Below are 120,823 nucleotides of genomic sequence, written 5' to 3'. Positions count from 1 at the left end.
GGGCGCTCCAATGGTATCTTGTTTTCCGTTTCATGTGCAGCAGGTCTATGTATAGGTGGGATGTTGCTGGGAAACCAACCTGAGCTAGCGATGATGCTAACCATTGTAAACATGATGTGAGCTTTACACAGCTAAGACAGACCACTGGGTCATACAAGCTGTAGTGTATTCATAATGTGATTCGGATGGACAGAACGGTGTTACACAATGTTACAACTAACATAGCAGCTCTCCATGTATGTTAACATTTTAGGTAACACTAAGTAACAAAGTAATAGCACATTAAATTGATTTCCAGTCAGGATTAGCAGAAATTATACATTTAATTATGCACTCAAGGGTTATGTGCACATTCAGTTCATTGTAACATATAGCACTTCCTTACATGGCATCTGTTGTATGGTTACAATACAGGAATTTAACAGATGCAAATGTTCAGCAGTTGTGTTTGAAAGAAAAATGCAATTCGCCACTAAGTTACAATGTGTTTATTCATCTTTTTGATCGACAATGTAGTGTGCATTGGAAAGAAATATGGGGCGACGCAGCTATACAATCTCCTAGAACGTAATCAAAAGGCAAGTAAAAATGGTTTCATGGATGAAAAAGAGAGGGGCTCTGAAAAAAACAAAAAACAATTTAAGGGCACAATTCAAGCACAAGGACAGAGAAAAACAAATTCCTGGGAATGGAGGCTGCTGTAGGCTTGAGGAAGTTGACTGGAGTCTGGAAGTTGGAGAGGAGAATGAAGACCTGCTGCTCTTCCGGCTCCCATGGAACTCAGGACTGGACCATGATCAGGAATTCTGTGGCAGGAGAGAAAGATTCTGAGATGAGTTCCAATTATGGATTAGAATATGAACATTCAGAGATGAGCGACATCAAAACAGCCTTTTGGAAATGTTGCTCATTATCTAAATCACTTGAACAGACAGCATATAACTAAACCCTCTTTGGCCTACATATGTAACGGTATGGGTTCTTCAATGAGAATTCACCATTAGTGTTTTGGTTGCTGTGTTTTGTCTGGTTTGAAAGCATAATCTACGCAATTTACATGATTGAATTATAATATGCAATATGACCAAAAATGTTAATGCAAATCAGTTTGTAGCTTATTCACAATCCAACCTTGTAATCATCTTATGCATACCATCATGTGCATACATTAGTGTTTTTCACAGAATTAATTTGCTCCCTTGTCAGAAATATGTGGGATTAAGCAGAACAACATCGAATTCAAACCTTACATAACACAAACACTTGTAAAACTTTTTTTGGTTTGTTTTTCCTTCAACAGAGGTAAGTGCCAAAAAGCTGACAAAATGACCCTGAACCAAATAGTTGGTTTGGAACCAGAGATTGGAATAATGTTTAGACGCTGTCTGATTCCTTCATCCGGTTATGTAATCCCAGCCCAGCCAGTCTATGCAGCCCTAGATATTGCTCAAATCTGGCTGGTGGCCATTAATATAGCATCTGGAGGACCAGACCAGGGTTCAAATAGTATTTGAAATCTTTTGATTGCTTTAGCTGTGTTTGATTGAGCTTGTCAGGGGTATTGGGATCAATGGAATACACCCAAAAGTGCAAACTTCGCCCATCTGGCACTCCATGTAGGCTCAATCAAACGCTAAAAGTATATGAAAGGTTTCTAATACTATTTTAACCTAGGTCTACTGGAGGCTGTGACTTTTGGATCTCTGCTGGCCAATGAGGCCAAATAGCATTGCCATTAAGAGCATCTGTATAAGCTCCACAATTTGTTTTTGTCACCCTCAAAACCTAGCACAAAACATACGGGAATATAGACACACGAGCACACAAACACTACTCTATATACAGTATACTCTACAAGGGCTGTCCCAATGCCTTCCTCTTGACCTGAAACATCGAGTGTCTCTACAGCTCATCCTCTATCCATACTCTCTTCTGCCAACTCAGGGCCCTTACTAAAAGCCATACATCTGAGTTGACAGTGGTCAGGGCGGATTACAACTCTAAAGAGCATAACGTTAATCTCATATTACAAAATACACATAGCCATACATTGCCATAAATATGAAGAAAGACATAGTCATGGCCAACGCCAAGTTTGTGAATGTTGGCATAGATTCAATAGTAGTCTTCCACACAAGAACAGGATTTGCAATAATCAGGAAAGAACTTTAAACTATTTGATTCAAATTTTAGCCTTCTGTATCTTTTCTCTTGGAAAACCGTCAAAACCAAGAGACTCCCAAAATGTATAGTGGATCTCAGAGAGTCTTCGTCTCCTGCTCATCAAAATCCCTACAAGGAAATACTAACAGCCTTAACCAATTGGCTCATGATAATACCCCAGCCTGCAGGTGATTGCAGAAAGTCACTCACCTTCTACTCCGATCTTGCCATCGTTGTCATCATCAGCTGCAGACAGGAAGCCTTTGCACTCAGCGTCCGTCAGCGTCCGCGCCCCGGGGACAAACCGTTGCAGGAAGAACCTAGGGAAGTACACACACACAAACAGAGTACACACAATCATAATACACACACATATACAAGCATTTTTGTGAGCCACACACATACGGTACGAGGCGTCTGTCTCACACACACAACTTGTGTTCCAGCACAGCCCTTTTAGGCATAAAGGTTATTTGGTTCCAGTTTAACAAGGATTGAAAGTAATATAGCTAGGTTATATAGCCGAAACATCAAGTTATCTACTCTCTGGCACAATGCTCAGCCTGGTCTCTTGCCAGCTTTGTAACAATATAGTCTTTTTTTTTGCTGCACAGTCTCTATATGCATTCTCATAGGAGGTGAGGGAAAGTGAATTGAGTGAAAACTCTGCTATACTGCATCCATCCATGAACTCAGTTGCACTTGGGTCATACAGTTGGTGTCTTAACTTCAGCTGGCTGGCACATTTATATAATGTAGACAGCACATTATATAATGCAAATATATAATAATTATAGTTTTTTACCCGTGGATTATACTAAGGCTTAATGGTAGCTTTCCATTAAAATGACAGGGGAGTGGAATTGTAGAATTTGATCTCATTGACATTTGTTGTGCTTGCAACAAAAAAATAGGTCATTGTATTAAATATTATTAAGTCTCCTGTCACTCAGCATAGAAATGCTCTCTGTGGTTCTGATGGCTCACCAGGTTGCCGCCGGCACAGTTGGTGGTCCTGTGTGGATTTGCTGGTAAGAGTGTGCCGCTGACAAAGCCAAGGTCATGGGTTCAATTCCCGCAGGGATCAAGTAATCTTCATAAAAATGTATGGCATGTGCTCACTGTACTGTGAGTTGCTATGGGTAAAAGCATCTGCTCATTGGAACAGTTGTAGCTTTGAATCCCACCGGGGCCACATATACCCGAATGAATTGATGTGTTAACGGTAAGTCACTTTGAATAAAGGTGTCAGTAAAACACCCATGTATTATCATTACAGGAAGCACAGGAAAGTATCCCTCCTTCTAAAGTATTACTCCAAATGTCATACTTGAGCTCTGACTCCTCGAGGAAGCCACTGTTGTCATCGTCAAGGATCTGGAAGACATCTTTGACTTCTTTGGGAGACTTGGAGGTCAGGCCACACAGCTGGGAAAACTTCTTAAAGCTGAAGGAGTCTGGGGCTGAAGGGAGTGAGGGAGAACACATGCACCCATAAATGAACCAATGCATGCACACACAGCGCGCATACACACCCGGGTTAGAGTTCAGGCAAGGTTGACTCCCTGATGAGCTTAAAAGATAGCGTGGTGCAGTCCAGACTGGAGATGTATCCCTGTGTGTCTCTCTCTTTACAGGCTGGCACACTGGCACACTCACCCCAGCATATGGACTAAACCCATCCTCAGGATGCTAAATTCTAGTGCAATAGTCTGTGGGCGACTGCCAGCCTACTACTGAGTAGGAAGCACTCTCTTCTGACTAACAATAACTCTCTACAGCACATGATCATAGTCTGTTACAACCCTACCATCTCTCTCTCTCTGTTTGTCTCTCATTCTCTCTCTCTCTCTCATCTCTATAACTCTATCAGGCAGTCCTGAGGTAAGACCTACCTTGGAACTCCTTGACGGCATTCTCAATAGCCTCCGCGGAAAGGATAGAAGTGAGTGACATATTAATCCTATTGGACAGAGGAACAACGGAGTAAATTATTCACACACACACACACACACACACACACACACACACACACACACACACACACACACCCACTTCAAAGAGTCAGGTCCAGTCTACTCATTTAGAGAATATCAGTTAGTAATCCCAGACTGCATTCATTGAAAAAAAGCAGCTGGATTACATAAGGATGAACAGCAGGCTATGCCAATAATAATGCCTTGATACGAAATGTATCTTAACATAAAATATCAAATAAAATGTATGCAATGTTACACAATGCAAGGCAATGCTACACAGCCATTTCTTAAGAATATTCTTCAGAATATTTCTCAAATCAATTCATTTCAAGTAACCACAACAAACAACACTGCACTGAATTGAACAACACATAATGTTCAAACCTACCTGTATTCCCTCTCTCTCCCACGAGGCGTTGATTTCTAAAACCGACTGTTTTAGTTTGTTTTTCTCTGTCAACCTCTTCCCTCTCCTTGCTCTGATAATCTGTTGATATCACTTTGACTGATGTTGATGTCCCTGTTCTGTCTGCTTTGGTGTAATCTGGCTGCTCGATACGATTCGTCTGATGTAAACGATTTGAAATTACCTGGCAAAAAGGTTACTATCGATAAACACGCAACAACATTTATGGATGCAGATGCGTAATTGTGACTACTAAGTGGATTAAGAAAGGTATTGGCTACTTCAGGAAAACCTTAAAACAAAAATCCTGTTAAAAACACAAATTGCGAGAAAAATGACCTAAGAGAGTGTCAGCCAGGTAAACGGACCTGTAACTTCCTCTGCGGTGTATCATCTGAACCGCACTAGACTACCTGAGCATCACTCACTCGGTCGGCAAAGTAACCACACGCACACATCACACCAAAAACTCGATCAGTTCTTTATCCTACTCACCGCTTTGATGATCTTGCCTCGCCGGTGTCCAAACCAGAATATGTAAGGTGTGGTGACTGATGACTGCCGATGAGAATTTATATATGGACTGGAAACACCGAAAATCTGCAATGCTTGAGTTACCTGTCCGTGTATCAAATTCTCACAGCCAGGCCACTTTCGAATTGCTTACCTAACCAATTAACCGTTAGCCTACTATTTAAATATTTGCCTTGACTGGTTGATGCGTGTAAATACTGAAACCTGTACCGCCCTTTTGCTATAGCAGGCAGACAAGTGTTTTACGCATCTCTCTCTGTCTCTCTCTCACTCTCTCTCTCCCCCCACCACGTGTAAATATACATATTTGACCTATAGTCTTATTGGTAACAAATTATGTAGGTATTTAACATTGATAAATAATATTAACAAATCATCAATAGAAGATAAAAATATAAAAATTGGCATTGCCCAAGAAGTCCCAAAATATTAATTCCCCTACTATTCTATCAAAAACCAAGTGGGAGCATATGGGGCCAGATTATCTGATACACTATATACAAAAGTATGTGGACACGCCTTAAAAATGTGTGGATTCAGCTATTTCAGCCACACCCATGCCGACAGGTGTATAAAATCAAGCGCACAGTCATGCAATCTCCATAGACAAACTTTGGCATTAGAATGGCCTGGTCATAGGGTGCCACCTTTCCAGGAAGTCAATTTCTGCCCTGCTAGAGCTGCCCCGGTTTAGTACTGTTATTGTGTAGTGGAAATTTCTAGGAGTAGCGCATAAAAATCGTCTGTCCTCGGTTGCAACACTCACTACCGAGTTCCAAACTGCCTCTGGAGGGGACATCAGCACAATAACTATTCGTCGGGAGCTTAATGAAATTGGTTTCCATGGCCGAGCTGCCACACACAAGCCTAAAATCACCATACGCAATGCCATGCATTGGCTGGAGTGGTGTAAAGCTAGACGCCATTGGACTCTGGAGCAGTGGAAACACGTTCTCTGGAGCGTTGAATCCCGCTTCACCATCTGGCAGTCCGACGGACAAATCTGGGTTTGGCAGATGCCAGGAGAACGCTAGCTGCCCAAATGCACAGTGCTAACTGTAAAGTTTGCTGGAGGAAGATTAATGGTCTGGGGCGGTTCGGGCTAGGCCCCTTAGTTCCAGTGAAGGGAAATCTTAACGCTGATTCTGTGCTGCCAACTTTGTTGAAAAAGAGTTTGGGGAAGGCCATTTCCTGTTTCAGCATGACAATGCCCCCATGCACAAAGCGAGATCCATACAAAAATTGTTTGTTGAGATCAGTGTGGAAGAACTTGACTGGCTTGTACAGAGCCCTAGTGTATATGGCCATGTAGTGTATATCTTAAGCTCAGTACTTAGTGCAAGTGATTTAACGCTACTGTACACATTATTTTACTGTTTTAGGTGATTTTAGTTTATGAACATGCAGGAAATGGTTAGAATAAAACAGTATGAAATGTTTGCGCTATGTACTGCATCTCTTTACTGTATGGCCTTGTTAAACTCTCAGGGTACCAAACAGTGTTCAATTTCACTGTAAAGGTGAATAGCCCACACACAGTATTCTTCCTCGTGAAGATAAATTCACTCAACCTGCACTGTGCTGGTGATTCCACCTGGTCGCTATAACAACCAGCTTGGCTGCGGTGAGGGATGTGTAACATAGCAGGCTCTCAAAACATCAGACGCAGCAGCAGTATCTCTCATGACTTGATTTAGTCAGGATAAAATGAAGGTGGACGGAAGATACATATATAATGAGGACCAAGGGAATTATTATTCTCCATTATACTCAACCCCAAACCCAGTCCAACCTTTAACCAACCATTAATCTCTTGACTGACAGATGGGAATCCTGATGATAAGTGAAAACACGTATGTAAAGGCCAAAAACCAATTGCACAGCTATGTCATGGAAACTGGACTGCATAACAGGTTTGTGAAACTTACATCACAAAAAGACAGCTTTATTCAATGCCAGACAGTGCCTCTGGCTTCAGATCGTTTGACTTGGACACTACCTAGTGTTTTTTTTCTGCAAATGCAGAGCCCTCAACATGGCGCCTGAATCAAACTGGAATCAATGTGGGGTTTAGAAATTAAATAGAAGTCAGACTAATCCCTTATTGATATTTAATAAGCATATATAACAGTGAATAATTGGCCATGACTCATTTGAATATTTCGGGGCAATTTTGGCCTACTAATGTGGTTTTTGTGTTGTTTTGTCTATAGTTTGTCTGTCTTTAGCCTTGTAGGCCTACACTAGAGGCACGGGTTATTGTTCACTGGTCATGTGTACCCTATAGGCACACAGGTGACCAATAACTAGGGATGCACAGGCCGTAGAGATAGATAGAGGGCTCAAGTGCCCACAAGCCCATTTTAGCAGGGGCAACAACATTGAGGACTTTCACCATTTTGAAGTACTCAACTGGGTGGGACTTCTTATGGTTTAAAGAAGGATCATAAAATGCCATTCAGTTCACCAGGAGAGATCAGCCAATGAATTACACTCGTGAGCAAACATTCCATAACTGCAACCTTGGCTTTATAACTGTTCCAAAAGCACCCTCCAGGTTGCAGTATATACCCTTTCAGTTTGTTTACAAACATAGAAGTAGTAGAAAAAGATAATTGACTGTTTCGAAATGGGGATGGCCCTAATAGCGCTGCCCATGCTCTCACAGACGCCATAACGGCACAGATATAGAACATGTTCCACTGCCCAGAGGTTGCTGACGAATGCCAGATTTTGCAACGCCTGGATAGGTATTTTACATATCAGCTAACCACTTCATATGTTATAGCAATCCCGATGGCACAGCCGATGACGTTGCACACAACCATTGGTTGATGCATGCAATGTTTGAGCTGGGGAACACGACCACAATGCTGCATCCTCTAACTATCTCTATGGCACAGGCAAAGATGATAGAAAAAGTGTTACATTCCACAGGCCATTTTTCTGGTTGGTGCATGGTGGAAATAGACCAGAACTGTGACCATTTTTTTCAATGGTAAAAGGCCTTTTTGCATCATCTTTATAATCCACCATCTTTGGCACATGTATGGAGAGCCTAGTAATTACATCTGCCTGTATGAAATTGTTGCAGTCTGTTTTTTTAATCTTTGCTGATAATAAATGGGCAAAGATAGCGTCTGGAAAGTTATGTTTTGCATGCGTTTATGGACATTTAATTTGCAATCCCACCTGTAGAGTGGCTATCAGGAACTTTTGACTAGGTTAGAATTTACCTCTCGAGGAGATTGGCTTAGTTTATGAACATTGGACTGAATCTTTCTCCTACAACAGATTAGTCTGGCTGACACCTAACTCAAAGTCCTCCTGACTTCAGAGTCTGGAAAGACTATTTTTATGTTGTCAGTACGATACATTGATAATTAAGGGGGCTGTGCTTTTACAGGTTGGTTCTCCTCTGGACTTTCCCACTCAAACAGCCACAGGCACAGCCCCACACAACCCCAGAGTGGCGCCCCCTTCCGTTACTACTATTGGATTTTCAAATCCAAACAACAAGAGGTCTCACACACCAGAAGAAAAATACATTTGAGAGAACTAATCAATGCTTTTGCTCAATTTCTGAGTGAATATTGCATTAATAAACAGCCTCCTGTCCAGACGAGTAAGTCACAGCTCTTCCTGTGTGGTCACTTGGGTCGCGTCAGCCAGGCTGGCAACTGATTACAACTGCCATGGAATTATTACTGATGAACAAGAGGAGGGAAAAAATCTCTCTTGCCAAAACTCATGAATGGCAGCGGTGGATCGAAGGACGGTAGGGTATGTGCACAGGTGCCGCTGTAAAATTTGAATTTGCAATCCCACCTGTGCTAGAGTGATGCTCTCTATCGGCTATTAGGAACTTGTGACCAGGTTAACCACTAGGTTACAGGAAGATCTATTCTGTCTTAGTGACTCAGAAATATACATGACTGGAGGTGTAACCACTTAATGTTAGTTACTACATGACACATGACTGTTCCAGTTCTCAGAAGAAAATCAATGGACAACCATTGACCTCTCGTCTCCTCATCTTAGTTACTATGTGTTGATATGTTTGACGATAAATAGCTGCTATTTATCATGTAAGAGGATGCTTAACAATATACCCTCTTCGCACCATCCTACTGACCCGAACCGTGCTGGTTTATTCAAGTGGGTCAGGTGATGACAAAAGTTCCCCTCTAGTCTAAATAGATACTCTCATGTGGAGTGGTGCTGAACATTAAAGCAAACTGTAGAGAAAAGATGAGACACCATATTGAAAAAGAACGTTTATTCTTTTCTATATATCGTCTGACGTCCATTTCCCAAAAAGTGCATCATTGATTGGACACTAAAGCAAAACTCAAATGAATGAGGACAGGGGGGAGACACAGCCACGCTACATTTACATTCATAGTGGACAGAAAGATGCACTATGGGTAGACAGTCACAGGCTGTGTCTGATATGACCCCCTGTTCCCAATATAGTGCACTACTTTTGCCCATCAGCTCTGGGAAAAGGTATTGCATTATGCCTGGGAAAGGGTGTCATTTCAGACACAGTAACAGTCACGTGTATAAAAGTGTTAAGATGAAAAGGGGGATGTCTTGGGTCAAGTTGTTCCTTCAGATCAAGAGGTGTTGGTCAGGCCTTCATTTATCCCTTGATCATGGCAGCGAACTCTGCCAAAGTCAACACACCATTTTTTGTATTAATAATATGAATGGTTCAATAATTTCTTACTCAACATTTCATTTTCAATTTCAACTGAGATTGCGAAGACTTACAATAACTTTCCCAAATTCCAAAAAGGAATAATCCTCACCATCAACTCCAATCATGCCATCACCATCTTTGTCCCCGTCAGCCAGGAAAGCCTTGGTCTCAGCGTCAGTCAGGGCTCTGGCAGAGGCAGAGAAGTTCTGCAGGAACAGCCTGGATGGATACAGAACAAACAGGCAATAAGAAAAGACTGTAACCACAGACTATACTGATGCTTTCCTGCTTCTACTCATATTTTGGGGGAGGGGACTCTATTTTGCTGAGACAGAAATAGGCACCCCGTTCTCTACGGAGGGGTAGGTTTAAAGTGACGTCCTGTTTTTGCCCCCACGCTTAACAATCAGTCAAGCCCTATAAAGGGAACATTCACTCTAAGAAACATGATCAAAGGTGTTATATGATGAGTGTAATATCGGAGGGGTCCTTACTTGAGCTCATCCTCCTCAATGAAGCCACTCTTGTCCTGGTCAATGACGTAGAAGGCCTTCTTCACATCATCGCTGGACTTGCTGGCCAGGCCAACCTTGGCAAAGAAAGCCTTGTGGTTGAAGGAGTCAGCAGCTGTGGGGAGATCAGTTATCCATTAAAATGCTGTCGGAGGATTTCACAGTTACAAATATACTTAACAATACTGCTGTGGCAGGGCTGTGCCCGCTTGCCCATGGCTAGTCTAGTGGTAGAGATGCTGCCCCCAGACTGGACCACACTCCCCTGGAGGCAACGGTTCAATATTCCCGTCTAGCCACTCTTTTCTGTGCTATATCCCTCTCATCTCTCTCCTCATCAACCACAAAAATTAAAGAAGCCTGCTATATACAATCTTGCCCACAAACACAGAGATCCTACAATAGGGAGAGAGAGAGTAGAAAGTGAACTGAGGCATCTATAAGAGGTTTACCTGTGCAAGCAGCGAGGGCTGCAGCAACATCAGCATCGTTAAGACCGGCGAAGGACATGTTTAGCTGTGGAGACAGCAGAGAAGATCAGTTACAGCAAAGCAAATGTTTTTCTGTTCATCACCTGCTTCTGTACAACAACCGCAATGACTGATTTCAGTATGCTGAATCTCTGTCCTTTATCAGAGTTGGATATTTGGAAGATTGAAGCACCCTGTATTAAACCATTACATTTCCTAATAATTTAAATGGTAATAACATAGTTGTTGTAGTTAACATAGTTATCGTGCTGTTATTAACATCTGAAAATCAAGTTCTATTATTTTGCTTAGTTTGAGTTATTTGAGTTATTTGGGGTTATTTTGGGTAGTTTTGGATCTTTTAGTTAGAGTTGGTTATTTTGGTTAGTGTTGGTTATTTTGGTTAGTTTTAGTTCGTTTTGGTTCTTTTGGTTAGTTCTGGATATTTTGGTTAGTGTTGGTTCTTTTGGTTAGTTCTGGATATTTTGGTTAGTGTTGGTTATTTTGGTTAGTGTTGGTTCTTTTGGTTAGTTCTGGATATTTTGGTTAGTGTTGGTTCTTTTGGTTAGTTCTGGATATTTTGGTTAGTGTTGGTTCTTTTGGTTAGTTCTGGATATTTTGGTTAGTGTTGGTTCTTTGGTTAGTTCTGGATATTTTGGTTAGTGTTGGTTCTTTTGGTTAGTTCTGGATATTTTGGTTAGTGTTGGTTCTTTTGGTTAGTTCTGGATATTTTGGTTAGTGTTGGTTATTTTGGTTAGTTCTGGATATTTTGGTTAGTGTTGGTTATTTTGGTTTGTTTTGGATATTTTGGTTAATGTTAGTTATTTTGGTTAGTTTTGGATCTTTTGGTTAGGATAGGTTCACACAACAGAGAGCATCAGGATGGACAGTCCTCTATTCCAAAACCCGGATTTGCAGGCAGTGAATGATATATCATCCCAATGATGTAGCCTAGTCATTCCATTTGGTTCCAAGATTATTCCAAAGGCAAAAAAACGTGTCCTGCGTTTCTTTAATTGAGATGGCCTTTATAGTAGATGCTTCCATCATGTTCCGTTCCATAGTAAGGTGTAGTAAAGCCGAAGGGTTGAAGATACATGCAAGATGTTGTCGACCTGACAAGACGAAGATTCATCCCTCTGCAACAGACTCACCTCAGGTTTGGCTTTAAGGCTTGAGTGGATTCGCAAAGATGATTCTGCCAACTGGTGTAAGCCCCCCTGCCCAAGCCCTCGACCTTATATACCCTACTCACCCGAAATATGAGGCAAAATGTAATAGACACCGCATGCAAAGCAGTTGGTAGAAAATGTGTCCAGTAGTCAGTGTCCTTTCTATTTATATCTACATACATGAAGATGCTTAAATGGTACTTGTTTGCAAAAGTGCTTAATATTAAATCGGGCTAATAATATACGCTGGTATAGATTACGTAGATTTGCGCTGATGCAATGTATATTGTGTGAAAATCCATACCGATGACAATATTAGGTCAATTAGATTTGTAGTTATTGAAAACTTGACTTTATACGCAGATGTTTCTGCATCTTTTGTTGGCTTCGACTTTCATATAAAAATGTTTTGATTTCAAATCAAATTGTATTTGTCACATGCGTCGTAAAAAACAGTTGTAGACTAACAGTGAAATACTTATTTGGGCTTTTATTTATGTTTTACGGTCTGTTTTACAAAATCCATCAACAGCTATCAAGTTTAACAGTTCATAGGCCTAATTTACGACTGAGTTGCTCCGTCTCAATGCGTAATTGGCACGCGCAAAATGTCTGGAATGAGTTGTTGTGCATGTATCTGTCTAACAAAAGTAGAGCCCATGATTTATGGCCATAGGTGTAAGGTGCTGTATTACGCTGCGGAAGAAAACAGACACTTGAATTACTTGAAACGCTAATTATAATAGGGTTGATGTGTCTTCATGTTAAATCATTTAAAAACATTGAAAGCGTTTTTGTTTTGTTATTGAAAAAGCTAAACACCATTTAAAACCTCTTAAGGATAGCTCCTTTTTTTAAATTTTCGCCTAAAATGACATACCCAAATCTAACTGCCTGTAGCTCAGGCCCTGAAGCAAGGATATGCATTTTCTTGGTACCATTTGAAAGGAAACACTTTTAAGTTTGTGGAAATGTTAAAGGAATGTAGCAGAATATAAAACATTAGATCTGGTAAAAGATAATACAAAGAAAATAAACAACCTTTTTTGTATTTATTTTGTACCATCATCTTTGAAATGCAAGATATATGTATTATTCCAGCCCAGGTGCAATTTAGATTTTGTCCACTAGATGGCAGCAGTGTATGTGCAAAGTTTTAGACGGAATCAATAAACCATTACATTTCTGTTCAAAATTTTGTATCAAGACTGCCCAAATGTGCCTAATTTGTTTATTAATAACTTTTCATGTTCAAAACTGTGCACTCTCCTCAAACAATAGCATAGTATTCTTTCACTGTAATAGCTACTGTAAATTTGAAGGTGCAGTTAAATTAACAAGAATTTAAGCTTTCTTCCAGTATCAGATATGTCTATGTCCTGGGAAATGTTCTTGTTACTTACAACCTCATGCTAATCGCATTAGCCTACGTTAGCTCAACCGTCCCACAGGGGATCCACCGATCCTGAAGAAGTTTTTAAGGACCTGTGCTGTCAGAAACGTGATTTCTCTGCGTTTTAAATATTTTGCCACACCATAAGGTTGGAATAATACTATGAAATTGTGAAAATTATGATAATGCCCTTTTAGTGTAAGAGCTGTTTGAAAAGAACGCATGAAATTTCAGCCTGTTTTAGTCGGATGGTGTTTTGGCCTGCCTGGTGACATCACCAGGCGACAAATGAGCTAATAGACCAATAAGAAAGAGTTCCAAACCTCTCTACGAATAACAGCTAGTTTTCAGCTTTCCCCTCCCCACTCAGACCACTCCCAGACAGTCCAAGCAGTCCTGCTTGAGAAATTGCTCTTTGCTAGGAAGCAATTTTTGTTTATTTTTGTCCATTTTAATTGAAAACAATCACAGTAAGGTACTTAATTGCTACCCATAAATGATTTGATATTGAGATGGAAATGACAGCATTGAACCTTTAACAAGTGCATTCGATAACTTAACAGCTCTTTAGAGCTGAGTAAATCAGCAAATGCATGCTTGAAATTATATATGGTGAAAATAAAATAAAAACTCAAGAAACATAATAACAAAATAATTCAAAATCTAGCACAAAATGTCATATACAATTGTATAGGTTATTTTATCTGTCATGTGATTTGCTTGTAATTGTCATATAAGATTTGCACATTTGGCAAAAAAAATCATTCATAGAACTCTAATTAGGGTCTAATAATTCATGGAACCATGAATCTATATTTCACATCTTTCCCTACAATTGGATGTACTGGTGCCCTTTGGGAGGTTCAAAATGTTAACTGGGGACCTCTTTGCTGAGGAATGTGAATATTTTTCCTGAGCAAGTTTGTAATTTTGTATATTTTTATTATATTATATTTTGTACATTGTGTGTGTGCAGGGCTCCCTTGCCAAAGAGACATTGCTCTCAATGGGACTCCCTGTTAAAGTAAAGGTAAAATAATAATAAAATAAACATATTTTTTAAATCAGTGGTTCAGGGGAGAGAAGAGGGGACACCCGTAGGAATGTATTTGGCACAAAGGATAGATTGAGTCAGTCATCACCTCTGTCTAATTGAAGGGTGCCTGGTGTTATTTTGGTCCCTTTCAGCTCCCCTACTCCCCTCCAGGCTGTTTCTCAGTATGGCTATGCTACTATTTACGAGAACAGTGAAAGGTGATAGGTCTACTTCCATCATCATTCAAACATTCAGATCTGGGGAGAGCCATTACGCAATACCTAGGCTACGGTACCGTACATCACTGAAGTTTAACAATGCTCTCGATGGTGCCATTTGGGATGCAGGAGTCCACATACGAGTATACATACAGTACGTGTGTGACACGGATAATGTGTCTACATCCCAAATGGCACTACTTAGTAGTGCACCACTTTTGACTAGAGCTCTATGGGCCCTGATAAAAAGTAGTACACTATAGAAAAAATAGGGTGCCGTTTGGTATGTATGCTATGTGTTTCATACTGCAGCAGGTGGCACTGTTGAGGTGGCTCTTGTTACTTTTGTTTGAGAAGGCCAGCTGGATAAACTATAGAATGCAGTTTGTTGCCATTCTTTTTCTATGGTTGTGTAGAGACTATACAAACCTTTGTGTGTGTACTGGCCATAGTAGTAGTGGCCCATTAAATAGATTTAGCGCTGGCAACCTCATCAGTTTATATTTTATGGTACATAATTCAACAGGTCTAGAATGACATGGGAAAATGGTGATTACATAGAAATAGCATATTCAATAGTTTTTATCAGTCAGTCACTCCTCTCCCCATCCTTGATCCTCAGGTGCGTTCGGACTGACCCCTAACCCCTGACCTTTACCCACAGATAGGTAGAGGAATCCATCTTGACACAAATAAGATTAAAGCGTTTCCCCCCTTAAATGTTCTCCCTTAGATGATGTGCTTTTTATCTATTCCTGCCATCATTATTTAATATGAGTGTTGTTGTTAGATGGATGTGTCGGAACAATGGACAACCCGTTACCAGCTGAAATTAGGAAGGTATGCAAGCTGATGTGGGACATTCTAATATTCTGACATTCTGACATTCCAAACTCCACTTAGAGGTGGTCCTTGGACTAAATCCCACCTTGTCATCAACAGCATATACAAATAATGAAATACATTTACTGTACATTCTACATGTAAACAAATATCTGCAAGTAAAAGTTCAGACAGAGTGCAATTTGTTCACTTTTCCCTCCCTCGCGACATAAATAGAAATGGCCTTATTCTATGTCACCGAGTATGACATTTTCTGTCTGATAGCTGAGGGAGAGAAACTTGTTCATAAATGTGCCTCATTAACAAAAACGGTGTAACATGGGAGTTCTAAACCCTAGCCAAGAGCTGGCTGGGGGCCTTTGCAATGTGCTGGCTCTAACTGAACATATGCAAGAGATCCTCCAGCTGGCCAGCCCTCTAAAGAGCTGTCTCCAAGAGGCCCTGGCAGTATCTGTGTCTTTCTGAACCAGCTATAGGTGTGCCAGAGCTGAACATATAGATGTCTCCTAGATGCAGTGCCAGTAGGTGGATCCAGTTTTAACTTTATGTGAACCTATATGTTCGCATGATGTATAGCAGAGTTCACTATATACAGTTACTTCTCTGTGGAGTAATGCTGCTGGGAATCTTGGTGTAGCTAGTGGGTGCTGCATCAGTCCTGTATACCCCAATATTCTAAATAAACATATCATTTTATTCCTTCTTTAGTTCTTCAAAGGACTTGCTCAACTGTGACACTCAATGTCAGATGAAAAAGCATTTAAAACAAAAGTCGCTGTTAATCCAAATGAAAATTTATTAAAATTTTCTAAAAGTGCAAAGGTCTGGTGGTAAACTTTTGCACACCGGCTGACTTAGTTAGAAAACATAACAGTCAACACGCTTTGGGAGTGTGGGGTGACATTCATAAATAAAATGAATATAAAAAAGATGCAGTATTTGACAGGCAGCAAGCCAGGACAACCTCAACAGCAGACTTGAGCTTCTATGAAAACCGAGCCAATGACAGATGACTTATACCTTCACCAAGGTGGTGAACTCTGTGGAAACAAGGAAGAAACAACAACAGTTATTGCAAGACAGGTCATGAAGAGAACTTGAAAAAGAAAATGATCCTCATAAAATCCTCATTTCCTACATGTCATGGCATTTAGAAGTAGTTACGCGTTACTAAAAATTGTTTGTTGTTACATTTACTTGGCCAACTGGATAGGGTCAAGTACATAGTTGCTAGTTTGATAGAAATGTGTAAAAGTGATTTGATTACCATCCACTCCAATCATGCCATCACCATCAGCATCTCCTGCCGCAAGGAAGGCCTTGGTCTCTTTATCTGTCAGAGCTCTGGCACCAGCAGAGAAGGTCTGGAGGAACAGCCTGGAGAGAGAGAAGCACCTTAGAGACTAGACTGTTGCCCTATGTACACAGTCATTGAACACTGGTTACTTTATTCATGTTTACATACTGTTTTACCCACTTTATATGTATACACTGTATTGTTGTCATGGATCATCCTATATAACTACTGCTGAACACACCTTTTCTATTCATATATTGTCCATACTGTCTATACGCCATCATATACATATATATATATATATATATATATATATATATATATATATATATATATATATATATATATATATATATATATATATATATATATATATACATATATATATATATATATATGTATATATATATATATATATATATTCCAGTCTCTGACATTGCTCATTCTCATATTTCTTCATTTCTTTATTTTTATTGTTTTTTGTGTGTATTGTTTTGTATTGTTAGTTATATCGCACTGTTGGAGCTAAGAACATAAGCATCTCGCTGTAGCTGCGATAACATCTGCTAAATATGTGCACGCAACTAATGAAATGTGATTTGATGGGTGTGTTTAAGTGCCCATATGCGATCAAATGAAAATGAGACTTGGTGAGTGGAGATCAAGGAATAGTCAAGATATGCACTGGTATTCATTTCAGTTTCATGGGTGGTGTTGCGTTGTACTGTACAGTAAGTTAGCTTTTGGAAAATGAATCAACAGAATGAGTTGCCTCATACTGTATATATAGTAAGTTAGCTTTTGACAACTGAATCAACTGGGCTGCCTTAATCGACATCCACGTCTTCGGCGCCCGGGGAACAGTGGGTTAACTGCCTTACTCAGGAATAAGTTGCCTTGTACTGTTCAGTAAGTTAGCTTTTGACAACTGAATCAACTGGATCAATGTGAGACTTACTTGAGCTCATCCTCCTCAATGAAGCCACTCTTGTCCTGGTCAACCAAGTAGAAGGCTTTCTTCAAATCCTCAGTAGACTTGCCAGCCAGGCCAACCTTGGCGAAGAACTCCTTGTGGTTGAAGGAGTCAGCAGCTGTGAGGGATGAACACAGTGGTCATTTCAACATCACTGTCTGGCCTGCTCATGGATGATTAAACCTGGTCAATATGGGCCCTTTCACTTCCACTGACATTGATTGTCATAAACCAATTAAGTATAGCACACCTGCGCAATGCTGGAGGGCAGCAGCGATGTCCTCGTCCTTAAGCATTCCCTTGAAAGCCATTTTTTAGATTCTGAGAAGTGGGGAGAGAGAAAGCAAGAGAAGAGGAAGAGAGAGAGAGAGAGAGAGAGAGAGAGACATTTTCAAAGTCATGAACATGAATATTTAACAGAAAATACATAGGCCCACTAAACTTTTAACTCTGATATCCACATCTATTGTCAAGAAAACTGTCTCAGGCAAATATATATATATATAGACCTTTTCCCAAATGTTCTTTCATTAATTTACTAATTGTTTAATGAATTAATGGATTTAAATGGATAATAAATAGCATTAGTACTGTGTTATCTGTAGCCTACAAGTTTACATTCCAAACGTAGCTCCTCTGTGCTCAGAGGCAGAGTGCCTCAATGCAAGAAACTACAGTAGGCCAAAGCCCATACAGTAGTATGCTGTGACCATTGACCTTTAGGTCTGCTAGACCTGTTTATCAGATCATCTCTTTCATCTATTTCTACCAGCTCTGGAGCCTGTTTCTATTCTGACTCTCAACCATTCACACAGAAAGATTCACATAGGACTTTCACTGCCATGAAGGTCCATGGCAATTTAGATGGAGAAGAAGCATTGGTAAAGAAAAAGACATTGATTAAGACATGTCTGTCAGTGACAGTAAGTATCATTCAGAGTGGTCCTCGAACTGAGATTCCTCGTGCGCCAAAACCATGGCATAAGTCCTCCATCTCCATCTCTCAGGTAAGCGCTTTAAGTCCAATTTTTGCTTTTTTTAAACTCCAATTCCAAACGCATTCCAGATAGAAACGTTTCCCTCTTCATTTTTATTGAATGTATTCCATGGAGGCAGTAAAGAAAAACCTTTGCATGTTGCTGATGCTGAAAACCATTGGTGGTCTGTAGCCTAAATCAGAGCATCAGTCCGGGTTGAGGGAACTCACCTTTGGAGGATTAGTGGATTAGTGGCGAGGAGGCTGCTGTATCTCAGTGTAGGGCTGGATGAAGCAATCCTCCTCTAGCTCCCACATTATATACCCTCGCCCTTCAAGGTGTAACGTACACCGTAGGCTTAGGGTTCGTTTTGGAGAAATGTGTCTAGTAGTCAAATTGTACTATTTTTATCCTTTCAACTAGGGATATGCATGCAGTCCTTGGGTGAAATGCAAGAGGGGCATTTTGGGCTTCAAGCTGATCTTCTCATTCGGCTGTATGTTGGAGATAAAATGCCTGCAATGCGTTTTTTTTAATATGACCCATTATCTGCAATCAGGGCAACGTGGCACTTGGTGACCTCAGTGTGTTTCTGAAAATGTATAGAGCAAATGTGAGATGATAAACAGACATGAACAATTTAGTATCCATCAAATCAGATCCTTTTGTTTTGTATGATTTATATAAAAATCCAACTGTTTAACTATCTGTACAATATAGTAAAAAAATGTATAAGGTTAATGCAAATGTATATGCTCAAATTATGTAGGTCTAGATTTTCTACTTCATAATTATTTTACATAGATTCATCATTCTTATGCTGGACGATATTGTGCTTGTCATATTTGTAAACAATAAATATCACCTCCATACTAGCAGAGTCTCATTTAAACATGTTAAAAGTTGTTGTTGTTGATAGAAACATAGACATGGTCTTCTTAACAGTTAAAAGGTTCCCAAGTTATCAGTTTATAGCAAGAAACCTAATCCCTCGTCTGCCTTCCATATATACTGTGTATGAATAATCATGAGAAGAAAATGACTTGGTTCGGATGATCTACTGCAGTTGGATACACATGAGAGGAATATAGACTTGTGTTGACTTGACTCTTTACCCTGGGCCACATGCTCATATTCATGCAAGGAGTAGCCTGTCAAGGACATGACTAGGATACATCACATACTGTCATGTGAAACAGGTGCTACAATATTTATGGTCAAAGCCATATATACTGTATTTATAAACTTTACATCAGAGAAAGACAGCTGCAGGCGAAGCAAGTGTTAAGCCAAAGACTGTTTATTTGTATTGGTTTACAATATCATATTTTCCTTAGTCAAAACTAGCATACAGCATATTGCACTACTTGTACTGACAGACAGAGGCTGGACCAACCCAAGAAGGCACTGAGCAGATTCACACAGACCATGTACTGCTTGTCTTCAAACTACAAGATTGTCAAAAATAAACATCTTCTTTATCTTCCTCTCTTTATGAAGACATGACAAGGTTGGAGAACTCTGAAAGAGAGACACAAACTGTTTTCAGTGCGTTCATTCTTAATGTTCAATATGCAGGATGTACAGATTTAATTACTGTCTAACTACATTTCCAAACTGGGTTTGTCATCCAGTGATCCATTAGAATCATAAACGTTAACAGCCGACCCTGGCTACCGCTGGTTAGTGTTTTTCATCATGAATCTTGTTCTGGAGAGTGGTCATTAGCTGGCACAGTTATAAAATCTGATTTTTAACCTAACCCTAAACCTAACCATAACCTTAACCACACTGATAACCCTAATACAGTATAGCCAATTTGGAGTTTACTGGTGGCCTATCTAAGGCAAAATTGCTCAGTTCTGCCTCCAGGACAAGGCTCATGACAATAAATGTCAACCTGCCTGATGGCCTAGTAACCCTACCGTCCCAGCCTATCTTTCCGTCCCCGTCCTTGTCCCCAGCTAGGAGAAAGGCTCTGGTCTCGGCCGCTGTCAGGGGACGAGCCCCCTTGGAGAAGTTCTGGAGGAAAAGCCTAACACACACGCACACACACAAACGAAACACAAAACACAAAAAGTAGCATTACATACAGTACACTGTACAGTAGACGTTTTGTGTGTTTGGTTGTATCCATCTAACTCTAAAGGATCTTAAGTCCTTGTATTAGGCTACTTTTTTTCCAGAAACAAAATATTTTTATTTCATTTATATCTGCCTTGTATCTGCTGCTATTTTGATCATGGGATCAAGTTCCCTAGAAGACGTGTATGTTATATTGAAACTCAACTGTAGCTCGTCCTGTTCGATGTAGCCACTCTTGTCCTGGTCCAGGATCATGAAGATCTTCTCAATCTCAGGAGGAGACTTCTTGGACAAGCCCACCATCGCAAAAAACTTCTTTGGGCTGAAGGAGTCGTTTGCTAAAAGCAGAATGGACGGTGCATAACGGCAAAGGACCAAACAAACCGTTGATGATTGAAATTAATAGCTCATAACTTGCATTTCCAGTTTCTGTATGTAAACACATTTGTGAAGCCACAATCATATAAAGAAAAATAAACGGCATTTATGAGTCCCTATGGGCAACCCAACACACCTCCTGCAACATTACCCATACCATTAAGTTACAGTAGAGGTCAAAAGTGCAAAACACACATTCATACCTCTGCAAGCATTGATAGCTGAAGTAATATCTGACGCAGCAAGGAAGTCTGTGAGAGCCATACTGAAACGGTAGCGAGATCGTGATGAAACGTAGCAGCTTGTGGTTCTATCCTAACTGATGGTGAGGTAGAAAGCTACTGATAAGAGCGATCTTATGATGCCATGGTGTCAGAAACCACCAGCGTTTCCCTGCCAAACACAGCTGTCTTTTGGGCCCACTTGACGCTCAACTGACGTGGATGTCACTGCGTCACTATGACAAAGCTTTTGTTTGGCACTTAATTAAGAGACAAACTGAAAGTGGCCCTTCGGGTGAACAGAAAGCCATTCTTACTAGCTTTCCCCCCATATAGTGGAAAAAGTACAGATTGAACCCATTAAGCCTGAATATGAGATTTGTTTGAAACATCCAGTGACAGAGATACATGATCAGAAGTGTTGATCTGTCTTTGTATTCATGTGATTTAGTGTTTTTCCTTTCAGACATGCTGGGGAAAAGGCTTATAGGAACAGATAAGAGGCCAAGAAAACAGAAGTTATATTTGGTTGGCCAGATATCGCCTGACTTGCCTGCTCTTCTCTCTCCCTCTCTTCCTGTCTTCCTCCACTCCCATTGCTCATCTCCCTCCTCTCTGCCCTCTCCCTTCTCTACGTTTCTGGTTGCTTCCTCCCTGTGTTACAGAGCTGTCTCTCTGGCACAGGATCCCCCAGGCTTAGCTATAAACATCCTGTTATTCGGAGGCTCAGTCACGTTTGGGCTTCCCCTGCGATGGGGGTAGGCTCACTATCGTCACGGGTAGTGGTAAATCACTTGCCAGGGACTTTGTTTTATGAGAATATTAGGTTTTGATTCTTCAAATCTCCAGTGTCAGTACTACTGTACATGTTATGTCTTTGCAGTGGGGCAGACACAGCTGTTGGTGTCTGATAGAGGTTGGGGAAGTGTTAATGACTGATAAATGTTGAAGAGCCACCTCCCTGTGAGGCTGTTTTACTGAACAGCCACCTGCTGGAGAATTCACTCATTCCCAGGTGGCCATGCTCTACTGTAGCCTATTATGTACAGTAACTGGATAATGGCCGTTGGCTTGGAAACCTTACAGTGTAATGTTTCCTGCTGGTTCAACAGCGACTAGCTTTGGAGAGAAACATATCGATAAAGATCTTGAACTGACCTTGACACATTTACCCTTACATGAAACCTTGGGGAATGATGATTTACAGTATCCCCACTATCCCTAATAATGCATCTACTTCATTGCTCCCATGTGGGGGTCCTTGTTGATATCTGCCCGGGCCCTCTCTGCAGCGATCTGTGTCACTGTGGGCCTGCTACTGAGCACGTGCAAGCCTATGGCTGGAGTTGTAGAGCTCCTCTGAGCACCAATGACGTGAGCCGGTTTCCTCAGGATAGACGACAGCAGGCCTCTCAGCCAGGGGAGTTGAAGAACGACAAAAACATCCTCTCCCTCCATACCTGCCCCCGGCCGCGGCCTTGTCCCCTTCCATGCGCCGATGCTTGTTTGCAGGAAGGCCAGGTTTCCTGTGTGATGGAGGAGAGGGGGATGGGGGGGATGAGGGAGAGGGGAAGAGGGTTGGGTGGTAGGGTTGGACACGTAGAGACTGTACAGATTGACTTTATGTTTTAGCTGTGTGTGGATGTTGGCGTTCTATGTAGTTTCCTGTGCAGGTGAAGCTTGGCGATATCCATGAAGACAGTACACAATAGTAGTGGAGGTGGAGGAGGAAAGACAATGGGACTAAGGAGCAGAGCAGCCTTCTACATGGAGAACCATAGTGGTGAGTAGGAGGAAAATTATATATTTTTGTGATTGGGATTTTGTGTTTGTCATTGTAGTCCTGTTTTGCGTTGTGCTGGTTGATAGAGCTTACTGTATCCACTTTGCCAGATATGATGTCATGTTGAGACCTGGCAAGACTGTATTGTTTTGGTTTGTAAAATGTGTTGTTGATCTATCAAAAGGGGATTATAAACTGGGTAGTTCGAGCCCTGAATGCTGGTTGGCTGACAGCCGTATACCACGGGTACGACAAAACGTTTCTTTTAACTGTTCTAAGTATGTTGGTAACCAGTTCATAATAGCAATAAGCCACCTCGGGGGTTAGTGATATATTGTCAATATACCACGTCTAAGAGCTGTGTCCAGGCACTCTGCGTTGCGTCATACCAAAGAACATCCCTTAGCTGTGGTATATTGTCCATATACCACACCCCCTCGGACCTTATTGATGAATTATATTATGGGGTAAAAATGTCTGTACAATTATTGAGTGTAAAAACTTGTCCATGTATCCTCCTGGGGGATCTGCACTCCATCATTAGAGCTGAGTCTAACTGGTAACTATGGAAACACTAAAACACACACTGACACACTGGTTAGTTCAGTGGAAAGTAAAGCACACGTACAGGTGTACTATCTTCATTTGACCAGTTTCTCAAAGCAGAAAAAGAATCCAGCAGCAACAGGAAATGTTAGTTATTATTTGAAAATGTTTGTAGGGGTTGATACATTTTTTATTAGGATAAATCAAGTCTGACATTTTAAAGTGGAAATTCCGAACTTCAGAAGCCTTTTAAAACCTTTAAAAATTTGTTGTGACAACAGATTAATCAAACAGAGTGATTGAAAAACACATTAGCCTCCTGAGGGATCTCCCCCAGATCCCTGGACCATGATTACCATTCATTTTGTAGCCATTTTTCTCCCCACGACCCTGCCAAGCTGCGCTGCTTCTTGACACACTGCTCGCTTAACCCGGAAGCCAGCCGCACCAATGTGTCGGAGGAAACACCGCCCAACTGGCGACCGTGTCAGCGTGCATGAGCCCGGCTCGCCACAGGAGTCGCTATAGCGCGATGGGACAAGGACATCCGGCCGGCCAAACCCGGCGATGCTGGGCCAATTGTACACCGCCTCATGGTCTCCCGGTCACAGCCGGCTGCGACACAGCCTGGGATCGAACCTGGATCTGTAGGGCCTTAGACCGCCCCACCACATTGTTGCCTGGCTGGGATTGTTTGGTGCTATTTTGGTGTGGTGAGAGCTGAGTCATTTTGGCATAGCTGACAGACATGGGGACGGTCTCTCAGCTGCCAAGCCAACCAGGCGGTGGCAGCGTTCTCTTCTCACTCCCAGAGTAAGAGGAGAGAGAGAGAGCCTGCTGACCTGCTGGGTTTGGGCTTTTTGCTTGCTTTCTTTATCTGGTTTTTTATCCGTTGGTCCCACTGCATCGAGCAAGCTAAATGAAGTTCATCTTAATTATCTGAAAGACAACAAATCCTGTTTTGACTTGGGTTTGTGCACATTTCAGGGTGAGGTCTGCTCAGGTCTGATTCTGTATGCTGTTTATGGACAACGTTTCTACCCCTGATAAGGTCTTTGGGAAGTCACAGGGAGCATATCTGGGGCTCTGCTGCTGAGCTATTCAGCCTACTGTACTCCTCTTATACTTAGACAGAGATCTGCAGCCAGCCCGGGCTCGCTCGCTCAGCCCACTAACAGGCTGCTATGGGTATGGGCTTTGGATCTACCTGCCATTGTCATCAGGTAATTACTGTGGACTGCATGTAGAGGTTTTTAATGTTTTAAACATTTGCCCCCTCGAGAGTATAATGAGAGAGAGAGAGAGAGAGAGAGAGAGAGAGAGAGAGAGAGAGAGAGAGAGAGAGAGAGAGAGAGAGAGAGAGAGACTGCTTGAACATCCATCCTGGAGAAAGCGATTGCTCCTCTTCTTCCCTGGGCTCAGTTACATCTCTGTCTATTTCCATCGGACCAGCTGTGGTGGGGGACATACCGATACCGTTCTCAGATTCATCCCGGCCCCCCCAATCCCATCACCCCACTTCTCCTCGCAAGGCCTCTCCCTCCTCAAGCGGTTTTATTTCGCTCTCCTGACACTTTAGCATCAATCACTCAAGATTTAAGTGTGTGTGTGTGTGTGTGTGTGCGTGCGTGCATGCGTACATGCCTGTCTGCGTGTGCGTGCGTGCATGTGTGTGTGCGTGAGTGAGTGCGTGTTGATGGGAGCCCTGTAGTAACCCTGTGCCACTTCTCGCAGCTATAAATCCTCAGCAACCAAAGGAAAACAAGACAGAGTGTTCTATCTGATTGCTGCTCACGTTCTGATCACTGCTCACGTTACTCCTTACTCCAGCCTAACTTACTGCCAGGCTGGCTGAGTACCCTGCTGAGTACCCTCTCCACAACAACAACCTAAGAACCTTCCCTCACACTCATTCTGCAGTCTACACGTGAGCCAAGGGCAGGCTACTCATTGGGTTTGGGAGGATAAACACAACAGGAGTAATATTATGTGGAGGAAGTTATCAGGTGGGTTGAGTAAATAAGCAAATAAAATGAACGTGCACTCTGTTACGTGTTCCCAATTACCTTTATTAAATGGACAACGTTTCAACCAACTCTTCGTTCCAGTTAAAGACCCCCTTTGGCTGCGACCCAGGCTTAGTTGAATCAGGTGTGGTTGCGTTGGCACAAAAGCATGTACCATGTGTGGGCTCCCAAGTCCCGAGGACCGGGATTGAACAGCCCTGGGTTAGAGGGGACATTTGGCCAGTTGTATCTCAGGGGGCCGGAGAGAGACTTCCCCACACACATCACCCTCTGCTGGTGTGATTTCACCAGGCCATTAAATAGGCCTGTGTAGCTAACACAGTCTACTGTTACTCCCTGAGATGGTCGTTAAGCCATTGTATATCAGGTTTCCCTTCCACACCCACATCAGCAGGTGCAGCGCTCTTTTACTCTCAGTTTCTCTTCATTTCTCTTTCTCTCCTGACTCTCTCGCTTGCTCTCTCCCTCTTTCTTTCTCTCCTGACTCTCTCGCTTCCCCTCCACCCTTCTGTTCTAAGGAGTGTTAGAAAATGGTTGGTCTTTCTCTTGTGTTACTTCCTGGATAGGAAAGGGGCCGTGGGGTGGAATGTAATGTGCACTTCTCAAGCTTCAGGACCCCCTTAAAGAGTTAAGAGATTTGGGTTAGACAGGCCGGTGACGTTGACCTCCGGAACTGGTAAACAGAATGAGTAGCAGTACCGGGGGGATCCGTGACAATGCAGCTAGCCAGCGACTCTATTTAAAGAGTGGGGATAGAAGCAGCAAACCACAGGGGATTTTTTTTTTTAATATGAATTAAACTGCAATTATTTTAATCATAAGTAAGTTAGCCCGCAACAAGTGTCATGTAAGCTATTTATTAAATGTGAAAATCTATTTTGGCATGTGTAGCCTATACCCTTCACCGTCCGTCTCTCTATGTCCCTCTATCTTCTGTTTCCTGTCTGTTTAATTCGTAACCAGGGATAACCCTGACTCATTACATTTTGGACCGATATCTAGTTGCACCTTGCAACTGGAGTAGTACCCCCCACCCCCCCCCACCCCCCCGAGCTGTAATAGGGCCATTCTGATGCCAGTTGGCTTAGAGCATGAGTGACAGTCTCTTTCTCTCCGGTGGTGGGTGAGTGAAGGGTGGGGTTCCCCAGCACCCCTTGGAGGAGGTTGGGATGGGGCGAGGATGTGAGGGATAGGAGGAGCACAGAGCAGAGCTGAGGGTTTAAATTAGAACATCGCTGGCCAGTCCTCGGAAACCACGAAGACAATTTCATTTGATATAGCTCTCCAGTTAGGGAATGTGTTTTGACAATTTGTCAATCATTACATTCTCAGGCTACTGTATGTACGCTGTGTTCTCTCCCTCCAGACCAGCTGTCCCAGTGGGACTGTTTTAGTATCTGATAGTGGTAGTGGTTGAGTGTGGCTGGCTGAATGATCACTTTGCACCATCCAAGAGTTCTACAGCTGTCCGTCTTGGATTATGATTGCGTGTGTGTGTGTGTGCAGGTCAGAGGTGACAGTCTAGCTTTTCAACACTTTCCCAACAGTCCTTTGCCTCTCAGCGTCGCCAGCACATTTCTCAACGATTGTGTGTTCTGCGGCTCAGTGCTAGCTTCATGTTATTGCTGAAATATCAGTTTGCTCTAAGCTGGTCTCCTGCTTCTGTTACAGTACTGTATGAGTTGCATTCACGTGTTCGTATGTGTACCTTTATATGGGACCGTCACAGGCTTCAATGGGTTTCTTGTTAGGATAGTTTCAGTTTACTTTCTACAGTCACTATGCTCACTTGTATAGACTCAAACAATGTTTTGAGTATCACCGTAGTAATATATACTGTAACCATTTTAATGATTCCTTTTTTTTTTAAAGTATTAGTGAAATTCCTGAAATGAGGTTGTACAGATTGATGATGTAATGACAGGCCTAGGTGTGCCAGTGCTTGTCTTGACTAACCCTTCACCCCCCTACACCCCCCTACCCACGACCCACAACACCCTACGAACCCGAACCCTCCAATCCCCCTCTTTCTCCCCAGAGACCAAACTAACAGTTCACAGTCCAGCCTAGTGTTGTGTTAACAGCCAATTAACTACCTAATAAACCCCTAATAAACCCCTTCACAAACATTCTGCACAGTAGGACAAATCAAGTCTGACATTTTAAAGTGGAAATTACAAACATTAGAAGCCTTTTTAAACCTTGTATACAAGATTGCATTTTACTACTGTGCAGGAAAATTAAGATCCCCCACCTGTATGTACCAAAAGTCCAAATGAACCTTACAGTATAGATATAGACAGTTATAGATATAGACAGTTATAGATATAGACAGTTATAGACAGTATAGATATAGACAGTTATAGATATAGACAGTTATAGACAGTATAGATATAGACAGTATAGGTATAGACAGCTATATCTATCATTTGTGTTCCTGTTCAAGCTGGGTCATTTGATCTCCTAATCTCTTCTCCTCACCATGGTAACAACCCAGAACACAGGCAGAAAGAGGCAGGTGGGTGAGCTGCCAGACTGACATGGCACTTTTATTTTTAAATCGCCGTGACACAGCAGCAGAGCCACATCGTCTATTAGACATGCATGACCCTATAAGGTCTACTTCCATCCACTACACACACTGGCTGAGTGAAACGAGCTCTTCTGGAGGGAAGGGTTCTCTTCTCTGCCTCCTAGTGGTAGGATACTGTTATGACATGGGTTTATCTGCCTTCTAGTGGTAGGATACTGTCATGACATGGGTTTATCCACCTTCTAGTGGTAGGATACTGTCATGACATGGGATTATCCGCCTTCTAGTGGTAGGATACTGTCACAACATGGGTTTATCCACCTTCTAGTGGTAGGATACTGTCATGACATGGGTTTATCCGCCTTCTAGTGGTAGGATACTGTCACAACATGGGTTTATCCGCCTTCTAGTGGTAGGATACTGTCACAACATGCGTTTATCTGCCTTCTAGTGGTAGGATACTGTCACAACATGGGTTTTGGAGTTCACTGACCTACATTTACATTTTAGTCATCTTATCCAGAGCGACTCACAGGAGCAGTTAGGGTTAAGTGCCTTGCTCAAGAGCACGTCAATAGATTTTTGACCTAGTCGGCTCGGGGATTCGAACGAGCAACCTTTCGGTTACTGGCCCAACGCTCTTCACCGCTAGGCTACCTGCCGACCTGAGAGAACCTGACTTACTGTCAGTGGTTTGGGAAGGAGGTTCAACTTTCAAGTCTCAAGTTTTAATGTCTCATGCACAAGTACAGTGAAATGCCTTTCTTGCAAGCTCTAAACCCAACAATGTAGTAATCAATATCAATGTAGCACAAAAAATAACGAAAGGTAGAACAAAAACACAGAAGAAATAAAATAAGAAAAACACGAGAAAGTAAGTAAGCATACTATATACAGGGTCAATTCCAATACCATATTTACAATGTACAGGGATACTGAAGAGATAGAGGTAGATATGTGTAGAGGTATGGTGACTAGGCATCAGGATATATGATAAACAGAGTAGCAGCAGCGTATATGATGATTGTATGTCAGTTGGCTTAGGGGATTTTAGAAAAACTTAAAATAAGGGCTGTATTTTGTGTAGACTTACCCTAGTGTGACGTTTTGATAACCATATCAATCTCTCTCGGACAAGGTGACTTTTATCAATATATTCGTCTCTATTTACTCTCAGACTCTATTTAATCTCAAAATGCTAATTAGCATCAAAGACATCATGCAAAACTACAAATCCCTGCATGTAAGGTCCGACGCTGGAGATGAGAAGCAGGTACAGGGAGTTGAACATTTAATGCGGAACAGACAGGTAACAGGAAAGAAACAGCATCAGCACACGTGTATACAAAGACATGCGAACATTAATGCTGAAGCAGGGAACAGAGCGGGGAACCAGACATATATAAGGAAGGTAATGACAGAGGTGATTGAGTCCAGGTGAGTCCAATAATTGATGATGCGCGTGACGGGGGGAAGGCAGGTGTGCGTAATGATGGTAGCAGGAGTGCGTAATGCTGGGGAGCCTGGCGCCTTCGAGCTCCAGGGAGGGGGAGCTGGAGCAGGCGTGACAGCAAGCTCCTGCATGTCCTCTCTAGCTGACACCTTCGCTAACAGGTATCGTGTCAATTTAGAACTTGCACAAAGCAGTTCACAGAATTGTCCATTTAAAGAAATGTAACCAATTTATTCATTACTACATTTAGCTACCATTAGATAGTTAATCCAGTGATTGTTACCTTTGCCTCGATTCGTCAGTCTCCTCCAGATCGAAACGACATTTGTAGATCTTTATGATATCCACATTAGCAGCTAATTAGCATTTCATTTTGGGGGGGTAAATATAGGTGAATATATTGATAAAAGTCACCTTGTCCAAGAGACATTTCCATGGTTATAAAAACGTCACACCAGGGTAAGTCTACACAAAACACAGCCCCTATTTTAAGTGTTTATAAAATCCCCTATGAGAAAAATGAACGGTGGAAAACGATTGGAACCATTTCCCTGTTTGAAAGCTAGGTTTTATGGGTAGTATGACGCATAATGTGGTACTCTATTGTGTGTAGGTTAGTGAGACAAAATCTCCATTTAATCCCTTTTAAATTCAGGCCGTAACACAACAAAATGTGTGTGTGAATACTTTCTGAAGGCACTGTACTCACTGTATATGTGTTCAATTCTACTTAGTGTTTACTCCTATTTAGGGATGTGTTCAGGGTATCTACATTTAGACTTTATGTTGAGGGGTGGAGGTACCATTACAGGTTACTGTACTGTATACTGCAGTATAGAGTTCCTTACCCCAGTAAACCGTGTTCTGCCCGTACAGGGAAATGAACATGGATGAATAAATTAGGCTAAGTTGGCTCCACTCAATACTTGTTTAAGCACGCATGCAAGCGCACACAAGACACACACACACACACACACACACACACACACACACACACACACACACACACACACACACACACACACACACACACACACACACACACACACACACACACACACACACACACACACACACACACACACACACACACACACACACACACACTTGAGGCACATACACACTTGATGCGCGCATACTTACCCGAAATGGTAGTGCATTATTGGCATCAGTCTTGCTTGTTCAGCCATGTCCAGGTCTCAACTGGGGAAGAGCAGGAGTACTGGTGTCAACAGAGGCTCATAAATACATTATCAGCTCTCTGAAATGTATCTTAGATTTATGTCATCATATTATAGGAACTCTTGTCAGCAAACGCTCTAAAGACCCAATAATCTGCTACTAAGATACTAAGATACTACTGGCATGACACAATAAGCTGACATGTTTACCACTTTGACTGTTGTTGTTTCAGTGTCTAGTTTCACCCTAACCCCCAAAACGCCAGAATGAGAAGTGAGACGCTATCCTCCGGGCGTGTCCAAATAAAGGCTGTAGACAGGGCTGCTAGGGGCCTGGGTGGTGGAGAGCTCATTTCACAGGTTTACCCAGAGTGCAATGTTGCATGGTCTGGACGGTTAGAGAGCAGAGCGTCATGTGTCGCCTGCCTTGCTTGGGCGTCACTGCCACTGCTCAGAATAAGCCCAGTGAGCTCCAATTACCCTCCTCTCACGGATTGTTTGGTGTCACTTGTCGTCTGTTGGCTGGATATGATGATTCTGTGCCTCTGGTGTAAAAGGATAGTTATGCAGCCCCCCCCCCCCCCCCCCCCCCCCCCGGCCTGCGAATGTGCGTGTGATACAACTAAATTGGTGTGGCAAAGTCACAGCCAACCCAATCAGAAAAGAAAAGCGCCCCCCCTCCCTCCACTTTTTCGGGTGGTGCTAGGCCCGGGTAGATCTACTATTGGTACTCTCTGTCCCTGACTCCGCCCACTAGGGTCTGCACATGGACAAGTGTCCCAAGCCGTTGCATTGCATTGTGGGACTGGTGCATTGCATTTCTTTGGACTGTCATCAAGTGGCCGTTAAGACCTGGGAAGAGGAGAGGTAGATATAGACTTGTTATTACCCTGGCTAGGGGTATTAATAGCAGGTGGGGCAGTGGAGAAGGGATACTCTATGCTTTGCCCCAGTTAGAAAAACAACAATAAATTAGGGAATGGAACAGCTATCCACCCACCCTATCCCTACAGTTGAAATCTGAGCAAAGATGGATGCTGCTTTCAATGTGGCCCATCAGAGTCAAAGATACTGTAATTAATGAATGAAGTGGATGACGCTGTAGATCTATGTCAAGAGGTAGCAGAACTATCTGATGCTGAGTAAATAGATTGACCACAGCACAAATAGTTTAGACTACATTTCAAGTTGTTTTTCAACCCTGGCCTATGTCATATGCACAATGCTGCTAAGTTCAGTGGACCTAACAGAAGGACCAGGGTTTGCAGGCTAGGTGACATGATGCCTGGACTATACAGAAAGTGGGAGGGAGGAAGGGAGCAAGGGATGGAGGGATAAAAGGAAAGAGGGGGGTGCCCCTTAAACACACAGGGGACAGGGTGAAATGCAAGCACCTTCCTCCATTTGAGTTAACCACCATCTGTCTATCTCTCTCCATCTCCTTTCCTCCACTCCTCTCTTCACTCCATCATTTCTTTATTTTTCAGACTCGGGACAGGGAGGACCTGAAAGACGAGTGTGCCTGTGTCTCCCTGGGAACAATATCCTGATGCTGCATGAGTGTGTCAAGTGGAACTCCAGCATCAGTGATTTTGTTGCCAGTGGGAGGACAGTAGCAACCGGACCTTACAACTTGCCCTCCTTCAGAAACAGTGTGGGAAATATACTGTGAAAATTGATGAAGAATAATATTTTCAGTCAATTAATCCCATATTCCTTCTTTCAGGAGATAGTAGTAATTGAATGGAATCTGTACATAGACGTGTTGTTGGACATTTATTATGTCACATCAAATAAACTTGAAACTTGCAAGATATGTCAATGAGATATTTAAACAGTTATCACTAGCTGACCTACGCCCAGTACCTTTTAATAAACATTAGACAATGTCACTAGCCGGCTACCACCCAGTATTGTACCCTGCACCTTAGAGACCGCTGCCCTATGTACAGTGAGGGAAAAAAGTCTTTGATCCCCTGCTGATTTTGTACGTTTGCCCACTGACAAAGAAAGGATCAGTCTATCATTTTAATGGTAGGTTTATTTGAACAGTGAGAGACAGAACAAAAAAGTCCAGAAAAACGCATGTCAAAAATGTTATAAATTGATTTGCATTTTAATGAGGGAAATAAGTATTTGACCCCCTCTCAATCAGAAAGATTTCTGGCTCCCAGGTGTCTTTTATACAGGTAACGAGCTGAGATTAGGAGCACACTCTTAAAGGGAGTGCTCCTAATCTCAGTTTGTTACCTGTATAAAAGACACCTGTCCACAGAAGCAATCAATCAATCAGATTCCAAACTCTCCACCATGGCCAAGACCAAAGAGCTCTCCAAGGATGTCAGGGACAAGATTGTAGACCTACACAAGGCTGGAATGGGCTACAAGACCATCGCCAAGCAGCTTGGTGAGAAGGTGACAACAGTTGGTGCGATTATTCGCAAATGGAAGAAACACAAAAGAACTGTCAATCTCCCTCGGCCTGGGGCTCCATGCAAGATCTCACTTCGTGGAGTTGCAATGATCATGAGAACGGTGAGGAATCAGCCCAGAACTACAGGGGAGGATCTTGTCAATGATCTCAAGGCAGCTGGGACCATAGTCACCAAGAAAACAATTGGTAACACACTACGCCGTGAAGGACTGAAATCCTGCAGTGCCCGCAAGGTCCCCCTGCTCAAGAAAGCACATATACATGCCTGTCTGAAGTTTGCCAATGAACATCTGAATGATTCAGAGGACAACTGGTGAAAGTGTTGTGGTCAGATGAGACCAAAATGGAGCTCTTTGGCATCAACTCAACTCGCCGTGTTTGGAGGAGGAGGAATGCTGCTTATGACCCCAAGAACAACATCCCCACCGTCAAACATGGAGGTGGAAACATTATGCTTTGGGGGTGTTTTTCTGCTAAGGGGACAGGACAACTTCACCGCATCAAAGGGACGATGGATGGGGCCATGTACCGTCAAATCTTGGCTGAGAACCTCCTTCCCTCTGCCAGGGCATTGAAAATGGGTCGTGGATGGGTATTCTAGCATGGCAATGACCCAAAACACATGGCCAAGGGAACAAAGGAGTGGCTCAAGAAGAAGCACATTAAGGTCCTGAAGTGGCCTAGCCAGTCTCCAGACCTTAATCCCATAGAAAATCTGTGGAGGGAGCTGAAGGTTTGAGTTGCCAAACGTCAGCCTCGAAACCTTAATGACTTGGAGAAGATCTGCAAAGAGGAGTGGGACAAAATCCCTCCTGAGATGTGTGCAAACCTGGTGGCCAACTACAAGAAACGTCGGACCTCTGTGATTGCCAACAAGGGTTTTGCCACCAAGTACTAAGTCATGTTTTGCAGAGGGGATACTCTATGCTTTGACATGTGTTTTTCTGGATGTTTTTGTTGTTATTCTGTCTCTCACTGTTCAAATAAACCTGCCATTAAAATTATAGACTGATAATTTCTTTGTCAGTGGGCAAATGTACAAAATCAGCAGGGGATCAAATACTTTTTTCCCTCACTGTACATAGTCATTGAACACTGGTCATTTGAATAATGTTTACATACTGTTTTACCCACTTTATATGTATATACTTTATTGTAGTCATGGATCATACTACATAAATACTGCTGTACACACCTTTTCTATTCACATACTGCCCATAATGTCTATACAAACCATACACATACATACACTACCAGTCAAAAGCTTTAGAACACCTACTCATTCAAGGGTTTTTCTTCATTTTGACTATTTTCTACATTGCAGAATAATAGTGAAGACATCAGAACCATGAAATAACACATAAGAGAATGCCAAGAGTGTGCAAAGCTGTCATTAAGGTGGCTATTTGAAGAATCTCAAATATAAAATATATTGTGATTTGTTTAACACTTTTTTGGTTAGTACATGATTCCATATGTGTTATTTCATAGTTTTGATGTCTTCACTATTATTATACAATCTACAAAACAGTAAAAATAAAGAAAAACCCTTGAATGAGTCGGTGTTCTTAAACTTTTGACCAGTAGTGTATGTATTTATATTCAGGTCTCTGGTCAGGAAGCTAATTTCCTGCAATTCTATCCATTATGCCATGGGGTTTTGTACTGTGTACTTAAATACTGTGTTCTCAACATAGCTCATTCTAATATATCTACTGATATACATATCATTCTTAGTATATATTGTGTAAACGTATCTGGTGTAAATATGTACAGATTACACTTGGAATGCTCTTAATTAGATTCGATCTGACATTTCTTGATTTCGTGTAGTATTTTTTTATTTATTATTATTTGGTGTTTGACATTTTACTGCAGTGTTAGTAGCTAGTAACATAAGCACTTCGCTCTGCTCAACTGTATATGCGACCAATAACCTTTGATTTGTGTGTGACATGTCTTTGACATCGACTGTCTGCTATTATCAACAGAACCACTAGAGGGCATTCATGCCGCATAGGCTTGTGATTATATGCCTGTGGTGAAAATCCTAAAGATCGTAAGGGTCCTGACGTAGCACAGCCTGTACATCCTTCTTTCTTCCAAAACCTCTTGCAAACTTTCAGTTTCTGATTTTGAGCCAAAATTGTCAAAGCATTTTGTCTGTAAAGCTTCTGGGAGTAGTAGGTGTGTGTGAGTATTGTCCTCTTACTGTCTCTCACTGAGGAGGATCTGTTACATTATTCATTTTATTTTATTTAACCTTTATTTAAGTAGGCAACATTAGCCAGGCTTTCAATCGATTTGCCTGTTCTGCTCTGCTCCTGGTCAAGCCCATGGGACTGACTACTGTACACGTGAGCTCTTTGTCCACTCCTCACTGTTCACCTCTATCTGACTTTGGTCTTTTCATTTCTCTCTCTCTCTCTCTTTCTCTCTCTGTCGCTTTTCCTTTTTCTTATCTCTCTCGTCCTCATTTCTCTTTCACTGTCTATCTTGCTTTCCTTCTTATTTCCTATTTTATTTATTTTCTCCAGGGACTCGGTTCTGGATTACTTCTCTTGTCATACTGATCCGCTGATCTGACCATTTGCTGTAGAATGGGACCTTCAAACCACAAGGTACAGTAGTATTCTGACCTTCTCTCTCTTAAGTCAATTTTCTCTTGAAATTTGCATTGATAGTGTAAGATAGGACTGTGTGTCAGGAAGTTGCATCAGAACTTTGTACTGTTCTGTAGTTGAGGGCATCGTGATGTAGCAACATGTAAAATGACATTTGTTTATCTTCACTTGGCAGACTTCACTTAAGAGGCTGAGTTAGCTGTGCTGTCTTTGGATGGACCCTCATCTTATTGGCTACCCCTTATTGGCTACCCGAATGGGTGTGGTCGTAGTGGAGCAAACTGATGAGAGCGACCAATGGTATGTTCCTGTAACTTTTACTACAGTGTCAATGGTTTTTGACCATTGCTTTGCAGTTTGCATTGTCTTGTTATATCTTCAGCTCATAATGCTCTTTATTTTATAGTACTCTCTCTCTTTGTGTGTTTGTGCGCAGTGGTGTAAAGTACTTAAGTAAAAAATACTTTAAAGTACTACTTAAATCGTTTTTTGGGGTTATCTGTAGTTTACTTTACTATTAAAAAAATACTACTTTCACTTTTACTTCACTACATTCCTAAAGAAAATAATGTACTTTTACTTCATACATTTTCCTAGAACCCAAAAGTACTCGTTACATTTTGAATTATGATTTCTGAGTGTTTGAGTGAGCCCCTGTCTATTCGTAAAGAAAAAAACGTCTGGTTTGCTTAACATAAGCAATTTTAAATTATTTATACTTTTAGTTTTGATACTTAAGTATATTTCTCAAGTAGTATTTTACTGGCTGACTTTCACTTTTACTTGAATAACTTTCTATTAAGGTATACTTTTACTCTATACTTTTACTCAAGTATGACAATTGGGTACTTTTTCCACCACTGTTCGTGCAAGTGCGTGCTTGTGTATTTGTGTCTGTGTGCGCATGTGTGTGTGTTTAAACTGTGTGTTTTTGTATGTAGGACATTGGTAGCGGTTACACAGTGAGGTGCTAATCCAGGTGATAAAGGAGACACAGATTAGAGCCTTGTGTGTGTGTGTGTGTGTGTGTGTGTGTGTGTGTGTGTGTGTGTGTGTGTGTGTGTGTGTGTGTGTGTGTGTGTGTGTGTGTGTGTGTGTGTGTGTGTGTGAGAGAGAGAGAGAGAGAGAGAGAGAGAGAGAGAGAGAGAGAGAGGGGAGGGGGCAAGAACGTGTGTGTGCATCTCCTGGGCTGTGTGTCTGCCTCTTGCGTTCGTTCGTCATAGCGCTCAGTGAGTCAGCATCTCTTTTTCCTTGCCTGAGTCACTCATTTAACGGTTGCCCGGTGACCGCAGAACGGAAAAAGGTTCCTATTGCGTGCTCGCCTGCGAAGACAGCCACCAATATTTATTCAGACCCTGCAGTGAGTGGCCAGGAGAAAATAATAGACATACATTCTCCAATGATTGCCTGGGTGCCATGTCATTGTACGGAGACGAGCCGCTTAGTAATGAGGTTTTGCACTTCCTGTTTTGGAAGGAGATATACTGTCGCTAGCGCTCTGGGGCACACAGTGTGAAGGAGACGATGGATGTCTCAGTAGATGTTTATTTATTTGTATAAAATACCAAGTTGTATGTTGAAGAATAACATAAAATTAACTGCATTTTATGTGAAAGAATCATATTTTTCTCCATGCAGGTATGAAGACTTCCAGTGCTGGCTCTCCTCAGGTGAGAAGGGCCCCCAGGCCAGCCCCGTCGCCCCCCAGCCCAGCCCTGTGACCCCCCAGCCCAGCCCTGTGACCCCCCACCACAACCCTGTGACCCCCCACCACAACCCTGTGACCCCCCACCACAGCCCTGTGACCCCCCACCACAACCCTGTGACCCCCCAGCCCAACCCTGTGACCCCCCACCACAGCCCTGTGACCCCCCAGCCCAACCCTGTGACCCCCCAACCCAGCCCTGTGACCCCCCAGCCCAGCCCTGTGACCCCCCAGCCCAGCCCTGTGACCCCCCAGCCCAACCCTGTGACCCCCCACCACAGCCCTGTGACCCCCCAGCCCAACCCTGTGACCCCCCAGCCCAGCCCTGTGACCCCCCAGCCCAGCCCTGTGACCCCCCAGCCCAACCCTGTGACCCCCCAGCCCAACCCTGTGACCCCCCAGCCCAACCCTGTATCATCAGAAGGGGATGAACCTGGACATGGGAGGAAGGTGTCTTTCTTTGATGATGTCACTGTCTATATGTTTGATCAGGTAACTGCATCTATCATACAGATAATTTGTATTTTACATCAGAGTCATGTTTTTATGCCTACAGTATCTACATCATTTCATTTTGAACACGCTCCATAGGAGAGTCCCACCAGGGAGCTACAAAGTCACTGGCCAGAGACCAACAGCAAAGAGACCAAGGGTCAATCTCCAATACCAATTTACAGACACACACCTGAGACCAACGATCAATCCCCAATCCCGCCCTGCAGCTATGTCAACCATCTACCTCACATGGCAACCTCAGGGGTCTCCTTAGAGGACAATGGTATGTCTTTATCTCTCTATGCTGATGGTGATCTCTCTATCTGTCTGATGACATCTCTATGTGATGGTGGTTGTGTTTATGCTGTCCTACAGGTCCTGGTTTAGAATGGGAGGATGACTTCTCCTTCTTGGACAGCTCCCTCAAAACCAAGATGGCCGATCACCATCTTATAATATCAGAATCCAGTATATCTTCCGCTCCCCCCCACCAGACCTCCACATCCTCACACCAGAGGTGGAGTTGTCCATCCACCCATGCCTGCTCACAGTTGAGACCTTCTAGTCTGGTCCTCACCCACGTCACTGATGCTGACCTGGAGCAGTGAGGCAAGTGATTGGCTGCACAATTGTTTTTCTGTCACCCAGAGAGCCTTGGGCTCATGGAAAAAATTACTTATCCTCTCTCCCTCTCTCTCTCCCTCCCTCATTTCTCTCCACTCCACTCCACTCCTCTCCCCTTCCCTTATATGATTCATTATTTAATGGATTTCTAGCTGGAGAGTTTTTTCTTCTTCTCTCCAACAGTTCCAAACCACCTGTATGTTGGTTACACTGATATCACACAGCTCTGTGACAGTACATTGTCTGACTCAATAAGCCTGGGCTGTGTAGTAGCTAAGAGCACAGCTGGCCACAGTGAAAGCAATAGATATCAGATCTGTGGCTCTGGCTGGAGTTGAAAGCATGTTATCTTCTTCTCAGTCAGCATAAAGACCTATTGTTCAGCCCAGTCAACAGACGTCTAGTTTTACTACTGTCTTATCAATGCCGCCGGTCATGCTCTCGTGCCACATTCAGCCTAGGGCTAAACGAAAGTGAAAAGGCTATTACATAGGTTTCTAAGACACAGTGACTTCATCATTACACAATGTAGTAAGTGGTGTAGTAAATAGATAATATTGATCTGTTTTTATTCTTTCATAATAAGAAAAGGCAGGGTTTGTGTAGACTCTAAATAGAGAGGTGTGATGAAAAGGGAAAGATGAAGGGACAGGAGAGAAGGAAAGGAAGTGGAAGAGAGAGAGAGGGGGAAAGAAAAGGAGACGGACCTTTATTTGTCTAGCTATTTCAAGGGGTGTCCTTGAGTCCATCTGTGGGCTGCGGACGGCTCTATGGCCAGTATAGGTGGAGGACAAGACAGGATGGCACTCAACTCTGATCCACATGTTCATGCTTGCATGTCGGCATCCGTGTGCCTGTGTGTGCGTGTGTTACAGTATTTGGTCCAGCTTGTAAGACCTGAGTTTGCTTGACTTATTTGAAAGTATAGCCAGTAGTTATTAGTTATTAAGAACCGATGGATAAACTAAATACATATGGTTGTCCTGAGAAGAAACTGAACAAACGGAAATAAACTTTCCACAGAATGTGAAGTGTGGTTTGGTTGATTAGAAGAAACCTGGCAGAACCAGTACTAGTGTTCACACACACACACACCCACACACACACACACACACACACACACACACACACACACACACACCCACACACACACACACACACACACACACACACACACACACACACACACACACACACACACACACACACACACACACACACACACACACACACACACACACACACACACACTCAAGGACTTCACCGCTGCACATTTTGCTGCTGGGAGCTGCTCACCTGTGTCTGACATTCTCTTTAGATACGGGTAGAAATGTTTGTGGAACTATAACACTATATCATACAGAAGTCTGGCTTTCTTGTGTTTTAGCCCAGTATCCGCCACTGGGGATGAGGAGACGGAGGTCTAACAGTGTGTTTGCTGAAGGAAGACAATGTGATCGAAGACAAATCTCAAAATAAACAGAAGAACAGAAGAGCTCAACAGTGGGACCTTGCTGTTTCACCACTAGTAAACACTACACATACTCCCTTTACATTCTATGGGCCTGACTAGGGGTCCAACTGCAGGGCTGATAAACCATCCCCTTTCAGGCTACTGTACCACCAAGAGTCAGTTGTTTACCTTTCAGGGCTGTGCCTGTCTCCCAATAAGGATTAGCCTACAGCACATTAACAATAACAGAGGGGTCTGATGATCACAACATAGCAATGGTGACCTGATAATCCTACATTGAATAAATGGGTTCCAACAATGGAAATGTCTTGATTCACTCATGAAGTATTTGACAGCCTGCATATTTAAAATGTAACAACATTTTCATCAGGTTTTTCATCAGCTAACTACTGTACTGATAAGAGCTTGATGTTGAAAATAAAATAAAATATTTCTACAGTTTTCATTTTATTTGTTTCCCCTTGCCTATTGTGAAGCATATCTCAGTGATAAGTAATCCCATGCTGCAACAATAGGTCACACACACACACACACACACACACACACACACACACACACACACACACACACACACACACACACACACACACACACACACACACACACACACACACACACACACACACACACATAGTGTATCACAAAATGCTGTATTCAAATAGAAAAAGAAAATAGATGAACCAACATAAAAATCGTATAAAATCCCCACTGTGAAAATTGATGAGCGACTTTACTATTATTTTTTTTTGATGGGCTACTTGGAGGGATTCAGAAAATGAATGGGCAGGTGCAAGGAGTGGACTGATACATGTGGAAAGCCTCCAGTTGATTTTGACCAATGAAGCGGTAGTTTTAGCCCTGTTTATACTTGGTTCTAACATGCGCCATTTGTCAGTCATGTCTAGACGGGATACAGCTTTTGTCAAATTGACCTCAAAGTAGTTTTTTTGGCATTTTAGCTAACCCATTTCCTAACCTTAACCTGATTTTTCTAACCTGCTACGTTCATTCTCCTAACCTGCTGCATAGGTTCTCCTAAACCTGCTACAAAAAGTAAATTGTGACAAAAGCTGTATCCCTTCTAGACAAAACCTAATTTGTCCTGATCTTGTCCAAAATCTAATTGTGCCCACATTTTAAAGACAGGTGTAGACTTTTAAAATATGCATTTTGATATGATTGTCATTTAATTTTACTGACCACCTCTGGAGTGGTCTTTCAAATAATTTTCATAATTTGCGTACAGGGAGGGGCCAGGATATCTGGTCACAATGCGGACACAGTGGATGGAGCTAGAGAGATACATTTTACTACCATGTGTAGATCAGAGGAGGCTGGTGGGAGGAGCTATAATGGCTGTAATAGAATAAATGGAATGTGTCAAACATGTGGTTTCCATATATCTGATGTGTTTAATACCGTTCCCAACTATTCCATTTCAGCCATTACAATGAGCCCGTCCTCCTATAGCTCCTTTGACCAGCCTCCTCTGGTGTAGCTGCAAAGGCTTCAATGTGGGCACAATCAGAATGTTGATAAGATCAGGACAAATTAAGCATGTTAGCTTCATAGCCTCAGATGTAAACGAGGCTTTTGGCTACGCACGGGCACAGATGACCACGTCCGGAGTCTGAGCGCACTCCCATTGGCTAAGCGAGCGCAACGTGTACATTACAGCAGCGACAGGTACCTCACATGCGACAGTTATCTTTCATCCTTGGAGCAGAACGACAGACGCATCTTCCACTCAACCGAAACTTTAATTCTGAGGATATTATTGATGTTTCACGGTGAAAACTATTCTTCTACATACACAGGCATCTTACTTTCATTTTTAAAGGTAACTAAAATGTCAATTCGTTGTTTATTCCCTTTTGTCTTTATTGAAATCCAATGAAGTTGTATTTATTTAAGATGTTCACTGTTTTCTCAAATTGATGAAGGCTAACTATTTACTTTATGTAAATGATTGGTGAGCGTGGGAGAAAGAGAGTATGAGAGAGTTACAACATTTATACAGTAGGGGAGACCGGGGAACAAAGTAACAATGCTAATGCTTGGTTTGTGTCTCTACAAGCCTAAGAAGTTTTGTTTAAATCCAATTATTGACAAAGAATGGGTTTCGAGGCCCTAAAGTAAATATACTTGCCACCTCTCTTTTATTTTTTTAATTATTGACTTGTAGAACATTCTCCATGCATCTAAACATACAATCAGGTTCCAAATGATTGGCACTCTTGATAAAGATTATCAAAAAAAGATTGTATGAAATAAATCATACAAATTCTGAGTTACAGTATATTGTATGCAAAAAAATGAAATGACATTATTTTATACTAATACAATTGCTCAGAGAAATACTTTTATGAACAAGTAATATATTTTTTTCTAAAAGATATTGACACCTATGTTTTCAACACTTTTTAATACCTCATCTTGCAAGGATAATGGTCCTGAGCCTTTTTCTAATATGTTTTATGAGATTGGAGAACACATGGTGAGGATTTTAAGACCTTTCCTCCATACAGAATCTTTCCAGATCCTTGATATCCTTCGCCTGCCCTTATAGACTGACCTCTTCAATTCAAACCACAGGTTTGCAATGGGGTTCAAGTCCGGAGACTGAGATGGCCATTGCAAAATGATGATTTTGTGGTCAATTAATCATTTCTTTGTGGATTTTGATGTGTGTTTGGGGTTATTGTCTGGCTGGAAGATCCACTTGAGGCCAAGTTTCAGCCTCCTGGCAGAGCCAACCAGGTTTTTGGCTAAAATGTCCTGGTACTTGGTTCAGAACTAAGATAATAACTTCAGAAAAAAGGTCAAATGTATACTTTTAAATGCTAATATAAAATAGGTTTTATTATATTGATACACTGAGTTGTTGGTCAATATGACATGCCTTAAAAATGCACTGGAAATATTTGTTGTCAATTTAGGGCTAGATTCAATTAGTTCTGCCTTAACTTGCGATAACTGGCAACTGCATATCAGTTTCATTGTTTTTATTTACGGGGTGTCAGAGGTGTAACTGCGTTGGAGCTGTCAAATCAGCAGACGGCTCCCGGCGTAATACCTAAAGCAGACATTGCCATTGGATGCGCCAAGTCGCATTAGTAATAATCCCAGCATTGTTGCAAGTTCAAACACTTTAATTATTAACACTTCGATTAGGCTGATATACTTATTATTTGTTGAATTTGCTGGTGTAGTATAGCAGAACAGCCACTTGCAGTAAAAAACTTTGAGTCCTTGAAAGGCGCTGTCACGTCCTGACCAGTTTAGGGATTATTTGCTATTGTAGTTTGGTCAGGACGTGGCAGAGGGTATTTTGTTTATGTGTTTCGGGGGGATGGTTTATGTAGTAGGGTGTTAGATTTATTATTTCCGGGTTTTGGTTTATGTTCTATGTTTTGTATTTCTATGTTCTTTCTGGTTTGTGGTATTTCTATGTGTAGGTTTATGTGGGGTTGGACTCTCAATTGGGGGCAGGTGCTTTCTCGTTGCCTCTGATTGAGAGTCCTATATATGGGTAATTGTTTGGTGTAGTGTTGTGGGAGATTGTTTCTTGTTTTGCCTGTGTGAGCCTGACAAGACTGTTTTGTTTTTCGTGCGTTCTTCGTTTTGTTATTTTGGTGTTCTCTTTATTTAAAATAAATAACAAGATGAGCATCCACATTCCTGCTGCGTTTTGGTCCTCTATTCCCGATGACAACCGTTACAGGCGCTATATAAATCCCATGTATTATTATTAGTGTATTCACCTGTTACCATGGTACATGAATGGCATCTGATGAAGCATAACAGTATAGACAGCAGGGGTTCAAACTGTAGAACCCAGTTCCTACATTTGAATATAAAAATGTATTTTATCAAACAAAACTATGCTACATTTTATCTCTGGGACCCTCAGGATGACAAATCAGAGCAAGATTACTGAATGTAAGTACATTATTTACCTTCAGAGGTGAATGTATCAAACCAGTTGCCGTGATAAAAGGTTTTTGTTGTTGTGCACTCTCCTCAAATAGCATGGTATTTCTTCACTGTAATAGCTACTGTAAATTGGACAGTGCAGTTAGATTAACAAGAATTTAAGCTTTCTGCCCTTATAAGACATGTCTATGTCCTGGAAAGTTTGCTGTTACTTACAGCGTCATTCTAGTCACATTAGCGCAGGTTAGCAACAACCGCCCCGGTATAGGGACACCGATCCCGTAGATCCTTAAGAGGTTTTAAATTATGAGATGGCATACACAGGGGAAAATCTCTCTACCAAACGTGTGCTGTTCTTTTCTGGCCTCTGTTTGTTATAAGAGAGTAACCTTGAGTCGGGTATTATCTCGAGCCTTGGGTAGCCTGCAGCAGGATAAGAGAGGTGGAGATTACACACCCAACATTATGGTGTTTTCACACACTGGCTGATTAGATAGATGCGGTGTTTGTTAAATCTTGATTTAAAACTGCGAATAAAAACAATGATAAAATGGCCATATTTCTGTCTTACTGTAAAATAGCATATTATGCAGGTATTCCTCATCATTACTCATCAATCTAAGCTTATTCGTCAGGATACAGGATGTAAATGGTACAGTAAAATGCTTATTGATCATAAACAGCAGGATTAGTTCCATTAGCTAATTACAATGTAATTACAGTGTAATCAGCATTTATAACTTCATTGGGTTGCCAGTTTCTAGTGGTTTTTATGAGTAATAATAATAACTCAAATCTAAGCCAGGAGATTGGAAGGGGATAAAATGGTACTCAAAAAGCCGGATATTCCAACTTGAGTGTTTAAACTCAACTGTAACACTGTAGCCTTCAGGGTAAAGGCCCTGCCCTCTGTTTGCTTATTTCTTCCATGATAAGCCCTTTCTATAACCAGTTGTTGTTTTTGTCATCTTTCAAAGCTTTTGGCAGTGTGAGGAAGAGAGGTAACTGAATCAGGCTGAAGGATGAAGTCTAAAGGGAAGGCCGCTAAGTCATCCAGAAAACCCTGGACTGAGCCAGACCCCGAACCAGAGACCAGTGACACCAGTGAACCAGGCTCTAGCGAACAGGAGGGCTCTGAGGCGTCGGTCCGTATCGGAGGCTCCTGGAGGGGGGTCCTGAGGGGCGGGGACCGCGAGCAAGGTAGAGGAGAAGGGGGTGCCACCCACAACCCCCACAGATGCCGACGGTCTCACAACAGCAACAAAGAACGCAACGTCCGGCGGCTGGAGAGCAACGAGCGGGAGCGCCAGCGCATGCACAAACTTAACAACGCTTTCCAGGCCCTCAGAGAGGCCATCCCGCATGTCAAAATGGATAAGAAGCTCTCCAAGATCGAGACGCTGACGCTGGCTGAGAACTACATCAAGTCCCTGACCACCATCATCCTGGGGATGTCCAGCGCCCGCCTGCCCCCCGGGGAGACACCGACAGAGGCTAGCGCTGCCAGACTGCTCCAGTGTTACCAGCAGCACCTGGAGGAGGATGGGGAGGAGAGCCTGTCTCAGTTCCTCACCCAGATTCACAGCTTTAGCCAGGAAAGCTAACAGCTAGCAGGTGCTAACTCCACAGCCGAAGGGTTGGAGCATCCATGCTTGACTTGGGGAGCGAATCTCAACTGACACCCTATCTCCCATATTGTGCATTGCTACTGTACTTATGACCAAAAGTAGTACACTGAATGGGGAAAGGGTGTCATCTGAGATGCAGCCTTATACTCCACCAAGCTAGTGAGCTATAGTGACATACCTGACATCACCATGCACTAAATGGAGCATACAAGAACTTGACTCAGTAACTCTATGAGACAGTGGTGGGAGGTGATTCTTAGCACCATACCCTTGACATTAACTCTAAGAAACATAATGGTGGAGTATAAGTGAAGACAGACAGACAGCATCCTCCCACCTGACTGGCTGGCTGAAGCAAAGCACCTGTGGACTTTGCCAGTCTAGACATAGGCCTAGCATGAATAGTGACAGACGGTCCTCTGGGTATTCTATGATAAAACATATCACTTGGAGTCTGACTCTGATTGGTGGTGAGAACCAAGAGTGGACAGACTTCTGACCGACCAAAGTCGAAGAACATTCCAGCGCCATTTAATCTGTTTCATTTCACTGTCTTTTATTTTCATGAATTTTTCTAACTGCTGATTACTGTAGTTAATTGGTCAAAAATGTAAAATAACTGATTGTCAAAGTATAGTTCATTCTCTACCTAAAAAACAGCATACACTGTGGCCCTCAGGGGCCGCAAGCTGTGTAGACCCCTGCTGTAGATGAAGACTTGTTTTCAACCTTTTAGGACCAATATTTGTTTTCCCTGCTGAGCACTGCCTCTGGACACAACAGTCACATAGAGGACAAGGATATGCTTACCTAGACTGGTCCTACAGACTTTAGTCAAATACTGCACTCTTTAAGTAAGGAAAAGAAAACACACCATCATTTAAATCAAGTGTGAATCGTTATGACTGTAGATACATATATGTATACTGTATATAGGTGGGGAAAACAGTTTGAAGGGTTGAAGCAGGGAATTGAACCCATGCCTTCGGTGGGGAAGCCGGCAGAGTTACCACTAGACCCACAGGCTCTGCAGAGATATATATTTGTACGTGTCAGAATTGATGTGTTGACCATCTCCAAACTGCAATGGTATCTTGTAAGTGTATTTACAGATCTGTAAAATGGTCCTTCCAACGGCAGGATAGTGGGTTCGATTCCCGGGATCACGTGGATGTAAAACGTATGCATGCCGGACTGTAAGGCACTTTGGATAAAAGCTCTGGGTTATTTTATAAAAACAGTGGTGTGTGTAACAGGTGAATTTGATATTGAAGACATATTTATGTTGCTCTTACAATGTGTGTTTGAATTATACTGTAATATATTTGTAGCCTGAGTTCTGAGTCTTGGATCATGAGAGTTTTGGATCATGAGAATAAAATAAATACAATAATCTTCCTTATCAATAATCACATTTATTGAGAGGACATTGACCATGCACACTATTGGAAGGAAGAAATATACACACATCAATAACAGCCTTGTTGGGGTTAGAATAGTACCTGATTATAGTATTTTAATTGACATTATAATCAATAAAAACAATGGAATCATTTTTTAAAACGGACAAGTCCTCCTCTAGACCTAACACTTAAAGCTTGGAATGTGAAGGGGTACACCACAGCATGACAAGCATGTGCCGCTCCTTTAGGATGAAGCCTGTACAGTTAACAGTAGTAAGTGAAACATTATCAAACAACGCCCTCTTTGTATTAGGAACTGCCATAGGAAGATACAGTGAGAGTTTTCACAGACATACAGTTTTCTGTACAATCAATTATTTGTAGTTCCAGTATATCAGCGATAGGTATTGGCTTATGGTTTCCATGTAAGATCAATTAATGCCCAAATTTGCTAGTTTCAGCTTTTGTGGTTTATGGATAATAGTTCATAGGACTAATATTTTACCTTTTTATATAGCAACATACAATAACCCAACCTTGAAATATCCCCATTAAAACATTTATACTATACTCATATACAGATTTATAACAAAAATATTTATTTGTTCTTTCCACCAAGCCTTTCACGTGTGTTGCCTGTCAGTCATTACTGCTACAATCGTAGAAGGTCAAAAACATGCCAATAATAGCGTTTAGGAGAACTCTTATTTTCCTGAGAAATAAACAGATACACTTTAAAGCCCCGCAAAGACATCACTTTCCAAGCAATTCACACTTCGGTCCAGTGTAGAACTACACATTGCAAATTTTTCATGAAAAGAAGAATATATACTTTCTTTTCGAGTGCTGTCAAAAATACATGGGCATACAAACTCTTCACTGTGGCCATCACAGATACAAACCATTCAGGGGGAAGGCCTAGAACTGTAAAAGCATCATGTGTTATCAAACGTTAATAACAAAAATTATTCTCGTTAAATAAATCCTTATTGTTTTTGGTGTGACTCCAGTAGAATCTCGACCTGTTGCCAGCAGGTACAAAGTAGTAAGTACTGTAACTTCCTGATACAGACTTTTTAGAATAAGTCACAAATAATTGGGCCAACAGTGACGCTTTCTTACCCATCTTAACGTCGCCCCAATCACATTGAATACCCCCCCAAAACACATATATTATTTTAAAAAGATAAATCAATTACCACCATAACATAAACAAACAAAATCGACTCACATAATACCGTACACACCAAACACACACATAAAAAACATTCAACCAAACAAATACCATAAATAAAACAAAAAGTTATCTTAAGAGCACAGATTTAAACGTAGACTCATATGAAGTAGATGCAGAAAGTAAACAGCATAGTGGGTCAATTTCCTTTGTTTTGGTCGCGTACCTACCACTCTCTACCAGCGTGAAGCGAACCGTACCTACTACTCTCTACCAGCGTGAAGCGATACGTACCTACCACCCTCTACCAGCGTGAAGCGATCCGTACCTACCACTCTCTACCAGCGTGAAGCGAACCGTACCTACTACTCTCTACCAGCGTGAAGCGATACGTACCTACCACCCTCTACCAGCGTGAAGCGATCCGTACCTACCACTCTCTACCAGCGTGAAGCGAACCGTACCTACTACTCTCTACCAGCGTGAAGCGATCCGTACCTACCACTCTCTACCAGCGTGAAGCGATCCGTACCTACCACTCTCTACCAGCTTGAAGCGATCCGTACCTACCACTCTCTACCAGCGTGAAGCGATCCGTACCTACCACTCTCTACCAGCGTGAAGCGATCCGTACCTACCACTCTCTACCAGCGTGAAGCGATCCGTACCTACCACTCTACCAGCGTGAAGCGATCCGTACCTACCACTCTCTACCAGCGTGAAGCGATCCGTACCTACCACTTTACCAGCGTGAAGCGATCCGTACCTACCCCACTACCAGCGTGAAGCGATCCGTACCTACCACTACCAGCGTGAAGCGATCCATACCTACCACTCTACCAGCGTGAAGCGATCCGTACCTACCACTACCAGCGTGAAGCGAACCTGTGTACATGCGCAGATACTGTGTGTGCCTGTGTGAGAGAGTCTTGCATCTCGCTCATCTGAATATTTGCGGTGCTGCTCGTGGCAACGTCATTTCACTGAGTCTACCTTTAAATTACAATAACGCAATGTTCAAAGACTCAGTGACACGGTTTAAAAACGACTTTAGTGCTCTATGTGGGAAATACTGAACATGATCTGCTAGCTGTGAAGAGAGAAGGTGATTGGCTAAGTCAAGCTGAGGGCGCAGAGATAGGGTTCAAAGGTCTTTTAACACAGCCAGGTGATAGGTCAGAAGAGCTGAGGCTGGAGCTGGGAGCTACAGTACAGTGTGGATGGTGGGGTAGTTGCATTGTGACGTATCTGAAGAGAGAGTTGGGCTGAAGACAGAACAGAGATAGTGTCCACTAGCAAGTACTGTGGGTGCGTGTGTTTAACACCTGACAGCGTTCCTGTTCTCCATCTCCGTGATCATGACAGGGAGCAGGCTGCGGGCTGGAGGGGGGCGGAGGGGGTCCGTTAGGGAGGGTGTCAGGGAGGGCATGCGGACACGAGGGGCCTCAATGGAGTTCCCTCTCACAGTGATGTGGTCCCAGCCACCCTGAGGAGAGAGAGAGGAAGAGAGAGAGAAAGAAAGAGAGAAAGAGAGAGAGGAAGAGAGAGAAAGAGAGAGAGAGAGAGGAAGAGAGAGAGAAAGAGAGAGAGAGAGGAAGAGAGAGAAAGAGAGAGAGAGAGAGAGGAAGAGAGAGAGAAAGAGAGAGAGAGAGAGAGAGGAAGAGAGAGAGAGAGAGAGAGAGAGAGAGAGAGATAACAGATGGAGAGAGAAAGTCAGACAGCCCCACACCAAGAAAACCTTCAAAGTCATTGGTGTCTCAGAAGCACGTTGATGGGTTAGGGTCAGGGTCAGAGGGAAGCTTAAAGGGTCTCACCCCAATGCCGTAGTCCCACGACTGTCCCTTTGGCTCCATGGGCTGAACCCCCAGACGGTGGCAGACTGTCCCACAGCTCAGACTGTGGCTGCCTTGCACCTTGTCAGCTATGATCCACACCTACACAAACACAACGAGAAGGGTTGAGTTACTCAACACAGTGCAATGTCAACAGCGTTGAATTTTGAGAAAAGAGAAAGTCATTATGATTCATTATTGCCGACGACACACAACCACCCAGGCTTTAGATTGTAGGTTCTGTTCACCTGGTCCAGAGGTCCTACGGAGACCTTGCGTACATTGTTGCAGATGTGTTCCCATGATGATCCCTGGGGGTAGCTGGGAGTCAGGCCCTGTCTGAACCACAGGTTACCTGGATGGAGAGCACAGCATTAAAATCATGACAAAAATAAATTATTGAGATGGCACAACTAATAGACAGCTGATAATAAAGACAAGTGTCATAGTAAGTCAGGAAATGATTTTCTGTTGTACCATTTTGATCGACAGTGTAGACCGACGTTCTCCCTACAGACACCTGTTGGAGCTTCTGTCTTCCAGGACAGGGGATGTGGTACCAGCAATCTCCTGCAGGGGGCAATAGTACATTAAACAGCCAGTGACTAGTCTACTTTCATCATAACGTGCATCTCTTGTGATATGAACCAGAGCCCAGAGAGGTAAGCTCCTCCAGAAAGGAAACATCGAGCTACAGTATTACTGTAAAGCACTTTGTGACAACTGCTGATGTAAAAACAGCTTTAGAAATACATTTGAGTGACTAACTGAACTGTTGATTAGCAGTAAGACTGAAGGGAGAACCCTGGGCTCTGTCAGAGAGTGTGGGTTCTGCGTGGTTCTCTGGCTGACCTGCAGGGCTCTCTGAGGACACAGAGCCCCTGTAGAAGGCAGATCCATCCCTGGCAATGGCCCACACCTGGTTGGCCCCACCGATGGAGATAGACTTAAAAGGCTGGTCTGTGCCCACGTGGAGCCACGACGTCCCCTAGAAACACACACAACCACTTCGGTTATCAAATACAATGTGTGCGTATTCACAGTGAACATGTGTGTTTACATGTTGTGTGTGTGTGTGAGAGACTCACGGCAGGAGTCAGTAGGGTGACTCCCAGTCTACAGAGCACGTCTCCCTTGTTACTGATGGCCCACAGAGGGATCGGCTCAACACTGCTCTGAGCTCCACACAGGACGATGGTCACGTCACTCAACGGGATGGGCGGGACTTCCTGCCACGGCCCTGTGGTCGTCAGTTTACACTTCCTGTCAGAGGAAATACACTATATATACACACACACAAAAGTATGTGGACAGCCCTTCAAATGAGTGGATTCGGTTTTTTCAGCCACACCCGTTGCTGACAGGTGTACAAAAATTGAGCACACCGCCATGCAATCTCCATAGACAAACACTGGCAGTACTAAAGAGCTCAGTGACTTTCAACCTGGCACCGTCAAAGGATGCCGCCTTCCCGAAAACTCAATTCGTCAAGTTCCTGACCTGCTAGAGCTGCCCCGGTCAACTGTAAGTGCTGTTATTGTGAAGTGCAAACGTCTAGGAGCAACAACTGCTCAGCCGCGAAGTGGTAGGTCACAGAACAGGACTACTGATTGCTGAACCGCGTAAAAATCGTCTGTACTTGGTACACTACCGAGTTCCAAACTGCCTCTGGAAGCAATGTCTGAACAAGAACTGTTCGTTGGGAGATTCATGAAATGGGTTTCCATGGCCGAGCAGCCACACACAAGCCTAAGATCACCATGCGCAATGCCAATCATTGGCTGGAGTGGTGTAAAGCTCGCCGCCATTGGACTCTGGAGCAGTGGAAACACGTTTTCTGGAGTGATGAATCCCGCTTCACCATCTGGCAGTCCGACGGACAAATCTGGGTTTGGCGGATGACAGGAGAACGCTAGCTGCCCGAATGTATAGTGCCAACTTAAAAGTTTGGTGGAGGAGGAATAATGGTCTGGAGCTGTTTTTCATGGTTCGGGCTAGGCTCCTTAGTTCCAGTGAAGGGAAATCTTAAAGCTACAGCATACATGTCAAGCTGAAACAAGAAAGGGCCTTCCCCAAACTGGGCTCCCGAATGGTGCAGCGGTCTACGGCACTGCATCGCACATTCTAGACGATTCTGTGCTTCCAACTTTGTGGCAACAGTTTTAATATTTTTTATTTAACCTTTTTTTAACTAGGCAAGTCAGTTAAGAACAAATTCTTATTTACAATGACGGCCTACACCGGCCAAACCTGGATGACAATGGGCCAATTGTGTGGCGTCCTATGGGACTCCCAATCACGGCTGGTTGTGATTCAGCCTGGAATCGAACCAGGGTCTGTAGTGATGCCCCGTAGACCGCTGCACCATTCAGGAGCCCAGTTGGGGTAGGCCCTTTCTTGTTTCAGCTTGACAATGCCCCTGTGCACAAAGCTGTGTCCAAACAGAAATAGTTTGTTGAGATCGGTGTGGAAGAACTTAACTGTCCTTCACAGAGCTTTGACCTCAACCCCATCGCACACCTTTGGGAGGAAATGAAATGCCGACTGCGAGCCAGGCCTAATTGCCCAGCATCAGTGCCCGACATCACTAATGCTCTTGTGGCTGAATGGAAGCAAGTCCCCGCAGCAATGTTCCAACATCTAGTGGAAAGCCTTCCCAGAAGAGTGAAGGCTGTTATAGCAGCAAAGGGGAACCAACTCCATATTAATGCCCATGATTTTGGAATGAGATGTTCCATGTAGTTTACAAGGGTTGTTAAAATAGGAGATAAGTCGCAACTAGACCAGTGTACCACTAGTTAATTAGGTGTGTTAGTACTGGGATGGAGCAAAAACATGCACTTCCTGTAGGTTCCCAAGACCAGGGTTGAAGAACTCTGCCCTAGAGCTAATCTAAGGTCAGTTATTGTGTTTCCCTCAATGTCGAAGGTTAGGATTTAGGTAGAGTAAAGCTGATCCTAGATATGTGCTTACGGGCCATTTTTCTACCTAGAGCGCAAATCCAGGGTTGTTTAAACAGAGTACTGAGTCGGCAGAATGAGGCAGACCAGACCATTGTGTCACCTAGGTGGGTGCTACACTTCAGTATTGGACTATCCAGTCTACCTCCAGAGGAGGAGGAGTACACAACGAATGAGGTGCCTGATGAACAGCACCGGGCCGGTCTAGGAAACTGACTGCTCCCTCTCTGTGCCATCAAAGCTCCATCCACTGAAGTACTGCCCAGCCTTTCTGAACTACCCTGCTCAACAACACCTCATCTGAAGCTGCGGAAGACCATCGCCCAAGACCTGCCAGATCTCCACGTTTGTTTTGTTCGGTTTTACGGCGTCTTTGAGATTCTCTTTGTAATGAAAGGCGCGATAGAAAACAAATATATTATTATTATTGTGTGCTGACTAAACAAACAGTGATGAGGGAACAGAGCCATTGTTGTGTAGTAACATACAGTACCTGGCCCATCGTCTACGACGAACAAAGTCCTTCAAGGTCTTGTGGCCATGATACGACCTGGAAGAGTACATACAGAGGGAAGGAGGGAAAATACAGGACAGTGACGTAAACAAATATTATGGTTGCTTTCAAGCAGGGAAAAGATTCAGCTTGATGTGATAGATAGACCAATGAATATGTATTGGGGAAGGTTAGGTACACTCACGTTGGGAAATCAGCTGCGTATTGCCAACCCTCTCGGTCTGTCCCCCCGGAGATCCCGTAGTCAATGGTCCAGTCTGCTACCTGATAAGAGACAGAGCAGTTAGCAAAACAAGTGTCACACCCTCATCAGTTTCACCTGTCCTCCTTATTGTCTCCAAACCCTCCAGGTGTCGCTTGTTTTCCCCAGTGTATTTATCCCTGTGTTTCCTGTCTCTCTGTGCCATTTCGTCTTGTATGTTAGTCAAGTCAACCAGCGTGTTTTCCCCCGTACTCCTTTTGCTATTCTCTTTTTTGATAGTCTTCCCGGTTTTGACCCCTGCCTGACTCTGGACTACTTTCCTGCCTGCCTGATCATCCTGCCTGGCCTGACCTTGATTCTGCCTGCCCTTCGGTACCTTTTGGACTCTGAACTGGTTTTGACCCTTTTGCCTGTCCACGACCATTCTCTTGCCTTCCCCTATTGGATGAATAAATATTGTGAGACTCCAGCCATCTGCCTCCCGTGTCTGTTTTAGACATCGACTGCTACTGTGTGCATGTTTAGTTAAAGTTCAAATGTGATATTGTCCACAGAGCTCGCCAGCTTGTAGTCCATAACCTTTATGAATTATGAAGCCTTTAATGTGCTTGTTTTGATTACATAAATGATTAAAAAAAATTGGCTGAGGAAGATAATCTCGTTTAAAAAAAAGTTTACGGTCTCCTAAACCTGTTTACCACAGACCTTATTGTTTTCTATTTATCCAAAACTTTTTTTTTTATCCCAAAAAATTCCCCATAAGCTTTGACCAACGAGCCATGGCAGAGTTAGTGCCTCCAAAAAAAGTTGTCATTACTATTGCTCTCTATTGAGGGTGAAATGGACATATTTTGTCCTGCTTAGCGGTACCCACCCATGTCCAGTGAGGGGATGGAGGCTTGGTGTTGGCCTTGGTACACTCCTGGAGTCCTGTTGCATCACTCCACATGTAACGGTCTGTTGGGAGGCCTCTGTTGGTGTAACCTGTGACTGGGTTCCACCTCTGGTTCTCATAGATGTAAACACACTTCACATCTGTCTGGGTGTAGATGTTATCTGTGCTGCTGGCCAGACCTGACAAAGACAAGAGAGAGGTTATAGTCAGGAGCTGAGATCAAGTAGAGCTGATAAATACCTTTTCACCCTGACCAAACTGGCCCTGCGCTTATCTCCGCATGTTGATTTTGTCTATCACCACCAGACGCGATCATGACACACAGGTAAAAAATACCTAATCTAAATGTGAACCAACTATATCAATTTGGGAACAGTTCGAAACACAAAATAAAACATTCATGGACATTAAGCTAGCTTGCTAATTTGTCCTGGGAGATAAACATTGGGTTGTTATTTTACCTGACATGAATAATAAGGTGCTGACTGCCGAGTCGTACAAAACGGTGTGTTCCTCTACTCTGACGATTAATCCACAGTGGCACAGCGGTCTAAGGCACTACATCTCAGTGCAAGAGGCGTCACTACAGTCCCTGGTTCGAATCCAGGCTGTATCACATCTGGCTGTGATTGGGAGTCCCAAGGGCTGCTCACAATTGGCCCAGTGTTGTCCAGGTTTGGCCGGGGTAGACCGTCATTGTATATAAGAATTTGTTCTTAACTGACTTGCCTAGTTAAATAAGGTTATATAAATAAATCATCTCTCCTCATTCATCTTTAAAGCACCCACATGGGTTTGTATGCTCATGGAAACCAATGAGTAGGTGGGAGAGGCGTGACTAGCAGCGCATTGAGCGTCTCAAATAGAACCAAGTTCTACTTTAGCGTTCGGCAATGCAGATGTTCGTTGACGCGCGTGAGCTGTTTGGGTGAAATGATTGAATAACATGTACGCGTTCATTTATTTTCCAATGCTCGCACACGCAACGCAGCCATTTTAGTTTCCCTGTTAGTGGCTATACAGTACTTGGTCATGTTTAGCATATTCTTTAAGTCCAGTCCAGTAGGTTTATGTTCAGTATATCTATTTGTGTTTACCCTGGAAGATTCCCCCTCCATAACCGCCGGTGTAGACCCAGGCAGTGTGGTCGTAGCCTACCCCCCAAACCACGCCCAGACTGTTACACTCCACCAGACGTAGGTGGCCCCCCACCTGACGCCAGAACCTGCAAACATACACAGACAGGACATACAGGACAGACAGGGCAGACAGGATAGACAGGGAAGACAGGGAAGACAGGGAAGACAGGGCAGACAGGACAGAGCAACGTGTGGTTAGTGACAAAAGAAAGAAAAGTATACCATTTTCCAGTGACTGATAAAACGTTGGTTGACGGTTAAGACTATTCAGTTGTAAGTGCATATATCTGATCAATAAATATCTATTTATCCACAAATAACTCATTCACGATGTACTGCAGCTTTGTATTCACAGGTCTCATTTCTCAAGCCTTTATAAAGCATTGATGACAGCCCAGAGGACGTGTCTTACATCTGATCGCATGGTGTGGGGTAGGGACAGGCCTCCAGGCTAGGTGAAGGCTCACAGACAAAGATGTCTCCTTTACAGGTGACTGACCAGATGGCCTGTTTAGAGGGGGGACCCTGGATCCCCCGGGAGTCACAGCACGACACACTCAGCAGGGCCAGCTGGGGGTACAGAGAGACGTAGTCAAGACATTAAGGCCCCACTTTTACCAAACTACAACTTATAAAAGGATGTATATAGCATACGCAACGTCTTCATAAACCCTACATAGAAGCAAAGTCGTACTACTTAAAAGGTTCATTTAAAAAGATTGTTATATCTGGATCTTTGTGGCATAACCCTTTCGCCATCCAGAATTTAGCATGACATTTGCTTATGAATAAAACATATGAGATTCTGTGAAAATGGAGCACTGTACTTTGTGACAGGTTCAGATGGAAGACAGTGATCATATAACCTACCCAGTCGTGCATCTCCACCTCAGTGGCAGCAGCCAGTCTGATAGGCCACCTCTGTTTGGTTCTCTCTGCTGTGTAGATGGCAAACGTGTGTTTGGAGTCATTCAGCACCGGCACCAAGATAGTCACCTCGTTGATGAACGCATGCAGGTACTGGAAAGAGGGAGAGGAGGAGAGAGAGGAGAAAACGAGGACTAAATAACTCATCACAGAAAACACCCACACACAGGCACACATACAGAGGCACTGTGGCCGGCCCCTCACCTTCTTCTCCTCGTTGAAGTTGTAGTAGAGGAAGAGGATGCCGTCCTGGTTTCCCTCAGGTCCTGAGAACTGCTCCAGGGCAAACCTCACGTCCACCCACTTATGGGGCTTCCAGTCCCTCCACCACTGCATGGTCCCTTTCTTCACCCACACAGACTGGGACGGAGGGGGGGAGGGAGGGAGAGAAGGAGGGGAGGGAGGGAGACTAATCAACGTCTATACAACAAGGACAAGTCATAAACAAAACTCATTAAACGAAGGCAAGCAACCATAAAAAGCATTTGTAAACGTTAGAGTTGTTGGTACCTGTTCTATGGCCTGTTCGTAGTGTTTAAAGTGGTCCATCTCTCTCTTAGAGCGTTCGCTGAGCTGCTCAAAGATCTGTTTCCGCCAGGCAGCTGTCTGGGCTGGACTGATGGACAGACTCATGGACTGGACTGATGACGCCAGGGCTAGGAGAGACAATAAGACAAAAGGTCCGAACTTTATCAACAACATGTTAGGAAACACTCCAGTGGCTCAACAACAACAAGGAAAAAGCAGAGACACTGTCACATCAGGCAGAAGTTTGTATTCTGGTTTAATTTCGAGTTGGAGTTTTGCATATTCCTCGGCTTGTTTTAATATACAGGAGAAATACAATTTCAAGGCGATACAATATCTACAGTATCTGTGTCTCACCTGTGGCAGAGTTGAACCAGTTGAGCTGGGAGTGACAGTTCACACCACAGCCTCCTCCACTGACCCATGCCCAGAGCGGGTGTTCATCTGCCCCATACGGGTCCCCCTGACACAGGGTGTAGGTGGCCACCGAGGACAGACTACAAGTGTCAGGCGAGTCCCCTCTCACCGCGGCAGGCCCCACAGCCAGGTGAGTCTGGGTCTCTTCCAGGTCCACGTTACTCCACTGGGGGTCCCCAAGCCCTCCAGACAGGCTGGGGGAGAGAACCAGGGCCGGAGGGGGACACTTGGCCTCTGGTTCCCCAAGAGCGACTTCCTCTTCTGGGATAGAGGGATTGGCAGTGGTGGCAGCGGTGGCCCCCTCCTGTTTGGCCTCGCGGTCGGAGAGCATCTCAGAGATGAAGCTGTCGCTGGTGACCTTAGGGATGCGTGGTTTGGGGACGTTGGGGTCGATGGGAGGGGGCTCGGGGGGAGGAGAGGAGGAGCATGCCCCTACTTCTAGGACCGCCCTCTGTGGACCGCCCTCTGTGTCCGAGTCTTCACTCATCACAGACTGGGCTTGGACCTCATCACTGAAGAAACAACCAGCACTGTGGGACGGGGAGAGAGAGAGATATTAGTAATACACAGAGCACCCAGCCGGCAGACCGTTTGGCTAATCGTTTTATGTAGATGAGATTGCCCAAGCATTGGAAATGTGTCACAGTATTCCGTGTCCATGTCCCCAGCCCACCTGTGCAGACTGCTAATGCTGGCGGAGGAGTGGGACCTGATGTCTCCGTCTCGGGGCACGTTGACAACCTTCCAGGCTTTACCACTCAACTCACTGGAGGTCACACCCTGACGGAAATACACTGCCCGGTCCACACAGCTGATACCCCACACCTGGACAGAGTCAGAACAAACAGACATTGACTGTGTAGAACGCCCGACCAAACACGTTTCAGCACTATGGACAGCGACAAGTGAATCCTTATAAACCACACTCAGAGAACTTACCTGACAATCTATTACAAGGTCTGGTAATAAACATTGATCAAATCCTTACCTGGTCGTTGAGGCCCACGTTGACCATGACCATCTCCCCGACCATCCCGATCCAGCCTGAACCACATGGGTTATGGGAGTTGATGCCACGCCTGAACCATACCTGACAGATACAGAGAGATCATCATCAGGAACGTGCTGGTGACAAGGGAAGAGTTAGAGAGCATACATGAGAGTGTTTCATACAGTCTTACTTTGTTGTCCTTGGTGACGGCCCAGACTACGTTGTCCCCCACAGCTACGTGGATGGCCCCGGCCTCTGGGTTGGGAGAGTCCACCACCACCCAGGACGAGCCTGGCAGAGAGAGAAGAGGAGGAAAGTCACCATTAGACACACTCTCAGGCTCTCTCTCCATCTCTCTCTCCCTTGCACACACACAAACAGACACAAACATGCGGTCTCCCTCTCATTCTCTATGTCTCTCTCTCCTTCTCGCGCTCTCTCTCTCTCTAACACGAATACACACACACACACACTTCCTCTGTTAACCAGCCACCTTGTGGGGAGTCTCTGGTGATGCCCTCCCTGACGATGAGTTGTCCCTCCCAGAGCACAGCCCAGACCAGGTCCCCTGGACCACAGCTGATCTGCACCACCTCCCCAGGCAGAGACACCTCCTCCCAGCCATCCCCCTCTGGGCTGTGGTGGTGGATACCCGCACGAAACCACACCTAACGACCCAGATCAAACACACACAGGCAATCAGTCAATCAAATTGATTTGTTCGTTTACGAATACATTTGTGTTGAATGTGTGTGTTTTGTGATCTCTGGAGATATGACTTCGCCCTCTGAGCTGTGTGTGTGTGCGTGTGTCCATGCCATTCATGTGTGTGTGCATGTATTAGTGTGTTTGTGTGTGTGCATATATATGTGTGTGTGTGTAATACCTTGCCCTGTAGAGAGACAGCCCACAGAGACAGCCTCCCCCTGGGCTCCTCACTGATCTCCCAGCCTCCACAGCTGATGTCATTAAAGGGGTCTGGCAGGGGACCACTTTGACCCTCGGATGGGATCTGGCAACACAGAGAGACGGGGGATTGGAAATGATGCAGACAATTACATTGATGGAAGCAATATTCTTTCCGCAATATTAAGCTGATCCACCCCTAAAAAATGTTTTTAAAAAACACAGAGAGACGGATCAACACACACAAGGCACGCAGGATGGCAGAAGTGAGTAGTACACACAGCCGAAAACACACATGCATGGATGGAGACACACACACACACACACACACACACACACACACACACACACACACACACACACACACACACACACACACACACACACACACACACACACACACGTACATTTTGAGCACAGTTCAGTACATGAAGAAAGCATTCACAGCAGAGGCATACAGTTACATCCTAGTTGTGACAGGTGATTATATTGCTCCAAATACACACCTCGGCCCAGGTGTCTGTGGCCTTGTACCTCCTGTAGCGGATCCATCGCCGGCGACGGACACACGAGTTCCACTTCTTGTCTTTCATGTAGGTGGCTGGGAAGTCCATGGCATAGGTCCAACCCTGCAGACGCACAGACAAATCCATACACACATGAATCATCATAGGTGAGGGTGTTAGGGACAAGGACATAGAGGGAGGGAAGGAAAGAGAGAGTGAGAGAGAGGGAAAGAGAGAAGGTGAGAACAGAGGGAAAGTCTAAAATGGGGAGACAAGAGAGAGAGAAAGATACCGAAAAGACAGAGAAAGAGAGTGAGAGTGTGAGAAAAATAGCGAAGAACAACAGACACTCACTCCTTTCTCTGTGGGTTCTCCTCCAAAGTTCTCATCGACGTACCAGTCCCCCTCCCACTCCCAGTTGGTCGAGGGAAGAAGGAAACTGTCCAGGGGTTGGTGTTCCAGCCCTGTGATGTCACTCCAATGCCAGCGGTCGCTCGGCAACAAGTGATCCGAGAAGTTATCCTTGGGATTCCATCGCTGAGAGAGAGAGTTACAAGAACCATAAATGCAGCAGGTGCAAAAGAAGCACAAATACACACACACACACACACACTAGTGATGCGCAGGTCAGCTGTTTGTACACCCGCACCCGCCCGCAATTTCTAATAACCCATCTGCAAACGCCCGACTATATATGATAAAGTGAAAATCTGCACCCAACCCTAACCCACAAATATAGAAAATGCAGTGTACAGTCAGAGGAAGAATGATCTTTTGACAGGCCTTTTTAGATAGTCCTATGTTTCTGCTTATATTTTCCAACATTTTGGTAGGCTATTTGTTAGTCAACTTGTCTATAATTAGATACATGCAGCTTCTCTTCTGTCATTACTTGTTGCCCTAGAAGACTAAATAAACAGTTGATCGCCAGAATAATGTCATAAATTGATAGAATGAATGCTTCAATCTAGTTGACGTCGGTAAAGTTGGTTCTCTTTCATCTCCGCTTCTTTAGTGGAGCAAAGATGTTTATGGACCAGGGAGAAAATGCAATAACAAAAAAAAACCTGGAAAGATTTCCCGCGCAAAATCAGTTTGACCGGTTTTAAGAAAATGAAAAGCTGTTAAATAGACCCAACATGTTGCTGATAAGACTTCAGTTCGGCTTGGATGCATATTTGATGTGGTTGAAATAGTATCAGCTTTTATGATGCTGATAAAGATAGCATCTTTACAGACGGTCACTAACCGGTTTCATTCTGTTTCATTCTCTCAAGATGCTAAAATAAATCTATAATATTTCTTCACTCCTGTTCCAGAGAGTCAAAATTAACATTTGGTGTATAATTGTACTGCAAGGAATGCTCAATTCTGCAAGAGTTAATATTATATTAGGTTATGTGAAAGGTTATAGACCTACAGTCAGTGTCCAGATTTCAGTTAGGCTACTATTGCATCCATTTAACCCATCTGAACAGTCGCCTACAGTTCCCTTGATGTGCCATTTTAGCCTCTATGGGATCGGTCCCTAAACCGGGACAGTTGTTACTCAATATGCAATAATGTGACTAGAATGACGTTATAAACAACAGCCAACTTTCCGAGACATAGACATGTCTTAAATGGGCAGGAAGCTTGAATTATTTTTAATCTAACAGCAGTGTTCAATTTACAGTAGGAATCCTATTTCAATGTATGGCCTTTCTCTTGCATTTCAAAGATGATGGAACAAACCAAAAAATAGAAAACGCATGCTTTTTTGTTTGTATTATCTTTTACCAGATCTAATGTGTTATATTCTCCTACATTAATTTCACATTTCCACAAACTTCTAAATGGTATGAATAATATGCATAGCCTTGCTTCAGGTCCTGAGCTACAGGCAGTTAGATTTGGGTATGTCATTTTAGGCGGAAATTTAAAAAAAGGGACCAATCATTAAGAGGTTCCCGTCTTGTGACTGTCAAATTTGTATAGCGCCTCACAATCATCCCACATAACATAGCCGACACTGTTTTCATCCTCTTTTGCCACTCCACCAAATCTTTCCCAAGCATTAGAATACTGTTCTGGCCCTCCTTCTATTTATTTTCAACTCTCCATTTCGCAGCTTTTCTCTTATTGAATTAAACTCCAACACTGTCATTTTTGCCTCAATGGATCGAGGTTAACTTTTTCAAAAGCATTTGGCCGTATATTTGGCACGCTACAGTTAGGCCCTATAGTTTAGGCTTGGGCTACATACTAACACCAGATAAAAATAATGAAAGAAGAACCTCAATGTAGCCTAAAGATATGACTTGCACAATAATTTACAACAACAAAAAATCTTTATTCAACCCGTCTGGCACCCACCCGCCCTTCATCCACACAATATTTCATGACCCTAAACCTGTCCGTCCCGAGGACACACACGCCATGTACCTGGTTCTCGTATGTCTCCTCCTGGTAACGTATGGGTACATCACTAGAGTGGACATTCAGGTAGATGTGGTGGTCACAGGCAATACCCCAGCAACACTGCTGTACGGCTGTCACCCTCTTAAACTCTAACGCGGCATCATGACACTGCTCCCACTGCTGCCCTCCGGTGGACAGGCTGTAAACGCGCCCGTACACATCCACTGCCCACAGCAGGGACACAGGCATGGTCAGGCCTAGGGAGAAGGAAGACATAACAAAGTAAGATGCCTTGTTTTCATTTAGAAAGAGCGATGAGAAATGGGGAAGAGGAGGATGGACAAATAGCAGAGGTCACAGAGAGGGAGGAGTATAAAGGGGGTATGGAGGAAGAAAAAGAGAGAGAGAGAGTGAGAGAGCAAGAAAGCGAGTTCCCTCAAATTACCCTCCTTGAGAGGCACACACCCAGCCAAACTGCTTGGTCTAATAATAAGGAAATCATATTTCTAATTAAAACAGTCCAGTGATGTAGCTAGGCTAGCCAGCAGGCCAGTGAGTGTGAATCAGCATGCTCAGTGCTGACCTTCTGTTCAGCGCTCCCTCATGGCCCATGGCCCTGCCTCATCTCTCTTCTGGAAGCAAGGAGTGCAGAATAAGCTATAGTACAGAGTCTGCCTCTATTCCATCTATCCATGTAAGGGTAAAAGCAGTGGTGTATAGTACTTATGTAAAAATACTTTAAAGTACTACTTAAGTCGGTTTTGGGGGTATCTGTACTTTACTTTTTATATTTTTGGCAACTTTTACTTTGCTACATTCCTAAAGAAAATAATGCACTTCCTACATTTTCCCTGACACCCTAAAGTACTTGTTACATTTTGACAGGAAAATGGTCCAATTCACACAAGAGAACATCCCTGGTCACCCCTACTGCCTCTGATCTGGCAGACTCACTAAATACAAATGCTCCGTTTGTAAATTATGTCTGAGTTTGCCCCTGGCTATCCACCAATAAATGTAAAAAAGAAAATTGTGCCGTCTGGTTTATTAATAATATAAGGAAGTTGAAATGATTTATACTTTTACTTCTGATACATAAGCAATTCCATTCACTTTTGATTCTTAAGTACATTTTAAACCAAATACTTTTACTCAAGTAGTATTTTACTGGGTGACTTTCACTTTTACTTGAGTCATTTTCTATGACCATATCTTTACTTTTACTCAAGTATGACAATTGAGTACTTCCCCCCCACTGGGTAAAAGGTTAAACTGACCTTACACCAGTGTCTAGGCGGACCAGCCTCAACCTATTCCAGCCTATCCTGATCCCAATACGTTATGTAATGCCTGGGGCGAGTGGTGCTCTTCCAAGTTGTAGCCCCTGTCACAAGCAATCAATAAACTAGCCAGAGAGATAAACCTGTATACTACCTGAAGCAAACTGCGATCTGGTCTAGTGACTCGCCCAATTAACCCGACAGTCTCTAGATACCGGTACTTGCTAAACTGCAACGTTGTCACTCACTGAGAAAATACTGTGTCACATGAATTACGTTTGCTACATTGTAATAGGATGGTGAATGATCAACATTGATACATTGTAGATTATCGGTCACCTACGTGACACATAGTAGCTAAGCTTTTGGTTGGTTTACAAAGTAGTCTACTGTTGGCATGCTAAATTTATCGCAGGTAGACTGCAATTGTTGCATAACAGCTGACTACTGCCATCGGCAAATCTACAACCACATAAAGGACACTGAACATTACAAACGTGGCATGACTATACATACAATGAATGGCCTGGCTAGCACTGAGTAAATATTAGCTTGACATTGCTCTTTAAGCGTTACAGGGAGGCTTACCACTAAAGCACAGCAATAAATGTAGAAGTTAGCAATAGCTCGTCACTTACCGTGTGTTCTCTCTCATAAACGGTATGGTAAGTCACTGCAATTCATTCGTCATATCAGATTGAATATACCATTAATTGCGTTATTTTCTTTAATCCGAAACAGGAAGTGTGGTGTTTTACTGTAAACGCGGATTGGCTGCTGCACCAAAAGAACCAATGGCTGAATTTGTCCAGTAGGCGACGATAGTAGCTTTGTTATTATAGGGCATTACAAGATCTGGATAATAACATTGGAGAATGTAATACAATAGAATATAATACAATATTACTATTGTCTTTCCTTACCAGCACTGATTTTGCTGATAGCTGTTTTATTGAGGAACGTTTTACTTAAAATGATTGTGATGTGTTGTTGCACTGACTGTGAGTCTGCTAAATGGACAAAACGTAAAAGTAAATTTGGTTAGAACAGATATGGGCTTTTCCCCCAACACCCCCAGACAGACAGACAAACAGACACTGGATATAACCACTAGGAGTAGAGAGTGGATGTTATACAATTACCTAGGCATGGACAGTAATGTCCTACTGACAATCCCCAGTGTTGTCTCATGCTTTTCCTTCTAAATGTGTCTTATGACCTGACAAAATAGTAGTGAAAATTGACTCTTGTGGTAAACATAGACATCTTTATTGTAAGATTTATGTGTGTGCGTTTATGGTTATCAAATGAACATAACTTAAAGCTATTTACTATGGGGCCGGAAAGAATGGTAGCCTACTCATTCATTCAATATAAAAAAACGTGTCACGACTTCCGCCGGAGTCGGTCCCTCTCCTTGTTCGAGCGGCGTTCGGCGGTCGACGTCACCGGCCTTCTAGCCATCACCGATCCACTTTTCATTTTCCATTTGTTTTGTCTTTGTTTTTTACACACCTGGTTTCAATTCCACCATTACATGTTCATTATTTAACCCTCTGGTTTCCCCCATGTTTGTGTGCGTGTTTGTTTTATTGTAAGGCTGTATCTGACGGCTGGTATTATTGTTACCGTGGTTTGTTATTACTCCCGTTTATTTCGTGGTACCGGTATTTTTCCAGCACCATAGTATTGTGTTTATACTGGTGTTTTTTCTTGAATTAAATACTTTGTCCACGCATCTCGGCTCTCCTGCGCCTGACTCATTTCACCAGTTACCCACAGCCTTGACAAAACGACTAATTCAATAAAAGACAACCAAAGCTTGTTATTCTCCATTTCATCTCATGTATTAAGGGATGAACAACATTTTCACTTATAATGCAAGTCTTCATACAGATACACAGTAGGCTATGGCAGCACATTGCAAAGCCAACACATATGACCATGTAAGGTTTGTCCTGCTTCACTGTGAGATTACATTAGTCTACATAGTGCCAAGAAATATATATTTTTTTTTTTCAGACAACCATTTTGCCCATGGTATATTTACAAAGCTTGAGGACAATGACAGAACATCATGTTACATCTTTTTCCTTCTCACCTTTAGAGAATGAAAACAATACACATCAGTATCTGAACAGAGATAGAAGAGGAGGAACCACGTCCAGAGTTCTTTTCAAATACTTATTATGGATGTAATCATCAATTAGCATGGACAGCAGTGTGGTGTGTATCATGAATTACTCTACACAGAAGGAAGATAAAAAAAACTGTTTACACTTTTGATATACTGCATGGCTCATACTGTATTTCTACCAAAAACAATGTGATTGTGATTTACAACAATTGTATGGACACAACCTTCAGCTTACCATGAAAAGCCAAAGAGAAATTTCCAGCCTACAATTATTGTATTAAACATCATGAACTTTTGAACGAGTATGAAAAAATACAATTTAAAAGTATGAAGAAATAGCATGGCAGTGTCCATATGTCAATGCATTCCCCATTCAGAATACATTCATTTAGTAGTCTATGTCAAATCAAAAATCCCTTATTTTAATTAAACAACGTACACAACTACCTGCTAGGCATAAATGGATCGAATCAACTTTGTTTCCACGTCAATTCAACAACAAAACCTATTTGTGATGAAGTTGAATCAACATGGAAAACAGATTGGATTTTGCGTAAAGTCTTCAATGTAATGGAATTTGGTCTTTTTTTCAACCAACTTTGAACCTAAATCCAATGACATGGTGCAATTCTTTGTTGATTTCACATTGAATTCACATTCGTTGACAACTAAACCAACTGTAAATCAAAAATAGACGCTGAACGGATGTCTGTGCCTAGTCGGTATATTCATTCTTCCATAAACTCTCACTGTTTAAACTCAATTTGTTTCATATGTTTACATAAATAGTCTCCCCATTTAAAAATGGTCACGTAATAATGAAAAAATAAACATGGCAAATAATTGAGCTCTTTTTCCCCCCAACAAGTGTCTCTCTCACGTCATTCCCACAACTACTACAGACAGATTATTATTATTATTCATTTTTTATCTGAGTGCTGAAGAGTCGGGAAGGTAGCCTGGCCATTAGTCTGTCTCAGCACTGCCCATATTTATTGTCACTTCACTGGTCTGTTTTACAATGCAATTGCAACGGACCTAGCAACAATGGAGCTGGTTTGCTGAAGCAGAGTAAAATCCAGGCTATCTGGACATCTTGTCGGACTGTGATTCTGAAGTGTTGGTGGTGCAGAGATTCCAAGCTTTATGAATCCTCTGTCTGGATGGTCCCTGGTTATCAGACGATTGGTGCTGATCTGTCATTGGTCACTGTAGGTCTCAGTTTGACAGTGGCAAAGGGATTCCCACCTCTGGAAAATATTCCAATAACACATTGTAATAGGTGAGATCCTTATTATTTTTTATTCAAATTTCCCATCAAAATCATTGCATAATCCATGTGATAGGTTATAATGTTATAACATCGTTATTATATGACTTACCCCAGAAAGGGAGCCTTTCCAACCCCATTGGGTAGAGAGATCTGTTTACAAAATGAAAGAAAGAGAAACACTTAAAAGTCCAGATACATGCTGTGCATATTTAGTACATGCTGTATTGCCTCCCGTGCAGCAGTGAGTGTGAAAGGTTGTTTCTAGTTGTCTCTAGTCAGACAGGTTGGACAAGGATGTCAACTGTCAACACATACAGTCGTTGTGTCACTCCCAAGTGAAGAACTCTGGGACGTACGGAGACGGAGTGTACCATGACCTCACGCTGGGAGTCAGGAATCTAGAATGTCTAGAAAGGCCAGCACACAGCACACCTCTATAAACACCTCTAGACACACCTCTAGACACACCTCTAGAAACACCTCTAGAAACACCTCTAAACACACCTGTAGAAACACCTCTAGAAACACCTCTAGAAACACCTCTAAACACACCTCTAGAAACACCTCTAGAAACACCTCTAGAAACTCTCTAGAAACACCTCTAGAAACTCTCTAGAAACACCTCTAGAAACTCTCTAGAAACACCTCTAGAAACACCTCTAGAAACTCTCTAGAAACACCTCTAGAAACTCTCTAGAAACACCTCTAGAAACTCTCTAGAAACACCTCTAGAAACACCTCTAGAAACACCTCTAAACACACCTCTAGAAACACCTCTAGAAACACCTCTAGAAACTCTCTAGAAACACCTCTAGAAACACCTCTAGAAACTCTCTAGAAACACCTCTAGAAACTCTCTAGAAACACCTCTAGAAACACCTCTAGAAACTCTCTAGAAACACCTCTAGAAACTCTCTAGAAACACCTCTAGAAACACCTCTAGACACACCTCTAGACACACCTCTAGACACACCTCTAGAAACTCTCTAGAAACTCTCTAGAAACACCTCTAGAAACACCTCTAGAAACTCTCTAGAAACACCTCTAGAAACTCTCTAGAAACACCTCTAGACACACCTCTAGACACACCTCTAGAAACACCTCTAGACACACCTCTAGACACACCTCTAGACACACCTCTAGACACACCTCTAGACACACCTCTAGAAACACCTCTAGGAACACCTCTAGACACACCTCTAGAAACACCTCTAGAAACTCTCTAAAAACACCTATTCTCTGAGTAGATGGAAATCTTATTGTAAATCCAAACAAGTGAGCGTGATGAAGATAGTTTTAAATGAGATGCTGAACTGATTACTTAGCTATGTTTTAGGATGTATGAACGTGTATCTAACAAAAATAATTCTGCACTCTCAGAAATTAAAATAAAACATCTGATGATGGATGAGCGTAAACAAACCCTCTCCAAGTTGTGTTCATTTTGTATCCTTATCTGATGTTTTGAAGATCCAATCTAACAGTGGATCAGCCTGTAGGCTGTTAAGTTTTTGTACTGCACAGGAACACTGCTGTAGCAGGCCTATTCAAACTACTTCAGGACATAACCAGTAGCCTAACATTCCACTAGAGGGCAGTCTGTGTCCAGAAGTGAGGGCACAGCGGCACCTATGCGAGAGGCCCCATGGAGTGGCTTACATCAGAGACCATTAAACAATCTGGCAGCGACAATAACAATGCAAAGAGCAAAGTCACCTCTCTACGATCACATGATCAAATGGAAGTGAGGAGGGGGGGTGAGAGAGGGGGAGAGGGGGAGCCAAGGGGGAGGGAAGCAAGAAAGTATGGGACTTCTAGGAAGGAAAGGGTGAGAGGTGGGGAATGGGGAGAACAGATGGGGAGGCAACTGGGAGAGGTAGAGAGAAAGGGAAGGAGAAGAGCAGATGGGAGGGGCATGGGGGAGAGGAGGGGAGAGAAAGAGGAGGGAGGGATGCCAACTCTATTACGATAACATCCCTAACAGGAGTGTATTTCTCTCAAAGTCCTGAGGCAGCAGTTCCAGCACACAAAGGCAATGAGAGGAGAGAGAGAGATTACTTCATTACTTCATTCTCAAACCAGCTGACACTGTGCAGGTCCTAATTGAAGCTGTGTGGATGAGCAATATTTCTGTGTAGGCCTATACCCCCCTTGTCCTCCGTCCTTCCTTCCTTCCCTCCCTCCCTTTCTGTGTCCCTCCCTCCGTTCCCTCCATTCCTGCGCAGAGACAAAACCAGGCAGGGAGCATTTTTGAAATGTCTTTATTTTTCGAGGTGACAGCTCTCTCTCTTGCTCCTCCTCCACCTCACTCTAGTTGCGTGCTATTTAGAACCTATAAGGGTTCTTTGGCTGTCCCTATTGGATAACCATTTGAAGAACCCTTTTGGTTCCAGGTAGAACCATTCTGGTTCTATTTCTATGTAGAACCCTTTCCAAAGAGAGTTCTACATGAAGCCCAAAAGAGTTCTACATGGAACCAAAAAGGTTTCTACAGTACCTGGAATCAAAAAGGGTTCTCCTATTGGGACAGCTGAGAGTGTGGCAGACAGGGATTACATTAACACACAACCTCAAAACCAATTATCAGTGGCAGCATCAAGACATTTAGGCCCTGTTTCTGTCATGACCTAGCTTCATGTGTTCCTGGTGGTGGGAGTACATCCCTAACTAGCCCAGGTGAAAATACACAAATAAAAAGTCTTCCACGTTAGGTCATCCAACAATAAACCTGAGGAGAGTGTGGAGGTTTAGCGTTCACCCTAAGGAGACCGTTTCCCAGCATGTGGACTGATAAACAACACTGAAATCAAAGTTGTTCAGACATTTCAGAGACCCCGTAGGTCACTTTAAAGTGGGTTGCTGACTGTACTGTAAGGTGAGAATATGGAAGGGATGACTGGGTTCTGACCGTGTTTTTGGGTGAGGGTGTGGAGGAGCTGACCATTCTGACAGGACTACTCTCCTTCCCGTCGATGTAGTCTGGCGGCGGCAGCAGAACAGGCTCTTCCTCTTCCTGTTCCGGAAGACTGGCCACACTCAGACAACGCACCGGCGTCCCCAAACTGTAGACATAGACAGATACACACACATTTTACAACTTTACCTGGTCCAAAATCACCTTGTTTGTACTTATTCTAGGCACTTCTTGAAAGACCCTTAAAGATTTGAGAGGATTGGGTAGTTGTAAGCAATATCATAAGATTATCACATGGTTATATGTGTCTTGGTCTTACCTGTTTGAGATCAGTGGCTCATTGTAAGGTCGGCAGTATGATGAGGGAAACCACCCCCGTCTGAAACAAACACAGATACACCAAAATATTTGCCAAATAAAACAACAATGAATAACATCATAAAAAAAAGATATACACTACCGTTCAAAGGTTTGGGGTCACTTAGAAATGTCCTTGTTTTTGAAAGAAAAGCACTTTTTTTGGCCATTAAAATAACATCAAATTGATCAGAAATACAGTGTAGACATTGTTAATGTTGTAAATGACTATTGTAGCTGGAAACGACAGATTTTCTATGGAATATCTACATAGGCCTACAGAGGCCCATTATCAGTAACCATCACTCCTGTGTTTCAATGGCACGTTGTGTTAGCTAATCCAAGTTTATCATTTTAAAAGTGTAACTGATCATTAGAAAACCCTTTTGCAGTTATGTTAGCACAGCTGAAAACTGCTGTTTTGATTAAAGAAGCAATTAAACTGGCCTTCTTTAGACTAGTTGAGTATCTGGAGCATCAGCATTTGTGGGTTCGATTACAGGCTCAAAATGTCCAGAAACAAAAAAACAATTCTGAAACTCGTCAGTCTATTCTTGTTCTGAGAAATGAAGCCTATTCCATGTGAGAAATATCCAAGAAACTGAAGATCTCGTACAACGCTGTGTACCACTCCCTTCACAGAACAGCGCAAACTGGTTCTAACCAGAATAGAAAGAAATGTCCCTGAAGGCATGTGAAACACATATTTCAATGATCAAATATATGACAGATTCGCTTCGAAGACACTGTTTCAAGTTGAGAAATACAGAAATTGTTCCCAAGCCAAATCTCAGTGTAAAAAGAAAAATAATTATGTCATATTACATTATACTAATATTAAACGGGTTGCTTATGGGCTGTTTACTTGGAGGTACCAAGTCTCTGTTCTTGACAAGCTGTCACTGATTACTTTAAAAACAATTTAATTCCCAAAGCAATAATAATGGCTGACAATGTCAAAGGGTTATAAAATGGACTTCGCTAATTTGTTTCAGAGGGAAAATGTCAAGGCAGGTAGACTAACATCTCTGCTAAAAGCACTCTCTCCCTCTCTCTCTCTCTCCCCGTCTCTGATCTTTCACCTACAAATGAGCACTAATGACTTTAATGAACAGATAGAGAGAGGGAGACACAAGACCAGCCATCAAAGCATGCACACATAATTACCAAGGTGGCTTTGAGCCATCGGTCTCTGTGGCCTCACCGCAATTACCCACACCTGGTCTTCTGAAATAATATTCAATTACCCACAACTCATCTTCAGAAATAATATTCAATTACCCACAACTCATCTTCAGAAATACTTTTCTGAATGGCACAGATACAACTGCTTTAACAATAACATTACTTTCGGACCTGACATTTAACGGCTTAACAAAACATAATGAGCACCAATTTTCCCCTACGCTACATTCAACTCGTACCTAGTTCTATCGCCACTGTATTCAGAGATGAAAAAAACTTAAACAAAGATTGCTATATAGCCGCATCACTCTCAGAGAAATAATTGGTACTGGTAGGTTTTACACAGTCAAATGTAACAACTAACATTTTTTTTTAATAAAGAACTGTACAAATTGTATATTTGTGACATCAATATTTTAAAAATATTTCAAATAAATAATGCAATACAGTAATATCTGATGATCTGTAAGAAAAACATTTCCATTTGACATTTTTGAAATTTTGCAGATGCTCTTATCCAGTGCAACTGACGAGTAAGCATCTTAAGATAATTAGGTGAGACAACCACATATCACAGTCAAATATACAGGATACGAATATTCCATTCCAGCTAAATAATGGATATATAGAGTTTTGCAAAAAAACATACACATCTAAAATCTATGAATAAAAAATCTGAGAACAGTAATATTTACACACACATGAAGTTACTTATAAGCAATCATTTCTGATGAAAAAACACAAATGTGAAAAATTGGTGCATATAGCGTTTTGAAAATAAACTCTTTAAGTATTGCCACCTCAAAAATGAGAACAATCCCCAAGTTGATACACTTGCGTATTTGCGGAGATACAGTACGTTTCCTTATCGTTACACACCTAATACCAACACCTGTACCACAGAAGGAAATTGCACGAATGTTGGTGCCAACACTGCATAACTTCTCTGAGAGACCTTATATCTGCATCTATAGGTTAATAAGGCCTGAATTATTGTGTAATAAATCTTTGTAAAAGTGTAATAAAGCTTTACAAACTCTTAATACCAGTGACGTCAACAAGCTTTTATAAACCTGTAATAAAGCTTCATAAACCCTCGTAAACCCTTAATAAGCAGTAAATAGTGACTTACTGACAGATCTTCTCCAGGTTAATGAGCCTTTATAAAGGAGTAATAAAGCTTCAAAAACGTTCATAAAGCCCTTATTAACCAGTGAATAGAGACTTACTGCCGGGTATTCTCCAGCTCTCCATACAGCCATCCGTCCTTGTCCTCCTGGATTAGCAGCATGATGATGTCACCGTCGTCAAAGGAAAGGAGTGTGTTGTTGTTGCCGGCCGTGTGAGGGAAGATGGTCCTGACCCGTTGCTTCCTGCCCACGTTCAGCCCTGAACCTATCGACACCGACCTGGACAAAGACAGACTGCCATCGTCCTCCATACTGCCCTGGTCTGTAAGGTGAAAGTTCAAGTTAAATGTTTTTTACTATCAAATTGCAGAAAGAGAGCAAGGACTCTCTGAAATATTTGATATTTACAATAGCAGAGTTCAAATTGATAGTATATCAGGGAGAAGACATGGCTTATAGCTAGTGATTTATAACCCTGGTCTAAATGACCATGCGGAGAAGAAAAATTGCATCATTAAAGAGGAGAATTGGTTTGCAGCGGAATTTCTGTATAATTTGAACATTCAATAAAAGAAGACATGGAGAACAAACGAAGTAAGAACAGATACATTAGCAGGATTAAAGGGAAGATGCAGCACAATTTGAAGGGAATTCAGTATCCATCCTGAACCTTCTTTGGATTTCTGAATATGATCTGTCTAGCACATGTACTCAATAAGGCCCCGGTGCACAAGATCAAATATTCCCAAACAAGACATTACATGTAGATTAGGACAGCACCTATAGTTTTATCTCTGTTATCTATTTTATCCATTTGTACAAGTCAGATTACGAAAGGCAGCATACTTACATGGGGAAGGTGGTGTGAGACTCTGTAAAACTAAACATCATCTCTGTATAAGATACCAGCTAACAAAACCTGCTATATTTTCACATTTTTCACATGGAGTACATGTACAACTACACACACAATGAAACACATACCCAAACTTCAATCCAAAGACTAAATACTGAGGTGTGAGGCTGCAGTAGTACCTGAGTTGTGGTCTGATGTGGAGGTGTATGTGGATGTGATGGAGGCATGGGGGACGTCCTGGTTGAACATGTTAGCCAGTGGACTGATCTGGGCCTTCAGCTGGGGGGCTGGTGGGGAAACCATCGAGTCCCCATTGTTCTGATAGAGAAGACATAAAACAGGTTATGTTATGTACATGCAAGTCACAGTACATGCAATCCATCTAGAAGAGCAAATACCATTTATGAGAAGAGCCAAGCCTCTAAACCAAGCAAAGAGGTGAATGATTATAGCTTGTCCTTCTCTTGTTATAGCATTGTAACAACAATGTAATTACAGCCATGACGTCCCACTCACCCTGTTGTAGCGCTCAACGCGAGGCGAGGCTTCTGGTGTTCCAGACGCGGGAGTGTGGAGCCCCTTTATCATGGTCATCACCATGTCAGGGACCTTGGTGGCATCGCTGCATTTATCCTGCCAGCTGGGCAGCTTTACCGCCAGCAGCTCTTTGGCCTACAGTGCAGATAGATATAGACCAGTTATAGAGGTGCAATTAAGCGTTTATAAAGCATTCATAACTAGTATGTTATATGGCCAAGTTAGGGGGAGCATTGGTTACAGTGCTGAACAACACATAGCATCTCAGCCATATCAACCCCAAGGTGGGCATAATGCCTCAAGAGAGGGCACAAATCTATTTAGTAGATTTGAATCCTGTTGTTGTTGATGTGACTAAGTAGGAAGTAACCCCTCTGTGTATGATGATGTAACATCACTGAGTCTATCTTTAAGTCAAGGTTAACTAAGGCCTAACAAAGTTGATTTACTGTTTAACGGATGCCCCGCTTCACATATATATATTTTTTATGGTTTTGAACATTTAATTAGCCTTCCATTTTTTTTTAACCTTTATTTAACTAGACAAGTCAGTTGAGAAAAAACTCTTATTTGCAGTGATGGCCTAGGAACACTGGGTTAACTGCCTTGTTCAGGGGCAGAACGACAGATTTTTACCTTGTCAGCTCGGGGATTCAATCTCACAACCTTTACGGTTACTGGTCTATCGCTCTAACCACTAGGCTACCTGCCGCCCCCATTTGGGTTATGTGACTGCAAAACTGGTTTTGTAGATACTTTAAGTTGATTTGGGCATTCAATTTATGGGACATTGCAACTCAATAGATGCTAGTCAACCTGCAAACACTAAGGTAAGATTAATATGACAAAACTAGAAAAGGTACATTTTTGGAAGAAAGTGTGTGTTTGCAACAGCTGTCTAAAAATATTTGTATGGTAGTGGGAGAAGTGTTAAATGTAGAACTGAAGCTGAATAGAAGCTGAAGCAGTTAGTTCTAGAAAGAATAGGTCTGATTACTTTAGTAGACTGCTAGTATTCAGACCCCTTGACTGTTTCCACATTTTGTTACGTTACAGTTTTATTCTAAAATGGATTAAAAAAAAGAGTTTATGCCTTCGTCAACCTACACACAATACCCCATAATGACAAAGCAAAAGCAAGTTATTAGAAATTTTTGCAAAAAAATAAAATACAAAAAACGAATTAAATAATATACTTATTTACATAAATATTCAGACCCTTTACTCAGTACTCTGTTGAAGCACCTTTGGCTGCGATTACAGCCTCGCATCGTCTTGGGTATGACGCTACAAGTTTGGCACACCTGTATTTGGGGAGTTTCTCCCATTCTTCTCTACAGATCCTCTCAAGCTCTGTCAGGTTGGATGTGGAGCATCACTGTACAGCTATTTTCAGGTCTCTCCAGAGATGTTCGTTCTGGTTCAAGTCCGGGCTCTGGCTGGGCCACTCAAGGACATTCAGAGACTTATCCTGAAGCCACTCCTGCGTTGTCTTGGCTGTGTGCTTAGGTTCGTTGTCCTGTTGGATGGTGAACCTTCGCCCCAGTCTGAGGTCCTGAGCGCAAATTTTTAATCCCTCGCCTTACTTAAAAAAAAATGAATCTACTTTAGGCCTAAACGACTAAAGGTTAACTAAAGGACTAAACCCCTTAGGTGCAGTACCTTCTCATGGAAGGCGGTGACATGGTAGGAGAACATGCAGTGTTTGTCGACCAAAAAGCAGAATCGTCTCTTCTCCTCCAGGAGGGCCTCTGTGCAACCATCAGCGATGAACTTCTGCATGTCACTCTGCCGCGACGAGATGGTCTTCATATACTGAGGGGAAGAGGAGGGAAAGAGGAGGGGACAGGTCAGTAAGGGTTGGTTGAACTGATGGGGGGGTCATTAAGGAACTAAAGGGGAAAGGTCAGTACTGGGTTGGTTGAACTGATGGGGGGTTCATTAAGGAACTAAAGGGGAAAGGTCAGTACTGGGTTGGTTGAACTGATGGGGGGTTCATTAAGGAACTAAAGGGGAAAGGTCAGTAAGGGTTGGTTGAACTGATGGGGGGGTCATTAAGGAACTAAAGGGGAAAGGTCAGTAAGGGTTGGTTGAACTGATGGGGGGGTCATTAAGGAACTAAAGGGGAAAGGTCAGTAAGGGTTGGTTGAACTGATGGGGGGTTCATTAAGGAACTAAAGGGGACAGGTCAGTTAGGGTTGGTTGAACTGATGGGGGGGTCATTAAGGAACTAAAGGGGAAAGGTCAGTTAGGGTTGGTTGAACTGATGGGGGGTTCATTAAGGAACTAAAGGGGAAAGGTCAGTACTGGGTTGGTTGAACTGACGGGGGGTTCATTAAGGAACTAAAGGGGAAAGGTCAGTACTGGGTTGGTTGAACTGATGGGGGGTTCATTAAGGAACTAAAGGGGAAAGGTCAGTTAGGGTTGGTTGAACTGATGGGGGGGTCATTAAGGAACTAAAGGGGAAAGGTCAGTTAGGGTTGGTTGAACTGATGGGGGGTTCATTAAGGAACTAAAGGGGAAAGGTCAGTACTGGGTTGGTTGAACTGATGGGGGGGTCATTAAGGAACTAAAGGGGAAAGGTCAGTAAGGGTTGGTTGAACTGATGGGGGGGTCATTAAGGAACTAAAGGGGAAAGGTCAGTTAGGGTTGGTTGAACTGACGGGGGGGTCATTAAGGAACTAAAGGGGAAAGGTCAGTTAGGGTTGGTTGAACTGATGGGGGGTTCATTAAGGAACTAAAGGGGAAAGGTCAGTTAGGGTTGGTTGAACTGATGGGGGGGTCATTAAGGAACTAAAGGGGAAAGGTCAGTTAGGGTTGGTTGAACTGATGGGGGGGTCATTAAGGAACTAAAGGGGAAAGGTCAGTTAGGGTTGGTTGAACTGATGGGGGGGTCATTAAGGAACTAAAGGGGAAAGGTCAGTAAGGGTTGGTTGAACTGATGGAGGGTTCATTAAGGAACTAAAGGGGAAAGGTCAGTACTGGGTTGGTTGAACTGATGGGGGGTTCATTAAGGAACTAAAGGGGAAAGGTCAGTACTGGGTTGGTTGAACTGATGGGGGGGTCATTAAGGAACTAAAGGGGAAAGGTCAGTTAGGGTTGGTTGAACTGATGGGGGGTTCATTAAGGAACTAAAGGGGAAAGGTCAGTTAGGGTTGGTTGAACTGATGGGGGGGTCATTAAGGAACTAAAGGGGAAAGGTCAGTACTGGGTTGGTTGAACTGATGGGGGGTTCATTAAGGAACTAAAGGGGAAAGGTCAGTACTGGGTTGGTTGAACTGATGGGGGGTTCATTAAGGAACTAAAGGGGAAAGGTCAGTAAGGGTTGGTTGAACTGATGGGGGGGTCATTAAGGAACTAAAGGGGAAAGGTCAGTAAGGGTTGGTTGAACTGATGGGGGGGTCATTAAGGAACTAAAGGGGAAAGGTCAGTAAGGGTTGGTTGAACTGATGGGGGGTTCATTAAGGAACTAAAGGGGAAAGGTCAGTACTGGGTTGGTTGAACTGACGGGGGGTTCATTAAGGAACTAAAGGGGAAAGGTCAGTTAGGGTTGGTTGAACTGATGGGGGGGTCATTAAGGAACTAAAGGGGAAAGGTCAGTACTGGGTTGGTTGAACTGATGGGGGGTTCATTAAGGAACTAAAGGGGAAAGGTCAGTAAGGGTTGGTTGAACTGATGGGGGGTTCATTAAGGAACTAAAGGGGAAAGGTCAGTTAGGGTTGGTTGAACTGATGGGGAGGTCATTAAGGAACTAAAGGGGAAAGGTCAGTTAGGGTTGGTTGAACTGATGGGGGGGTTCATTAAGGAACTAAAGGGGAAAGGTCAGTACTGGGTTGGTTGAACTGATGGGGGGGTTCATTAAGGAACTAAAGGGGAAAGGTCAGTAAGGGTTGGTTGAACTGATGGGGGGGTTCATTAAGGAACTAAAGGGGAAAGGTCAGTAAGGGTTGGTTGAACTGATGGGGGGTTCATTAAGGAACTAAAGGGGAAAGGTCAGTACTGGGTTGGTTGAACTGATGGGGGGGTCATTAAGGAACTAAAGGGGAAAGGTCAGTACTGGGTTGGTTGAACTGATGGGGGGGTCATTAAGGAACTAAAGGGGAAAGGTCAGTACTGGGTTGGTTGAACTGACGGGGGGTTCATTAAGGAACTAAAGGGGAAAGGTCAGTACTGGGTTGGTTGAACTGATGGGGGGGTTCATTAAGGAACTAAAGGGGAAAGGTCAGTACTGGGTTGGTTGAACTGATGGGGGGGTCATTAAGGAACTAAAGGGGAAAGGTCAGTAAGGGTTGGTTGAACTGATGGGGGGGTCATTAAGGAACTAAAGGGGAAAGGTCAGTTAGGGTTGGTTGAACTGACGGGGGGTTCATTAAGGAACTAAAGGGGAAAGGTCAGTTAGGGTTGGTTGAACTGATGGGGGGGTCATTAAGGAACTAAAGGGGAAAGGTCAGTAAGGGTTGGTTGAACTGATGGGGGGTTCATTAAGGAACTAAAGGGGAAAGGTCAGTAAGGGTTGGTTGAACTGATGGGGGGGTCATTAAGGAACTAAAGGGGAAAGGTCAGTACTGGGTTGGTTGAACTGATGGGGGGGTCATTAAGGAACTAAAGGGGAAAGGTCAGTACTGGGTTGGTTGAACTGATGGGGGGGTCATTAAGGAACTAAAGGGGAAAGGTCAGTACTGGGTTGGTTGAACTGATGGGGGGGTCATTAAGGAACTAAAGGGGAAAGGTCAGTACTGGGTTGGTTGAACTGATGGGGGGTTCATTAAGGAACTAAAGGGGAAAGGTCAGTTAGGGTTGGTTGAACTGATGGGGGGGTTCATTAAGGAACTAAAGGGGAAAGGTCAGTACTGGGTTGGTTGAACTGACGGGGGGTTCATTAAGGAACTAAAGGGGAAAGGTCAGTACTGGGTTGGTTGAACTGATGGGGGGTTCATTAAGGAACTAAAGGGGAAAGGTCAGTACTGGGTTGGTTGAACTGATGGGGGGTTCATTAAGGAACTAAAGGGGAAAGGTCAGTAAGGGTTGGTTGAACTGATGGGGGGGTCATTAAGGAACTAAAGGGGAAAGGTCAGTTAGGGTTGGTTGAACTGATGGGGAGGTCATTAAGGAACTAAAGGGGAAAGGTCAGTTAGGGTTGGTTGAACTGATGGGGGGGTCATTAAGGAACTAAAGGGGAAAGGTCAGTTAGGGTTGGTTGAACTGATGGGGAGTTCATTAAGGAACTAAAGGGGAAAGGTCAGTTAGGGTTGGTTGAACTGACGGGGGGTTCATTAAGGAACTAAAGGGGAAAGGTCAGTAAGGGTTGGTTGAACTGATGGGGGGTTCATTAAGGAACTAAAGGGGAAAGGTCAGTTAGGGTTGGTTGAACTGATGGGGGGGTCATTAAGGAACTAAAGGGGAAAGGTCAGTACTGGGTTGGTTGAACTGACGGGGGGTTCATTAAGGAACTAAAGGGGAAAGGTCAGTACTGGGTTACTGACAGGCGTACTGTTAACTCTGCGTGTACAGTATATGTATGAGATTGTCTCCAGATACTGACGAGAGGACACAGAGGGAGACTGATTGTTAAAACATTCAGTAAGGTTGTAATTGCATGCTCAGAAAAAAGCAGCTTGCTTAACTGTTCGGGAATAACTAATGAGCCGTCTAATCAAAGTCTCTGCTCTGTCTGGCTCCATCTCACCCCCTGTTGTTAGACAACCATCCCTATCATGTAGAAAATCACCCTGCTGAAATAACCTGTGCTGCGTCCCAAATGGCACCCTATTCCCAATGTAGTGTATAGTCAAATGTAGATCACTATATAGGGAATAGGGTGACATTTGAGAAGCAAGACACACTCCTTCCCAGAGAGTGACTCAGAACTGAAACACCCTCACAAAGCAGACCACGGAATCTGACATCACACACAGACAAAGCTCAGCTCCTCTTTGAAACAACTCTCTCCCTCTGTCTCCTCCCTTATCTCTCCTCTCCTTTTTCTGGTTGTCATGACGACAGTGAAAGCTGGTTAGTCTCTAGGGTTGTGGTGGTGGTGTCACAGATCCTCCTTTAATGTTTAGCCCAGTCTCTCTCGCTCTGTCCCCCCTCCCCTCCTCTCTCTCTCTCTTTCTCTCTCGCTCTCTCCCCCCTCCCCTCCCCTCCCCTCTCTCTCTCTCTCTCTCTCTCTTTCGCTCTCTCCCCCACTCCCCTGTCTCTCGCTCTTCCCCTCCCTCTTCCCCCTACGATGGGGCCACATCAACTAAACTATGGAGCTTAATTTCTACTGCAAACAATAGCTGGAAGACTGAGAAAGACAGAGGGGAGGAAGAGAGAGATAGAGGATAGAGAGAGAAAGACAGACATACGGAGAGAGAACCATTTCACTGTACTTGTGCATGTAACAAATACGACTTGAAACTTGAAACTTGAATTGAGCTCAAGTGTTGCAGCAAACCTGTAGGGGTTTGAAAACGACGGATTTGTGGGCAAATTCCATTAAAGGCATTCATGCATGACTTTGGAGAGAGCATGATGTTACCTTTTCCATCCATTTCTATATTCTGACAACTGAACCACAGAAGATCAGAGTAGAGGCAAAACGAAATATACTCTACAGTCTGATACACGACAGTAGAAAGTGTTCATGGGTGTGTGCATGTGTTGGCACTTATCTAGTCTAATCAACAGGTGTCATATACATAGGATAATGACAAACCATTCACACTTCATAAGAGCAGAGGGGCTGGAGTTTCCTTCCACATAGCAAGCCACAATACATTACTGTCTATTCGTTTCTCTGAGATAAAACTAGATTACAGCCCTCTTTCCATAGGCAAGGGTAATCTACATACTGAAACAAAGATGGTTAATAGCAAGATAAAAACCAAGAAGCCATTAAGAAGAGATCATGATCACTGAAGAGAGAGAGACAAGATTCTACTCTTCAAAACCTCCAGTTAGCTAGCGCTTCTTGGATTTCAGTCAGAACAATAGTAAAAAATGTGTTGCAGCTCAATATATTGGGCCCCTTACTAAAAATAAACCCACCTCATAAACTGACACTCATCAAAGTCGGGCCGGTGAAACCAGTCAATAAAATAGGAGTGGACGAGGAGTTATTGCACAGGCAGCCTTGTATCAAGCAGAGCCAGACTGGGTTTCATCAACAGACAGCATCTCCTTGGCCCCTCTCTCAACTTGTCCTATTGATTTACTAAAGAAGTCTATGTTTAATGTATACTGTGTTAGGAAGACTATTACTGTATATCCTCTGATTCCTGTAAGTGGCTAAATATGCTACCAGGCACCACTCCAAGTCTACTCTATTTGAGTGGACATTATTGACTATAAATGCTTCACCCATTCCCACTCCCACTACATCCTACGAAGCTTTTCAGTGAGTGTATACTACCAACCAACTCAAGACCAACTACAAACTCCTAAGTGCACACTTCATACTTGGCCAGTCAAGGGTACATGCTTTTTACACCCACTTGAGAGCACAATCCTCATGCAAGAGTTTACAGTGCTCCCACTCCTCACATTCACTAAAATACACTCTCCATTCTAATGTGATGACGGCCATTTGGTCCCTTTCGATGAGCCTTCAGTGTTGCTTTGTAGGTGAAGGGCAGTGGTGAAAAAAGTACCCCATTTTCAGACTTGAATAAAAGTAAATTGCTAAAATATACTTAAGTATCAAAGTCAAAGCAAAAGTAGAAATCATTTCACATTCCTTATATTAAGCAAACCAGATGGCATGATTTTCTTGTTTTTTAAACAAGAAAATCACTCCAACACACTCCAACACTTAGGCAATAATTTAAAAACACATTTTTGTTAGTGAGTCTGTGTCACGTCCTGGCCAGTATAAGGGTTAATTGTTATTGTAGTTTGGTCAGGACGCGGCAGAGGGTATTTGTTTTATGTGGTTCAGGGTGGTGTGTTAGTTAGGAGGGCGTTTGATTTATTATTTCCGGGTTTTGAGTTATGGTCTATGTTTATGTATTTCTATGTGTAGTCTAGTGAGTGTGTTTCTATGTTGAGTTAATTGGGGTGGACTTCCAATTGAAGGCAGCTGTTTGGTGTTGCCTTTGATTGGAAGTCCTATATTAGTTGGGTGTGTTTGTCTTGTATTTGTGGGAGATTGTTTTTGCATTGCGTGTTTTTTGTGAGCCTGCAAAACTGTCATTTGTCGTGCTTATTGTTTCTTGTTTTTTTCCATGTTCAACGTTCGTTAATAAATTAAGAAAATGAACACCAACTCTGCTGCATATTGGTCCACCTTTTCAGACGACGATTTCGCTATATCGTCCACCGACGAAGAAAGCCGTGACAGTCTGCATGATCAGAGGCAGTAGGGATGACCAGGGATGTTCTCTTGATCACTTTGTGAACTGGACCATTTTCCTGTCCTGCTAAGCATTCAAAATGTAACGAGTACTTTTGGGTGTCAGGGAAAATGCATGGTGTGAAAAGTACATTATTTTCTTTAGGAATGTAGTGGAGTATACGTAAAAGTTGTCAAAAATATACAGATACCCCCAAAAATGACTTAAGTAGTACTGTAAAGCATTTTAACTTAAGTACCTTGCACCACTGGTGAAGGGGCAAAGCAGTGACGGCACTCCACTTTACATTACCACAAAGAATCTGCCCGCAGCTATACTGTAGGTGTGGTGGTATTGTGTATATTTTGTGTTCATTTCCTTTCCACCCACTCGCTTTTATGTACAGTTTTTCCACCTTGAGGTGTGTGGCAAGATCAAGGAGCCACCTGGGCCAATGACATACCCTACTTTCAGGACAAAGTTAATAAATGTTTTCTTTGATATTCTCGATGGGTTATTGCCCCACGCGTGCAAATCATTTAAGTGATAACACCCTCGAAGCCGGTGTTTGGAGGTCATATTGGCACGGGTGTTGTTAGGCCCGAGAAGAAGTCAATGGCCGGCAAACTGCCAATATATCCTCCAAACACCGGCTTCGAGGGAATTATCACTTATATACAACGGGTTACCAACATATTCAAATAATTATTTACATATTTTTATAACAAATTTTATTTTGATGGATTTATTAATACTATTTCATCCTTCCACAAGATACAGTCCCGACACAAATCCAAGGTTGCTACCCAAGCCGGCTAGTCGTTCGTTCTATTGGTTTGGTTGCCAGAGACGCGACCCAGTCATTCAGTCTTTTTGTTCTGTACCTATGGACTCGACCCAGTTATTCGTTCTAAATGTTCTATTGCCATACTGGCTGGCAACGTTCTTATCCATTGCTTGCTAGCTAGCCAACTACGGCTAACTTACAGTCACGTTGAACAGAACAGAAAAGTTGCTGCATTTGTGTTTGTTTAATCTATTTTCATGTGAATTTTTTGGGATAAATCCATAACAATAAGCTATTGATGCGCGATTTCGCCTGGCGTAGAAAATGTGCTCTCTTGTCAGGACATTTGTTCAGAGGAGCTAGCCAACAACACAGCTAACACAATCACTTTGTTTTACCTGTTTCTATTGATAGTTCTTTGTATATATCAATAAAAATGATGCCAGCTGATTCATGATTTTGACAGGCTGAGAAACGCTGCCTTCCTGTCTGTCTCATCCCGACTCCCGACACGTTCATTATTATGGGACAGCTGGAGATCAAATTTGAATATTGAAACAATGTTTATACAAAAGTCTGCTGTTAAAAAATAAATGTTAGTCTAAAAGAAATGTGAGGTAATCTCTAGATGATTTTTATAGTGGAGATCAAGTTTATAAATTGCCTGGCTGGGCTGATGAGACAGTGGAACAGAGTAAATAGGCATTTTGATGTCATAGATTTAGTAACTTGTGGAATAGACAACGGCTGGAATGGTGTTTTAACCGATCACCATTTAGAATTAGAGCCACCCGTTGCATAAGGGAGTCCATACAAGGGTTCAGCTTTGTTTATGTAAACAAAACAAGACAACCATGGCAACCAAGAGCAATAATGTTCTGTCTGGTTTTTATATTGATACTGGACACATAAATCAACAAGTGTTTCAGGATGAGGGTAAAGTCACGTGACTGTCTGTTAAAGTCCCTTTCTAGCCGTCTGAGAAACTTCCAGGAACTCAAAGGAACCCAAGCACATGCTCACATCATCAAAAAAAACGAACTGGACACCGAGCCACTTCTCGCTTGAAAATGGAGAACATTCATAAAGTGGGACTTAAGGGACTTTTCGGACTAGCATACCCATGGTGCATTGAGTGAACAGCTGAGTCTGATCACTGAGACCCCCAGTGACATAAGATGAGATCTGTTTTTAGTCTCACCTCGTTCTCCTTGATTAGTTAAGATCTGGTTCTAGTCTCACCTCGTTCTCCTTGATTAGTTAAGATCTGGTTCTAGTCTCACCTCGTTCTCCTTGATTAATCAAGATCTGGTTCTAGTCTCACCTCGTTCTCCTTGATTAGTTAAGATCTGGTTCTAGTCTCACCTCGTTCTCCTTGATTAATTAAGATCTGGTTCTAGTCTCACCTCGTTCTCCTTGATTAATTAAGATCTAGTTCTAGTCTCACCTCGTTCTCCTTAATTAATTAAAATCTGGTTCTAGTCTCACCTCGTTCTCCTTAATTAATTAAGATCTGGTTCTAGTCTCACCTCGTTCTCCTTGATTAGTTAAGATCTGGTTCTAGTCTCACCTCGTTCTCCTTGATTAGTTAAGATCTAGTTCTAGTCTCACCTCGTTCTCCTTGATTAATTAAGATCTGGTTCTAGTCTCACCTCGTTCTCCTTAATTAATTAAGATCTGGTTCTAGTCTCACCTCGTTCTCCTTGATTAGTTAAGATCTGGTTCTAGTCTCACCTCGTTCTCCTTGATTAATTAAGATCTGGTTCTAGTCTCACCTCGTTCTCCTTGATTAATTAAGATCTGGTTCTAGTCTCACCTCGTTCTCCTTGATTAATCAAGAGCTGGTTCTAGTCTCACCTCGTTCTCCTTGATTAGTAAAGATCTGGTTCTAGTCTCACCTCATTCTCCTTGATTAGTTAAGATCTGGTTCTAGTCTCACCTCGTTCTCCTTGATTAATTAAGATCTGGTTCTAGTCTCACCTCGTTCTCCTTGATTAATCAAGAGCTGGTTCTAGTCTCACCTCGTTCTCCTTGATTAGTAAAGATCTGGTTCTAGTCTCACCTCGTTCTCCTTGATTAGTTAAGATCTGGTTCTAGTCTCACCTCGTTCTCCTTGATTAATTAAGATCTGGTTCTAGTCTCACCTTGTTCTCCTTGATTAATCAAGATCTGGTTCTAGTCTCACCTCGTTCTCCTTGATTAGTTAAGATCTGGTTCTAGTCTCACCTCGTTCTCCTTGATTAATCAAGATCTGGTTCTAGTCTCACCTCGTTCTCCTTAATTAATTAAGATCTGGTTCTAGTCTCACCTCGTTCTCCTTGATTAGTTAAGATCTGTTTTGAGTCTCACCTCGTTCTCCTTGATTAATTAAGATCTGGTTCTAGTCTCACCTCGTTCTCCTTGATTAGTTAAGATCTGGTTCTAGTCTCACCTCGTTCTCCTTGATTAATCAAGATCTGGTTCTAGTCTCACCTCGTTCTCCTTGATCTCGTACTTGGTGACTTGTTTCCCCTGGCTCTTCCTCCGCAGCTTCTTCAGGTCTGTCTGAGAGCGCTCCAGAGAGTCCTGCTTCAGCTTGTGCTCCGTCTGGTACCGCTTGAATGTGGCCTGGATGAGAGATACAGAGGTTAAGATAAGTTTGATGTAGAGATGGAGAGGACTTTTACTGAATGCAAGGATAGGGGATATTGAGGAGAGAGGAGACCATAATTAAGTGTGCACTTACATACCTGCATACATAGACATGCAGACCCGTACACAAACATGCACACACACTCCTTGTGATTAGATTGTCCCTTGCCAAAGTCCTATAGTGGTCAATGTACTTACAGTCATATATTTGACATCCATCTCTGTTTTCCTCTCCAGCTCAGCAATGATATCTTTGTGGAACCGCCTGAACTGAACAGAAAGAATCCAGTTCAAGTCAATATATTAACCTTTAACAATACCATAACCATGGCAAGATGGTGACATCAGAATAAGAGTTGTGTGGCTGAGCCAGAGGAATGTAGCTGTGATAATTGCTTTCTAACTGAGGGGAATTCTAACAACATGTATGTCTTATCTACCTCTCCAAATAGTTAAACATTGACTACTTTCTCCTTCCTTCGTTCTCGCAGATATCTCAGAAATAACTAACCATGCTTCGTTGGCATGTCACTTTACTTGGAGCCCAGTGAAAGACAAGTATGAGCCTTGTAAGGCTAGTACAAAAGCTTTACTACAGTTCTGAATAGCAATAAAATGTGTAATACATGTATACTGTAGTGAGAATACATTTTATTTGATCATATCTCTTCTTATTACTGACCAATACTAGAAATATTCATAAATCAAATCATCTTAAATTCAACAATAGTCAAAGTTTCAAAGTTGATCCGCATCGTGCATAGGATACAATAGGTATAAAACAGTACAGTGACATTTTTTCTTGAGAACTCTTTCCCAACAATGCAGTGATAATGTTTCCCTCATCAATCTACGCATAATACCCCATAATGGAAAAGAGAAAACAGGTTTTTATTAATGTTAGCAAATGTATTACCAATAAAAAAAACAGAAATACCTTATTTACATAAGTATTCAGACCCTTTGTTATGACACTCAAAATTGAGCTCAGGTGCATCCTGTTTCCATTGATCATCCTTGAAATGTATCTACAACTTGATTGGAGTCCACCTGTGGTAAATTCAATTGATTGGACATGATTTGGTAAGGCACACACCTGTCTATATAAGGTGCCACAGTTGACAGTGCATGTCAGATCACAAACCAAGCCATGTGGTTGAAGGAATTGTCCGTAGAGCTCCAAGACAGGATTGTGTCGAGGCACAGATCTGGGGAAGGGTACCAAAACATTTCTGTAGCATTGAAGGTCCCCAAGAACACAGTGGGCTCCATGATTCTTAAATGGAAGAAGTTTGGAACCACCAAACTCCCATCCATCTGTGTTGGGAGAACCTTTCAGAAGGACAACCATCTCTGCAGCACTCCACCAATCAGGCCTTTATGGTAGAGTGGCCAGATGGAAACTACTCATCAATAAAAGGCACATGACAGCCCGCTGGGAGTTTGCCGTAAGGAACATAAAGGCCCCTCGACCATGAGAAACAAGATTCTCTGGTCTGATGAAACCAAGATTGAACACTTTGACCTGAAGAGTCACGTCTGGAGGAAACCTGGCACCATCCCTATGGTGAAGCATGGTGGTTGCAGCATCATGCTGTGGGGATATTTTTCAGTGGCAGGGACTGGGAGACTTGTCAGGATTGAGGGAAAGATGAGCGGAGCAAAGTACAGAGAGATCCTTGATGAAAACCTGCTCCAGAGCCCTCAGGACCTCAGACTGGGGCAAAGGTTCACCTTCCAACAGGACAACAACCCTAAGCACACAGCCAAAACAACGCAAGAGTGGCTTTGGGACAAGTCTCTGAATGTCCTTGAGTGGCCCAGCCAGAGCCCGGACTTGAACCCGATTGAACATCTCTGGCGAGACCTGGAAATAGATGTGCAGCGACGTTCCCCATCCAACCTGACAGAGCTTGAGAGGATCTGCAGAGAAAAACAGAAGAAACTCCCCAAATACAGGTGTGCCAAACTTGTAGGCTCATACCCAAGAAGACTTGAGGCTGTAATTGCTGCCAAAGATGCTTCAACAAAGTACTGAGTAAAGGGTCTGAATACTTATGTAAATGTGATATTTCCCAGATTTTTTTATTTTTGTAAATTCGCAAACATTTCTAAAAACCTGTTTTTGCTTCGTCATTATGGGGTATTGTGTGTAGATTGATGAGAAAAAAATCAATTTAGTCAATTTTAGAATAAGGCTGTAACTTAACAAAATGTGGAAAATGTCAATGGGTCTGAATACTTTCCAAATGCACTGTATATAACAATGAAAATAGAATAAAAAACACAGAAGAAGTACGATGAAAGCTGAAGAAACATGAGAATGCACCTGCTTCAGTCTAGACTATCTGTATTGTATAGTACTGTAACTTAGACGTAGTGAGTGATTGGAGACGATACTGTCTAAGAGCTAGTTGTGTGTTGCTCTTGTCACAGTTACAACACCAGTGACACCAACCAGAGTCACTTGATTTCCTACACGTATGCCAAGCCTCTCACCCCCAGGCCTCAACAAGAGACCCAACAGACAGAACAGAGAGCACAAGCTGAAAGGAATGGTCTAAATGACAAATAAGCTAACAGTTGTCTTGTTTCCAGGTGGGATATCTCTCTAGGCTTTGTTGTGTTCTTGGTGTGTTTAGAGGATAAAGGAGGTCTGTTAATGACCAAGTCACTGTGAGAAAGAGAGAGTTGGCGTAGAGGACTATGGGTATGTGTGTCGACATGAACATCCAACGCAGGCCAAAGAGAATGGTAACCGTTGACTTCAGTCTTCCACTTAATTAGCAATTAGATGGTAAAATGGTAATTACATAACAAAAAACTACCAAGAGAAGTAGTGACAGTAGGTCAGCAGGACAACTTACGTTCTCCTCCAGCTCCAGGTGAACCTTCCTGTGCACATCAGAGATCTCCATCAGAACCACACCTGTAGAGAAAAGATCATATATCATATTATACAGGTAGCTGACAAATTAAAGGAAACACCAACATAAAGTGACTTAAAAGGGTGCCACCACGAGCCAGAACAGCGTCAATGTGCCTTGGCATAGATGCTACAAGTGTCTGGAACTCTATTGGAGAGATGTGGCACCATTCTTACACAAGAAATTCCATAATTTGATGTTTTGTTGATGGTGGTGTAAAATGCTGTCTCAGGTGCCGCTCCAGAAACTCCCATAACTGTTGAATTGGGTTGAAATCTGGTGACTGAGACCAGGGCCGTGCACAGACCATTCAGCAGTGGTGTAAAGTACTTAAGTAAAAATACTTTAAAGTACTACTTAAGTAGATTTTTGGGGTAGCTGTACTTTACTTTACTATTTATATTTTTGACAACTTTCACTTTTACTTCACTGCATTCCTAAAGAAAATAATGTACTTTTAACTCCATACATATATTTTATTATTCATACTTTTACTTTTACTTTTGATAGTTAAGTATATTTTAGCAATTACATTTACTTTTGATTCTTAAGTATATTTAAAAGCAAATACAAGTAGTATTTTACAGGGTGACTTTAACTTTTACTATTATGGTATCTTTACTTTTACTCAAGTATGACAATTGGGTACTTTTTCACTGCCATTCAGGGGGCAGGTTCACAGGGCAGGTCCCCCACTTGAAAAACAAAATGACTTCCATAATTCACATCTCAAAATTCATAATATACCAAATGCCTGTAGCAAAAAAAAAAAAAAATGTTGCGCATAGGCCTATTTATTTCTGCAACAACACATTCACTCAACATCACAAATTGTAAGCAAGCTAGTTACAGTGCCTCCTAAACAGATGATCGACATCGGGAAAAGATGGTGGGCCATCAGCTGATCATTAATGTTGATGATTCATGTAGATCTGCAAGTTAGCTAGCTCAATTTATTGTACTGATTGTGATTTATCTTCCTTCAATACTTGTATCAAATAATAACTTCATAATATAATACTCATAATCTACCAACTCAAGCTAGAGGCCTGTGTGGATATTTATTATGGTGGTAAGCTAGAATGTAGTCTACCTGTGTTGCTGCTGCCCTGACACACGTGCAACTCTAGAAGAAACTGATGGAGTTAGGTCAGACGGCTGTTGATACTGCCGCTCCTCTTTATGTCTTTCTGCTTCTCTCTGCTGCTCGCATGAGCCAACCAGACCAAATATTGATGATGATGTAGGTTGAATCAAGTGTTATAAAGTGTGAATCAAATGTTATGCTGCTGTGGCAGTACTGTTGATATTTAAACTAGGTAGCTAGCTACACACTCAAACGGTGACCACATCCCTCAACCCATGCATGTTTGGATACGGGGCCTGCGATCTCAATAAAGGGCAGACTGGGATAATAACGCAACCGGACGTGTGCGAGCGCCGTACAGACCAACAGGCGCAACCAACGGATGGGGAGGGGGGGGTGACGAACTTGACGACGTCAAGATGACTTGCGGGCAGTGGGTTCCTAACAACAATGACCAAAAATGTATTGAAAAAAAATACGTTTTAGCGAAATTATACCACCACCTAAAAGGGCACTTCGGAGACAGGAAGGGCAAAGGGGCATGTCCTCTGCACAGGTAGAGCTCTATCTACCTATGCTCCTTTCAGACACCTCTTTCAAAATCAATGAGATCTCTTCTTCTAGCCATGTTAGCCAAATTAATGGGCAACTGGGCATTTGTATACATGACCTTAAGCATGATGTGATGTTTTAATTGCTTAATTAATTCAGGAAACACACCTGTGTGGAAGAACATCCTTAAAATATACTTTGTATTTACTTTATTTTGTCAGTTACCTGTACATCATATACAGTTGAAGTCGGAAGTTTACATACACCTTAGCCAAATACATTTAAACTCAGTTTTTCACAATTCCTGACATTTAATCCTAGTAAAAATTCCCTGTCTTAGGTCAGTTAAGATGACCACTTTATTTTAAGAATGTGAAATGTCAGAATAATAGTAGAGAATGATTTATTTCAGCTTTTATTTCTTTCATCACATTCCCAGTGGGTCAGAAGTTTACATACACTCAATTAGTATTAGGTAGCATTGCCTTTCAATTGTTGAACTTGGGTCAAACGTTTTGGGTAGCCTTCCACAAGCTTCCCACAATAAGTTGGGTGAATTTTGGCCCATTCCTCCTGACAGAGCTGGTGTAACTGAGTCAGGTTTGTAGGCCTCCTTGCTTGCATACGCTTTTTCAGTTCTGCCCACAAATTTTCTATGGGATTGAGGTCAGAGCTTTGTGATGGCCACTCCAATACCTTGACTTTGTTGTCCTTAAGCCATTTTGCCACAACTTTGGAAGTATGCTTGGGGTCATTGTCCATTTGGAAGACCCATTTGTGACCAAGCTTTAACTTCCTGAATGATGTCTTGAGATGTTGCTTCAATATATCCACATCATTTTCCTCACTCATGATGCCATCTATTTTGTGAAGTGCACCAGTCCCTCCTGCAGCAAAGCACCCCCACAACATGATGCTGCCACCCCTGTGCTTCACGGTTGGGCTGGTGTTCTTCGGCTTGCAAGCCGCCCCCTTTTTCCTCCAAACATAACGATGGTCATTATGGCCAAACAGTTCTATTTTTGTTTCATCAGACCAGAGGACATTTCTCCAAAAAGTACAATCTCTGTCCCATTGTGCAGTTGCAAACCGTAGTCTGGCTTTTTTATGGCAGTTTTGGAGCAGTGGCTTAGTGTATGTAAACTTCTGACCCACTGGAATTGTGATACAGTGAATTATAAGTGAAATAATCTGTCTGTAAACAATTGTTGGAAAAATTACTTGTGTCATGCACAAAGTAGATGTCCTAACCGACTTGCCAAAACTATAGTTTGTTAACAAGAAATATGTGGAGTGGTTGAAAAAACAAGTTTTACTGACTCCAACATAAGTGTATGTAAACCTCCGACTTCAACTGTATCGGCGGTATACAGGTAAGGGACATCTAGCCTGGGTTCCAGTCATAGAGAAACACGTTAAATCACTATTTCTGTGATACTGCCAGTCTATTTCTTCTTTAGTCAACATTGTGCTATCTTATTTGGCAAGGCCAGGATATATCAGTGGTGAATCAATGCAGAAACTTTAAGACAACCAGGCTAAAGGAAACTATTGCGTTTGAATATGTTGAGGACATCTATGACCCTTTCTCCTCAAGTTGCTTGGCGGCAACAACGTCCCTGATAGCCTGGCCGGCATGGTACTGGCTGAGACTTCACGAGGAGAACAATGGGTTTTCACATCAAAGTTGTTGCATCTGTTCTTTCCCTATGCTTACACAAGCAATGTTGACTTTAGCGGTGAAGAACAAAGCTTACCAAAAAGTAATGTGTATTTTATGTTTCATCAAGTCCTGAGGAGTTTTTACATACTGCATGGATGACAAATGTATTTTTGACACAGTAATGTTTGAACAGTGGTAACTCAGTAGTTGCCATTGCCTGACACAGAGACAGAAAAATCCCCATTGAGAGAACCCACATTGAACGCCATAGAGGAACATGGCACAATAGCAGTCACTACAGTAAACAGAAGCAGACAATAACAGCGGGACAATTTACAGTACAGACACAGACACAACGGGGTGACATCTAGAGGTTATGTAGCCTAGCCATATTTTTTGAATTAGTTATAATTGCATTCTATAACCACCTGCCACTAGAACCACCTAGCTACCACTAGAAGGTCTGCTTTTTACAAAATGTTATATTGTATAGTCTTAGTTTGTCATGTTTAAAATGTTCTCTGCAAACACCTGCAACAAGTAAACCATCCACTCACTCCTATCACCTCAGTATTAATTCAGTTATAATCACAACTGCGCCTGTGGGACCATATAAACAGAATCAACCCAAACAAACTGAGCATACATACATTAGGTAAGTACGCACACGCACGCACGCACGCACCCCACATACATACATTAGGTAAGTACGCACACGCACGCACGCACGCACGCACCCCACATACATACATTAGGTAAGTACGCACACGCACGCACGCACGCACCCCACATACATACATTAGGTAAGTACGCACACGCACGCACGCACGCACCCCACATACATACATTAGGTAAGTACGCACACGCACGCACGCACGCACCCCACATACATACATTAGGTAAGTACGCACACGCACGCACGCACGCACCCCACATACATACATTAGGTAAGTACGCACACGCACGCACGCACGCACGCACCCCACATACATACATTAGGTAAGTACGCACACGCACGCACGCACGCACCCCACATACATACATTAGGTAAGTACGCACACGCACGCACGCACCCCACATACATACACACACACACACACACCTGGTGTGATCCCAGACCTGCTGAGACAGAGCCGTACCTCTCGGGCTGCCTGCAGCTACAACAACATTGCCCTCTGAAGGTCAACAGAACGTACTGGTAAATGCTGCCATTGTACGGCAGAAGGGAGAGAGCAATGGGAGGGAGGGGGGCTCTTGGCAGGCTGTTTATACGGCACCAACAACAGCCTGCTGCAGAGTGAGAGGGCTGGTGTGTAGTGAGAGGGCTTGTTTTCAAACAGGTTACAGAGTGAGAAGGCTGGTATTCGTATCGACACACACCTGCTAATTTCCTCTCTGACCTCTCTGAGAACCAACTTACTAACCACATATTCTGTCCGTATGTATAGCAGCACATAAGAAACGGTGATACTGTAAATAATGCTGACAAAAAAAACTAGATGACTTCACCAAACTGAAATTAACTTATGTTCACATGTTGATGGGTGGAGAGCAGCTGATCATTACATAAAATCTGTGGTCAAAAGTACACACATCCTTAATTGGACTAAGACAGACTAAATGTTGAAAAACCCTCAGCTTGAAAATAATGCAGTGGCTAAATCAGGCTTTCCTGCTATCACGCATAATACATCTGGGTAAAGAGCATTGTGGACTATACCCTTTAGAAAGGTTAATCATCCCATATGAATTGTCTTCTTGAGGTTGTGACTTATTCTGACTGTCTATCCCCTACTCATCTCTCTCTCTCTCTCTCTCTCTCTCTCTCCTCTCTCTCTCTCTCTCTCTCTATCCTTCCCCTCTCTCTCAGACCTCCCCTCTCTTATTCCTCTCCCCCCTCTCTCTCGACCCTCTCTATCTCTCCCCCTCTCTCCCTCTCCCTCTCCCCCCTGTACTCCTCTCCATCGTATGCTGTGTTAACCAGGCATATGACTAGATAATGACAGTTGACCCTGTAATCCTCCACATGGCTCTGGTCTTAGTCTAAGTGATCTGTGTGCTACAAGGTTTAAAACCAAGGGGGGAAAAGACAACTCTCTCTCTCCCTCTCTCTCTCTCTCTTTCTTTCTAAAACATTACAAAGGCATCTGTTCCTGCTGTCTCCAGATTGACCTACCCAGGAAAGGATACATAGTATTGTTCATAATACTGTATACATAGGCCTATGTGTACATCTCTAAACATTGCTACATCTACAATATAAGAATTCATAAAACTAGCCTGATGTTCAGCGGAATTACACCCACAATAATAAAAGGCTTCACAGCTTGACAGTTTGTGTCTGTTTGTGGTGGATCATTTCTGAAACCACCCACTAATGATAATGAGACTTTTATCCCAGACTTATCACAGTCAGTCTGTCTTTAGATAGTTAATGGTGACACCACTGGTAGAGGTCTCATTGTGATACTGTCTGGTTTTTACAGTGACTTTATAACGACTTGATCATTATTATAGAAACATCCTAGGGTTGGGCGGTGTACTGTATATACCATATCCTGGGAATCTTACCAATACCGTCAATACCGTTTTTTATAAATTGGAATATTTGTATTTTTTTAATAATGCAGTCAACTTGTGCACTAGGCAATAGATGTGTTTCTCAAGACAGCCTATTTGAGCCAGTCACGTGTGTTAGTTTACAAAGAAGCACAATGACCAAAACGGGAGTTTCATGAGGTGAGTCACTCCTGCAACTTAAATGAGGTGATCAAGTTACGCTTGTATGAAATTCACTACACTACCAATGTCTGCCCGCTATATATCTTCTAACTATTAAATTAACTATCTAAGATGTGCCAAATAAATTTTCTGCAGCAGGGTTTTGCTAACTTGCTGATGTTAGCTAAGTAGCAAACGTTAGCGTGCAAGATAAAGCTTCTTGGTAACAGCAGCAGAGACAATCCCTTCTTTTATTAAGATCTCTGCTGTCTATTTGTTTTGTGTGTGATGCAAACTGTGTTTTGAGATAGCTACTTGCATAACTTTAAGCAGGGTTGTCTTAGTAGTTAATGTTAGCATCCGCTATGGGAATTGCTTAACACTTGTTAGCATTTTGCATTTGTTAACTGATATTTTTGGGCCTTTTTTTACGTTCACATTTTTTGAGGCTGGTAATACAGTATATCCTGGGATGGCACCGGCATGGAATGAAGGTATGGAAATCTGGATCCTTCCCAACCTTACACCCTGAAACCTCTGTGTTATAGCATTTATGTTTAATGGTGGTGATGATAGCACATAAAACTAAGCCTGTCACCTTTCACATTCTTATCAGGTGATGTGGTTTATGAACGGTGTAGGCCTCTGCCAAAAGAATACCTGCCATTTTCTCATAAGTGTAATAAGGAAACATTGTGAGCAAATTCTTAACCTTATTCGATGACGAATTACAAAACATTTCAACAGGTGATCTGTTCAGGTTATTCATATGTATCAGTTTTATTACTACAGTGCCTTCAGAAAGTATTCATAGCCCATGACTTATTCCACATTTTGTTGTGCTACAACCTGAATTCAGAATTGATTAAATCTTTTTTTTCCCACACATCTACACACAATTCCCCATAATGACGAAGTGAAAACATGTTTTAGAATTGTTTGCAAACTTATTGAAAATGAAATACAGAAATATCTCATTTACACAAGTATTCCCACCGCTGAGTCAATACTTTGTAGAAGCACCTTTGGCATCGATTACAGCTGTGAGTCTTTCTGGGTAAGTCTCTAAGAGCTTTCCACACCTGTATTGTGCAACATTAGCCCATTAGTCAAAACTGTAACTCGGCCACTCAGGAATATTCACCATCTTCTTGGAAAGCAACTCCAGTGTAGATTTGGCCTTGTGTTTTAGGTTATTGTCCTGCTGAAAGGTAAATTTGTCACGTCTGCTCCCGCTCTTCCCCCCCTGGCGCTTGAGGGCGCCAGGCTGCCCTGCATCACGCACTCCCATCATCCATTACGCACACCTGCCTTCCCTCGTCACGCGTATCAGCGATATTGGACTCACCTGGACTTTTTTGTCTTTGTTTTCTTGTATGCCGACGCTGTTCATGTCTCGTTCCATGTCCATTCCTTATTAAATGTTTGACTCCCCGTACCTGCTTCGTCTCTCCAGGGTCATTCCATGTGACAAAATGAATCTCCCCATGTGTGGTGGAAAGCAGACTGAAGCAGGTTTTCTTCTAGGATTTTGCCTGTGCTTAGCTCTATTCGGTTTCTTTTTTATCCTGAACCCCCTCCTCAATCCTTAACGATTACAAGCATACCCATAACATGATGCAGCCACCACTATGCTTGAAAATATGGAGAGTGGTACTCAGTAATGTGTTGTGTTGGATTTATCCCAAACATAACACTTTGTATTCAGCACAAAAAGTTAATTGCTTTGCCACATTTTTTACTTTAGTGCCTTGTTGCAAACAGGAGGCATGTTTTGGAATATTTTTATTCTGTACAGGCTTCTTTCTTTTAACTCATCCAAATTGTAATGAATAACTTCACCATGCTCAAAGGGACATTTTCGAAAAACATGATTCCACTAATTATGGAGTATTATGTGTAGGCCAGTGACAAAATATCTCAATGTAATCAACTTTAAATTTAGGCTGTAACACAAGAAAACGTGGAAAACGTCAAGGGGTGAGAATACTTTCTGAAGGTCACTGTATACGACAATACTATTAATTAGTATTGGAGTAAACTAAAACCGTTGTATCTATGGCTGACAGCTAGGTGTGGCTACCTCATGCACAGTTACCAAAGCAGTGACATTTGAACTTTGAGATAGTAACTCTGCACTTTGAGATAGTCCTCACTCTCATAAAACAATAATGATAAATCTTACAGGGTGCATTATAGAACATGTCGCAGCAAGAGTCTGACGCGATATGAACAACACCTATTTGAGTCACGGCCAATGATATTGCAATCTTGAAGCCACACATTCCAATGGCAGGAAGGGAGAGTTAGTGTTTTGATGTTGCCATGGTTGGAAGTCTTCGTTCTCTGATATTACTTGGATATGAATCAGACATCGGTGGCACTCAGCTCAGGACGTTAGAGCTAACATGCACCCACCCACCGCACACGCACACGGCACACGCACACGCACACACACACTCCCTATGGTACCGATGCTACTGAACCTTGACTGAACTAATGGAAGGCTAAAAGCTGACCAGAATCCTCCAGGCAACCCATCCATGGAGGACATGAGTTTAGAGACTGTGACTTTAGAAACTGGATTTAGAAGCAGATAAAAATAATTTGCAAGGACATAGGAGGAGATTAAGAAACACCAAATTCCATAATTCGACACTTGTTAAGTGATGTGTCACAAGATAGGTGGGAGAGTAATTTCCCAGGATGTATCACATCATAATATCTCTTACATCAGATTTCTGTGTGTTGTACTATAGATGCAATGGCACCAAGCAATTCAACAACAGTAGTAAACTCATTTCAAATGGAAAGGCCACAAACACACCATCAGGAAAACGTCCGAAAATCAACATTTGGCTTCACTGTGCCCATGCATAAAATGTACAAATAAAAAACAGATTGTTCTTTGAAGATTAGGGTAATGGAGGGGAAAAAACACCCATATTATGAAAACTTTGGGTTAAACAGATGCTGGATAGAGCAAGGGTGTGTGGGGCAAGGGAGGACGTGTGGGGTCAGGGTGGTCATGGGATTGTTTGGTGAGCGAAAGGAGCGTGACAGAGTGGAGAGCCTAAGGCATCATGGGTGAATGAGCAGCCAGCCAATGGCTGGCCCTGGCTGCCTACCGTTCTCCTTATGAAGTGTTCATTTGCTCACTTGTCTTCATGAAGTGTGCAGTCCCTCTCATAGATTTAAATGCTTTGGATAGATTGGTGAAAGCATGGATTCCAAGGACGGTGGAAGTTGTTTGCGCACCTTTAAAGTTCAGATGGGCTACATGGAATAGTAACTGTAATCTGGACATGGACTGTAAGCCTATAACCTCTAACATGTGGCTGAATACAATATTAACTCCTGCACAATTAAGTATTTCATGCAGTAAAATGTTGTCTCAGGAACAGTATGATTTATTTCTTTCAGCATCGCTTGAGAGAATGCACAGTTAGGGACCGCAATCTTTTTCAGCGATTGACAGTTACATAAAAGCTGACAGTATTTCAACAACATAAATTAAACCTAGACTAACTGAAATCTTATCAGAAACATGTTAAATCATTTTCACAGCTTTTAGTTTCCTTAAAACCGGTCAAACTGATGTCATTTTGACATTTTGCACAGGAGGAATCTTGCGTTTTCTCTAGGCACCTAAACATCCTCGCTCCGCAAGAGAAGCAGAATGAAAGAAAACTTTACTGATGTCAGATTATTGATGCATTCATTCCATCGATTTATGACATTATTCTGGTAAGCACCGCTTTAGGTAGTGGGCGTGGCCAATGGCACTCCTCTTGGCCACAGAGACTAAATCTAGCTGTTTTAAAGCTAGTTTCCTAAAATTCTACATACTTTGTCATGGGGCTGAGTGAAACATTTTAGTTTGATAGCAAATGCCATCAATTTTGAGACTGAGAGGAAAATTGCAGTTTCAAAGCTAATTTCCTGCAATTCTACATATTTTGCCATAGGGCACAGAGAATCTTATGCTATCTGAGTGACTCAAACATTATAACAAAATCAATGGGGGCCAAATGCCATGACATTTTTACAATTTTTGATTCTCCCTGACCATCTAGTTTTTTATTTTGGTGATTCCTAGTTCTCAAAGATGATATTAATTTAAAATATATTGCTCCAATATATATTTTTTACATACTTTTACATACTTTTTCATATATACTACATGACCATAAGTATGTGGCCACCTGCTCGTCGAACATCTCATTCCATTTTTGGATTAATAGTGAAGACATCAAAACTATGAAATAACACATATAGAATCATGTAGTAACCAATAAAGTGTTAAATAAAAAATCTAAATATGTTTTAGATTTTAGATTCTTGAGAAAAAAAGTTTTATAATTTTATTCAATTGTTACAGTACCATGCACCTGCAAAAAAAGACAGCTCAGATGTGCGAGTGACTTGTGAATGTTATATTTTAGATTCTTCAAAGTAGCCATTGTTGATGACAGCTTTGCACACTCTTGGCATTCTATCAACCAGTTACATGAGGAATGCTTTTCCAACAGTCTTGAAGGAGTTCCCAAATATGCTGAGCACTTGTTGGCTGCTTTTCCTTGACTCTGTGGTTCAACACATCTCAATTGGGTTGAGGTCGGGTGATTGTGGAGGCCAGATCATCTGATGGATCACTCCATCTCTCTCCTTCTTGGTCAAATAGCCCTTACACAGGCTGGAGGTGTGTTGGGTCATTGTCCTGTTGAACAACAACTGATAGTCCCACTAAGCGCAAACCAGATGGGATGCCGTATTGTTGCAGAATGCTGTGGTAGCCATGCTGGTAAAGTGTGCCTTGAATTCTAATGCTTCATGTTGAGAACCACACATGCGGAGATCATCGATTCACCTACTCCGTGTTTCCCAAAAATACGGCAGTTGGAACCAAAAATCTCAAATTTGGACATCAGACCAAAAAATGTATTTCCACCGGTCGAATGTCCATTGCTTGTGTTTCTTGGCCCAAGCCTTCTTATTGGTGTCCTTTAGTAGTGGTTTCTTTGCAGCAATTAGAACACAAAGGCCTGATTCATGGAGTCTCCTCTGAACAGTTGATGTTGAGATGTGTCTGTTACTCTGTGTTTCATCATAGCGCTTGATGGTTTTTGCGACTGCACTTAAAGAAACTTTCTAAGTTCTTGAAATGTTCTAGATTGACTGACCTTCATGTCTTAAAGTGATGATGGACTGTCATTTCTCTTTGCTTTTTTGAGCTGTTCTTGCCATAATATGAACTTGGTCTTTACCAAATAGGGCTATCTTCTGTATACCATCCCTACCTTGTCACAACACAACTGATAGGCTCAAAGGCATTAAGAAGGAAAGAAATTCCACAAATGAACTTTTAACAAGGTACACCTGTTAATTGAAATGTATTCCAAGTGACTACCTCATGAAGCTGGTTGAGAGAATGCCAAGCGTGTGCAAAGCTGTCATCAATAGGTTTAACACTTTTTTTTGTTATACATGATTCCATTAGTGTTATTTGATAGTTTTGATTTCTTCACTATTATTCTAGAATGTAGAAAATAGTAAAAATAAAGTAAAACCCTGGAATGTGTAGCTGTGTCCAAACTTTTGACTGGTACTGTATATATACAGTGCATTTGGAAAGTATTCAGACCCCTTGACCTTTTGCACATTTTGTTACGTTACAGCCTTATTCTAAAATGTATTAAATTATTAAATATTTTTTTTCTCATTAATCTACACAAAATACCCCCTTATGACAAAGCTAAAACAGGGTTTTAGAAATGATTGTAAATATAAATAAATATATAAATATATATAAAAAAATGAAATACCTTATTTACATAAGTATTCAGACCCTTTGCTATAAGACTCGAAATTGAGCTCAGGTGCATCCTGTTTCCATTGACCACCTTGAGATGATTCTACAACTTCATTGGAGTCCACCTGTGGTAAATTCAATTGATTGGACATGATTTGGAAAGGCACACACCTGTCTATATAAGCTCCCACAGTTGACAGTGCATGTCAGAGCAAAAACAAAGCCATGAGGTTGAAGGAATTGTCCGTAGAGCTCCAAGACAGGATTGTGTCGTGGCACAGATCTGGGGAAGGGTACCAAAACATTTCTGTAGCATTGAAGGTCCCCAAGAACACAGTGGGCTCCATGATTCTTAAATGGAAGAAGTTTGGAACCACCAAACTCCCATCCATCTGTGTTGATGGGAGAAGCTTCCAGAAGGACAACCATCTCTGCAGCACTCCACCAATTAGGCCTTTATGGTAGAGTGGCCAGACGGAGGCCAATCCTCAGTAAAAGGCGCATGACAGCTCGCTTGGAGTTTGCCAAAAGGCATCTAAAGGACACAGACCACGAGAAACAAGATTCTCTGGTCTGATGAAACCAAGATTGAACTCTTTGGCCTGAATGCCAAGTGTCACGTCTGGAGGAAACCTGGCACCATCCCTACGGTGAAACATGGTGGTGGTGGAAGCATCATGCTGTGGGGATGTTTTTCAGCGGCAGGGACTGGCAGACTAGTCAGGTTCGAGGGAAAGATGGATCGAGGGAAAGATGAACGGAGCAAAGTACAGAGAGATCCTTGATGAAAACCTGCTCCAGAGCACTCAGGACCTCATACTGGGGCGAAGGTTCACATTCCAACAGGACAACAACCCTAAGCACACAGCCAAGACAATGCAGGAGTGGCTTCGGGACAAGTCTCTGAATGTCCTTGAGTGGCCCAGCCAGAACCGGGACTTGAACCTGATTGAACATCTCTGGAGAGACCTGAAAATAGCTGTGCAGTGACACTCCCCATCCAACCTGACAGAGCTTGAGAGGATCTACAGTACAGAGAAGAATGGGAGAAACTCCCCAAATGCAGCTTGATGAGGAAAAATAACTATTTATTCAATTTTAGAACAAGGCTGTAACGTAACAAAATGTGGAAAAAGTCTAGGGGTCTGAGTACTTTCTGAATGCACTGTACATGTGTGTGTGTGACGCAGCTAAGTGCATATAGGGGAAACACTTTGAAAAGTAAACACATTATTTGACCATCTACAAGCACTTGACTGATGGAGGACTGATATGAGATTATTGTGATCATGCTAGTTCATTATTTCCCTCATAAAAAAAAACTATACTATAAACCAGTTGGAGATATTTTATGATAGCAGAGATGTTAAACAACTAGCCATAAAGTAGTATTACAGTATATGTAAAGTATGTACCTTGTGACGAGAGATATGTTTCTCACCACAATCAGGTCTTTCCATGACACTGAATGCCAGGAAGGAGACTGGCAGTCTGGGCTCCCTCATGGATTCTTTCTGCCCCTGTTGTTTGCAGAGCCAGGTCATTTTACTGCTCTTTTCCCTTGAGCCACAATGGAGTAAATAGAACCACTCCATTAACTTGAGCTGGAATGGAGTCATGGACTGTACTTAGAATTCTATGAATACCTCCTATTGAGTTGAGGAAAGTTGGTGCTAGACTACATAAAACGATGTCAGATAGTCTGTTTAAAGTTATTTCATTTAGATTTCACACATCTAAAACATCTGAAAGCCCAGCAGTTTTATTTGAAGTGAAAGCACTCAGGAATGTCTCTCAGAGGTTATCAGTCGATGCTGTCATTTTCCAAAAATGCCAAGTCATTAAGTGATTAACTGATTGTTCTCTCTGTTAACAACACCACAGCACCAACCAGGAGGTCACACAGGCCTGTCATCAAGCAGAATGGAGCTTACATATTGTGTAGATATTGTCCCTTATTGGTTATCTATCATTATTAGGGCCTGAAGTATTTATTGACTACATGGCCAAACAAGGGAAAACCCTAGTTGCAGCCTATAAGTAGGGCCAGAGTTCATCCTGGTCAGGTCACGTGGTCGAGAAAAACACAGGATCCTACCCCTATCATTGTAAAAAGGCTATGGATCCAAAGATTGCTTTTTTTTATCCAAAAAGGATGTACATACTTATCTTTATGACAAAATAAAGACTGAGGGATTTGTTTGAAACCTGAGAGGGTGAAAATATGTTTGAAAGCTGAGACAACATGCGCGATTACATGGGCTTCTGTGGGTATGTCACGCCCTGACCATAGAGAGCCCTTGATTCTCTATGGTGTAGTAGGTCAGGGCATGACTAGGGGGTAATCTAGTATGTCTATTTCTATGTTGGTGCTAATATGGCTCCCAATTAGAGGCAGCTGTTTATCGTTGCCTCTGATTGGGGAACATATTTAGGTAGCTATTTCCCCACCTGTGTTTTGTGGGATATTGACGGGGGGTAGAGGTAGAGACTGTAGAGGAGATGTGCTCTTAAAACATGTAAGCATGGCCAACACGAGCATAGTATTCCTGTCAGACCTGGGGATACAAAGCCACAATATCCTACGTCCTCACGGTCTTTGTAAGTTTTGTTATTGTGTTTTGTTAGTTTCACTTAAATAAATATGTGGAACTATACTCACGCTGCGCCTTGGTCCGATCATTTTCAAGAACGTGGCAGGGTAGTTAGCTAGAAGTGATGTGGATCATCTACTACTGTACTATTACTACAGGGTATTTAAAGCTGCAATATGTCTGGTCGCCCTTTTTGGGCGACCAGACCAAATTCACATAGAAATGTGTTTTATACTAGATCTGTCATTCTCATTGAAAGCAAGTCTAAGAAGTGGTAGATCTGTTTTATGTGCGCTACTTATGCTTCCTGTTCTTAAGTTTTGTTTTTGCATCTTTTACTTTCGATTTCATACAGCAGCTTCAAACCAAAGACAGTACAGTATGAAGATAGGTTAAAACTGCTTGTCCAATAGAAATCTCTGATCACACATGTAGCGATGTCATTTTGTCTCTCACGAGGTTGGAGTAATAACATGTTCAACTAACTATGTAAGACATTGGCTCAAATCTAGGTTGTGCCTTTAAGATTTCGACAAAATTAACAACTAAGGAAGAATTTTTCATTTCTTTCACCGACTTCTCGAACCCCAAACCCGGCCTGGTCTGTTTGGTCTGTTTCGCAAGCATTTCCGGAAGTCTTGCGATGTTCCTTCTCTGGGTTTAGAAACTGTGTTCAAACAGCTGAAAATACAATATATTTGGTTATGGAAAAGATACTTCACAGCGGTTTTGATTGTACAATGATTCGCAACACCATATTTGCTTGTTTTGCCACAACTGGAATAAAGCATTATGCATTAGAATTTTTTAATAGCCATTCTACGTACAGTACCAGTCAACAGTTCGGACATACCTACTCAAGAGTTTTTGGTGTGTCAACTCTTGACTGGTACTGTATATACCAAGTGCCAAACTCACTGACTGATGCAGATGCTGCTCTATTACACTACTCTATTTAACTACTGAGTGAAATAAAATTTCATCACCTAAAACCCTTACAAAGCATTTATAAGAGGGAAGGTTACTCATAGCAATACGTTAATGGATTTTATCAATATGAGAGTCATTGTGAAGTAAATTCAGAGCCAGAGGTAACTTTTGCAGTCACACTGTGACATCTGGCTTGGTCTACTAGTATAACTTGAAGCATGAAAATGTTCAAGCATGAAAATGTTCCCAAAATATATATACAGTGAGGTAAAAAAGGATTTGTACGTTTGCCCACTGACAAAGAAATGATCAGTCTATAATTTTAATGGTAGGTTTATTTGAACAGTGAGAGACAGAATAACGCATGTCAAAAATGTTATAAATTGATTTGCATTTTAATGAGGGAAATAAGTATTTGACCCCCTTTCAATCAGAAAGACGTCTGGCTCCCAGGTGTCTTTTATACAGGTAACGAGCTGAGATTAGGAGCACACTCTTAAAGGGAGTGCTCCTAATCTCAGTTTGTTACCTGTATAAAAGACACCTGTCCACAGAAGCAATCAATCAATCAGATTCCAAACTCTCCACCATGGCCAAGACCAAAGAGCTCTCCAAGGATGTCAGGGACAAGATTGTAGACCTACACAAGGCTGGAATGGGCTACAAGACCATCGCCAAGCAGCTTGGTGAGAAGGTGACAACAGTTGGTGCGATTATTCACAAATGGAAGAAACACAAAAGAACTGTCAATCTCCCTCGGCCTGGGGCTCCATGCAAGATCTCACCTCGTGGAGTTGCAATGATCATGAGAATGGTGAGGAATCAGGCCAGAACTACACGGGAGGATCTTGTCAATGATCTCAAGGCAGCTGGGACCATAGTCACCAAGAAAACAATTGGTAACACACTACGCCGTGAAGGACTGAAATCCTGCAGTGCCCGCAAGGTCCCCCTGCTCAAGAAAGCACATATACATGCCCGTCTGAAGTTTGCCAATGAACATCTGAATGATTCAGAGGACAACTGGGTGAAAGTGTTGTGGTCAGATGAGACCAAAATGGAGCTCTTTGGCATCAACTCAACTCGCCGTGTTTGGAGGAGGAGGAATGCTGCCTATGACCCCAAGAACATCATCCCCACCGTCAAACATGGAGGTGGAAACATTATGCTTTGGGGGTGTTTTTCTGCTAAGGGGACAGGACAACTTCACCGCATCAAAGGGACGATGGACGGGGCCATGTACCGTCAAATCTTGGCTGAGAACCTCCTTCCCTCTGCCAGGGCATTGAAAATGGGTCGTGGATGGGTATTTCAGCATGACAATGACCCAAAACACACGGCCAAGGCAACAAAGGAGTGGCTCAAGAAGAAGCACATTAAGGTCCTGAAGTGGCCTAGCCAGTCTCCAGACCTTAATCCCATAGAAAATCTGTGGAGGGAGCTGAAGGTTCGAGTTGCCAAACGTCAGCCTCGAAACCTTAATGACTTGGAGAAGATCTGCAAAGAGGAGTGGTACAAAATCCCTCCTGAGATGTGCAAACCTGGTGGCCAACTACAAGAAACGTCGGACCTCTGTGATTGCCAACAAGGGTTTTGCCACCAAGTACTAAGTAATGTTTAGCAGAGGGGTCAAATACTTATTTCCCTCATTAAAATGCAAATAATTTTATAACATTTTTAACATGCGTTTTTCAGGATTTTTTTGTTGTTATTCTGTCTCTCACTGTTCAAATAAACCTACCATTAAAATTATAGACTGATCATTTCTTTATCAGTGGGCAAACGTACAAAATCAGCAGGGTATCAAATACTTTTTTCCCTCACTGTATAAATATCTAACAAGGGGTCACACTCAAAATGTTACAAAAATCCATCAACATCCTCATCTCTAGCTCTGGCCCCTCAACCTCTATCTTGACAACAATACAAGCTTCCCACTGGGCACAGACGTCAGTTCAACGTTTCGTTTTGATTTACATTTGGTTGAGTTTGATTTAGGTTCAAAGTTGGGTGACATTTTTTCCCCAAACCATTACATTACATTTTTTGGTTTGAAATGACATGAAACCACATTGATTCAACCCGTTTTTACTCAGTGTGTTTACTCTGGACCCCTGAGAGGAGACGAGGAGAGAAGGGCAGCAGATGGAGGGATAGATAGATAGATAGAAAGAGGGATATGATGGTGGGAATACAGTCCTCCTCTGTCAGTCTGTTTGTTCTGTGTGTTTGCTGCCCTACTCTATGTAACACGTGAGAGAATTCACACCGTCTCGCTGACTGTGGCCAGTCTCGCTGTGGCCAGTCTGAGCAGCAGAGTAGGAACCTTTCAAATAGAGTAGGAACAGCTCCAGACATAGAATTCAAAACATTTCGGACGCTGGTGTTCCATTTTGGAATGTTAGATTAAGTTGGCTAGAAGCACAAACTGATCTGCTACCAGGCTAAGAATGTTCTATATGAATATAGAATGTGCAGTACCTTCAGAAAGTATTGACACGAGAGGTCTTCTTGGGTCCAAAAAGTTAGAGGTGTTCCGAAATGGACCCGGGGCTTTCCTCCCCAGACCCTACCGAATAAATGTATGTTTTAATATGGACCCGAGGCTAATCAGATCAGGCCCCATATAGACATGGTCGGGTCTCCATATGGACACGAGTGGCTCGAGGAGGAGGAAGAGCGAGACAGCAGGAACCAAGCCAACTCGCACTAGTTAGTATAACTTCTTGCTGCCAAAGCTAGGTTATTTATCGTCCAATCTGGGTCGTTGAAACATATCCTTGTCAATGAACTTTTAATTCCGCCATTTTAATTCCATCTTTCATTGATCTTTTAGCTTGCGTGCAATGACACACACAGAGCCAGAGGCTAGTGCAGTTTAGATGACTTGTGATTAGCCGACAAATACAACAAGCTACACGCGCCTATCTCATGAAAAGCCGCAGCAGTATAAATTAGACACTTTTCTCTCTCTTTCTACTGCAGCAGTCCCATTCGGGTCCTTACTGGCAAATCAGTTCTAATTACACATACCCGAGACCCGTGACAATCAAATCAGATCCGACCCGGATCCAAGGGTCAACTACAGAATTTCTGTCAGAGGTGTAATTCTGTTTTTAAAAAAATGTTTTACTAATTCATTCAATATGAAAAGCTGAAATGTCTTGAGTCAATAAGTATTCAACCCCTTTGTTACGGGAAGCCTAGTTCCCATAAGTTCAGGAGTAAAAATTTGCTTAACAAGTCACATAATAAGTTGCATGGACTCCGTGTGCAATTATAGTGTTTAACATTATTTTTGAATGACTACCTCATCTCTGTACCCCACACATACAATTATTTGTACAGTCCCTCAGAATTTCAAACACAGATTAAACCAGAAAGACCAGCTAGGTTTTCCAGTGCCTCACAAAGAAGGGCACCTATTGGTAGATGAGTAAAAAAAAAGCTGACATTGAATATCCCTTTGAAGTTGTTATTATTGAAGTTATTATTTACACTTTGGATGGTGTATCAAAACACCCAGTCACTACAAAGATACAGGCGTCGTTCCTAACTCAGTTACCGGAGATGAAGAAACTGCTCAGCTATTCCTTATATTTAGCAAACCAGACTGGACGATTTTCTTGTTTTTTTATTCACGGATTGTCAGGTGAACACTCCAACACTCCGACATAATTTACAAACAAAGCATGTGTTTTTAGTGAGTCCGCCAGATCAGATGAAGTAGGGATGACCAGGGGTGTTCTCTTGATAAGTGGGAATTGGACCATTTTCCTGTTTTGCTAAGTATTCGAAATGTAACAAGTTCTTTTGGGTGTCCGGGAAAATGTATGGAGTAAAAAGTATATTATTTTCTTTAGGAATGTAGTGGAGTAAAAGTAAAAGTTGTCAAACATATCAATTGTAAAGTAAAGTACAGATACCCCAAAAAAAACAAATGAAGTAGTATTTTAAACTATTTTTGCTTAATTACTTTACACCACTGATAAGAAGATACTTAATGGGTCATAAAAACATAGACCTGGGAGAATAGGTCACCTCAATAATGTGTGGTGAGTCACCACAGAGAGAGGGAATAACAACCTGTATATAGTACTAATGACAGTTTCATTACAGTGTGTGAGTGTGTGTATCTGTCTGTGTGTGTGTGTGTGTGTGTGTCTCTGTGTGTGAGTGTGTGTATCTGTCTGTGTGTGTGTGTGTGTCTGTGTGTGTCTCTGTGTGTGTCTGTGTGTGTGTGTGTGTGTGTGTGTGTGTGTGTGTGTGTGTGTGTGTGTGTGTGTGTGTGTGTGTGTGTGTGTGTGTGTGTGTGTGTGTGTGTGTGTGTGTGTGTGTGTGTGTGTGTGTGGTGTGTGTGTGTGTGTGTGTGAACTTACCTAATTCTCTGGAGACAGGGGACACGGAAGCAGTCTCTCCTATCTTTGACACAGCGTCAAAGTACGCCTTCCCAGCAAGAGTCATTGCTGTGAGGAGACAAAAGAATCATATGAATGGATCTCACCAACACCTACATGATACCCTATTCAGACCCTTGTGCTAGCCATGCCTGTGTCTGAAACCACAGTGTAAAAGTTAGCTTGTTAGTGTATCATGTGAGACATCTAATTCACTTATGTCCAAATATTGGGATGATAAATCACATTTTGTTCATACTGTATAACCCTTGCTTATAACAACATTTGTCATAAGATGCTTGACAGTAATCCGGCCTAGATCCCCATAGAGCAAGCAGCAGCACAGTGGAAAATGGCAAGGAAAAACTCCCTAAAAGGAAGAAACCTTGAGAGGAACCAGACTCAGACCCCTCCTCCTCTGGCTGTACTGGGTAGAAAACATTAACGTGTTCTTACCGGCTACAGATTTCTCATAGTTCTTCCCCAGATTGACCAGGTTCCTCAGACCTGGGTTGAACTGCTCCATCACATTCTGCAAGCGGGAGAGGGGGGACGGGAGTTCAGAGAGAGAGAGAGGGGAGAGAATGAACTACAGCAGGGAGGACAGAGACGAGAAAAACTAACTACAGAACAATCAAAGACCTGTTTATTCTTGGCCAGGGACTGAGTGTGACTATTCTTGAAATTGTTTGTTTAAACAACACTATTTTTATACCAATGTCCAGTGGGAAAACATACTTTTTATAAACAATGGCCAATTCTCTTGTGGATTATATACACAGAAACCAAATAATAAGCCAATACATAAACCACATACATGATTGTCTTAATGTCATCATAAATAAAGGTTTCAATGTTTATGTGTTAATTCTATAAATAACACCAAGCTGAAATAAAACGTTTTAATCATTAACATGATCCTTCACACTTTACAGCTATGTGCGACACAAAGTCCGACACAAAGTATTTGCAGCAGCAGGCTAGGGTGAACCAAACCCAATCCCCCTCCTATTCAAATGGCCCACAATAAAATGCTGTTCAGGACTGGAGTCCCTGTTTAAATTCCCCAGGCACACCCTCAATAGAACAATGAACTGCCAGGTATGTGTTAGGCCTACTTGCACCCAGTCAGAGAGAGAGAGAGAGAGAAAGAGGAAAAAAAGGAAACAGAGAGAAACAGGTTTCTCTTCACTCCTCTCTTCAGCTGAAAATGTGGCAGGTCCTAAACTGCATGTATAATTCATTAAACTTACGCTTTCGACTTCACCTGCGGAGTACTGGACAGGTGGGGCTGTTGGGGCATGAGATATTGCCTTATGTGCACCATATTGCCTTATAATTGATGAACTAACAATACGAAACAGATGATTGGTCAAATTTGATGTTGACAAATTACAAATCTATTGTTTGTTTTTTTTCAGTTGAGAGGCAAAGGTACTTTGTAGGCTACTTTACTGCGTTTTGCGTTCAACAAATCAGGGGCACGGTTTTACGTGCGCTCATGATACGCACTGTGCAAATGTATGGCCATATTATGGAATGGGTATAATAACTGTGTGCCCTAGTCTGAAGCTAATTGGAGCCTACTGCTATTGCCAAAGGCGACGATGGACAATGGCCAAATGGAAACCCTGCTATTATGTAGTCAAGGTCATGGTGGAGAAATGGGGAGCTATGATGACAAGGGGAAAAAGCCTGCTTACCTTGTATGTACTTTCGGTCAGCTTATTCACATCGTCATGATCCAGAGACATGTTGGCAGTCATTTCTCAGCCTCTACAAGATGGAACAAAAAAACAAAACCAAGCCAAAAACCAAAGCCAATCACTCGAAGTCTATATAATTCCTTTCAAATCCAAGGGTGGGCTGTTTAGTTGTTCCAGGAGTAGTTTACAATTGAGAGCAGAAGCGCAACTGTGCACCGGTGGCCAAACAAACCGGCATCAACCGCTGCGCTGTCTGAACGGAGACTGTCAAACTTCACGGTGTGTGTGTGTGTGTGTGTCGGAGGGGCGGGAGACAAAATAGGTAGTATCCGTGACGTCACTGCTTTAGTCAAGCACTTTCGGTGCTGTGGTTTCAGGTGGATCAACTCGGTACTGGCAACAGGGGTTGGGCGCTCAGTCAGTCCCTATGGCTCATTCTACCGGGGCGGTTCTGTTATCGCATTCGGAAGCATTTAAATGACAATAGGCTAACTTTAAAATCAGGGCGAACCACTCCTGGTTTAGCTGCTTCTGCAAAAGCTGATGGGGATCCAAATACATAAACAAACAATACTTTAAAATCAATTAACTCCCCCATTTGGCCATCGGCATTAGTCTCATGTAAACATCCCTACAGAAAAAAAACATGATTTCACGTCTGGAAAATCACATGATTTCAAGTTAAATTTCACATGTGAAGTCATGTGAAAACGTCTTTTTGGAACACTTGACATGTGGTCATGTGAAATGCCTGTGGTTCTTCCATAAGGGATCTTCTCAGCTTAATTATGTTGTGGTTCATTGCTGTTGTTATCAAATCAAAATCAAATCAAAGTTTATTGGTTGCACACACAGATTTGCAGATGTTATCGCAGATGCAGCGAAATGCTTGTGTTTCTAGCTCCAGCAGTGCAGTAATAATACCTCGAAAACAATACAAAAGTAAAAAGAAAGAAATATCAGAACAAGCAATGTCAGAGTCCGGAATATACAGTTGAAGTTGGAAGTTCACATACACCTTAGCCAAATACATTTAAACTCAGTTTTTCACAATTCCTGACATTTAATCCTAGTAAAAATTCCCTGTTTTAGGTCAGTTAGGATCACCACTTTATTTTAAGAATGTGAAATGTCAGAATAAGAGTAGAGAGAATGATTTATTTCAGCTTTTATTTCTTTCATCACATTCCCAGTGGGTCAGAAGTTTACATGGCGGTTTTGTGGCGGTTTTTATGGCGGTTTTGGAGCCGTGCTCCCAAGGATGAACCAGACTTGATTTATTTTGATTTCCCCAGGATGTCAGGCAAAGAGGCACTGAGTTTAAAGGTAGGCCTTGAAATACATCCACAGGTACACCTCCAAGTCAATCAAATGATGTCAATTAGCCTATCATAAGCTTCTAAAGCCATGACATAATTTTCTGGAATTTTCCAAGCTGTTTAAAGGCACAGTCAACTTAGTGTATGTAAACCTCTGACCCACTGGAATTGTGATACAGTGAATTGTAAGTGAAATAATCTGTCTGTAGACAATCGTTGGAAAAATTACTTGTGCCATGCACAAAGTAGATGTCCTAACCGACTTGCCAAAACTATAGTTTGTTAACAAGAAATGTGTGGAGTGGTTTAAAAATGAGTTTTAATGACTCCAACCTAAGTGTATGTAAACTTTCGACTTCAACTGTATATAAAAACACTGAGTGCGCAAAACATTAGAAACACCTTCCTAACAGTTGCATCCCCTTTTGCCATCAGAACAGCATCAGTTCATTGGGGCATGGACTCTGCAGTGTGTGGAAAGCATTCCACAGGGATGGTGGCCCATGTTGACTCCAATGGTTCCCACAGTTGTGTCGAGTTGGCTGTTAGTGGATCTCTACTCTGAATAGCTAGTTCCATCTTATTCCAGGCCACTGCAGTAAACAAATTTCACTGTCATGTTCGTGGAACCATTCCTAGACACTCCTAGCCTTGTGGCATGGGCATTATCCTGCTGAAAAAATCTATTCGCAGATGGATACACTGCTGCCATGAAGGGATGCACCTGTTTGGCAATGATGTTCAGACAGTATTCAAACATTGAGGTATTCAAACGGTGCTCCAAGGGGCCCAATATGTGTCATTATTTTCAAGGGGGCCAATATGTGCCATGAAAACAGACCCCACACCATCCCATGATCACCATCAGCCTGCAATGTTGTCATGCGGCATGATGGATGCAAGTACTCATGTGGTTTCCTCCATACCCTAGTCCTCCCATCAGCCTGAAACAGCAGGAACCAGGATTCATCAGTCCAGGCAATGTTTTTCAAATTCTCCAGTGTCCAGTATTTTCCTTCCTTAACCCACTGTAACCGCAGTTTCTTGTTTTTTGCTGAAAGAAGTGGAATTATGTATGGTTGTTGGATGCCATATCGCATTTGTGTCATTATTGTGCATTCTTTTATGGGTCTTAGCGCAACAATATTGTAGTGGACTGTCAGTGAGTGCGGAGTGTGTCATCGTTCCGGTACAATTTGTGCCAGCACTACGCACCAGGTCTCCAGTGCGCCTCCACAGCCCAGTATGTCCTGTGATAGCTCCCCGCACTCACCGTACGGAGTGTGTCATCGTTCCGATACAATTTGTGCCGGCACTACGCACCAGGTCTCCAGTGCGCCTCCATAGCCCAGTACATCCTGTGCTAGCTCCCCGCACTCACCGTGTGGTGGTTGTCATCTGTTCGGTACCAGTTGTGCTGGCTCCACGCACCAGTTCTCCAGTACGTCTCCCCAGTCTGGTACGTCCTGTGCCTGCTCCTTGCACTTGCCCTGAAGTGCGTGTCACAAGTCCGATGCCACCTGTGCCGGCTCCACGCACCAGGCTTCCGGCGATGGTCCCCAGTCCAGAGCTTCCGGCGACGGTCCCCAGTCCAGAGCTCCCGGCGACGGTCCACAGTCTGGAAACTCCTGCGACGGTCCACAGTCTGGAAACTCCTGCGACGGTCCACAGTCCGGAAACTCCTGCGACGGTCCACGGTCTGGAACCTCCTGCGACGGTCCACGGTCCGGAAACTCCTGCGACAGTCCACGGTCCGGAACCTCCTGCGACGGTCCACGGTCCGGAACCTACTGCGACGGTCCACGGTCCGGAACGTCCAGCTCCAGGGCAGGAGCCTCCCTCTGTGCTGGTGCCCAGTCCAGCTCCAATGCCAGAGTTTTCCTCTGCGCCCGTACCCAGCCCAGACACGGCTGCCAGTCCCACTCCATGGAGGGAGCCTTCCTCTGCGCCGGGACTCAGTCCAGATACGGCATCCGTCCAGTCCTGCTCCATGGCAGGAGCCTTCATCAGCACCGAAGTCCAGGCCAGGGCTGGTGTCCAGTCCCGCTCCATGGCAGGAGCCTTCCTTGACACCGAGGTCCAGTCCAGGCACAGTGTTCAGCCCGGGTCCATGGCTGGATCTGCGAGCTGAGCGGGTTCTTCGTCCCACACCAGAGCCGCCCCGCTGGCGGGATGAGCGGGTTCTTCGTCCCGCACCAGAGCCACCACCGATGCTGGCGGATCCACGAGCTGAGTGGGTACTTCGCCCCGCACCGGAGCCGCGACCGACACTAATCACCCCCCTACCCTCCCAATTTGGTTTCAGGTTTGCGTCCGGAGTCTGCACCTTTGGGGGGGGGGGGGGGTACTGTCATGCCCTGACCATAGAGAGACATTGTTTCTCTATGGTGTAGTAGGTCAGGACGTGACTAGGGGGTTATCCAGTATGTCTATGTTGTGTTCTAGTTTCTTTTTCTATGTTGGTGTTTTGTATGATTCCCAATTAGAGGCAGCTGGTAATCGTTGTCTCTAATTGGGGATCATATTTAAGTAGTTATTTTTCCCACCTGTGTTTGTGGGCTCTTGTTTGTGTGTAGTTGCCTGTGAGCACTGCATTTGCTTCACGTTTCATTTGCTGTTTATTGTTTTGTGCGTTTCATGAATAAATATGTGGAACCCAGATCACACTGCGCTTTGGTCCGTCTCTCCACACAATCGTGAGAGCGGGTGGCTGGATGTCCTTTGGGTGGTGGACCATTCTTGACACATAGGGAACTGTTGATTGTGAAAAACCCAGCAGTGTTGTAGTTCTTGACACACTCAAACCGGTGCGCCTGGCACCTACTAACATACCCTGTTCAAAGGCACTTAAATATTTTGCCTTGCCCATTCACCCTCTAAATGGCACACACATAATCTATGTCTCAATTGTCTCAAGGCTTAAAAATCCTTCTTTAACCTGTTTCCTCCCCTTCATATACTCTGATTTAAGTCGACTTAACAGATGACGTCAATAGGGATCATAGCTTTCACCTGGATTTACCTGGTAAGTCTATGTCATGGAAAGAGCAGATGTTCCTAATGTTTTGTACACTCAGTGAATAATGGCGTGTATGGACAGTATATTAATAGAAAAGGTGTGTTCATCAGTAGCTATATAGGATGATCCATGACTAGAATACAGTATATACATATAAAGTGGGTAAAACAGTATGTAAACACTATTAAAGTAACCAGTGTTCAATGACTGTGTAGGCCAAAGCAGTCTCTAAGGTACAGGGTAGAGTACCGGGTGGTAACCGGCTAGTAACAGTGACTAAGGTTCAGGGCAGGGTACTGGGCGGAGGCTGACTAGTGGTGACTGTTTAATAGTCGGATGGCCTGGAGATAGAAGCTGTTTATCAGTCTCTCGGTCCCAGCTTTGATGCACCCGTACTGTCTCGTCCTTCTAGAGCAGGGGTGGGCAACCCCAGTCCTCGGGGGCCTGATTGGTGTCACACTTTTTCTCCATCCCTACCAAACACAACTGATTAATCAAATGGCATTCTAAACTGAAGATCATGATTAGGTGATTATTGGAGTCAGGTGTGTTAGCTGGGGCTGGGGCAAAACTGTGACACCAATCAGGCCCCAGAGGACTGGAATTGCCCACTCCTGTCTGTGAGGTCCTTTGATGATCTTCTAGGTCTTTCTGTGACTCCGGATGCAGTAGATTTGTATTTGTATTTATTAAGGATCCCCATTAGCTGCTGCAAAGGTAGCAGCTACTCTTCCTGGGGTCCAGCAACATTAAGGCAGTCATACACATTTTAAAATATTACATTACATTACATACCGTAACACTTTTCACAACAAATGAAGTGTGTGCCCTCAGACCACTGCTCTACTATCACATATCTACAATACAAAATCCATGTGTACGTGAGTGTAGAGTGCGTGTCTTATGTGTATGTGTGTCTGTGCCTGTGTGTGTCTCTTCACAGTCCCGCTGTTCCATAAGGTCTATTTTGATCTGTTTTTTATCTTATTCTACTGCTGCTATGGAATATAGTGCGCCTCCCATAGTCTGTTCCTGACTTGGGGACTGTGAAGAGACCTCTGGTGGCATGTCTTGTGTGCTAGTAGTGTGTCTGAGCTGTGTGCTAGTAGTTTAAACAACACCTTGGTGCATTCAGCATGTCAACACTTCTTACAAAAACAAGTGATGAAGTCAATCTCTCCTCCACTTTGAGCAATGAGAAATGTACATGCATATTATTAATGTTAGCTCTGTGTGTACATTTAAGAGCCAGCCTGCTGCTCTGTTCTGAGCCAATTGTAATTTTCTGAGGTCCCTCTTAGTGACCAAACGACTGAATGTTAGTCTAGGTGCGACAAAACGAAGGCCTGTAGGACCTGCCTTGCTGATAGTGTTGATAAAAAGGCAGAGCAGGATTTTCTTATGGCCAGACTTCTCCCCATCTTAGTTCCTGTTCTATCAAAATGTTTTGGCCATGACAGATTACAATCCTGGGTTACACCAAGCAGTTTAGTCACCTCAATTTACTCAATTTCCACATTACTATTACAAGATTTAGTTGAGGTTTAGGGTTTAGTGAGTGATTTGTCCAAATACATTGCTTTGAGTTTTTTTTTTATATTTAGGACAAACTAATTCCTTGCCACCCATTCTGAAACTAACTGCAGCTCTTTGTTAAGTGTTGCAGTGATTTCACTCGCTGTAGTAGCTGATGTGTATAGTGTTGAGTCATCATTACTCAAAGCCAGTGGCGTGTCATTAGTAAAAATTGAAACAATCTGCCCTGGGGAATTCCTGATTCCACCTGGATTATGTTGGAGAGGCTTCCATTACAGAACACCCTCTGTGTTTTGTTAGACAGGTAACTCTTTATCCACAATTTAGCAGTGGGTGTAAAGCCATAACACCTTTTTCCATCAGCAGACAATGATCGATAATGTCAAAAGCCGCACTGAAGTTTAACAAAACAGCTCCCACAATCTTTTAATCATCAATTTCTCTCAGCCAATGACCAGTTATTTGTGTAAGTGCCGTGCTTGTCGAATGTCCTTCCCTACAAATGTGCTGAAAATCTGTTGTCAATTTGTTTACAGTAAAATAGCATTGTATCTCTTCAAACACAATTTTTTCCAAAAGTTCACTAAGAGTTGGTAACAGGCATATTGGTTGGCTATTTGAGCCAGTAAAGGGGGCTTTACTATTCTTGGATAGCGGAATTACTTTTTGCTTCCCTCCAGGCCTTAGGGCACACACTTTCTAGTAGGCTTAGATTTAAGATATGGCAAATAGGAGTGGCGATATCGTCTGCTATTATCCTCAGTCATTTTCCATCCAAGTTGTCAGACCCCGGTGGCTTGTCATTGTTGATAGACAAAAAAAAAAAATCTCTTCCACACTCACTTTACGGGAATCAAAATTACAATGCCTGTCTTTCATAATTTCAGTTATACTTGGATGTATAGTGTCAGCATTTGTTGCTGGCATGTCATGCCGACGTTTGCTAACCTTGCCGATGAAAAAATCGAAGTAATTGGCAATATCCGTGATGAAATATTGTGATGAATGAGCCATCTGATTCAATGAATGTCGGAGTTGAGTTTGCCTTTTTGCCCCAAAATTTCATTTAAGGTGCTCCAAAGCTTTTTACTATTACTCTTTATATAAATTATCTTTGTTGCATAGTATAGTTTCTTCTTTTTATTCAGTTTAGTCTCATGATTTCTCAATTTGCAGCACATTTGCCAATCGGTTGTACATCCAGACTTATTTGCCCTTCCTTTTGCCTCATCCCTCTCAATCTGTAACGCAGGCACAGGGAGTCAGGAAACAAGTGCAGTTAGTGAGTTTAATAATAATGAACACGGAACGATACAAAAGAAGAGACGCGTCTGACATGGAAACATAAACAATACTACCTGATGACTAATAACAGAAGAGTACTATATAAAGGGTGAGTAATCAAGGGAGTAATGAAGTCCAGGTGTGACTGATGATGAGATGCAGGTGTGCGTAATGAGTGTTGCCAGGTGTGAGTAAAGATGGGTTGCCAGGACCGGTGGTTAGTAAACCGGTGACGTCGAGCAGGGGAGTAGACTTAACGCAACTATTCCATTTTTCAATTCCTCATCAAACCTTGGTGATTTAACAGTTTTTACAGTCATTTTATTTATTTCATTTTTTTTTTAAATGACCACCTTTTTTCTCCCCAATTTCCGGATTATGATCTTGTCGTCTCATCGCTGCAACTCGGGAGAGGGGAAGGTCAAGTCATGTGTCCTCCGAAACATGACCCGCCAAACCGCGCTTCTTAACACCCGCTCACTTAATACATCTAGATGTTCCGCTAGCGGAACACCGCTCCAATATCCAATGATAGGGCGTGGCGCGAATTACAAACTCCTCAAAAATCCCAAAACTTCCATTTTTCAAACATATGACTATTTTACACCATTTTAAAGACAAGACTCTCCTTTATCTAACCACATTGTCCGATTTCAAAAAGGCTTTACAACGAAAACAAAACATTAGATTATGTCAGGAGAGTACCCAGCCAGAAATAATCAGACACCCATTTTTCAAGCTAGCATATAATGTCACAAAAACCAAAACCACAGCTAAATGCAGCACTAACCTTTGATGATCTTCATCAGATGACACTCCTAGGACATTATGTTATACAATACATGCATGTTTTGTTCAATCAAGTTCATATTTATATCAAAAACCAGCTTTTTACATTAGCATGTGACGTTCAGAACTAGGATACCCACCGAAACTTCCGGTGAATTTACTAAATTACTCAAGATAAACGTTCACAAAAAACATAACAATTACTTTAAGAATTATAGATACAGAACTCCTTTATGCAATCGCTATGTCTGATTTTAAAATAGCTTTTCGGTGAAAGCACATTTTGCAATATTCTGAGTAGATAGCCCAGCCATCATGGCTAGCTATTTTGACACCCACCAAGTTTGGCACTCACCAAACTCAGATTTACTATAAGAAAAATTGGATTACCTTTGCTGTTCTTCATCAGAATGCACTCCCAGGACTTCTACTTCAACAACAAATGTTGGTTTGGTTGCAAATAATCCATAGTTATATCCAAATAGCTGCGTTTGTTCTTGCGTTCAAGACACTATCCGAAGGGTGACGCGCCAGCGTGTATTGTGACAAAAAAATTAAAAATATTCCATTACCGTACTTCGAAGCATGTCAAACGCTGTTTAAAATCAATTTTTATGCGATTTTTCTCGTAAAATAGAGATAATATTCCGACCGGGCGACGTTGCTTTCGTTCAAAAAAGCGACGTTGCTTTCGTGCGCCCGTTTCATTGTTCTCAGATCGACCACTATCCAAATGCGCTACTGTTTTTCAGCCAGGGACTGCAGAGTCATCATTCAACGTTCTGGCGCCTTCTGAGAGCCTATGGGAGTCTTAGAAAGTGTCACGTTACAGCCGAGATCCTCTGTTTTCGATAAAGAGGCTATAGAAGGCCAAGAAATGGTCAGAGAGGGCACTTCCTGTTTAGAATCTTCTCAGGTTTTGGCCTGCCATATGAGTTCTGTTATACTCACAGACACCATTCAAACAGTTTTAGAAACGTTAGGGTGTTTTCTATCCAAATCAAACAATTATATGCATATTCTAGTTTCTGGGCAGGAGTAATAACCAGATTAAATCGGGTACGTTTTTTATCCGGCCGTGAAAATACTGCCCCCTATCCCAAACAGGTTAACCCGGAAGCCAGCCGCACCAATGTGTTGGAGGAAACACCGTTCAACTGACGACCGAAGTCAGCCTGCAGGCGCCCGGACCAAACTTGAGCCAAGTAAATCCCCCCGGCCAAACTCTCCCCTAACTCGGATGACGCTGGGCCAATTGTGCGCCGCCCTATGGGACTCCCGATCACGGCCGATAATGACACAGCCTGGGATCGAACCTCAGGCTGTAGTTACAGTCATTTTCTTAATGGGTGCATGCTTATTAGTAACTGGAATAAGCTATTTCATAAATGTGTCGAGTGCAGCATCTGGTTGCTCCTCATTACACACCACAGACCAACAAATATTATTTACATAAACAACATAGGAATCATTACAAAACTTATTTAATGAACTCTTATACACTATATTAGGCCCAGACTTTGGAACTTTGGTTTTCCTAGATATGGCTACTATATTGTGATCACTACATCCAATGGATTTGAATACTGCTTTAAGGCAAATTTCTGCAGCATTCGTAAAGATGTGATCAATACATGTTGATGATTTAATTTTGTGTTGTTTGTAACTACCCTGGTAGGTTGAATGATAACCTGAACCAGGTTGCAAGCACTGTTTAAAGCTTTTTCTTGAGTGGGCAGCTTGATGAAAGCCAGTCAATTTCGAAATCACCCAGAAAATATACCTCTCTGTTGATATCACATACATTATCAAGCATTTCACACACGTTTTCCAGATACTGACTGTTAGCACTTGGTGGTCTATAGCAGCTTCTCACAAGAATGGGCTTTTGGTGGGGCAGATTAACCTGTAGACATATTATTTTAACAGTATTTAACATGAGATCCTCTCTAAGCTTTAGAGGAATGTGGTTCTGACTATAAACAGCAACACCTCCACCATTGGCATTTCTGTATTTTCTGTAGATGTTATAACCATGTATTACTACCACTGTATCATCAAAGGTATTATTTAAGTGAGTTTCAGAGCTTGCCAGAATATGAATGTCATCTGTTACAAGCAAATTATTGATTTCATAAACCTTGTTTCTTAAGCTACATATGTTAAGGTGGGCTATTTTTAGCACTTTTCTGTGATGCTTGATTGTTTTCATTGCTTTACTGGAAAGCTTAGCAGAAGTAGACATGCTCATGTTATTTATGTTTATGCAGTTTGAGCTGCACACAGTGGACTTCCTACTAAGGCCCGCCTCAGTGCTAACAGTATAACACTTGTTCAAAGGCACATGATTACTGCATACAATAGCTGTAGGATCAGCAGTGGTATTCAGGGCAGTTACAGGGACATACATTAGATTACTTACATTGTGTCTACCAATGGGATAATGTACATTTGCTGAATCATTATGACAACTCAGCGACACAATG

General features: G+C 42.6%; 8 protein-coding genes across 14 annotated transcripts; 2 read left to right on the top strand and 6 right to left on the bottom strand.

Moving 5' to 3' along the window:
- Positions 1 to 304: 304 nt before the first annotated feature.
- Positions 305 to 5,344, bottom strand: pvalb9 (parvalbumin 9). 2 transcript variants are annotated; one of them, XM_014179728.3, is made up of 6 exons: positions 5,044 to 5,344; positions 4,531 to 4,732; positions 4,059 to 4,126; positions 3,494 to 3,626; positions 2,374 to 2,483; positions 305 to 806 (listed from the first exon to the last, which is right to left on the bottom strand). In XM_014179728.3, exons 3-6 carry the CDS (start codon positions 4,117 to 4,119, stop codon positions 781 to 783), a joined length of 330 nt encoding a protein of 109 aa, XP_014035203.1. In that variant the 5' UTR covers positions 4,120 to 4,126; positions 4,531 to 4,732; positions 5,044 to 5,344; the 3' UTR covers positions 305 to 780. The 2 variants fall into 2 exon arrangements, with proteins under 2 accessions (XP_014035203.1, XP_014035202.1); XM_014179727.3 differs by lacking the exon at positions 4,531 to 4,732.
- Positions 5,345 to 9,365: 4,021 nt separating this feature from the next.
- prvb (parvalbumin beta) lies at positions 9,366 to 11,968 on the bottom strand. Its single transcript, NM_001123717.1, is given in 5 exon segments — positions 9,366 to 9,753; positions 9,897 to 10,006; positions 10,282 to 10,414; positions 10,752 to 10,815; positions 11,924 to 11,968. Coding segments are annotated over 4 exon segments (327 nt in total). The 5' UTR covers positions 10,810 to 10,815; positions 11,924 to 11,968; the 3' UTR covers positions 9,366 to 9,727.
- A 4,235-nt stretch (positions 11,969 to 16,203) lies between these two features.
- Positions 16,204 to 18,955, bottom strand: pvalb2 (parvalbumin 2). Its single transcript, NM_001139695.1, has 5 exons — positions 18,909 to 18,955; positions 17,952 to 18,022; positions 17,687 to 17,819; positions 16,699 to 16,808; positions 16,204 to 16,471 (listed from the first exon to the last, which is right to left on the bottom strand). The coding sequence occupies exons 2-5, from the start codon at positions 18,010 to 18,012 to the stop codon at positions 16,446 to 16,448; spliced, it is 330 nt and encodes a 109-aa protein (NP_001133167.1). The 5' UTR covers positions 18,013 to 18,022; positions 18,909 to 18,955; the 3' UTR covers positions 16,204 to 16,445.
- Positions 18,956 to 19,957: 1,002 nt separating this feature from the next.
- On the bottom strand, positions 19,958 to 21,451 carry prvt (Parvalbumin, thymic). Its single transcript, NM_001140678.1, is given in 4 exon segments — positions 19,958 to 20,199; positions 20,604 to 20,713; positions 20,969 to 21,101; positions 21,345 to 21,451. Coding segments are annotated over 4 exon segments (333 nt in total). The 5' UTR covers positions 21,406 to 21,451; the 3' UTR covers positions 19,958 to 20,170.
- A 1,487-nt stretch (positions 21,452 to 22,938) lies between these two features.
- On the top strand, positions 22,939 to 40,686 carry LOC106589581 (uncharacterized). 3 transcript variants are annotated; one of them, XM_082970504.1, is made up of 7 exons: positions 22,939 to 23,145; positions 35,857 to 35,940; positions 36,119 to 36,243; positions 37,582 to 38,140; positions 38,240 to 38,426; positions 38,519 to 38,752; positions 40,155 to 40,686. In XM_082970504.1, the coding sequence occupies exons 3-6, from the start codon at positions 36,158 to 36,160 to the stop codon at positions 38,749 to 38,751; spliced, it is 1,065 nt and encodes a 354-aa protein (XP_082826630.1). In that variant the 5' UTR covers positions 22,939 to 23,145; positions 35,857 to 35,940; positions 36,119 to 36,157; the 3' UTR covers position 38,752; positions 40,155 to 40,686. The 3 variants fall into 3 exon arrangements, with proteins under 3 accessions (XP_082826630.1, XP_082826631.1, XP_014035200.3); XM_082970505.1 differs by lacking the exon at positions 22,939 to 23,145 and adding an exon at positions 24,202 to 24,914; XM_014179725.3 differs by lacking the exon at positions 22,939 to 23,145 and having other exon boundaries at positions 34,874 to 35,940.
- Positions 40,687 to 41,758: 1,072 nt separating this feature from the next.
- On the top strand, positions 41,759 to 47,200 carry LOC106589580 (class A basic helix-loop-helix protein 15). The gene is made up of 2 exons (XM_014179723.3): positions 41,759 to 42,081; positions 45,155 to 47,200. Exon 2 carries the CDS (start codon positions 45,200 to 45,202, stop codon positions 45,779 to 45,781), a length of 582 nt encoding a protein of 193 aa, XP_014035198.1. The 5' UTR covers positions 41,759 to 42,081; positions 45,155 to 45,199; the 3' UTR covers positions 45,782 to 47,200.
- LOC106589579 (tectonin beta-propeller repeat-containing protein 1) lies at positions 47,201 to 64,671 on the bottom strand. Of its 2 annotated transcripts, XR_014383038.1 has the most exons (25): positions 64,518 to 64,671; positions 62,624 to 62,856; positions 60,554 to 60,736; positions 60,200 to 60,322; positions 59,674 to 59,799; positions 59,281 to 59,455; positions 58,978 to 59,078; positions 58,785 to 58,886; positions 58,470 to 58,621; positions 57,737 to 58,326; positions 57,362 to 57,507; positions 57,056 to 57,211; positions 56,795 to 56,944; positions 56,337 to 56,494; positions 55,883 to 56,010; positions 54,765 to 54,964; positions 53,873 to 53,952; positions 53,668 to 53,724; positions 51,303 to 51,477; positions 51,067 to 51,202; positions 50,692 to 50,784; positions 50,463 to 50,569; positions 50,197 to 50,316; positions 49,083 to 49,868; positions 47,201 to 49,050 (listed from the first exon to the last, which is right to left on the bottom strand). XR_014383038.1 is itself a non-coding variant. In XM_014179721.3 (24 exons), exons 2-24 carry the CDS (start codon positions 62,846 to 62,848, stop codon positions 49,701 to 49,703), a joined length of 3,651 nt encoding a protein of 1,216 aa, XP_014035196.3. In that variant the 5' UTR covers positions 62,849 to 62,856; positions 64,518 to 64,671; the 3' UTR covers positions 47,201 to 49,700. The 2 variants fall into 2 exon arrangements, 1 of the variants encoding a protein (XP_014035196.3); XM_014179721.3 differs by having other exon boundaries at positions 47,201 to 49,868.
- A 1,030-nt stretch (positions 64,672 to 65,701) lies between these two features.
- On the bottom strand, positions 65,702 to 110,688 carry baiap2l1a (BAR/IMD domain containing adaptor protein 2 like 1a). 3 transcript variants are annotated; one of them, XM_014179718.3, is made up of 15 exons: positions 110,388 to 110,688; positions 109,141 to 109,216; positions 108,667 to 108,753; positions 88,869 to 88,930; positions 86,200 to 86,271; positions 85,843 to 85,977; positions 75,931 to 76,083; positions 74,248 to 74,403; positions 73,911 to 74,049; positions 73,726 to 73,755; positions 72,975 to 73,197; positions 70,523 to 70,582; positions 70,198 to 70,351; positions 67,399 to 67,439; positions 65,702 to 67,266 (listed from the first exon to the last, which is right to left on the bottom strand). In XM_014179718.3, the coding sequence occupies exons 1-15, from the start codon at positions 110,448 to 110,450 to the stop codon at positions 67,194 to 67,196; spliced, it is 1,524 nt and encodes a 507-aa protein (XP_014035193.1). In that variant the 5' UTR covers positions 110,451 to 110,688; the 3' UTR covers positions 65,702 to 67,193. The 3 variants fall into 3 exon arrangements, with proteins under 3 accessions (XP_014035193.1, XP_014035195.1, XP_014035194.1); XM_014179720.3 differs by having other exon boundaries at positions 70,231 to 70,351; XM_014179719.3 differs by lacking the exon at positions 73,726 to 73,755.
- Positions 110,689 to 120,823: the final 10,135 nt, after the last annotated feature.

Source organism: Salmo salar, chromosome 28 (genome assembly GCF_965601325.2).
Source record: "Salmo salar chromosome 28, fSalSal1, whole genome shotgun sequence".
NCBI lineage: Eukaryota > Metazoa > Chordata > Actinopteri > Salmoniformes > Salmonidae > Salmo > Salmo salar.
The sequence above is the reverse complement of the archived record's forward strand: the minus strand, read 5'-3'. Positions and strand labels throughout refer to the sequence as shown.

What these genes read in the sequence shown, in the direction of transcription:
- pvalb9 (XM_014179728.3), bottom strand. Translation starts at nt 4,119, where the DNA reads ATGTCACTCACTTCTATCCTTTCCGCGGAGGCTATTGAGAATGCCGTC. An exon ending in TGCCGTCAAGGAGTTCCAAG is followed by an intron (nt 3,627 to 4,058) that starts GTAGGTCTTACC and finishes CACTCCCTTCAG; the next exon opens with CCCCAGACTCCTTCAGCTTT. An exon ending in TGGCAAGATCGGAGTAGAAG is followed by an intron (nt 807 to 2,373) that starts GTGAGTGACTTT and finishes CTCCTGCCACAG; the next exon opens with AATTCCTGATCATGGTCCAG.
- pvalb2 (NM_001139695.1), bottom strand. Translation starts at nt 18,012, where the DNA reads ATGGCTTTCAAGGGAATGCTTAAGGACGAGGACATCGCTGCTGCCCTC. An exon ending in TGCCCTCCAGCATTGCGCAG is followed by an intron (nt 17,820 to 17,951) that starts GTGTGCTATACT and finishes CATCCCTCACAG; the next exon opens with CTGCTGACTCCTTCAACCAC. An exon ending in ATTGAGGAGGATGAGCTCAA is followed by an intron (nt 16,809 to 17,686) that starts GTAAGTCTCACA and finishes CTCTCTCTCCAG; the next exon opens with GCTGTTCCTCCAGACCTTCT.
- LOC106589581 (XM_082970504.1), top strand. Translation starts at nt 36,158, where the DNA reads ATGGACCCTCATCTTATTGGCTACCCCTTATTGGCTACCCGAATGGGT. An exon ending in ACTGATGAGAGCGACCAATG is followed by an intron (nt 36,244 to 37,581) that starts GTATGTTCCTGT and finishes TTCTCCATGCAG; the next exon opens with GTATGAAGACTTCCAGTGCT. An exon ending in CTGTCTATATGTTTGATCAG is followed by an intron (nt 38,141 to 38,239) that starts GTAACTGCATCT and finishes CACGCTCCATAG; the next exon opens with GAGAGTCCCACCAGGGAGCT.
- LOC106589580 (XM_014179723.3), top strand. Translation starts at nt 45,200, where the DNA reads ATGAAGTCTAAAGGGAAGGCCGCTAAGTCATCCAGAAAACCCTGGACT.
- LOC106589579 (XM_014179721.3), bottom strand. Translation starts at nt 62,848, where the DNA reads ATGCCTGTGTCCCTGCTGTGGGCAGTGGATGTGTACGGGCGCGTTTAC. An exon ending in AGGTGGAGATGCACGACTGG is followed by an intron (nt 56,495 to 56,794) that starts GTAGGTTATATG and finishes CTGTACCCCCAG; the next exon opens with CTGGCCCTGCTGAGTGTGTC. An exon ending in CCGTAGGACCTCTGGACCAG is followed by an intron (nt 50,317 to 50,462) that starts GTGAACAGAACC and finishes GTGTTTGTGTAG; the next exon opens with GTGTGGATCATAGCTGACAA.
- baiap2l1a (XM_014179718.3), bottom strand. Translation starts at nt 110,450, where the DNA reads ATGACTGCCAACATGTCTCTGGATCATGACGATGTGAATAAGCTGACC. An exon ending in TCACCGCCTTCCATGAGAAG is followed by an intron (nt 74,404 to 75,930) that starts GTACTGCACCTA and finishes TCTGCACTGTAG; the next exon opens with GCCAAAGAGCTGCTGGCGGT. An exon ending in GCGTTGAGCGCTACAACAGG is followed by an intron (nt 74,050 to 74,247) that starts GTGAGTGGGACG and finishes CTTCTCTATCAG; the next exon opens with AACAATGGGGACTCGATGGT.